The sequence below is a fragment of the Grampus griseus genome (assembly GCF_964374135.1).
Source record: "Grampus griseus genome assembly, chromosome: 8".
In the NCBI taxonomy this organism is placed as follows: Eukaryota; Metazoa; Chordata; class Mammalia; order Artiodactyla; family Delphinidae; genus Grampus; species Grampus griseus.
The window spans coordinates 55,514,203-55,658,381 of record NC_139002.1 but is presented as its reverse complement, the minus strand read 5'-3'; the positions used below and the strand labels follow the sequence as shown (position 1 = coordinate 55,658,381).

Genomic DNA, 144,179 nt, shown 5'->3' with positions numbered 1-144,179 from the left:
GTTTCAAAGGTTATTACAATATTCCTCTGTTTCCCATTTAGTTGTGGATGTTCTTTGATAGGACACTGGAAGTCCACAAGTGGTGGTTCCTTAAAGATGAGCTGCAATGTGGAATCTGAAACCAGACCAATGAGACTTTTCACACTGTTTCATTAAAATCCATTAGTCTAACTTGCACTTTGAATAGAACTTTTATCCATGCATGTCTTTGTAAAATCATGAATTTATCAGTTTGAGTTAGGCAGACCATCGGAATGGTAACACATTTCACTATACAATATATTAAAAGTCACATTTATCAATATCACCACTGATCGCATCAGAAAAGTCTAAATATTAGAGAGCTGTCAAGCTCAAAGTGATGAATATAAATTTTCCAAAATTCTAATTTTTCCTTGAATGCTTGGCTGTCAGTTGCTTTCCTTGAAGTGGCAGGCTTATTTTTGTTCATTTCCAAGAAAATATATACCAAACACCTGCATCTGAATAATCACAGTTAGAAAATTTTATAGAACACAAAATGTAATTTATCTGAGCAGTGATTTCACAATGTTACATAGCCCCTAAAAACTCCACTGTGCACTCCTGAGAGAATGAGCATGAAAAAAGCAAATAATATCAGTGTTATTATGAAGTACTTTTTACCTTGTAGACTCCTTGAAAGGGTCTTGGAGACCCTCACAAGTGCCTGGGAAACCACCGTTTCACATTTTACATCTTAGAGCACATCAACTCTCAATTAACTTTGATTAAATTACCAAAGAAACTTGGAAGACCTCACTAGCTCAGGGATGAGTCAGTACTAACTGCCTGAGGAGGAAGGAGAGCCCTTTAACTGCCCAACTCTCTCTAATAATAAGAGCAATTCATTAGCTCTACCTTTACCTGGTCTGGGGATGAGTTCCACTGTAACCTGCCCCCAGGTTCCTGCCAAGCTTGGGCATTAGTCAAGCCATCCTGGGGCAATCATGATTCAGGCGTTTTTCTTTTTAAACTTTAACTTTAGGTAATCTATCTCCCTGCCACTGCCCTAAGGTGAGTTGATTCTATTATTTTATATTTTTTAAAAAGTACATTAATGCCACTTTTTCTAAACCAATGAGATATTAGAGTATGAAATTCCACATAGTGCCGTTTATTGATTACACTCTTGAATTTTTTTTTTTTTTTTGCGGTACGCGGGCCTCTCACTGTTGTGACCTCTCCCGTTGTGGAGCACAGGCTCCGGATGCGCAGGCTCGGCGGCCATGGCTCACGGGCCCAGCCGCTCCGCGGCATGTGGGATCCTCTCGGACCGGGCACGAACCCGTGTCCCCTGCATCGGCAGGCGGACTCCCAACCACTGCGCCACCAGGGAAGCCCTACACTCTTGAATTTTAAGTTACCTCTAAATAGATGTTTCTAAAAGTGTGCAAGGCATTTATAAATATGAATGGGAAATGTACTATTTAATAGCGTTAAATATACTTATCTTTATTGTTAGTTAACAATGTGAGTTAACTTTTGAATAATAGGTAGGGTGGCAATGTCACCTTTTATCAATCCTCCCTACAACCCATTTACAGAAAAAAAAAACTAGTTATAATCACTAACCCTAAGAATACTGTTATTAATTCAATAAACAACTCTGGAAACTATGTACTCCTTTATTATAATTAACTCTGGGCACAGTGGGAAAAAACTGTCAAATTCAGTAGAATTTGAAATCCTATAGTATTGACCTTTGGTTCAGAAAAAAGTTAAGACCTTTAATACACTGTTAAGTAAAATAAGCCAGACACAAAAGGACTATTATTGTATGATTCCACTCACAGTATGAGTAGAAAGTACCTAAAACAGACAAATTCATGGAGACTGAAAAGTTGACTGGGATATGAGGAGTTATTGCTTAATGGTTAGAGTTTTTGCTCAGGGTAATGAAAAAGCTGTGGAAATAGAGAGTGGTGATGATTGCAGAACACAGTGAATGTAACTAATGCCACTGAATTATACACTCAAAAATAGTTTTAAAAAAATGGTTAAAATGGCAAATTTTATGTTATACTACTGCCATTTTTTTTTTTTTTTTTTTTTTGTGGTACGCCGGCCTCTCACTGTTGTGGCCTCTCCCGCCGCAGGGCACTGGCTCCGGACGTGCAGGCTCAGCGGCCATGGCTCACGGGCCCAGCCACTACGCGGCACGTGGGATCTTCCCGGACCGGGGCACGAACCCGTGTCCCCTGCATCGGCAGTCGGACTCTCAACCACTGCGCCACCAGGGAAGCCCACTACTGCCATTTTATATAAGGGACTTGAGCATCCATGGATTTTGGTATCCGCGGTGGTGGGGGGGGTCCTGGAATTAGTCCCCTGCAGATACCAAGGGACAACAGTATATTTTTATCAAAAAATTTAAAAATTAATAATGTAACATACCAAAAGCCACTGAATTGCACACTTTAAGTGGGTGAATTGTACGGTATGTGAATATCTCAATAAAGATTTTTTTAAAATAAATTTACTTATTTTATTTATTTATTTTAGGCTGCATTGGGTCTTCATTGCTGGGCACGGGCTTTCTCTAGCTGCAGAGTGGGGGCTACTCTTCGTTGCGGTGCACGGGCTTCTCATTGTGGTGGCTTCTCTTGTTGCGGAGCACAGGCTCTAGGCGTGGGCTTCAGTAGTTGTGGCTCACGGGATCTATAGCACAGGCTCAGTAGTTGTGGCGCACGGGATCAGTTGCTCCGCGGCATGTGGGATCTTCCCTGACCAGGGCTCGAACCCGTGTCCCCTGCATTGGCAGGCGTATTCTTAACCACTGTGCCACCAGGGAAGCCCAATAAAGATGTTTTCTTAAAAAAATTAAGAAAAGTTCATAATTTGGTCTTGAAATACTCAAGGGGCTCTTACATAAAAAGGGCACCAGGGACCTCCTTGGCGGTCCAGTGGTTAAAACTCCACACTTCCACTCTAGGGGGCACGGGTTTGATCCCTAGTTGGGGAACTAAGATCCCACATGCCGCACGGCAAGGCCAAAAATAAATTAAATAAAATAATAAAATTTAAAAATAAAATAAAACAGGGAACAGCTTTGTTCATTGTCACCCTAAGAACAAAACTAGGACCTCCCAAACATAAATTATAGGGAGGCACATTTCCACTCAATAAAAGGAAGAAACAATAGCCAATGCTGTCCAGAATCCTCAAGTATCCCCTCACAAAGCAGAGAAACTGGTACTGGGGGTGTTTTAGCAAAGGCTCACCTGTCAGAAATGCGCAGGATCCCTAAAGGGTCCATAAAAAATTTGACATGAAATTGTGTCGATGTCTTCTCTCAACGGTCCTTACATTAGATTCCCAAAGGGGACAGAGACCCAAAAAAGGTTTAAAAGCCACTATTCTTGAGGGAATTCTGACACTTCAAAGGATACTGCACTAGATCTAAAAACTCCTTCCAAATCTGAGACTGTAAGCCCCTAAAGGACATACTCCCTGACTAAGAAGTATAATGAAAAGAGTATCCACTACCTATGAACATGAACAACCTGTGGTCCAGAATTGACTAGTGGCGTCCTCATTACGCAAGTGAAATATACTCCCAATTTGTCTCAAAGGAAGATAATGCTGAATGGAGTGAGGCTCAGGCAGATTAAGATGCTCCTCTTCTCTGCTCCCACAGAACCCAACACCTTTTCCTCACTCTCTTGAGCTAGTTCCTCCTCATCTCCCGGAATTTTAAACACTAGGAACACCCCAGGGCTCAATCCTCATTCCTACTCTGCTTTATTTACCTGGTTCCACGGTTTTAAATACCCTCTATAAATTGAGAACACCCATATTTACAATCTCCAGTCTGGAAGTCTCTAAATTCCTGACTTGTATATCTTTTTATGGTTTTAGCTCTTAAATATTTAGATCATTGATCTAAATATGGACCATTTTGAGTTCACTGATGTATATAGTATGAAGACATCTATTCTTGAATGTCTATCAGGCCTCTCAAACTTCACATGTCCTAAACCAAACTTTTAATATTCCTCCACCAAACCTGCTCCTCCCTGTCTTCCATAGCTCAATAAAGGCTCAGATTAAAAATCTTAGAGTCATTCTTGACTTCAGTTTTTCTCTTACAACCTACATCTACACCATTAACAAATCCTGTTGGTTTCACCTTCCAAAATATATCTCAAATGCAACTACTTACCACCTCCTCCTCTATTAACCTGGATTATCGCAATTGCCTTTAACTGGCCTTTCTGCTCCCACCTCTGCCTCCCTACAATGTATTTAACAAGTACCCAGTGATCCTGTTTAAAGTATACGTCTCTCCCCTCTAAACCCTTCCACGACTTCCTATTTCACTCAGTATAAATGCCATAGTGCTTTCCACCGCCTACAATGGCCTACACAATTTGCCCCTACCACATACACACACACATTTTTCTGGTCTCATCTTTTCCTCTCCCTCCTTCCTTAAACCAGCTTTAGCAGTCCAACCAGACTTCTGGTTGACCTCTAACAAGCATGCCCTGCCTATGCATTTACTGTTTCCAGAGACTGAAATGCTCTTCCCCTAGATACCTCCATGGCTGACCCCCTAACCTACTTCTGGTCTTTGCTCAAATACACCCTCTTAGTGAAGCCTTCTCTGATAATCCGATTTAAAATAGCAATCGTGCCTCCCCTGCTACTCCTATTCCCCTACCCTATCTCCCATCAAACACTTGCTTTTTCTCCATAGTATTTATCACCGTCTGACACAAGGTATATTTACTTATTTCACCCCACTAGAACGTGAACTCCATGACAGCAGGGACTTCGATTTATTTATCTGTACCCTCCCAGTGCTCAGAATAATGCCTAGTACCTAGTAGGCCTTCGATAGATATTTGTAGAACTAATAAACAGCATGCTATATTATAATCGCTTGCTTACATATCTGCCTCCTTAATGGACTGTAAGCTTTCTGCAGGCAGCACCGCTACCTCGTTCACTGTGAATTTCCAGTACCTCTAATGTTAGTGCCCTAGCACACAGTAGGTGTTGATCTGAAATGAATGAATCAACAAGGGATGCCAAGGAAAAAATCCTCAGCCTTTCAAACACAGTCCCTACTCTACCACTCTCTAAATACAAGTCAGAGCGTGTGGGTTACCTCAGAGAAGAGGTTTCAATACCAACTCCCATGCCCTCTTGCGTACCCCGCCCCCGCCCCACCCCCCGTTATCCCCACATTAACCAAGTGAGATAATGAGTAACGGTCAGAGCCAGAATATGAACCATGAACAAGTCCGAAGGAGGGAGTAGTTGTGACCTGACTTGAGATCAAAGGTGGCCGGACTCCAAAAAGAAACACTGTCCCGGGGGTAGAAGGGCCCCGGTGACCACAACCATAGAATCCAAGTCCCTCTTTTGACAGCTGGGGAAACTAAAGCCCAGGGAGGACAGAGACTTGTCCGAGGTCACACGAGCTCATCAGGGCGAGAACCCACCTTATCCCGCCCTCGCCGCCCCAGTTGCCTCTAATTTCGGGTGGAGCCCTACGCGCCGAGCCCCCGCGGGCGCACGTGCTCCAAGGCCCTAGAGCGCCACCCCGTCCACGGCTAGAGGCCCGCTCCCCACCTCGGAGCTGGACTGGGGTCGACAACTGTGCCCCCCCAGCCCCTCTTAGCCCCGGAGCCTGCCCGGGGTCGGCGGTTGGCAGCGCGCATCGCGGAGGAGGGCCCGGGCTGCCAGCTCCGCGCCCACCGCTCACCTGGCTGGATCCCGCGGGAACCTGAAAAAGGCCAGGTCCGACTGCGTGCTCTTCCGCGTGCAGTTGGGGGCCGCGCAGAAGTTCGGCATCGTTGTCTGCCCGCCGGCCGGCCCAGCCCTCCCCTCCCCGCCTCCTCAGGGCAGCCCGCCCGCCCGTCGGGGCCGGGGAGGGGAGCCAGGCCGGCCGGCCGGCTCGTTAGGGCCGGCGCGCCGGGGGGAGGGGCGGGCGGGAGAGAAGCCGCGAGGGGCAGGAGGGGCGCCGCGGTCCGAGGCCGGGCTGGGGATGCGGCTCGACAGTGCTGTGAGCGGCCGGGAGGATTTACCGCCGCCGCCGCCGCTGGTGCACCTCCCGCCCGCCCGGGACGCTGCCGCCTCCTTCCCACAATGCACCCTGGCGCCCGTGGGTGCCCTCTCTTCCCTCAGCCTTCCTCCCCGCCCCTCCTTTCCGCCGACTTCTCCGTAGGCGGGCACGCGCAAGGAAGCGCGCCTGCTCGGGCGTGGCGAGGCGGAGGCGGAGGCGGGGCCTGGCCCAGGCTGCCGCAGTGCGCCTGCGCACGGCCTACCCCGAGAGTGGAGGGAATGGCGCGTGCGGGCGTGTCTCCCGGCCTCTAGAGCCTCGGATTCCGGGGCAGCTCCGGTAGGTTTCGCGTGCGCGGGTTTCTGCAGGTCTGGGGCGAGCTTGCACGTTGCATCACCGGTGCATCGCTTCTTGCTTGCTTAAATTAACACCACATAGGCTTTTATTGCGGAAATCGCCATAGACTCTTAAGGGCCGCGGAACGGGACGGCCTCAGTAACTGGTTTTCACACCCCCAGCAGATCTCCGTGCCGCGGAGTTGGACGTAGACGTGGGTTCTAGGAGCTTTCATTTTCCCCAGCTTTGCAGCTACTCTTTGGCCCCGTTAGCTTCTAGATTGGAAGCCGAGGGTCTGAAACTCAGAAAAGCAATTACTCTTCCCTGATGAGTCTTCAGAGGAGCAAGAATAGCGACATGATTCCACCTGCAGCCCTATAGAGATTGGTCCCTCTGTCTTCCCCTCACACTCGTGGCATTTTAACGTTCCTGTGTTATTTGAGTGCCAAAATGAGTGACCGATATCTAGAACAAAGGATTAGTATCAAATTCTGCGTGAAATTGAACAAGTCTGCAAGTGAAACTCACCATCTTTTAAAAGAAGCTTATGGGGATGAAGTCATGTCAAGGGCCAGAGTTTTCGACTGGCATAAAAGGTTTAAAGAAGGGCGGGAAGACATTCGAGATGATGCCCGAAGTGGTCGTCCAGTCACCCACCGGACAGATGAAAATATCCAGAAGGTCAAGGACTTGGTTTGTTCGAATAGGCAGTTAACTGTGAGGATGATGGCTGAAGAGTTAAATTTAGATAAAGAAACCGTTAGGCTCATTCTGAAAGAAAACTTGAATATGAGGAAGGTATCTGCAAAAGTTATATCGGGTATTTTGAAGAATGAGCCTAAACCTCGAAAACTTGACTTTCGGTCTGATCATTCAAAGGAAACTAGGAAAAATAGCTCATGTGTGAGGGAAAAAGTAACAAATTCTGAACCATGGAGTCATCTCCAGTGCGAAGCCGGTGGGGAAATGCCTCTGCCTGTATCCCATCCCAAAATCCCTCCTGCCAGCCAGCTGCTGCAGACTTCATCTTCAACAAGCCTTCCCAGCAGGGCGGCTCAGGATTGGTTCACACCGTGGTGAAAGGAATCTGGGGTAGCTGAACCCAAACTAGAAAGCTGCCTCAAGGTTAGGCACCTTCATTTGCCGCTCATCTATTTTCAACTTCTTTACGACTCCTCTCTACATGTCATGGCCCTGCAACTTACTCTTTGCTGGACTCTTGGGCCATCTTCCTTGCTGTTCTCCACAACTTTGAAGAACTTCTGGCTGTTGGCTTCTGGTACTTGCTTGTGCTTGATTTTTCTTTTTTCTTTTTTTTTTCCTTACCAAGTTTTTTCTTCACTGTCCAGACCTTAGCTTGTTGTGACTGTCCTCTTCCTTTGTTCTCAGTATTCTGCCTCAGGGGATCATACGAATGAAAAGTGGGAGCAGGACCTCTTGGAGTCTCTCTCTCTGTGCCCAGGGAGGCATACTCTGCTGGGAGGACCCCAAAAGAAGGCCTACAGTTCCAGCCTGCTTCACAGTCAGGGCCTGAGGTATGGTACAGGAGGCAGTGGCATACTGACATAGTGAGCAATGCTAAGGGCCGATCCCTCCCAAATGACTCAGTGGGAGCCCCTCAGAACTCAGGGGTTGGCCACCCATCCTGACCTTCTCACAGACCTACCCCTCACAGAAGTGCTGGGTTTGTTTCATGCTAGTCTTGTGCTTTGGAACCCCGCCCCCCCCCCTCATTTGGGTGTATCCCCTCTGATGGAGGAGGAGGATCTGGTCCTGGAAAATAGAAACCAGGGCACTAAGGTCCAGGCTGTGATATGTGAGGAGGAAGACAAGGTGACACTCTAGACCTTGAATTAAGGGAGTCTGCTGCCTACGTGCTGATTCCCACACCGCAGCCTGTTTCTAGTAACTAATATCAACCTTGTCGGGTTTTTTTTTTTTTTTTGAGCACCTTCAGTGTTTAGAACACTGCTGAGCATTCACAGTGTGATATTATGAAATAAGGTCACCAAGGGCTGGGTGGACTCCATGGATGAGGTAGTTCCTGGACTGGATCCGTAAGGAAGGATGGGACAAGGAGGCTAGGAAATGAGGGCATGCTTCCCAGGCGGGTAGAACAGCATGAGGCTCCGAACCTCCGTCAGTAGGACAATGAGGGCACTATTAGCTGAAATAGCAAAGTCCAAAGAGGAAGATAATGGTGTTATACAGAAGATAAATAATTTGGGATGACTTGCTTCCTCTCTCCGCCCCCAACTCTATGCTAGTAGTTTATAAATTGCTTCCCCTGAGTCTGTGGATAGGTTTATATAATAACCTACTTATTTGATTGGGTTTTTTAAGTTTCTCATCAAACCTTCAAAAAAGCAGTCTTTCCTAGTTGAGACTCCTTTATCTCTTTCTGGCTCTCTGCCAGGATTTATGGAATGGAACGTTTCCCAATTGGGTTCCAAGTAATACCACATAGACTGGAAACATCTCAGAATGGCTGGTGGAGGAGTGTGTGTGTGTGTGTGTGTGTGTGTGTGTGTGTGTGTGTGTGTTGGGTGGGGGGAATGGTTAGTAACAGCATTTCACAGGATTGGCCAATGTCTATGTTTTAACCCAAGGATTCTTACATTCCTATTATTTAACTGGTAAGTTAGTAAAAAGTATTGGTTGATAGTAGAGGCCCAACATTTATTCAACACAGCTGTTTTTAGTTCTTTTCACTATCACCTTCAAAAAATTACAAGTTTCCCACTAATACCTGTCAGCTTTGAGGCACTCTGAAACTTAGACCTTATCTCACAAATAAAAGATATTGTTCAGGAAAGCTCTCAAACCAGGCAACAGCTCACAGACGTCTGCATACTTAGCAATTTCTAGACATTCCATCTCAGGACCATTACATCTTCCTACATCGGATAAGGCCCTGGGCTCCCCATAAGGCCTTTGTGACAGGGACACTGCACTTCTGGAAGAAAGCCGCCACAGCTGGCCACTTGGTGACTGAACCAATATTAATCCTTGCTCAGCCCAGGGGGTAATTGTTGCAGAATTGTATGCCCCTATGCCTAGGCCAGGTTCGCACAACCGTACCTACAGGCATTATTTCCAATCTGTGATAACACAGAGGTCCTGAGAGAACTTATTTCTGGATTTATCCCTGTCCTGTAAACAGGGCTGGAGTGACCCTGCCAAAGGTGCTGGACCAAGACCATGTTGGAGAGTAGAATACTGGAAGCCATGTTGTCCCAGACAGGGTTTGGACGCAAAGCAACCAGAAGCAGGTAATCAGGAGGGTGAATTCAAATTGTTACAAGTAGCTGTAATGAAAAGGACTTACCTTATTACCTTAGATCATGTCCTGGGCGGTAGTCAGGTTGAACTGCACTACCTGAACCCATTGCCCATTTGCACGGCTTCTCAGAAAATATTCAGTAAGATGATAATAAACCCTAGGAAGCCTCAAGTTTGGAGGGAAGTAAAAATATTCACGCAGAGCAAACCTTTCACACATGGCTGCTCAGTATCTCTACACACCAGTTTAGAGCATAATCTCAAAAGACTGTCCTCAGACAAGAGAGTTCTCATGTAACAGTACCCCTTATCTGTCCACCTGCCGAATCTGTTTTATTTCTGACATGAATTTTGCCCGGCCTGCACCTTGCTGCCTAGGCCTCTTGAGCTTTTTGATCCTATAATCTCAGGGTTCCACCCATCATGCCCTAGGCCCTTGTCCTTGACTTTTCTCAGATATCACTCAGTTTATTCTCCAGTTTGCTCTTGCTCTTCTGTTTCCCTGGGCTTTGTTTTCTGGTTCTGGACCGCACCCTCCAATAGCTGCTTTTGGCCACTTTGGTATGCTTGCCTTGAATTCCCCTTTTGGTCATGGTTTTCCACTCAACTGCAACTTTTCTCTCTTCTGATTTTTAGATCCCTCTTCCAGCTCCCCACTTCAGCCCTATAGTCTTTTGTTTTGTTTGTTTTGTGGGGGGGTTTTTTGGCAGTGCCGCGCAGCTTGTGGGATCTTAGTTCCCCAACTAGGGACTGAACCCAGGCCTTCAGCAGTGAGAGCACAGAGCCCTAACCACTGGACCGCCAGGGAATTCCCAGCCCTATAGTCTTGAGTAAAGAAATTGCTCCATCCCTGGCCCCAGATTGCCTTCATATATAAGGGGCACACTGGGAAGGAACAAAAAAGCTCCCTCTCACCCTTAGCCACCAGGGGTTCCACTCCCCAGAGGCAACCAGTATTACCAGTTTCTTGAGGCAATTTGGTTACCTCTAGTACTCAGGAGTTATGAAAGTTTTTCAGAGATATAATATGCAAATCGCACTCTCCCAGCAACTGTATTTTCCCTGGCAGGAGAAGCTCCATCTAACCATAAGAGATGAAGCCTGGCTCTCTGTAGGATGTCAGGAAGAGAGCTGGCCATCTGCAAACCTTGACCATAATTCTCAAGCTAAACACACAGTCAAGGAATCTCTCTGGGTTTCAGGCTGACCTTCCCCTTCCCCATTCTGGTTCAAAATCCACATGGAATGTTATACACTACAGCTGGAAGTCTGGGAGGAATAAACACTTTCCAGGGCAGATCATTTCATCATTGAGTTTATCCAGTCCGTTCTCCACCCATCATCCCACCTTCCACCTGTCCCACTGGTAATGATCAAAAACAGAAAGAATAAAGTATTCACCAATCTTTGATTTCGAAAAACGTGGGTAGTTCTGCAGTCTTCTGAATTCTGCCCCTGGCTCTGAGTTCTCACTGAAATGTTATTGTTTGGGAAGAATGTGTACATGGGGCCTGCTTTCCAGAGTCTTCCTTTCAGATCCATTTCTTAGAGTTCAGACATTGGAGGTGCCCGGATAAATCTGGATGCTAAATGACTTGAGGATATCTAGTACAGGAGTGGGGTACTATTGGGAACTGTCGCTGTATCACATCTGCTGATCAGCCAGCCTGCCGTTTACAGACCTCATTGCCAGCAAGTCTCACTAGGCTCCTTGGGATTGGTCACCAGGGTCCTATGTGGCTCAATAAGAGTCTTCTTTGCTGCTGGGATTGTATATGTAACCCTGTGTTCTCTAACTCCTTAGTTGGATCAGACCCCTCAGATTCTGCCAGGCTTTGACATCCTATTTGAGGCAACACTCATATTTATCTTCTCGAGTCTCTGTCTTATCAGATCCTTGCAAATACTGTCCCAGTTGCATCACCCTTCTCCCAGTATTAATATCCAGAAACAAAAAATCTGTAGTGGGAAACTTCAGTACTTCTTAGGTCCCACTTGCATTTAGTGAAGAGGTCAGCAAACTTCTTCTGTAAAGGAAATGTCTTAGGCTGTGTGGGCCATACAGTGGCTATTGTAATTTCTCAACATTTTAATGCAAAACCAGACATAGCTAATATGGAAACAGATGAGCATGGCTGTGTCCTAATGAGACTTCATTTATGGATACGGGGATTTAAATTTCATATAGTTTTCACATGTCACAAAATATTTTTTTCAAACCACTGAGAATATTAAAAAAATTCTTAGCTTGCGGTAAGTTCATAGAAAACCAGATGGTGGGCCAGATTTGGTCCATGGGCCATAGTTTGCTGACCCCTGGTCTAATGTATATAAAATGTATGTATAAAAATGACAGATGATTGATCCATCAGTAACATTGTTAATGCCAAACTGATCTGGCAATGTCTGACAATTTACTACTATAGAAATTGTGGAATATTGAAGGTAGTCTTTATGGTGCCAGGAGCGTGAACTAGAGCTGAATGATTGACTGTATTACCTTGACCATATTCTGATTCACAAAATAAGTTTTGTGCTGTTCTCGGCTAAAAATTATAGTACACAAACTACCTATATTTTGCCCTTGTAATATTTCCAAAAAAAATTGGCAATACTGAAAATGGTGCCAAGTTACAACCAGTGATAACAGAATGAACTGAAGGTAATTCCAAAATTGCCTTGACCATGAGCAGCATTTGAATAAGTTTGTTATCATCTATGAAAGGGACTACTATGGAGGTGACAAAACTCATTGAATTATATTTTTTTGCATGCTTGTAAAAAAATTATATATATATATATTGGCAACTGGTACCAAGCTATGTTCTTTTAGATATGTTTACTTGTTTTTCTCCTAAAGAGTGCCATATTGTGTCACCTTCACTTAAACTGATTTTCCAAAGTTGAAATAGAATCTCAGAATTGAACAGACCTTTGCAAGGATGTTTAATCCAGCCAGTTATGTTTCCTTTGAATCCAGGAGTGGCTAAATCCTACAGCTGCTGAAAAACTGCATCTGAAAGGAGATTCTGTGTTAATTCAGCAAATTTTTATCGAGTGGCTCTATGTGCCAGGCACTGTCCTATGTGCTAGGGTACAGCAACAGACAAAGCAGACACAAGCCTTAGATTTGAGTCTGAAATCTAATTCTATTGCTGTTCACTCTTGCAAAACTTCTGTTCCATGTGCTCACACTAACTCATTGTTAATTGCATACCTGGAAAAAGGTATGACGTTTGCCACAGGCCTCTCTGCTGTGGTCATGATGCCTCTCCAGCTGCATTAATAATTTAAGGACTATATGTTCCACTTAAATTTTATTATTCTTTAGACCAATCTGTATTGGTAGAAAAACACGCTGGCAATGTTGGAAGTGTAAATTGGCAACAGCTTTCTGAAAAGCAATTTGGCAGTATCTATCAGGAGCTTTAAAAATGTTTATAACTTCTGATCCTCTAATTTTACTTCTGGGAATCTGTCCTAAAGAAATAGTCTGGGGCTTCCCTGGTGGCGCAGTGGTTGAGAGTCCGCCTGCCGATGCAGGGGACACGGGTTTGTGCCCCGGTCCGGGAAGATCCCACATGCCGCGGAGCGGCTGGGCCCGTGAGCCATGGCCGCTGAGCCTGCGCGTCCGGAGCCTGTGCTCCACAACGGGAGAGGCCACAACAGTGAGAGGCCCGCGTACCGCAAAAAAAAAAAAAAGAAAAAGAAATGGTCTGAAATGTGGGCAGAGTTTATGCTTTAACAATCCAGAAGTCCAACAGTAGAAAATTGGTTAAGTAAATTACACTATGATGATATAGTAGACTATTATGCAGTCATTATAATTAATGTTTGTGAAGTGTTAAAACAGCATGGCAAAATACTTATAAGTGAAAAGAGTGACATACAAAATTATATACATAAATCCAAAAATATTTTTCTAAAATATTAATACTTTTATTATCAGAATAAAACAATAGCACCAAAAGTTGGCAATGGAGAGAATGGGGCCAAACCATTAGTTTGGTCCAGGAACAATTAACTGGCTGGGTCCACATGGAGACTGTATGATACTATTGTATTGGTAGCAGGAGTGGGACAGAAGGGAAAGGGGCCTTCCCCGAAGGAGAAGGGGACCAGAATCCCTACAAAAATCCCGAGTGATATGAGAAGACACCACAAACGGCATGTTCCTGTTATGTGGTCCTAGGGAGGTAAAGGAGCACATATGGATCAAATATATTCTGACAAATGGAAAGGATTTGAAGTATTCTCCTGGGTAAAATTAACCTCATTCTTCCATTCTCTCATACAAAATGAATATTCTTGAGATGGATTTTATTACAACTGATTCTCTGAAGAATCCTTGAGCTTCCCATATAATTTCTTTAGGATAGGAATGGCTTTTGATGTGCCGAGTCTACCTCTTCCCATGCTGGGACACTCAACACGGATGTACATGGGAGTATTTGATATTCCACACTGAGAATACCACATGAATATCAATAGTCATCTTAATGATGTAACTTAGGAAACTCGAAAGTTTGCAAATGTTTTTGTTGGTGTCCAGAATTACTGTGCTTTTATTTATATCTGAAGAGTAATTATTCACAGGATTTTCAGGTATGAAATGATGTAGATAATTCCTGTCTATCCATAGATGAAATTGTTCTGTTGGGAAAATGTGTCTTTCATTGTTATTTTAGCAAAATGTTTACCATTAAAATGCCAAATATATCTCCTCGGTGAAATTTCAGATTTTCAAATGAGTACCCAAAGTAAATACATGTTTTATAGGCATCTAGGCTACAGATTTGTCAAGCTGGAAAAGTTTTTCAAGGTCTAAGTCTCTTTGTCTATAGAAAGAACAAAGGAGTGAGACTGGGGTTTGTCCTGCTCCTTAACAAGCCATGGGACTTTGGGCAGTTCATTTGCACCACTGGAGCACTTCAGGTTACTCATCCATAAAAGGAGAATAATAAAACCTGTCTCATGGAGATGTTCACTTTGTTCATTCAACAAATATTTATTGATTGTTTATATGTATCTGACCCTGTTGTAGACACTGAGGATACAGCAGTGAACAAGACAAAAAAAATGTTTCTTCTTACGAGCTTACATTTAAGTGGGGGAGACAGACAAGAAATAAGATAAATGAGTGAAAATATAGTATGTTAGATAGTTATTGTTAGATGTGAGGCTTACATTAAAATAATGTATATGGGGTGCCCAGCACAATATCTGGCATGTAGTAAGTACTCAACAGAGAGTAATTTCCTTTGCTTCTTCATCTTCCGAACAGTTCCTGAATTAGTCTACAGCATGGTAGTAATCAGCGGAAGGCCTGACCCATTGCCTTCTACCTCTTTCAAGTTAATACGGCCTAAACCTATTTTGCTTAAGAAGACAAAAGAATGCTTACAGATGTGCTTTGTACTTCCTATATGGCAGATTAATCAAGGTGGTGCCTAAACACTGTTGATAAATGGCCTTTTCTGAAGCCAGTTGGCAGGGGTCCTTGCTTGGAGCTAGACGGCATTTGTCCACAAAGACAAATGCATTGTTTCTTTGCTGTTTAAGCAAAATGAACTAGGAAACTGTACTAGCTGTTTCTCTTAAAAGATGTGTGACCTTTGTTTTGTTCCAAACATCGGAGAACTGGACAAAATTTACATTATTTATGGGAAACCAGGGCATTGACTAAAAGCCTGGAAAAAAAGGGTTTAATACTTGTGGTTTCTATATATTTTTGCCCATTGTAGAAAATTTGGGAAGTTCAGAAATGTTTAAAGAAGTAGCCAAAAGTTCACCCCTAGGATTCAGTTATTGCACCAGACCCATCTCTCTGCCTCAGCTTGCTCCTTCAAAAACATCCAGTGAATGGTCATTTACTGAATTCCTTCTTTAGGCCTGGGCCTGTACTAGGCATAGAGGGTATAGCCCTTGCCCTTAGGCAGTACCGGCCTTGTGGGGGTAGGGAAAGGGCCAGAGGTGGAGAGACCACTGGGAATGGGCTCCTACCTTAGACTGTCAGTCTCTCCCAGAGCACAGCTCTAAGGAACAAGCTTTTGTAAAGAATTTGGAACAAAAGTTGTTATCATCACAGTTAGGGTGATTGTAGGAATGAGAAAGTGGAGTATAAAGAGGCAAAACACACAAAGCATTGGTAAAGCATTGGTAACTGGCCTGCTGGCCTTGCCATCCCCGGCTCCTCTTATGTAAAAGGGCCCTCAGTTCTGTCCTGCAGTATCACCTTTCAGAAGAAACTAGACATTAGGCTGTGAGCCAGTACCCCTGTATCTTGCTTTAAGAATCTAATAAGTGAAAATTCAGAGGTACAACCCAGATTAGATGAGGAAATTGGCCCAGGGAGATTGAGTGAATTTTCTCTAATCACACATCTAGTTGGTGGCAGAGCCAGGATAATAATGAAGGACCTTGAATTTCTCTTGGTCCAGTGAGGTTTTTTTCCATTACTCCATTGGTAATAATATCCTTTACTAAAGTGTACATTCTTAAGATAACTTTAAAATAATTGTCACCCTTGCATTTGATAAATATGATTTACCAACAACTGATTTACATGCAGTTTGTGGGGAACATATTTATGACAGAGAAGGTGGTGCAAAGGTTTTTCCAAGTTTTCCTGGGGTGTCCAGGCCCCCTGGTCCTTCTCCCAGACTGTGTATTCACAAGTAAATGTTGGCATTCTGTCATTCATTTTTTCCAGATGTTCTTCCCTAGTGTGTTATGTTTTGTGTTTTTAATATTTCTCATATACATTTTTAAAAATCTGGGCACATAAATTCTAATAAAGTTCTCAACTATCTCTTCTATGCTGTCTCAAATTTCCGGGTGTGTTTATATTTATGACACAGTGTCTGAAGGCATGAACGCTATCACATCGTTAGGGCTTATATTCCTAAACCCTAGACTTGCGTTTCTAGATGTTCTGAAAATTCTTTACATTTCACTTGTAAATGCCACTATACTATGCCATGACATTTCCAGAGTAACATATATTTCAAACAGGAAAACAGAGGAAGCCCAAAGAAAAGGGAAGTAGGTTTCAAATATAAATACAAAAAGAAAAAAAATCATTAAAAAATAGTAGAATACATAAGATGGGGGGGAGTGTAAATTCTAGTTTCACGTCCCCTGAGAACAGAATGTCCTGCAGACCCACTTTAGGGACTGGCAGTTTCCACTACCAACAAAGTAGCCCAATCTTGGCATCATACTTCCTTTGACTCTCACATGCAGTCAAGTCCAGGTCATTCCCCTAACATGTCTTAGCGTCACCTACTGCAACCGGACAGGGTGGTCACCCACCTCTCACATCACTGTCCTGAAGTCCATCCTCTGCACTGCTGCACACGTGCTATTTAGTTTGGAGTTTGCTGAAAACCGGAGGCTTTTTGATGCCAGCGTTTTGAGCCTGCTCAGGTCACACCCGCTGTCTCAAATCCATCCTTGCTGCCATCCACCTAGAAAACTCCTACTCAGCACTCAAGCCTCAGCCTTACCGTTGCTATTCTCTACCCCTCACTTCTTGGCAAAGCAGTGCCCACAGTGTACAATGCCCATTCTTAAGTGAAGGAAACCCTAACACTTAATTGAACTTAATTGTCTGCAGAATGTTTTTCCTCCCCTACCAACCCATGAACTTGAAAGCCAAGATCACATCTGATTTCTCTGTATTGCCTGCATCCGGAATAAAGCTTCCCTGGAGCTGTTCAATAAATGTCTGATAGATGAATGAAAGAATAGACTTATGGAAATTGCTTCTTTAAATTTCTGATTAAACTCACCATTTTAGCCATTTTAAAGTGTACATTTCAGTGGCATTTAGCACATTCACAGTGTTGTGCAATCATCACTGCTATCTAGTTCCAGAACACTCCAAAAGGAAACGTTGTATCCATTGAACAGTCACTCCCCATTCACCCCCTTTCCCCTAGCCCCTGGCAACCACTAATCAACTTCCTGTCTCTGTGGATTGGCCTGTTCTGGACATTTCAAATAAATGGAGTCATGCAATATGTGACCACTGTGTCTGGCTTTTTTCACTTAGCATAATGTTTTCAAGATTCATCCATGTTGTAGCGTGCATCAGAACTTCATTACATTTTAGGGCTGAGTAACAGGCTGTTGTATTGCTATACCACTTCTTGCTTATCTGTTGATGTTTAAATGTCTGATGGATATTTAGGTTGTTTCCATCTTTTGACTCTTATAAATGGTGCTACTATGAACATGTGTGTACAAGTTTTTGTTTAAACACCTGTTTTTCTGTTTTTTTCCTAATAAATTTATTTATTTATTTTTAACTGCCTTGGGTCTTCGTTGCTACATGCGGGCTTTCTCTAGTTGCAACAAGTGGGGGCTACTCTGTTTTTTTTGTTTGTTTGTTTGTTTGTTTGTGTTTTTTTGCGTACGCGGGCCTCTCACTGCTGTGGCCTCTCCCGCTGCGGAGCACAGGCTCCGGACGCGCAGGCTCAGCGGCCATGGCTCACGGGCCCAGCCGCTCCACGGCATGTGGGATCCTCCCAGACCGGGGCACGAACCCGCGTCCCCTGCATCGGCAGGCGGACTCTCAACCACTGCGCCACCAGGGAAGCCCGAATGCATTCTTGTAACCAACATACAGCTGGATTTTTAAAAATCCAATCTGAGAATCTGTCTTTTCTTAAGCGTGTTTACATTTCTTCTACTTATGACCTATTGTGGATATTTTCCCCCTTTGTTTTGTCCTTTGCCATGTGTTTTACTTGCTTTATTCTCTTACCCTGCCCTCTTTTACTTTGGTTGTTTTCTTTGCTCCCTTTTTTGCCTCACTAGTGATTCGGAAGTTATACATTCTAATTATATTCCTTCAGTGGGTGTTCTTATGTTATCAATGTGCATACTCAACCTAACATTGTTAAGTTAATCACTATCTTTAGCACACTGTGAAAATTTCAGGAACTTTAGAGTTCTTTAATTGTGTTCTCCACCCCCTCTATCTTCCACTTAATTTGGCTTTTAGTATTTTAGTTCCAACTGACTTTTAACCACTCACCCCCCCTCCATTAGATGTTTTAACAACCAGAATTTATTTATATTTACAAACATGCATACCAATTTCTCTGCCTACCTTTTAGTCCTTTCTTTTTATTGAAATATAGTTTGTGTACAATAAAATTCATCATTTTAAAGATACAATTCAATAGTTTTTAGCATATTCACAAAATTGTGCAACCATCACCACTATCTAATTTTAGAACATTTTCATTATCCCCAAAAGAAATCTCCCCATTCCTCCTATCCCTAACCCCTGGCAGCCATTAATCTACTTTCTGTCTCCATGGATTTACCTTTTCTGGGTGTTTCATATAAATGGAATCATGTAATATATGGCTTTTTGTGTCTGGCTTCTTTCACTTAGCACAATGTTTTCAATGTTCATCCATGTTGGAACATGTATCAGTCCTTCATTCCTTCTTATGCCTGAATAATATTCCCTTTTATGGATAAACCATATTTTATTTATTCATTAGTTGGTGGACTTTTGAGTTAGCTCCACTTTTTGGTATTATACGTAAGGCTGCTACGTACATTTGTGTACAAGTATTTTTGTGGACATATGTTTTCAGTTCTCTTGGATATATACCTAGCAGTGTAAACCATTATTTCTTATATTCAGTGGTGTTTAGATGTTTAACAACCAGTTCTCATGTAGTAGGAGTAAGGGAGCCCTGACTTGTAGCATTTGTTGAGCTCTGAGGTGCAAATACTCAAGTTACCAATGTGACATCACTGAAATATAGAGAAGGAAAAAGATGCACAGCAGCACACCATTCTATAGTATTTCTACCATATAGATGTGGGAGATAATAACCTCAAGTGCATAGATAATAGAAAAATTGTAGTAAAATAATTAAGAAGTGATGCACTGTGAGGATTTTTTACCTTTATTTTGAAAGTAATTCGTTTAATTGCAAGTTTGTATAATTTAATTTTTAGCAATGACTGTGTTTTACAACCAGTTCTCAAAATTCCTTAAAATTTAACAGTCGCTCTTTGGGCTGATAAGAGCTGACTCTAGCACCTCACTTGCATCCCCCTCCTTACATCTAACTTATTTTTCTAGATTGAATTTTCTTCTTCCTTTTTTAAAAATAATTAATGAAAGAAACAAGTTTTGGCTGAGTTGGGTCTTCACTGCTGTGCACGGACTTTCTCTCATTGCAGTGAGCAGGGGCTACTCTTCGTTGCGGTGTGATTGTGGTGGCTTCCCTTGTTGCGGAGCACAGCCTCTAGGCGCGTGGGCTTCAGTAGTTGTGGCACACAGTAGTTGTGGCTCGCGGGCTCCAGAGCACAGGCTCAGTAGTTGTGGCGCACGGGCTTAGTTGCTCCGTGGCATGTGGGATCTTCCTGGACCAGGGCTCGAACCCGTGTCCCCTGCATTGGCAGGTGGATTCTTAACCACTGCACCACCAGGGAAGTCCCCACAGTCTTTATTTATTTATTTATAGTTGAATAGAAAAGAGGTTTAATTTAATTTTTTTATATCTTTATTGGAGTATAATTGCTTTATGATGTTGTGTTAGTTTCTGCTGTATAACAAAGTGAATCAGCTATATGTATACATATATCCACATATCTCCTCCCTCTTGACACTCCCTCCCACCCATAGTCTCTTTTAAATGGTTCTATTTTAACCCTTCTTCTCTCTAGTTTATTGTGTTGGTTGATTCTCCATTTTGCTCATTTCTTTCCTCATGTGGTTTGATACTTTTCAGGAGCAGCTTCATCAGGGATTGTTTTTTCTAGTGGATTCTGCAAGCCCTGGATTGGTAAACATCCCTGCAGAGCTATTTTGAATTCACTTCAGCCTAAACCTAAGAATTTTAATAGGTCTTACTTCAGCCCTAACCTAAGAATTTTAAGGTCTGGACCAATTTTTCTGTTAATTTATCTCACTAGCTGTCTGCACATACAGGTAGAGTAAATTTAAACCTCCATATGCATTTGGCACCGATTGGGATTTCTGCTTCTCTTGAGTGCCATTTCTTCCCTTCCCAAGGCCTCTTCAGACATCAAGCTTCCTTGAACTTCTCTAACCTTGGGGTAGAGTTTTTCCAGTCTCCTTTTCATGGAAGGGGACAAAGCTTCCAATGTCAGAGCTGTATGCAAGGGGCTCAGTTCCAGCTTTCTCACCTGCCCAGGACTGGAGCCCCATCTCCTACTCCTTAGTGTTCGGTGGAACCCTGGCCTGCAGATCTCAGGAACTATAGCTAAGTGTGTAATCCTTGTGGCAGCTAAGGCACGTCACCTATGACCTGTTCTGGCTTTGAGCTTTTCATTTCTTTCTCATTTTTGATATCTGGGGATTTCTCTTTATTCTTTTCAAATTTGGCAATAAAAATATAACGTCTGTTATAGTTCATCCAGCATCTCTACGTGTCTGTAGCAGGGGGTGGGATGGGAAACCCATCTATATTAGGATAGTTGATCATGTTTCTGGAAGTTCCCAGATCAGAAGGAATCATTCTGTGAGAAAGACATTTATTGTCTTCATTTTTTAGATAAGAAAATGGAAACTCAGAATGGTTGTCCAAATTGCCAAAGCCATAAAACTTTAAATGGGGAAATGGGTTTTGTGTCCAGTCTATTTGCAAAATCCCATGCAAGATATCTAGGCATCTTAAAGTTGACTTGGTACCTCTGGCTTCTCTCCATTATTAGCCTTTATGGATAATTCACCCCTGGCATTTTGCTGACTTAGACATTCCATTTCTAGGAATCTTTCTTAGGGAAATAGTCAAAGATGCAGACAAAGATTTATGTATACAGTTATTTATTTTATTTGTAAAACAGTAAAAAGAAGTAACTGGTCCAAATGTCCCACAATGAGGAAATTGTCAGGTAAACTGTGGTATACTCATTAAATGAAAATAATGCAGCCATTTAAAATGATGTTTTTGAAGAACTGTCAATGACGTGTTTATGTTCACAATGGAATAGATGCTAAAGCCAGACTATAAAACCAGATGCATTGCATAGTCCATTTTTACTTTCTATATGCTAAAAAAAGACTCAAGATATACTCAAAATGGTGCCAGTGGTTTTATCTGGGTGATGAAATTATAAGTGATTTAAAATTTTCTTCATTATACTTTTATATATACAATTTTTTATCATTATATCTATAAATATTACTTTCATAATTAGAAAAATATGTATGATGAAAATTACTTTTTAAGAAAAAAAGAAATGTGTTTTACTAGAGAGAAGAGATCTGTCCCCAAGGTGCTGATGGTTTGATGAAGGAAATGAGACACATACGCAAATAAATTCATTACAAGGTAATAAGGGCTATAATGGAGGGAAGGATTAGCTCTACCTGGAGTTGAAGTTGGGTGAAAAGAGGTAACATTTGTGCAGGGTCTTGAAGGATGAACAGGAGTTCTCTAGGGCTTTGTAAATTGTTAAGCACTATATAAGTGTAAGTTAGTTTTTGGCCTTTATCATGACTGTCAAAGCTTACCTCATATAAAGCTCTCTTTCTTGTCTCTTTCTCATGCTCCCTGAGGCCCTGGATCCCTGGGACAGGAAGCAGCGGCAGTTAAACAGTCACACATCAGTGCTCCAGCAAGTGAACTGAGGTGCATCCAACTAAGGAGCAGATCCAGGACCAGAGGACATTAAATTACCTGGGAGCAGGGCCAGGAAGGTGCTGGTGGGTAAACAAGTTCCCCCTTATTTGCCATTCTGTGGAAAGGCTGCCTTTGCTTGGGGCCTCCACCCTGAGTTATAGGGCCATCTCCACCCGGGGGATGGTAAAAACTGAGAACAAGCATCACATATCAGTCCGTGATTTACACTGGCAGGAAATGGTGTGTCAGATGTCCTTACAGCCTCCAGACAGAGTGGAGTAGAAAGGAGGAGTGTGAGTGAGGAGACCCGGAAGGTTGGCAAGAGCTGATTTGTTTGGGAGAAAGTCTTAGAAGCTCAAGGTTGGAAGAGATTGAAAAGTTATCTTACTTAGTCCTCCTGATCCCCTCCCAACATCCCCATCACATTGTCATCCTTCTTGGCCTTCAGGGAGCAGCTCAGAGGCCACCTCTTCTGTTATCTCCCACCTTAATTCCTCCAGCCTATGCCTTAGGTATTCCTTGTTGTTCAATTTTATGAGAAAAAAATTCAATGCCCGCTGTGCACCAGGCTGTGTGCTTATGGTTCTTTGATTGCAGTAGGCCCTCCTGTGCCTCCTGTTGTTTATTTATTTATTCAGGCAACAAACATGTATTGAACACCTACACTATGCTAGGCAGTGTTCTAGACATTCTGATAGAGTGGAGAGAAAGACAGCCAAGATCTTGTGTTCTCTTGGACCTGTCATTCTAGTCAGGGAGACATAAACAAAGGAATGAATAAGAAAATACCAGGTTGGGCTTCCCTAGTAGCGCAGTGGTTGAGAGTTCGCCTGCCGATGCAGGGGACATGGGTTCGTGCCCCGGTCCAGGAAGATCCCACATGCCGCGGAGCGGCTAGGCCCGTGAAGCCATGGCCGCTGAGCCTGCACGTCCGGAGCCTGTGCGCTGCAACGGGAGAGGCCACAACAGTGAGAGGCCCGCGTACCGCAAAAAAAAAGAAAATACCAGGTTATAAATGTCAAGAAGTCCCCTTTGGGGAAATTTAGGGGAAGAACTTTCCATACAAAGAAAGCAGCTAACTCCAAAATCTCAGGGGATAACCGCTGCTTGTTCTAGAAACAAAAAGAACACTGTGGTATTGCGCATGGAATACCCTTTTGTGCTTTATCTACAAACAAAAATCTTCTCATTTTTTAGGACTTAGCTCAAGCATCGCCTCTTCAGGCAAATCTATCCTATTTATTTTCCCTGGGTAAAAGTGACCACTGTCTCCTTTCCTCCCCACTGGCTCAGAGCAGACTTCTGTCAGCACACATGTAACGACTTGCCATTCTTACCATACTATAGCATTGCTACTCCCTAGTGGATCTCAGTCTTGTCAATGGCAGAACTTCCTGTCTAAATCCCTAATGCCCATCACAGAGCCTGGCACAGAGTCTGTAATTGGTAAACATTTGTTCCTTGAATACATGAACTCTCACATAGCACTTTCTCAGAACCTCCCTGGTACCGCTTATTCAGAATTAGCAACCGTTTACTGGTCGGTGCCAGGTCCTGCACTGTGTTCTTTCAACTCTGCTACCTCTTATAAGCCTCATGGCAGCCAGGTGCAGTGTTATTATCCTATCCTGTAGTTAAAACTCAGAGGATCAGAGTGACTTCCATGGTGACTCAGAAATAAGAATCAGGGCTGAGATTTGAACCCAAGTCCTCTTGATGGCAAATCTCAATGCTTCATTTTCTGTGATGCACCCATCATGCATCAGTTCATTTGTGTACCCATCCTCTCCTTTCTCCTAGATAACCTTTTCCCTTAGGGAAGGATCTGTACTTGACACCATTCCATTCTGTATTGACACCATGACACCAGAACAGTGCTATGTATTTAGGACACACTCAACACAAATCTCTAAGGATGGAAAAGAAAGAATGAATGTGTAAATGAATACTTCACCCAAAGCGGATCAACGACTGATATCAGTTCATAGGACGGTGATGCGCTGGAGGAAGAGATGTTTCTGAGGGGAGGGACCTTCCCAGATACCTCTGCGCCCATCTGGGAAAGCTGAGGATACCATCTCCATGCTACAGCACTCATTCCTTAGAAATCACACCTTTCACTCAGTTGTACATCTCAGCAGGAAGCCAGGGGCACAAAGGGGAACATGCATGGCTTCCAATGAGTTGGGAAAATGAGGTTAGGTTTCGATTCAGATAGTTAATTTTTGTTTTCTGGGTCTGCACGGTCAATAAATTTTCAACGAGCAGTGATTCTGTTCCTCATCTTTCATTGCTTTATGGGACTTCAGGGAATGAAAGCATAACATCCTGCTTTCCCATAAGTTCTCTGGCCGCTAGCCTGGCACCAATTAAAGACATGTCCATGCAATTAATCAAAACCAATTTGGAAGCTCTCTGGCACTGCTCCTCTGACGTGCTGCCTGCTCCACATACAGTAGTTCCTCAGCTGCAGCGATGGAGCCAGGCATATAGGAGCTTTTGATGAACTGGTCATGCCAGCCCCAAGTGTTAACTGTGTCATCTGACATGACTAATGAGGTTCCCAACTTGATCTGTGTGAGCGGAGCAGTCCTGCTGTCTGGAGGAAGCTCGGTTTCCAAAGCCAGCCTGGGAAGAGGCTGCAACGTGCAGGGTACACACTCCATCACGTCAGCTAGAGTCCTGGAGGCCTCTAGTGTTGGAGCTGAGAGTCGTCCATGGGGAGGCTGATGGAAACTGTGGGCCAGGCTCTGTGCTGGGCGCTGGTGGGAATGTGACCCGACTTAAACTTCTAGCTCAGCCTCCTCATTTTATAGACATGGAAGCCAAGAGCCAGCAAAAGTGAGGCGCCTGCCAAAGGCCTGAGCTGTGGGGAGAGAAATAAAGGAGAAGGCATGGATCCTACCTTTGAGGAGCTAAACCCCTAGATGAGCAAACAAACATGTGTGAGGATAACAAGTGGGGTCTGATGCAGGTACACCTCCTCAAGGGTTAAACTGTTGGTTTCCTTCCTTCATTCTGCAAACATTTATCAAGAGGAAGAGTCTGTGTTTTTGTCGCCTCTGCAATCCCAAGAGCGTGTGATTTGAAGTCAACAGGTCTGGGTCTGAGTCCCAGCTCTCCTTTGAGTTGATGTAATCTTGAGCAAATCACTTCATTTTTCTGAGCCTTGGGTTCCTCAGCTATAACACTGGGACAAGCCAAATATTGCCTACCCAGCCTACATCCTACAGTCCTTGTGAGACCCAGCAGAGTTAATGGGTGTAAAAGTATAAGAGTCCCTGCACACGTTAGTTATTATTCATATTACTACCCTCTCCGAGGACCCCTGGCTGAAATCTCTGCAATATGGATACGCAGATAGCTTTAACTCTCTTCCTCTTCCAGCCCCTTTCAAAATGCACAGGAAAGAAAGGGATATAAAACCAATTGATCATCTGCCCACAATCTCAACAGCTTTCCCAGAGAATCCATGACACAGGAAGACAAAGAACTCAGCCCTTGTAATTTAATGTCATTCCACACTTTGATTGAGCACCTACCATATAGCAGGCGTTGGCCACGCTGTGTGGGGAATCAGAGTTGGATAAGACATGCTCCTTGGCCACATTGAGAAGCTCGCCATTCAGTGGGAGAAACAGACATGGACACAAATAACTATAACATACTGCAGAAAAATACAATTGCCATAGGAAAGATACAAATCAAGTTCTGTGTGAGTCAGAGGAGGGAATGATTCATTCCCCAAAAGGAGATCGGGAAAAGTTTCATCAAGGACGTGGTATTAAAGGATAAGCAGGGTTTAGCTCTGTCAGGAAGCACCAGAAAGGGTGCTCTAGACTGAAGGAACAGCGTGGGCAAGTGCATGAAATCATGATAGGAATGGTGATCTAGAGGACAGAGTAAAACTGAGTGAGATAGGGAGTGTGAGCATGAACAAAAGAAGACTCGCTGGGCCCCAGCTCTGAAACCCAAGCATGGATGTTGCTATTTCACTGTTCTCTTTGCTGGCTGAGGTTACCTTGGCCTCTGTCCCTCAATCAGAGAGAATCCTGTACTGGCTCTTCCTCCAGCAAGGCCAAACTCAAGCCCCAGGTGGGAGAGCCAACAACAAAAATGAATGGGGAACAGCAACGACCATCAGATACAAAGTGGCCTGGACTGGGAAGCTCTGGTCACAACCATACATCCCTGGCCCAGGTGAGAAGGTCACATAGATGCAGCCATGACACCAACATCTGAAGCATGGTGGCAAGGACCTGAGGCCTCTTGGCATGGGTCACACACTACATTTCTCTCCTTTCCTCCTTTGTTCAGAAGAAGCCAACTTCTTCTTTATGTGTGTTGCTGTCAGAATGGTTTTGGAAGGCCAGGAGCTCCAGCTGGGCTCCAGGCATGGCCATGGGCCACCCCAGCGACTCATATTTTCTCCATGTTTCCATTTTTCATTGTAAATTGGTGTTTTTTGTTTTTTAATATTTATTTATTTATTTATTTCTGGCTGCATTGGGTCCCCGTCGCTGCACACAGGCTTTCTCTAGTTGTAGTGAGCGGGGGCTACTCTTCATTGCAGTGCACGGGCTTCTCATTGCAGTGGCTTCTCTTCTTGTGGAGCATGGGCTCTAGGCACATGGGCTTCAGCAGTCGTGGCTCTCAGGCTCTAGAGCACAGGCTCAGTAGCCGTGGTGCACGGGCCCAGCCGCTCCGCAGCATGTGGGACCCTCCCGGACCAGGGCTCGAACCCGCGTCCCCCGCATTAGCAGTCAAACTCCTAACCACTGCGCCACCAGGGAAGCCCCGTAAATTGTTTTTTTATTGTGCACATAATACAGTGATAAGAACAGAAACCTCAAAACTAGGAGAAAGAGATAACCCATTCACACATTATCTGTTTCCATTTCTTTTTGCCCCTTCCTGCTGTTGACTGTGAGCACAATTTTGGGGGGCAGCTTTGATCACTGATACAATTACATATTCTTATTGCTCAGCTTTGTAAGCAATAAGAATATGTCATCATACAGCTTTTTCCATTTTGCTACTTACCGCCAATCTCTGGTGTCCACACAGTCTTGGCCCTGTTACCCCAAGACTGAAGAAAGATGCCAGGGCCATGTAAAAAGGGATGCCCCATAGATAACGTGGTGGTTGTTGACACTTGCCGTCATGGTGCAGAGGAAAGCACTGACTGCTCTGCCATCACATAGACTTGGGGTGGAATCTACATCGAAGCTAGATAGCCCTGGGCAGATCGCTCCATTCCTTTGAGCCTCAGGTCCTTGTCTGTAAAATCGGGTTGGTATTAGTACCACCCTCATAAGATTGCTATTGCTGTGAGGATTAAAAGAGATACCAAAAGGCAAATGCCCCATAATGGTGGCTGCCTTGCCTGTGCCCTTGCTGGGACTGGCCTTGGGTCCACTCTGCTTCCACCCTTCTTCTCCTGCCCACATTGGACCTTCTCCTCTCCCCTGAGCCCAGCAGGCCTCCTGGGTGAGTTCACCTAAATTCTGACAAGCACTCCAGTCTGTGTATTTATTATTATTATTATTATTATTATTATTATTATTATTATTATTATTTTGGCTGTGTTGGGTCTTCGTTGCTGTGCGCGGGCTTTCTCTAGTTGCGGTGAGTGGGGGCTACTCTTCGTTGCGGTGTGCGGGCTTCTCACTGCGGTGGCTTCTCTTGTTGCGGAGCACAGGCTCTAGACGTGTGGGCTCAGTAGTTGTGGCTCGCAGGCTCTAGAGCACAGGCTCAATAGTTGTAGTGCACGGGCTTAGTTGCTCCACGGCATGTGGGATCTTCCCGGACCAGGGCTCGAACCCGTATCCGTTGCATTGGCAGGCGGATTCTTAACCACTGTGCCACCAGGGAAGCCCTGTATTTATTATTCATTGGATGAATGTGCCATCTTTTACTTAGGTAGTCTCCTCTGATGGAAATGTTGGTTGTTTTCCAATTTTTTATTGTTTCCAATATTGATGTAATAAGTATCTTAATGTATATTGCTTACTCCATCCTTTAAAAAAAGTATTCCTTAAGAACAATCCCCAGGAAAAGGATCACTAGAACAGAGGTTAGAAACATCTGAACAGCTTCTGATGTATATTTCCAAGTTGATTTTCCAGAAGGTTTGTACCTGTTATTCCGCCACCAGCTCGAGAGAGAGGACCACTTGGACTACATTACAGGCTCTTGGATTCTGGCCACAGACTCTCGTTACTGCTCATTTTTCACCATTTTCTTCCCCAACGTCTTTCTTTCTTTCTCGCCTCCCACACTGCAGCCACACAGGACAACTCAATATCTTCCCTCCAAAATAATGCTTCCATGCTTTTGTGCCTTTGTACTTCCTATTATTTCCCATCACCCTTGCCTGAGAATATCCTTCCCTTAACATACCCTCTCACCACAGAGCTCATCTTTTGTGGAACCGGGAACTTCTATACTATCTTTAAGACCCAGCTCAAATACCCCTTCTTTGTGAACTAGTTCCAATCCTCCTAAGCGGAGTAAGTCACTCTTGCCTTATGTGGTGATTGGAGGGACCCTTGGCATCCAAGTGCTCACCAAGAAACTGTCATCCTCTAATCCCAGCTTACACGCCCAAATCTGTGTGAGTCTCCTCCCTCTCCCCCTCTCTCACTCTTTGTACCAATTACCAAGTTATGCTAATTCATATCCTAATTATAATTTTGCATCCACTTATCTCTCTCATTGCCATCACCATTGACCATCACCTCTCATCAGGATTCCTGGAATAGTCTCCTAAAAGAAAAAAAAAGTAATATGTACATGGTTCAAAAGTCAAATTTTCTTTAAAGCTTATGATAGAAAACAGTAGATTCTTGTCTCATCTCTCCCACACCAAGCCCTTCTCCTCAGAGACAACTAGACACTTTCAACTCTTCCAGCTGTTTCTTTTGGTATTTACTTCTGTTTTCCAAATAATATAGCTCTACTGTTATTTCTTGATTTTTAAGTTCAGACATTATATATTGACTTTGAACAATGGAAGATTTCTCTAACACCACTTCCCTGCCTATCTTCCAATATAATTATATCACAATTTTGGGTTACATCATTCTGTGGTATTTACATATTATGACCAGGAGTACCATTAAAAATATTTGCCATCTGAGATGCCAGCATTCCCTCCAGGACTGCTATCTCTCGGGGGTGAGGTCTGAGCCTGCTGGGGGAAGGCGGAACATTGAGGAATGGGGGTTGATATGTGGGAGGTGGGGCAGGCTGGCCACTGGCTAGTAGCCGGGTGTCTCTGGATGGTTCCTATGCAGGGCTCCCTGGGCCCCGGTAGGTGTAACAAGCAGTGCTGAGTTAAGCCTTCTGGGGAAACCAAAGGCAGTGCCCAGGAGGGGCTGTAGGCTGCTGACTGACACGGACACTTGACGGATCCAAAGAGATGCTGGCCTTTCCAGCAGGGTCTAGAGCCCCAGTCTGTGCCAGGTATTGTCTCTGTAGTTGTGGATCCTGAGAAGGTTCAAGGAGTTTTAAGATGGGGGGCAAGGGCAGCTGGAGCAGTGGCAGTGGGGTACTCAGGGAGCTTGGGGTAACTACTATTGATATTTACTAACCAGTATAGAAAAGTGTCAAAACGTTAACAACTTATAAAGTCTAATATAACTAATACAGTTCTGTTGACCCTGATTACAGCTATGTAAATATTATTCATAGTCAAGCTGTGCAGGGCTGTGTGATAGCATTTCCATTTTTGCCAAGATTTTTCCTGGAGTTTTTCCAAGAGTTAATAATTGCCTTGTTTTCTTTTGCTTAGTTTCAATATACCCATCACTAATAAATCTTCTCCCAAACTCTTTGGTAGAACAATATGATTACCAAATCCATCAAGTAATTTCTCACTTTCAGCTATATCCCAGGCACTGTGCTAGGCACTGGGAACTCAACTGTGAACAAGAAAGACATGGTCCCTGCTTTCATTGAGTTTAAGTCCAGCAAGGGATCAGATATAAGTAATTACAGTAATTTTAAGTGTCACAATGGGAGAAGTATGGGTTCCTCTTAGAACACATAGCAGAAATACCTCACCCAGCTAGAGAGACAGGAAAGATTTCAGACCTTAAGAATGGATGGAAACTATTCATTTAGACAGTATATATTTACTGAGGGCCTCTTACATGCCGGCCACTGTTCTAAATGCTGAGAACACAGTATCAAACAAGACAGACAAAGCCCCTGCCTTCCTATGGCTTACATTCTAGTGAGAGGAGACATAGTAAACACAGAAGATAATTTTCAATTGAAACAAGGACTATAAAATAAACAGGATGGGCTTCCCTGGTGGCGCAGTGGTTGAGAGTCCGCCTGCCGATGCAGGGGACACATGTTCGTGCCCCAGTCCAGGAGGATCCCACATGCCGCAGAGCGGCTGGGCCCCTGAGCCCCACTGAGCCTGCACGTCCGGAGCCTGTTCTCCGCAGCGGGAGAGGCCACGGCAGTGAGAGGCCCACGTACCGCAAAAAAAATAAAAAATAAAAAATAAAAAATAAACAGGATGACTTGATGGCTGGGGCAGGAGGTAGGAGAGCTGAGGCTAGTTTAGACAGATTGGCAAGGTCATGGAAAGTCTCTCTGAGGAAGTGATATCGGACCTATATCTGAAGGATGAGAATAGCCAGCTATGTGAAGAGCAAGGGAGAGCGTGTTCCAGGCAGAAGGAACAGTATGTGCAGGATCTGAGGAGGAGCAATATCATAAGGTTTCAGGGCAGAACTGAAAGCAGTGCCATGTAGCTGGAACATAAAGGGCAGGGGGCAGTTGCTAGAGATAAAGGAATGGATGTGAGCTACAGGGTGGGATTCCTGGCGTCTCCTAATAATATTATTATTATTGATAAAACCCCTACTCTGCAGTTATTTGTCTGTTTGCTGTAAGATACATTTCCCCCCATCCTTTGCTCTCTTTAGTACTACAAGAAGTATAGGAACTCACAAATTATTTTTTAAGCCTCTCTTGCCAGATGGAAGGTATTGGCAGGAGACCGAAAGGCAGGAGGAAGGAAGAAGGCATCGTTTTGTCCTGCTTTTTGGTGGTGCCCCCAGCAGCGACACCCCTAATAGATCAGTTACCTACTGTGGGCTGGCTTCTCCCAGGGTGGCGGCACCCTCTTCGCGTCCCTTTTTCTCTTCTAACCCTCCTAAGCCCTTTCTTCCTTGGTTTACTCCCATATGCTTAACAATTTCCTGTTTTAAATCCCTTTCTGCTTGAAATGATCTGGAGCAGTGCTGTCCCATAGAATGTTCTGTGATGATAGGAATGTCCTAATTGCGCTGACCAGTACAGTATCGACTAGGCGTATGTAGCTACTTGAAATGCGGCTAGTGTGACTGAGGAACTAACTTTTTAATTACTTTTGATTTTAATAATTTAAATGTAAATAACCACATGCGGTTAATGGCTACAGTACTGGACAGCACAGACCTAGAAGGATTTGTTTTTCTGACTGGAAAAACACTGGCTGATACAGTAGTTGATATGGAAAGTGGTTGGGAAACTGACCCTCAGAGATGGGACTCTGGGATTGTTATATGACCTGATTGGGCTTGAATTCAGCTATAAGGTCTTTGTCAGTGGAAAATGGGATACTGGTCAGGGAAGAACCCCAACCTCATGGAAGATGGCAAGCAGTAACAAGACTCCAAGTTGGCTTGCTACACTCCAGAGGTCCCCAAAGTAGACAAGTTCAGTGGATCAGAGAAAGACTGTATTTCACAGCACTGCAAAGAGCAGGAACAACAGCATGGTACAGCTGGTTTCCTTGCCCTCAATTCCCATGGGGCAATGCAATGGGCCCAGATGGCAGCTACACATGCAATGGGGTTGCACTGTCACTGAGGAGCCCTGGACAAGGGCTCAGAACCTTTTACAGCAAGCAACCAACAAGCCAGTCTCCTTCCCCAAGGGAGTGAGTGAATAGTTGTACAACAGTCATGCTGTGGTCACCTTGGTCTACTTAATTGCCTTTGAGACTAGTTACAGAAATGACCCAGGGTCCAAGCATGGTTAGGCCTTGCAGTTTGGCACGCTCAACAAGGGTGTACAGTGGGCTTCCCTGGTGGTGCAGTGGTTAAGAATCTGCCTGGCAATGCAGGGGTCATGGGTTCAAGCCCTGGTCCGGGAAGATCCCACATGCCGCGGAGCAACTAAGCCCCGGCACCACAACTACCGAGCCTGCGCTCTATAGCCCGCGAGCCACAGCTACTGAGCCCGCAGGCCTAGAGCCCGTGCTCCACAACAAGAGAAGCCAGTGCAGTGAGAAGCCCGAGCACCGCAACGAAGAGTAGCCCTTGCTCGCCATAACTAGAGAAAGCCCGCACACAGCAATGAAGACCCAACGAAGACCCAACACAGCAAAAAATAAATAAATAAAAAACAAGGATGTACGGGGACCCTTGGGGCCCGTGGTGGACTGCCTCGTCCAGTAATTAGTAATCCATGACATGTAACAGCAAGAGTTACTTAAACTATCACCTGTGAAATTAAACAAAAAAATGAAAAAAAATGATTACCTGTGAATACCTGGGATGAAATGCCTATTCAAGGCCAGTCTTTGGGAGACCAAATTTCTGCTGAAATGACTATTGTGGTGGGAATTGTGACTACAAGGATTTTGAGACAGGTTGGCTGCTTCTGACGGCACCAGAAGGCTTATTGGAAGAAAATCACAAGCTCAGAGTTCTACACTCTCAGTTCTAGGCACATTAAGAGAAATGGAGAGCTTCTACTATGGCTTGAAAATAATTTTTTTACCTATTACAACTTCAGGACTAATATAATTGAAAATCAGACTCAAACTTTGATCCTGTGGCTGCCCAATTATAATGTTAGTGGAAGTCACAGGTTCCCCGGGTTTCTTTGATGAAAGTTAGGGCATGAATGAGAAGGAATGGAATCCTGAGACATGGAATGGAGACATTTGGTTTCATTCAGACAAATAGGAGAATCTAAAATGCCTAAATCCTCCTGAGATCCAGAAAAATAAAAAAGCTTATGGGTCTCTTTTCTATCTATCTAATTTCTTGGGTAAGTATGAGAAAGTGATCAAGTTTTTTTAAAAAATCAATCCTTACATATAGATGTGTGTGTGTGTGTGTGTGTGTGTGTGTGTGTGTCATGAGACAGAAAGAGAGGGAGAGCAGAGAGAGAGCACACGTGTGCATAAAGGCATCTGTACCCCCCTAAGACCATTTAGGATCCCTGTGTTTGAAGATGGAATGTAGAAACTCAAAGCTGTTTCCAAGTCAGAAGAATCTAGGTCTCCTCTCCTCAAATCACTTTCACTCCAGCCCTGCCTGTTAGCATAATAGAGGCAGGCAAGGTCCACGTGGAAACACAAAATTCCCAATCATAAATCTATCAGACTTAGAAGCATTCACAGCCTCTTGCCAAGTCTGATTTCAATCCTCCTCTTGAGGGCCTACATTTTCCCTCTCCCATTTGTTCTACGCTTTTATTGTTTGTTTATTGAAATGCTCCACTTGCTGGAAGGCTCCCAAGGAAGTAAGTCATCATGCTATATTTTGTGGTTGGGATTCTGGGGGTGAAGAGGGAGGGAAGGTGAATGTGGTGCTATGTCGGGCTCCACACAACACCCATGGCAACTTCAGTGGAAACTGCAGAGCTCCCCTTCACTGATAAGACTTCAGTGCAGTGATAACACTTCAACACGCTACTCATCAGAGGGTAGAGCAATGAATAAGTTAGGGAACCCTGCCCTCAACTAATGGTCTTACAATCTCGTGGTAAAGATTGAGAAGAAAAAGACAGTTACAAGTTATCAATCCAGGGAGATCAGTGCAATGATAGAAGTAAGTGCAAGGTGCTTCCGGATCACTTGAGTTGTGAGTAGGAGGTAGAGAAAGAGGGGGTGCTTTCCTGAACCTCATCCTGAAGGATGAGGAGGGGTTTTCCAGGCAAGCCTGAGAGTGGGGTTGGCATTGATTCCGGCAGAGGAAGTAGCATGTGCAAAGGCTTGGAGAGGAGAGACAGTGTGTCTGTTTAGGGACGGCAGGTCATCACAAGAGACCAGCGACCAGAATTTGAAGGGAAAGTGATGAAAGATGAGGCTGCGCAGGTAAGCAGGGACACCTGTTCTGAAGGAGTTTTAGGTGTATGAGTGACACGGTCAGCTTTCTCTGTCAGAAATGTCATTCTGGAGAATGGCATGGGGGCCAGAGAGACCAGTCGAGAGGCTGCTGCATTACTCCAGGCCGCATTACTCAGAGAGATGTTGGAGGCTTGAAACAGGGTGGTGGTAGTGGGAAGAGAGAAGCATGTAACGACTTCAGCGTTATTTAAAAGGTAGAATTGACAGACATTAGTAACCTATTAGACATGAAGAGTGAAAGAGAGGGAAGGGTGGAGGGTGAGCCCAGGTTTATGGCCTGGCTAACTGGACGTACTCATAAGTGTAAACCAATGGAAGGTTCAAGCAAGTGCTCTCAGAACTCAGAGGCTAAAGAGACCGCTGTGGGGAAGGATGTGGAATGTGTGGTTAGTGAGGGTCACTGCCTTCAAATGAGCAGGGTAAGAGGGAAAGATGGGTCAGTGGAAGAGTATGGGGCTTTGGCATCAGAGATACATGGGTTCAAATCCCTGCTCTGCCATTAACTTGCTTTGAGATCCAGACTAAGTTCTTATTCTCTGAGCCTCAGTATCATCATGTGTAAAAATTAGGCCAAGGCTAATTTCTACCTCTACTGGGAAAATTTAGTTTGTAAAAGTATAAGCATTGGACTTGGGTTAATTATCACTGTCTTCAAGTGCATATGTGCACGAATTCACCTTCTGTAGTCAATCAGCAAACAGTTATTGAGTACTTACAAGAACACAGGCACCATTTATTAAGCTTCACCCAATTGGACAAGCATTATGTACAGCTACCATCTAATTTAATCTTTACCATAACTCTAATGGATATTACATGATCATCCCCATTCTACAGATGAGGAAAATGATACTCAAAGAGAAATAAAGAGTTCTGCCTAAGGTCACACTGCTAGTAAGTGATAGAGCTGGGATGGGAATCTGGATCTGACAAAGCTATAGTCCTAAGTGCCGTGGAGAAGATGATTCTTGCCCATCAAGCTCCCCTCCTAAGCTGAGGACTCAAGGCCAAAAAGTGAGATCTACTCTTGGTGGTAAATGGGTTGTTAATTTTAGGCCATCAAACCCTTGAGTAGGGGAGGCCTCTAGTGCCCTCTAGGGGCAAGGGCACCAGCACAGTGGGTCACTTAGCAGAATCATTGTCTTACCGGGTCTCCTGACACAAAGGCATACGTAACTGTTCCTGAAGGATTAGGGCTGGCAAATTAACATGCACAATCACAACTATAGAACATTAAATTTGAACTGGTTCTAGTGCTCTAGTGAGGTCATCCCAGGAACCTTTGTTGAAGATGGTCAGCCTGCTGCCCAAGTCCTCTGGCAATAATTATGTACCACTACAATAAACAGCTACATTTACTAAGCACCTAAGGCTTTACATATGCCATCTCATTTAATTTTATAACCATCCAACAAACTAGAAACTTGGCACTCTAGGAGATATGTGACTTGAATAAGTTTGCACAGCTAATAATAATAAATAACAACAATAGCTAACATATATTTAATGCTTACCATGTGCCAGATTCCATGTGGTAACAGACACTGTTGGCTGTCTACATAACAACCATCCCACTCCTTCTCTGCTCACAGAATCCTAGTTTTGTCCAGATATCCATCCCTAAGGAAAGGGGACTCTATCTCCAGTATGACTGGCCAAGCCAATCATGGTGATTCTATCCCTTTTGTCAGTGATTGGATTAAAGGTAGGCTTGTGACCCAGCTCCAGCCAAAGATGTGAGAGGAAGTAGCATATATAGACTTCGAGGAGAGAGACAGTGTGTTCTGTGATAACACCAGGGAAAGGTTTTCTTACTCTTAAAAAGAAAACACAAAAGAGATGATCCTCTTCTACTTTTGCATATTGTAGTGGATGTGATGTCTGGAACTGTGGCAGTCATCTTATGTTCATGAGGAAGGCCAGCCTAGGAAAGCCTACAAGCTGAGGTTGGAAGAGCATAAAGACGGAACAAATCTGAGTCCTTGAAGAATAAACCAATCCTGGAACTTTCCTACTTCTAGACTTCTTGTTTTGTGAGATAATACATTTTCCTAATTGTTTCAGCAATTTTGAGTTTTTATTTGTTACTTGCAGCTGAAGACATTCTAGCTGATACACATGTACTTTATCATTTGTCACCAAAAATCAATGAGGCTGGTGTTATTGTCCCTATTTTACGTATTAGAAAATGAAGGCTCAGAGAAGTTGAGTAATTTGTCCTTAGTCACAGAGATGGGAAATGGTAGAATAGTATCTGAACCTAGCTCTGCCTAACTCCAGAGCCAGAGTTCTTAACCACATCATACTATGCAAGACAATGAAAACCCAACGTGGTCTGGCTGGCTCCAAAGACCAGGATTGTTCCTCCACATTTCATTGCTTCCCAGTCTCTGGGATGAAATTCTCAGAAACTTGAATCCATGATGTGTGGTGCTTAAGATATGCTGGCACCCATTAGGAAGAGGAGGGGCAGCCACAGGATGCAAGGCAGTATGGTTGCAATTGAAAGGGACCCAGACACATGTATTGGTTTGGTCTGAGTCCCCTGTTACCAGCAGACTGGGCCTTTTCTGCCACTGTGGCTTGAGAACATCTGTTGTAAGGGATAGCCTGGCCTCCAATAAGACACAACTGGGCTAACTCTAATGCTTTTGTATATAAAATCTCTCTCTTGCCCCAGGTTTAGTTCTACCTGGATGGACCTAACCACTTTCCAACTCCCCCAACAGGAAATTACCTTGCATCGTCCCCTGGCAGTGAAGCCGGGATGTCACAAAGAGATTCTTATCATCAAATTCAGGATTAGACAAAATAACAGCTAAGGTCCATTCCTTTGCTGAAGCGTCTAGGATTACCTGAGAGGTACCAAGAAGCCTAGAAAATCATTTGGGGTCATCCTGAGAAAGTTCCAGCATGCCAGGGCAGATGACTTGGTTGGAATTTGGAAGGAAATGAGCCAATGAAGGCTTTTGATCAGAAACATAACATCCTCATGGGAATACCCTAGTGGTCCAGTGGTTAGGACTCCATGCCCTCAGTGCCGAGGGCGAGGGTTCGATCCCTGGTCGGCGAACTAAGATCCCACAAGCCACGTTGCATGGCCAAACAAACAAACAAACAATACCACACAGGAGCATGCTCAGCATTAGGCTTTAGTGTAAGTTAATTCAGCAGGTACAAGCAGAATTGATGTGGGAAAAGATGGGGAATCGGGGAGATCAATTTGAAGATTTAAGGGATCCCTTCTCCCTTACCACCTAATGAAGGCACTCCTTTCCTACTAGCAGAGACCAAGTGTCTTGCATACCACGGAAAGGCAGCTTCAATGGCCTGGGAAGAAACTCACACTTCGCTCTGAGCGTTCCCTCCCAGCTCAAGGCTCACACACGTCACGGTGCACTCAGCAGAGGTGCTGACAGAGCCAGAGGACCAGGATCAGTTACACAGGGAGAGGAGGTAAGACTGCCAGAGCCAAGCTGCAGAGAATTATCACTGAAGACAGGAGGTCTCAAAGGAGCTCAAGGCAGCCTCTCAGCCAGCTGTGAGGAGCCCAGAGGAGGAGTTCCAGGCTCTGGGAAAGCTGGAGGCCTTAGATAGTACTTGGAAGTGCAGCGCCGTCAGTCCCAGGATGTGAGGACTAGGGGGGTTTCTGAAGGATCCAGTAACCCTGTTACTGAGAAGCTGGGCCAGTTCTGCATGATTACTGGGAGCAGCTTGGTTTTCTGGCCCTGGATCTGGAAGCAGGGGTTGCACAGCATTTCCTCCACGCTGTCACCAGCTGCAGAGAACCCCTGCCATTAGCTGCCTCTGGGCCATGGACAAGCCCTTTTCTGGGCCCTCTCAATCTCTTCCTACTTGATTCATCACCTATTTGAGGCTCTGAAAGTCAGTGCTGGCTTCTCTTCGACAGGCTCTGGCCAGACATGCACATGTCTCCTACACCTTCTTTAAGACTAGCACTCCTGGCACATTCCTTCTTGATGGCCTGTGAACATTGCAAAGTTTTATGAAAAGTAAGGCAGCCCCATGAAGTCATCGCTCCTTATATAGCAAACCCTGCAGGTAACATAAATGAGTGAGGGACCCGGGTTTAAGAGAAAGTTGCAGTTCTCCAACAGATACACATTTCTTCACGTCCACAAAGAAACATGCTAGTCCTCGTTGCTTTTTTTTTTTTTATTGCCTGCCCCTTGTGATCTAACCTCCATTTCCCCACTTTTCACAGAGACATGGGTACTAAGAAATATTTCTTCCCTTAAAGAAAAACAAGAGTGCAAGTGTGATGATAAAAGGGTGTGGTAGAGACTTGCAAGTTATAAAACACCCCTGGCATCTAAGAAGGACAAACAATACTCAGCTAACATGAGAATGAGAGCCTGGTGTGGCCAGATCTTCTGATTTTTCAACAGAAGCTGGAAATCCAGGATTTTATGTGAAATCTCTGAATTTTAAAACATTGGCTCATTTCCCTCCACTTCCCAACTGTGCTTCCAAGCCCTTCCCACCACACCAACCCGCCTGCAGCCCCCCCAGAACTTGATCTCTCCTGTCTTCACACCTCTGCATTGTTGGTCTCAGTCTGCAATGCATGTCCTCCTTTTCTCTGCCTGGGAATTTCTTAAGCAATTTCTTAAGACCCAGATCAAACTATACTTCCTTCTAACAGCTACCCTTCTCTTTGTAAGATTAGGTGCTCGTCATTCTCTCTCTGCTCCCACAGTACCCTGCACATACTTCAACCAGACCTCTTACTACACTGTCCCGGAGTTGCTGGTTTCCTTGTCTTTTGTTCGCCAGCCTGAGAACTCCTTGAGGGCAGGAACTTTTGTAGTCTTTGACCTGAGAATCTAGGGTTCAGAGGGTGAGAAATATGTCAAGAAAGTAGAAATAGTTTAATCAGAGGGGAAAACAAGATAGAGAGCCAAAGCCCTGAACATTTCAAGTAAAAGTCCAAGAGGTGATTGCAGGTAGTAAAGAGAAGACAAGCCCAGGAGCTAGGAATCGGGATGATTAAAACAGGCTGGGAAGTGGAATGGTTTAAGATAGAAGCTATGGATGAAGTAAGGGTATCTGGAGCCTGTTTTTACAGTGTGCTGAGAGCATGATAGGGACAGAGAAGGGTACACTTCCTTAATGTCTTTGTGCCGGACTCCACTATTAGCTTGACAGTCTGATGAGTTTCTCTTCTCCATTTCAAGGATTCCTTCTCAGCAAGCATCTGTGGAGCATCTATTCTGTGCCAGGTTCTGTTAGGTACCATAACTATAGAGCAGAATCAGATATGATCCCCGTGCTTGGGCTTGTGGTCTGGTGGAGGAAATGGAGGCATAAATAGATAATGACAAGAAAGTGAAGTAAATGCTACAACAGAAGAGAAGCAGAGAGCTATGGTAGCACAGAGCAAGGGCTCCTGATCCATTCAGGTCCAGAAATGTAATTTACCTGAGAACATACAGCTAGGGAGGATTAGAACTCAGGTCCTGTTAGACTTAAAAGGACACTCTTTTTCCATTGTAGAAAATTGGGAAAAGACAGAAATGACTTTGTGATGATGGAGGCAATTTATGTGTGTCCGCTTGCTTAAGCTGCAACTGTATGATTCTAGGTTAAACTTGGTTTAAAAAGAACAGTTGCTTGAGATTTGGGAAGCAGAAGTGAATCAGCAGCCATTGCTCTCTGAAGTCATGGGTCTGACAGCAGACATGGAGGTGCCGGCAGGTGCCAGCTTGTCTTCACTCTCCTCCACTCCACATCCAGCTCCTCCCACTGCTGACTCTGCTGGCCCATCATAGCTCCAAGCCCACCACCAGACACTTGGCTGAGCACCCACAGACTTCCCCCTTAGACTTCTCCAGGAGCTCCCCCATCACAGCCCCATTCTGCAGCTGGGTGTGCTTGCTTTCTTCTGGTTGGTGACTTCACTGATCCCCGCCCCCCTCCACTTTCAGAGCTACACTGCCCCAGCTTCTCCCACAATTGTGCAAGTTCCAATTCCTATAATAAACCCCTTATCCCATAATTCATAAGAGTTCTGCTTCCTTAGGTGAACACTGACTGAAATACTGTGTTTTTCCCAAGGATGAAAATAATTGAGTGAATAGAAGAACAGACTAAGGTTAAAAGTCTATCTTCACCATTATCTCCATAAATCCAATGCCCTTGCACTTAGCAGTTCAGTAAATATTTGTTGAATTGGACTCAATTTTTAGGTTGCTTCCAGTTCACTGGTATAGATATCACTGCAAAGAATAGCTTCTGGGGAAGAGATTTTTAAATTTTTTTGCTTTTGCTTCTGTTTAATTCTTTTCCTAGGATCAGTGCAAAGGTATGGAGTCCTTTATGGCTCAGGCTCTGAAGTTTTGACCCAGGACAGTATCTGATGTGTTGACTGTATGTGTTCATCTCCTGGGTTACAACAGATTTTCCTCTGGCTTCAATTTTCCTCTTTCTCCCTCACCTTCTATCCCTTGTGAAAAAGAAGAAAACCTCACTCTTGTGCATTTTCTCCAAAGAAAATATTTCACACTCTAATCAGATCAGCAAAAAAAAAAAAAAAAACACAACAAACAACCACCATATATTGAGTTACCCTTATGGGAATGCTCCTCTGGCCGGGCTGAGTTGGAAGTGAGAGAAACAAAGACATCTGGAAGTGGAGGCTCTGCTCACTTGGGCTGGATGGACAGCAATCAACTCTGAACCACTTAATTGCAGGGGAATTTCCTCCTTGCTACTTAGACCATTCAACGCTGGTTGAGAGGAGACATGTTACATGCTCACTTTGCCTCCTGGAAAGCTGGGTTAAATGTTGTTTCAATTAGATAACCATTTATGAAATGTCTGTCCTAAGCTAGTCCCTAATGTAGTTGCTGGAGATACTGCCCTTGAGGCATTTTCAGCGAAAGTGGGAGGGAAACACAATGAGTTACAGCACACGTCAGTTTATACTAAGTGCTAGAAAACAGGCATAAACAAAGCACTACAGAACAGAGGAGGGAGCAGTTATTCTTGATGAGGGAGTTGGGGTTGGGGAGGGGGAAGAAGTCTAATGGAAACCTAAAGAATGTATGGGCAGCGGGACCTAACATTTTTAAAGAACTGAGCTGGGTTTCAGAGAGCTAACACTTACTGATAATCTATCCTGTGCTGGTCACTGACCCAGGCACCGTACATACGTTTTCACATTAAATCTTCCCCAAAGCCCATCTGGAGGAAACAGAGGCACAAGGACATGAGGTAACTTGTTCAAGAATTTGAATGAGGTAGAACTGGATTCAAACCCAAATCTTTCTGACTTTCAAGAACATGCCCTGCTCCTATCTGTGCTTGGAGAATTATTTTCAAAAGACATTTTGAGATGGACTATAAAGAATAAGAAGGATTTTGATAGGCTTCAAAAGGCAAGGGGGTGGATGAAGGGACAGGGTAAAAGCATTCCAGGCAGAGGAAGAATGGAAGGAGAACAGCCCTAGGGCAGAGCATGAAGGTGTAACGCCTGCCTGGGGAAACTTAGGCAGTCTGGGTGACTGTGGGAAGACATTGCCACATGCCCACACCACTGTACTTTTGGGTTCAACACACCATTCAGTAATTCAGTCAACAGTGCTGGGGACTCAGAAGCCAAAAACCTCAGTCCTTGCTCTCAAGGAGTCTCCAATCTAATGAGAGTCTGGTGAGATAACTGTTATCAGCACTGATTGCCTTGTACACTTCAGCTCAGGGTGCGCGCGCGCGCGCGTGTGTGTGTGTGTGCGCGCGCGCGCACATGAGCACACTCACACAAGCGTTGTTTGGACCATTTCCTTCCCACAATCATTTCTCAACACATATATTCCTCAGGCTCTTCATAAGCATGTGTTCCTTTATTATCTCTCTGCCTTTAGCAAGGCTTGGATTTGAACTGCTGGCCTTGATGTGGTTAAGTTTGTGGGGTTTTTTTCATGTGATAAGTTTAAAGTCCATAGCATCTCAATAAGTGCCCTTTCACCCATGAGAGACCTGACTTGGTCTTCCACTAGCTCACCTAGAAAATAGTGATCAATCCTAGGGTTACAGGAAAAAAACCTTCACTGGAACTGACAAGAAAGCAGACACTTTCTACCATTTCTCTGAAGACTTCACAAGTGCTCAACACTTTTTGAAAGAGACTATGGCTCCAAGGCTTTCATTCTGCTGGCTGGAGCAGAGTTTTAAAAAATGCATTTCATCTCTGGCAAATCACAGCAAATGTCATAAACAGCTGGAAACTCTCTGAGGTGAAGACAAGTTGAATATTATGTTTGGATTTATAGCCCCCTCCCCCATGATAGCTGATTTCCATTTCCGACAGGGTTATTATTTCCATCTTCATGAAATATTTTGGATCTCACCTTGGATAATCACTGATTATAATCAGCTCCTCACCTGAGGCACCTTAGCACTTGGGTGAACCTGAATTTTTTTTTTCAAAAATGAACTAGGGAAAACTTAATGTGTGAGATTATGTCTTTATTTCTATTTTCATTTGCAATTCCCTTTGGCTTTCTAATGATCAAGTCATTAATCAGTGTCAAATCACCGCCCAGAGCAGACAGTATTTTTGCCACTTGGGTTCCAACGAGGATTAAATGGCAATAACTTGTGTTATTAGGTCTGGTGCTCTCTTGTGAGGTACTGTGGTAATTATTTAGGGTACGGACAAGATCTCAGTGGCCACCTAAGGCTTTTAGCCAAGAGTGTACATCACAATCTTCTGAAATTTGATAGAGCTCCCCAAGTTGTTCTGACAGGTACTCCCAGTTGAGGACCACTAAGAATCCAATATCTCTCATTTCATTTCTATGTGTCCTTTTATGCTTCCATGCCTTTGCTTCTCCTATTTTCTCTGCCATGACACCCTTGATACCCTCTCCTTACTTCTCTGCCTGGTAAAATCCTGTTACTTTGTGAGGCCCAGCTCAAATGCTACCTCTCCTTAGAAGCCTTCTGTGATGGAAACAATCTTTTTCTCCCTGATCCCATAGCACTCCTTAAATGCTTCTGTGAACGTTCTGTGTTACCACAGTCTCCTATGGTATATAGAGCTATCTGCATGTGTCTAACTTCCCCACTCAACTGTGAGCTCCAGGAGGATAACTGTTGTATCTTATTCATCTTCATAATTTCATGGCCTGACATTCATTGAATGAATAAGTTGATACCCAAAAGAAGTAAACATTGGCCCATTAAATTTAGCCAGATCTGGGCTTCCTTTGCATTTATTCACTAAGTTGTTTACAAAGAAAGAGTGCAAGGATGTGAAAGGGAAGGACCTAAAGGGCCATGATGTTAGTTTTTAATATTCTTTTAAGAACACCACTTTCCCAACAAACACGGTAACTGCTTTAATTTGAATTAGGAAGGCTAGATATCAACTTGAACTTGAGGATGGGTTTTCAGAAAAGCAGACAATCTCACCAAAATCCAAATCTTAATTGATTGGTTCAATCTACCTCTCTGGGTTTCAGACACCTCTCCTGTAAAATGGGGGGGGGGGTTTAAACTGAATACCTCTGAGGTTTCTTCTAACTCTGAGGATCTATGACCTTAACCACAATCACTAGCCAACTGATGTAGCAGTTTGTTTATTCTGGCTCTACTCCATACTTAAGAGAAAGAAATATTCTTGGTAAGACACTAAGGAGTTTTACAAAATACATTAAATCATAACAATAATATAAATACTAAAAGAAGACTTGGAAATACAGTGAAGGGAAAAGGATCGTCCATGGTTCTACCACTCTAGTATGCTATTGTTTTGGTGTGTTTTTCTTCCATTATTTTTTTGATGTTTATATGTACGTGGTTTTACCACTTATCATAAGCATATTCCTTGATGTTAATTATTTGTAATTTTCATCTTAAATGACTACATACTGAAACAGATGTATGGGGTGTGTAAATACTCTCCTATTGTAAGACAATTAAGTTGTCAATCTTTTTAGATAGCATTGAAATTAAAATCTTTGTATATGTAAGTGTTCCCATATTTTGGATTATTCCCACAGATGGGAATCCTATATCTAAGGGTAGGAACATTTTTATGACTCTTATCACATTGCCATCTTTTACTTTAGTAAGCATCTGTGATTTTGCTGTGCGGCATTCTTTTATTTTCCTCTGATTATAGTACTCTAACTTTCCTAAGGGAAACCAAGCCCACGCTCACACCCACTCCCTGTGCTTTGGGAATAACTGACTTTACCCACACCCTTCCTCCTTTCCCAGAGAGTAACGTGGTTCAGGCCTGGCAAATCAGAGCATTACATTCCCCTGGCCACAGTTCAGGGATTGGCATGTGACTCAGATGGAGTCAACAGCAACAGAGCAAGAAGACTTTTGTTAAGACTGCTGGAAGAAATGACATGTGCTCTTTTCTTCTGAGCCTATAAGCAGGCGGAACATATTAGGTTGGAACTGCTGGGAGCCAACACATGTAGCCTGAGAATGAAGCCAACACAGTAGAAGACAGAGCTGAGGGATGGAGAGATACTAAGACTGGCCCTGTTAGAATCCTAGATTCAGTAATGCCTGAAGCCAGAACTACGCCAGCACTCACTTTTAAGTGAACCAAAAATTTCCATTGTTCCTTAAATCATTTTACTCACTCACTCATTCACCCATCCATATATTCATTCATCTATCATTTGTCTCTCTCTCTCTCTCTCTCTCTCTCTCTCACACACACACACACACACACACACACACACACACACACACACGGCCCCTAACTGGCACAGATAGGTTTTTTTCAATCCTTTTAACTTACGGCTTTTTAAAAAATTTATTATTAATTAATTATTTTTTAGAGCAGTTTTATGTTCACAGCAAAATTGAGTGGAAAATTCTCATTTGCCTCCTAACCTCCCTCACTATCAACATCCCACACCAGAGTGGTACATTTGTTACAATCGATGAAACTACACATCGATTATGATATGATAATGATACATCATTATCACCCAAAGTCCACAGTTTACATTAGGGTTCACTCTTTGTGTTGTACATTCCACAGGTTTTGACAAATGTGTAATGGCTTGTACCTACCACTGTAGTGCCCTTTTACTTTTTATTGAGGTATAATCTACAGAAAGGACACAATTTACATGTGCACTTGGTAAACATGTACAGCTTGGTAAACTTTTACATGTGCATATCTATTTATATAATTCCTACCCAGATCAAGATATAGAACATTTATAGCACCCTGGTACATTCCTACAAGCTCCATTCAAGTAGTTGCTCCGCTAAAGGTATTTATTCTTCAACTTCTATAACTACAGATTTTATTGCTTTTGAACTTTATATAAATGGAATTTCACAGTATGACTGCAACATCCTAGTCTCTGAACAGCCCAGGTCTGCTGTCATAATGGGAAGAGACTTTGGGTTTTGCAGGGAAGGAATGAGTGTGTTTTGCATGTGAGAGGGATTATTGTGGACAGAGGACATTTTCCAAAAATGGCCACAGCAACATTTCTGTTCCCACATATTCTTTCAGAACTCTACCACTCTTCTATCTAGCAATGGAATCTATTTCCCTTCCCCTTGAACCCGGGTGGGCTTGACTGTTCCAATCAGGAGTATGGCAGAAATAATGCTATGACTTCCATAGCTTGATTATAAAGATGATATAGTTTCCTTCTCTCAAGTCACTCACCCTTGGAATCTGGCCACATGTTGTAAGGAAGCCTAGGCCACATGGATATGCCACATACAGATGTTCCCGTTGATAATCCCAGCAAAGATTCCAGGCAACAGCCGACATCAATTGCTAATCATGTGAACGAATGAGCACTCAGATGATTCCAGCTCTTAGTCTTCAAGTTGCCCAGAGGAGTAGAGATGAGCTGTCCCCACTAAACCCTACCCAAACTGGAGATTTGAGAGCAAAATAAATCGTTTAAGCCACAGCAATGGTTTGTTATGCAACAATAGATAACTAGGACTCTGTAGTATCTGTGTGTTCTTGGGAAGTCTTCTGGTGATATCAGACTTTGGATAATTTCTTCTCTCTAGGCCTTGGTTTCCTCAGTTGTAAAATGGAACAATAATTACTACATCATGGGAATGTTGTGAGGTTTAAATGAGATAATACACACAAGGTGCTCTTTTTATAATGGGACTTAAACAAATGCTACCTAATATTATTTCAACTTACTTCTGTCAAGTTGTTCTAGATTTACTGCTTTGTACAAATTCCCTTTCATGGTATGTGTCATATACACACAAATATAAAACCTGATTTTGTATATACACACACAGGCACATCACAATACCGCAGTTTCTACATTGCTCTCTTGGAACACTTGTTCTAGGGGACGCCAGCTACCATTTCATAAGGATGCTCAAGCCGCCTTATAAGGAGATCCATATAGTGAGAAACAGACCTCTTGACTCACTAACTTGCCAACCATGTGAGTGACCTACCTGGAAGCTGATCCTCTAGCCCTAGTCAGCCTTCAGATGACTGCAACCTTTTAGAGATCCCAAGCCAGAACCACCCTCCTAAGCCACTCTTGATTCCCATAGAAACTGCAAAACCTGTATGAAATTAAAAAAAAAATTATTGGTTTACGTCACTAAGGTTTGGGATAACGTATTATGCACTAATAGTTAACTAATAGATCAGTCATCATGAGGAGGGATGCAGGGAAGAAACTGATTCAAGGTTGAGGGCTGTTTCAGGGTCAATGTGGAAGGGCAGAGATGGCTGAATGGACTTGAAAGTGTTGATGAGACTGAGTTTGAAATAAATCATCATGGAGTCCAGGGTAGAAAGGGAAGAAAGCAAAACCAGATGAGGGAACAGATTTGGAACTGGGAGACTGTAAACTGCAGATTTCACTGAAGCTGAAGAGCAGGTTTGGTGAGGGTAAAGGAGTAAGAATATGCAAAAAAAGGAAGTTTTGTTTTGAATGTGGAATACCTTGCTTACTGATTCAAAGGTGGAACGGGACTTCCCTGGTGGCGCAGTGGTTAAGAATCCACCTGCCAATGCAGGGGACATGGGTTCGAGCCCTGGTCCTGGAAGATCCCACATGCCGTGGAGCAACTAAGCCCTTGCACCACAACTACTAAGCCTGCCCTCTAGGGCCTGCGAGCCACAACTACTGAAGCCCACGCGCCTAGCCACAACTACTGAAGCCCACGCGCCTAGAGCCCGTGCTCTGCAACAAGAGAAGCTACTGCAATAAGCCCGCGCACCGCAACCAAGAGTAGCCCCTGCTCACCACAACTAGAGAAAGCCCGCACACAGCACTGAAGACCCAACACAGCCAAAATAAATAAATTTATTAAAAAAAAAAACTTCTCCTTAAGATCCTTTCATCCCTAGAGTGATGGAATGAGGGTGAAAGGGAGTTTGAATGGCTTAATGGTGAAAGCCATAAAACAGGGGTAGACGACCTTAATACAGATGTAGTGACAAGTTAGGAGAATGCCAGCCTTTATTTCTGGTTCAGGATATTGAAGATGGGGGGGAGAAGGAAGAACTCCATTTGAAAGGGCTTCAAGGGAAGCAGTGAACTTAAGGAAAACATTAGATTTTATACTAGATTAAAAGGTGACAGCAGTGCTCTAGGAACAGGTTAGATGTGTAAGGATGTTTCTTTGAATTAGCATGGGTTTGCTTATAAAAAAGCTAAACCTTACTCTGTTAGCATCTGGGAGCCTCCCAAGTTTTATGCAGGGGACTGACAAGTGCTTTGAAGTTCAGAAAACTCACCCTGACAGTAGTGGCAGTATGGTAGATGTACTGGCAAGGAGTATAGAGAGGTTCCTTTGGAGAAAAACTGTTGGTATAAAGGTCCATCTCACACAGGTGATGAGGCCTCATCATCAGCCTAGTAAAACAATGGGGTCAGCTACCTAGGAAGTAGAGACTAGAGAACTGAATGGACAGTGGGGGAGAGTAAGGGACACATTGGACAAGGCAGTGGCCAGATCTTTTACCTTTCTGAACCTGTTCTAGATTGTTCCAAGCACTTTTAATCCTCTATTGAGCCTGGATATGTAATTGCCAGTTATTTCCAGTTTACTTTCCTTCTTTCTTTTCTGTCCCCCAAATCCACTATTTGATATTCTACTTGTATATTTTTAAAAAATTTTGGTCTTGCTATTCCCTTTTAGTACACCTTCTGGCTATACCAGTGTGGTAATAAAACTTTCTGATGGTAAGAATCTAAGGGCAGTGTGATACAGTGGAAAGAGCAGCAGCCTATAAGTCAAAAGGGCTGCTTCCCAGTCCCAATCCTGCCATGAAATTCTTGTATGACTTTGGTTAACTCATTTCTTCTTTGGACCTCACTTTTTTTTAATTTAGAAAATGAATCTCTAAGGTCTTATCCATTTCAATTTGCCTACCTGTACAATACCATAGGAGCTATATTCAGATATTTTCATGATAATGGTGAAATCCACCTTCTCCAACAGAGTACTACAAAATTAGAATGGTGGATGGTAGGCATCTTGAAGTTTGTTCCAAGAAACCTGCTTAATCTGCTTTGTGAATAGAGGAATAAAGTTTGAGATAGGTACTATATTCCAATGCATTTTCTCAGACCAGAGGTAGAGGAGAGTGGTTCTTACTTTATTTACCATACATTTCCTGGAGTCAAAGTGCCTTCACTTGAATTCATGGCTCTGCTACTTACTAGCTTGTTACACTGGGCAAACTACTTGAAATCTCTGTGCCTTAGTTTCTTCATCCATAAAATGGGGGTCATGATATATCTCATAAGGCTATTGTGGAGATTAAACAAGTTTATTAGGTGTGTAAAAGCATCTGGAACAGAGAAAGCCATCGCTAAGTATTAGCTATTATTCTTACGTGCTAGGCACAAGAGTGTACAGACTCTTGTGCCTCCTTAAAGAGCTCACTGCCTGGTCAGAAATATTTTCAAACAAATGACCATAACTCAGTGGTCTGAGTTCTGTAACAAGATGTATAATAAGTGGTGTAGGAGCAGAGGCAAGAATGCCTGTCTCATCCTAGAGAGAAAGGCAGGGGCAGGACAATATTCTTGAGGGTAAAGTTTGAGTCTGATTCTTAAAGAAGAGAATTCAATGTTGGGAACATTTGGGAATATGGAGCAGTAACCAACAGCATGGGGAAGGCAGTTTCTTGCTGCAAAAGACAAATATGGTTCCAAGGAAAGGGAGGATGTGTGGTAGATCAGAGGTAGTAGTTGATGCCAGAGCATCAGCAGTTGAGAGCTTGTTAGAAATATAGGCTCTTAGGCGCTACCCAGACCTACTCAATTAAAATTTGTATTTTAACAAGATACTCAGGTGATTCTTTGAACATTGAAATTTAAGAATCACTAGTCCAGAGCACACACTGGAGCCAAGCTGCTTAGGTTTCAATCCTGGCTTTACCATTTACTTATTATCATTATTTGGTCGTGCCACTGCAGCATGGGGGATCTTAGTTTCTCGACCAGGGATGGAACCCATGCCCCCTGCAGCGGAAGCGAGGAGTCTTAACCACTGGATCACCAGGGAAGTCCCACCACTTACTTATTTACTTATTTAAACATCTTTATTGGAGTATAACCACCATTTACTTATAATGTGTAACTTTAGGCAAGCTATTTCATCTCCTTCCTATGCCTCAGTTTCCTCATTTGTAATTAGATAATAGTTTCTACCTCATAAAGTTGTTTTAAGGATGGAATAAATATTTTAAATGCTTAGAACAGTACTTGGCACCTACCAAGGCCAAGCATAAGCGGAAGGACTATAAGATATTCGGGGGACTACAAGAAGAGAATTCAGCCAAATCTATAGGATTTGGGTGAATTCCAGTCGAAGATCTGGAGTTATAAAGCCCAACTCCCTTCAATTGAGTGAGTTCTTGAACATCTGTTTTTCTCACTCCTAGTGGGGGGTAATCTTAATTATACCTGCCTCACTAAGATACTCAAATCAAAAAATATATGTTCAACTACAAAATCTTCTATTAAAGTTTAATTTATCATCTTTCCAAGAGTTAAGTATCTGGCCAGAAAGCGGTGGTACCTCAATTCAGTAGGAAATAGATGGAAAAGAATGCATTGGAAGATCAGGGAGGGAGTGGTGGGAAAGCCGGGAGACTATTTGTCCCACTTCCTCACTTTCTGAAGGGGCAGACTTGGGTTTCAACAATAATTTTCCTGGGCCTCAGAGAGGATTTTTAGCTAATGGGCAAATAGTACACAAATGCCGTTATTTATTTTTTCTTCCTAACCTAACCTACAATGGAGATTCAAGAACATGAACAATCTCACACGTTTGTATAGTGGTCCAAAATTTACAAATAACTTTTCTCTACTTTGTGTATCACAACATCCCTATAGGGTAATATTAACCTAACATTTTATAAGAAAACTTTGTTAATATCATAAAGCACATTAAAAACTCCTTTCCATTTGAGTATTTTTACCATATCCAATGTCTCCCAAAGTACAAAATTTAAAAGGGAGAGCAATCACAAAACTTGATTGGATCTTCAACAGTAGCAGTTACTGGCTTCGATCTTATGGCCGCGATTATTTGTATATTGGGCCCCTTTTCTCATCCGTAAAACAGGGGCAACAATACCCTCTTCACACAACTGTTTTGTGATTAAACACGAACAAAGGCTGAAGGGTGAACCTACCACGTCGCAGGGCCTCAAACACACCCCTTCTCCTTCTTGCCTTTGACAGATATAGCACTATCATTCCTACTTCACACGCGGAGAAACCCAAAGTCGAGAACGCTCGGGTTCCTCTTCTCTACTTGCAACTCCGCAACCCCCAGATCGGGTACGCGCAACTGCGACGTCCACTGTCTCAGGTGTCGTAGCGTGTATTCTCTCTCCTCGAGCTGCGTCTGACGGGGCTGGAGGCCGCTGACAATTGCTCCCAAGACTCTTGAGGAATCCGATCCTAATCCTCAACGGCGCTTCAGCGACTAACGTGCTTTCCCACCGTCCCTCACCCCGCCCCGCAGAATAAAGGTCGCGGGGAACCTTCAGCTCCAGCTACCAACGCCATCTTGACCACTACGTGTGACGCCGCACGTAGCGGAGAGCGCAGCCCATTGGCTGGGAGGCTGCAGGCGGAGGCGAGGCGCGCGAAGCCGGAGAGGAAGGTGTGGAGGACAAGCCAAGGAAACTACAATCCCAGCCTTCCTTGCGCGTGCACACCAAGAGCGAAAGAGGAGGGAGTTTGGGTTCGGACCACAACTCCCAGCACCCCTCGCGATGTCTCTCCTTTCCTTTCAAAACGTGCAGGAAAAGAGGGACAGAAGAATGGAGGCCTTCTGGTGTCCGTTCTCCGAAAGGCGGGAAAGGCGAACTACACCTCCCGACTGGCAGCGCGCGGCTGCGCCTGCGCCTTGATACCTGTCGCCATCTTGCCCCTTCTGAGGCACAGCAAACAAACCCAATTCCTGGTGTCCCCTAGTCTTGGCGGAGGAGCCTTTTAGATGAGCCCAGAAAGGCCGGGCAGGTGGGTGATTCTTAGACAGGGTGCTGGGAAGAACTGGCAGGATAGCCAGTCTGGAAGAGCGCCGGGCCAAGCATTCGGAGCCCGGCTTGGGGCGCCCAACCCCATCCTCCGTTGTCTCCTAACGGGATCGTGGGGCTCCCGAGGTGGGCTGAGGGGGACTCTGGCAGGCCTGGTACTGAGATTGCTGGGGTCCAGCTCTGGGGGCCTCCCAGTGAGTCTCGGTCGTCTGCCTGGCTGACCGAGCGTCTACTCTTTCTCTCCGTTGTCCTCTCCGCTGAGGAGGGAGAGAATCGCTGATGCCTGCCGGAGCCCCTGACTCCGGCTACTGTTCTTGAGAGGGCTTGGGTCGTGAGCTTGACATTGGGGTGAGCGCTGAGCGGCACCGGTGAGGAGGGTGGGCGGGCTGCTCTTGTTGTGGTGCTGCGAGAGAGTGCGTGTTTGGGGAGGGGGCGGGGCGGGCTTGCCTCCTTGACACTTGAGTGGGGGAAGGATTAGACAGGATTCCGGTTCTCGGAGCGGGCTCCGGCAACCTCTGCCCAGGTTTCCAGTGCGATGCGGCCCCGCAATGGGGTCCGCCGGCGGGGACGCGTCGGGATGCTGTGACGTGGTGCTTGATTCCGGCTGCCGCCGGCCGCCTCCAAGATCCTGTCGGGAGGCGGGGACTGGCTTGTGGAGGGAGCGGATTCCTTTGGCTCTGCCCCTTCTTCCTCCCCACCCCTTTTCTTTATGTCATTCTGCCGGCTGGGGCGCGCACTCCAGTTCTCCTTGCTCTGGGTTGGTTCTTAGATGAGAGGACTATGGGAAGTAGGGGGAGGGGGCTCAACTTCAGGCGTGGAGTTGGACTTAGCAGTCCCAGCTCTTGGAACGGGAGATAGCAGTTATTACGGGTCGATGCCTGACTCCTAGACGAGACACTGAGCTCGCTTATTCATACGTTCACTCGCTCGTTCATTCATTCATTCATATTACTTGCTCTTCTCAGTCATTCATCTGTTTATTTAACAGATATTTACAGCGGATCTGCTGTGTGCTAAGCAGGTATAGTGCAAGGGCCCAGCGCTGTTGTCTTTTTCTCTAGACCAGGGAATTCCCAGTACCAAGTTCCTGACATCTAAACTTTTGGTAAATGTTTTTTTGAGGACTGCTGGGTGTAAATTCATGTTTCATTGTTAAGACTCGAGGAGAAAGTACTATATTAAGTTCCATTAACCCACTTAACGTCCTAGGAACTTTACGTATTTTATTTCATGTAGCTCATAATGAGAAAGCCGGCAGAAGTCAAGTGACTTGCCCAAGGTTACACAGGTAGTGGCATCTATTTATGAAATAATGTGTCAGCCACTAGGATAAGAACTTCACATACACTGTTATTTAATCCTCATAACAAACTGATTCATAAAATCTCTGTTTCACAGATGTGTAAAGTTTATGTTCAGATAGGCCAATCTACCCAGGATCACACAGCCAGTAAGTTGAAAGATTGAATTAGAACCTATATGTGTCCAACGCCTATGCTCTTTCCACTATGATAGGCTGGAATAGTAAGCTCGCATATGGTTAAATTCTTCATTTGTCAGAAGTTGGAAAGCATGGAGATGAAATAGGATTGTGAGATATTCTTACTGGTTTTGCTTCTTAGCGTGTGGATCTCCACGTGAGTGGGCTTTTGAATGTACTTTTGTAATTTGAGTTTTTGGTTTTTGTTTTGGTAGGGAAGACAAGCTCTTTGGGGCTACCAAAAAGAAGCAACAATGCCTGTTGTGTGGCCAACGCTTTTGGATCTCAGCAGGGATGAATGCAAAAGGATTCTTCGAAAATTGGGTATGATTTTCATTTTTGATGTTTCATGCCTCCCTGTGATCCTTTTCCCTTTCTGTTTGGGTCATGGCTGTTTGCATGGATATCCTATTTCATGATGGTTAGAAATTCTTTAGAGGTATAGTTCTTGTCTTACTCTGTTATTTCTCTACTGCTTTGTATAGTGCTTTGTACACAGTAGATGCATGAATCATATTAATAATAATAGCAGCTAAAAGTTCTTCAGGGCTACTGGGCTATTCTGAGTCCTTTACATTCAGCACCTCATTTAATCCTCATTCAAACCAAAAAGATAGGTATGTTTCTTCTTTTGTCCCCGTTTTACAGATGACAGACCTGAAGCTTAGAACCCGAAGTAATGCTGATAGTAAGTCATGGGGTCAGAATTTCAACCCAGGGAATAGGATTCCAGTCTCATGTTAACATACTTTTAACCTTCATGAATGTATGTGTGAATTACATACTGTTTCTGAATTCTAAGTCAATGTAAGCTATGCTGACTTTAACAAATTATATTTTACTTTCAGTAATAAAACACCATTTACGCCTGTAATGAATTATTTAGTGCTTCTTTTCCTTTAGAGCAGCCTTTCTCAACTAGCATTTAGGGAGAGAATTAAGCCCTAATACTAAGTTATCCATTGTATGTAATGAACTAACTTTTTTCATGCATCTAGAATGGTATGTATTATCCTTGGGAAAATTGAGAAGAAAAGAGTTATTCAAATCATTTTCTTTATTCTGTGGTTTACATGAGTATCCTTGGTTGAGAAATGCAGCCTTAGACTGTAAGGTCCAAGAAGGAACCTTTTTGTCTTATTTACCACTGTAGTCTCAGGCCAGCACATAGTAGGGACTCAGTAAATGAAAAAGTAATTTGAAAAAGAATATTAGATGTTTTGGCAGTGGATAGAAATTATTTAGATATCTCTGACTTTGAAAGGGAAAGTGTGGACCTTGAATTCAGATAGACCTGGGGTCTTGGTCCTGTTACTAATGACCGACATGATCCAAGGACAAGTTGTTTAATCTCCCTAAATTTATTGACACTTTTGTAAATGAAGGACAATAATATCTGCCTCATAAGTTTAAGTGGATTAAGTGTATATAAAAAGGGCCTATCACAGTGCCTGACATATGAGTATATAGCGTTTTAAAGCAGTTGCTTTCAGACATTTATTTATTTGCAGGTGAATCTTTTCTTCAAAGGAAATCTTTGTTGGGAATTCCTATGCATAAATCTGAATCATAGCAAATATGGCCCTGCCTGCTAATAACCTTTGCCCTTTTATTTCCCCTTAGGCCACTATGAGGATTTCTATATTTTAAACTACTTCTTAGCATTGTATTTTGGCACCTCTAGAGAGGTTTTTTGTTTTGTTTTGGGGTGGGTTGTTTTTTTTGGGGGTCAATTATTCTTTTTTTTTTTTAACCTTATATCCAAACTTTTAGTAATTCGAGGGTGATTTTCTACACACTTATATGCAATTGCTCTAACTTGCTAGCTACCAGTTATAAAGTTGGATTTTTATTTATTTCATAGCTGAAATAATTGCAGATCACAACTGAAGTTGATTGCATTAGAGTTTCTGGGCTTTTGGGACCTTGAATCAGGAGATTATGTTTGAATATAAAAATTGTAACCTTTAAGTCTAAATTTATCCTTAATTTTAGTCAGAGTTGTGTGGGTAATATTGCTGAAGAGCTGCTTCTATACAAAAGAAAACAGCCTTCCTAGAGGGTAACATCATCATCTTTTGGGAGGTGAGCCTTGAGAGTGATTTGCGGAAAGACTTCCTCCCCACCCGTTGGCTCATTATCATAACAGTGAAACCTTTGAATAGCTTTCAAACATTAGCTCTAGGTCCGAAGTTTAGAGAAGGTACTGCATTTAAAAATTAGCTTAAAATATTTTAAGAATTAGCTTTAAGGGGCTTCCCTGGCGGTGCAGTGGTTGAGAGTCCTCCTGCCGATGCAGGGGACATGGGTTTGTGCCCCGGTCCGGGAAGATCCCACATGCCGTGGAGCGGCTGGGCCCGTGAGCCATGGCCGCTGAGCCTGTGCGTCCGGAGCCTGTGCTCCGCAACGGGAGAGGCCACAACGGTGAGAGGCCCGCGTACCGCAAAAAAAAAAAAAAAAAAAGAATTCATTTTAAAACAATTCTTTTTAAAAATGTTATAAATTATTTTAACATCAGATGCTAAACATTACATTTTACTTAAGTGTAGAGAAATTGGGATAGAGAATTTCTTTATGACACACTGAACATACCAGTAATAGATAAATGCTTCCTTCCTTCTATCCTGCCTCTCCCCTGCCCTATTTTTTTATGACCACTCCTGAACTGTAACTCTTACATGAGGCTTTATGAACTGTAGTATAATTGAATGGCTGGTTTTTTTAAATGGAACGGGTTGAGGGCTTTATAAAAATAGTTTGGCAAATCTTTTGTTTTCTGTGTTTTTTCGTGTGTTATTTTGTTATACTTATGCGTCATTAGAGTTAACACTGTAATAGAATGGTACCAAAAATAATACCAGAAATTCAACTGAGTTTGATATTTGTCAGAATCTTAGGATTCTCATCAAATGAAATCCACAAATGTGAATGAGGTTGGGAAGCTAGTAAAAGTTCTTTACAATGAGTGAGTTTCTCATTGAATGAAGGGAGGAGGTATGCATTGGATTGTGTAGCTATGAGAACTGTGTTCTGAGTTACAGTTTTGTGTGAGGTTGCCACCTCTTTTGTGCATGACTTTTTAGTTGGACTTGGAATGAGACTTGAGATGTCAAGAATCTTTGTCTTTCTTTAGTTAATTTCACTTTTTTTGAAATATTGTGAAATAGTGAAATTTTGATCATCATAAATTCCACAGGCCAAAAGTGAAGATTTTCCTCAAACCACTTCCTCTCTCTGACCTCTCCATTTCTTTTTATGGTATTGCCATTCTACTAAATATCTTGGAAACTGAAAAACCTGATTCTTTTCCTTCTGCCATTCCTTCCACATTTAATCAGTCACTGAGTTCTATCAAAAACTTTTTAGACTGGAAATGGTGGCTTTTCTTAGTCTGGCCCCAAACAGTTTTTCCATTTTTATCCTTGTTGGATTTTAATCACCTTGAGGATAAGGACTTTGTTTTGTTCATATAAAGATTCTCCATGGTACCTCGTAGTAGTAGTGTTCAATTAGTAGTTTGGTTTGAATTAGCAACTAACCAAGTATGGACATATTTTTACTTTCCCTAGTGTAAAACTCTCAAAATAGTCACTATTACTGGAAGTTTAATGTCTCTGTGAAACATTATATGCTCTTTTACTCCCTCTGTTCCTTTTGCACATTTGCATTTCCCCCACTGCCTGCCTAGAGCACAGTTCTCTTTCTGATTAAAGCTTATGCTTCCAGACTAGACGATGTGTTTTTCTTCTGTGCCTTTACCACTGTATTAGAATTGTCTGATGACTTGTTTCACTGTAGCTTTATTCTAGAGTTAACTTCTTAAGGGCAGGATTTAGCATACTATCTGGTATATATAATAGGACTCAATACTGATTTGTTGAATAAAATATTCCATAAATGGGGCATAAACATTTAGATATAGTGGTTTCTTAGTTATCCCCAGTGTCTTTCTGAACTCTACTTTAGGTCCTAATAAAAGCTGAAATATGTGTTTCCTGGAACAAAGTATTTCCTTCACTACTCCAGAGAAGCAGAGTTTGGCCTTCCAGAGAGACCACATGAACCATCTACGTAATATCCAGCCTAGATTGAACATGCAGGATGTTTACACATGGGATAATTCAGTTGGACCAGACATTTCTATTTAAGCTCACTCTTCTATATAAAGTCTTTTCTTTTGATAGAACTGTGAATAATATGAACTGAATGAGGCTGCTGTTTTATTGTTGGTGTAGTACCTTGGATGCAGGTATGCATGCCTTAATTATTTGGCTAATATTCAGTATCTGTTGTATGTAAGGCGTTGGCAAATACGGTAGCAACTTGAATTGAGTAAGAAGATAACTGTAGTCTGGACACTTATTTCCCATCATTTTGTTTTGCTCAGGTATACTTGTCTCATAGTGTTAATGGTTTGAAACAACTATTTTATTATTTCTCATGATTCTATGGGTTACTTGTCTTGCCTGAGCTCTCTCATGTGGCTCTATTCAGCTGGTAGCTTAGCTGGTTAATTGGGCTCAGCTGAGGTGGCTGGGCCTCTCTCTCCATGTGACCTTTCATCCTGGGCTTCTTCATAGCTTGGTGATCTCAAGCTTACAAGAGAGCAAGGTCCTGTGTCCACGGTTGCTATTTGCCTCATGTATGCTGATGTTCCATTGGCCAAATCAAGTCACATGCCAAGCCCAGAGTCAGTGTGGGAGGGACTATTGGAAGGTGGTACACGAGGAAGTACACTGAGAGGCAGGCATGGTTCATTGGGAGCCATTGAGGGCTTTTTGGTTTTATATTTTAACCACTACTAGGGACTGACAGTTTCATTAAATAACAGTTGTTGCTGTGGAAAGTTAGTGAAATGAAACTGTCTGGCATTAGGGTTCAGTGTATTATGTCCTGATTGCTGTAAGAGCAATTCATGTGTGCTAATCTGCCTTAGTCATTTTGCTGGTGGTTTTTATAGATGCAGAGGATCATAGAAATGGAAGGTACCTTCAAAGTGTCTTCTAGATAAAGAAACTGAGGATCAGAGATGAGAAAGGACTTGTCCAAAGTCACACAACTAGTGTCAGTGCTGGAGCCAGAATCTGGTCATTTGACTCTTGATCCAGTAGTTTTTCACTTGCACACTATTCACAGATAGAATATAGGTCAAATTCTTAGGCAAGCCTAAGGAATTATTTCAAAGTTTGGCCAGTAAAGGTACCTATCAATAATGCTAAAAACTTCTCTCATCAGCCTTATTATATCACTTGGAACCTGTTCCCAGGTGTTGGTAGCATCTGAGTTGAATGTTCTTCAGGATGATGCATAAGACGAAATATTTACCATTAGATTTTTCTACCTAAACTTTTTATATACATGACTTCTGTGAGGCAGTAAAAAAGAAAATAAGATTATAAAAGCCACATTTTAACCTATGGTTTTAGATAAAATTTTTGAGAGGACATTAATGAAATATTTGCATATTGATTTTTAGGTTTCCTGCCCTGAAGTTTCACTCTATGTAGCCATAGTACTTAAATATTGATGGCCTATCTTGATAAAATAATTTTCTTCTTCTAGAATTGGAGGCATATGCTGGAGTTATCAGTGCACTTCGGGCACAGGGAGATCTCACCAAGGAAAAGAAAGATCTTCTTGGAGAACTCTCAAAAGTTCTTAGGTAAATTATCATAAAAGTTTGTGAGAGATGAGTCTAGAAATTTCATTTTGAGGTGTTTCAATACTTTTCACTCTTAAGGTGAAGACAGAGGTGTCAAGTTGTTGGTCTTTAGAGATCCCATCCCAGTTGTGTGCTTTGTTACAGAAAATTTTGTAATTTACCATTTATTATGTAATCTAATCAGAAAAGGTTTAAGGCAGGTTATCTTAGGTTTGGGCCGCTTGGAAAAGGGAGGTATTTTTGACCTGGGTGAAGGAAAGAAGAGCTGGCAGCGACTGGATAGGAAGATCTAGAGTGGCCCAGTGGCATTTGTTAGGGGGTAGAAGGAGACACTAGGAAGTTGTTGTCTTAATTTATAGAAATGGGTGGTGATTAATAGTCATAGCCTTAGGGATAGTTTATCCCTTCAGCTTCCCACTAGAGTTAAAAAAATTCATTAAAAAAATTCTGGTGAAAGGGATTCTTTGATACTTTGCCTTGATCCATTCTTAACATCTTACATCAGTAAATTCAGTTCTGTTTTAACTGAAGTTTCCTTTCTACATTTAAGACCATTTTGTCCTATTCTTTTTTTAAGTGAAAATAGGGAAGAGATTTTTTTCCTGCATTTAATTAACATTAAAATAGGGATGTTATTAAGCCAAATCATCAGTCTTATTGCCTCCATACTTAACAATTTATATTTTTTGTTTGTTGTTTACATTGCCTCGTAAATTTCTGCTTTCCAGCCCCTTAAATATTTTAGTCCGTGATATAGATTTAACTTAGCAATAAAGATTACACTTTTAAGGGTGCTATTCATTTTATTGAGTATTTATGAATGGAATGGGTATAGCCTTTTTTCAGTTGTTTAGATTTAACTTTACATGTATTTAATCAGGATCAACATAAGTACATTTTTACTATAGTGGTAACATGATACAATGTAGAAGACACACAGCTCAAGTGTTGAGTAATAAAGGAGTAATATCCTAGTGTCAAGTTTCATAGCATATATCTACAGGAAACATTATCTTGCCACTTTCATTTCTTTATTATATTCACTAAACATAAAATTATAGACTCTTAAGCTTTAGAAAGGACTTTAGAAGACTTTCTTCCAAGTGCCAAAATCCTCTTCTCAGTAACCATGTTAGGGGTCATTCAGTGGCTTTTTACATTTAGATAACAGGAACCTCTGCTAATCTTGAACATGGTCTGATATTTCTGAGTTTTGGATGTAATGACTTGATATCAAGCTGAATTTGTCTTCCTGTGATTTCTAATTTGTAACTAATTCTCTCTGCAATTACACAGAATCATTCTGAATCCTTTTCTATGACTTTAATTAAAGCATTTGAAGATATATATTAGGCCCCTATCTATATCTTTTTACAAATCAATTTTGCCCCCCCCACAAGCAAAATGTTGACTTAAACATTAATAAAAGTATAGAAAAGAGCTGCCTGCTTGGCAGAGTTCTATAATGGCTATTTTTTTTCATAGCATCTCAACAGAGCGCCACCGTGCTGAAGTTCGGAGAGCAGTAAACGATGAACGGTTAACAACAATTGCACATAAGTAAGCCATTAGTCATACCACCCCTGATTTTTCATGACGTAGTATACCGTAGTTTTGAAAGTCTTCCTATTGTGTAGCAGATTCCTGAGTCTTTTATCTTGATAGTAATATCTCTGTACTCAGGGATCCTGACCATAGCTGTGTTAACTATTTATTCAATTGGTTATGTTTTTGCATTTGGTTAGGCAAGCTTTAAGTACTCAGGTCAAATCCTGTTGCAGTGTAATCTCTGTATAACTAAAGGCCTCCACAGTTTAGCAGATGATTCCTTTACTCGAAGCAAAGTTCAAGAAGAAAGTAGTGTGCTCCCCAAATTTGACAGCCCCTTAGAGTTACTTTGTAATAGTATTTGATATGTATATTGCTTTATAAATAGGCATTATAAATTTTTTAACTGACTAATATTTCATGTATTTTGAGATTCAGCAAAAAGATTGTAAAATATATGTTCTGCTTTTAAGAAATATGACTACAGTATACCTTAATTTACTTTGAAAAGCCAAAAAAATAAAATTGTAAAGGATTCTTATCAAACTGTTTTCAGATCATTATAACTATTTGATAGATGGGGTGGAGGGTGGTGGAAGACACAGACTGAGCATTAACAGTATGTATGGAGACAGTGCCTCCTGAAAAACAGAAAAGAACAGAAATTATCCTTTAAATGTTAATGCAAGATGGTAGGAACATTTTATAAAATAAGGTATGTTATAGAATATTCATCTGTTTTTTATTTTTATGTTTTAATGTGAAATAAAACTAAAGGAAAAAATTCAGTACATTTCCATAATGTAATAAATAATGCTTTTAACCCAATTGGCAGTATCGTATTGACCCTGAAGATCCATTAGCTTCATGTGGTGCTTTAATGTTACTGATTTTACTTGACTGATAAAATGGGGTGCTACCTTTTTAACTGTGTAGTTTGAAGGTTAAGCTGTTTGAATTTGGAGATTTTTCAGTGGTTGGTATGTATGCACTGTAGAAATTTGAAAATTTTCCTCTAGCATCATTAAGTATTTACTTGTTAGGCCAACATGGCTAAAACATTCACATATTGTGTTCCTTCTTTAAATGCTCTAAACTTTTAAATTGGGATACTCTAAAAATAGTAACTGAGCCTAGATTCTAATTTGAGAACTTGTAATAGGAAACTTATGTGCTAGGTAATAAAGAAGTAGATAATAGTTTGCATTCAGAGGCACTTAGAGACAAAATTAGTACCTTAAAAGCATTGGAACAGTATTGTGGGGCAGTTAGTTGTAAGTTGATGCATCAGTTTCATACTTAAAGATAACACTTATTTAGTCTCCTTTTCCTTTTTTCCCCTTTAAAGAATGAATTTATCCTTATATTTGGGTGAAAGACCAAGTTACAGGTATGCAAATAGGTTATTATTATTTCAGGCTTTTTCTTGTATTTATTTCAAAATTGAAGCTCTCAATTATTCAGGGGCACATATTCCATTTATGAATTAACTGTGCCCCTTGCTTTTACTTCTCTTCCCCTCCTCCCCTTCCTTCCTAATACTGCCCACCCTTTAGCTATTTTGCTGCTTGAAAGTACCTCTAGTCAGAGGGTGGGAAGGGAGAGGAGGTGAAAATTTTAATTACTCATTTTACTACTTGTTAGTTGTCCTGGGAGAAGTTTGATGGAAGAACTTACAAGTATTTGCCAAAGTATTTTTGGATAATATGTTAGTTTCTTTGATCTGTTTGACCTCTCCCTTTCCCTCCTCTCTCTGTTAGCATGGATAATTGAGAGTTGGCTTCTATCTACCTGTTTCCTCTTTTTTTCTCTCCTTTCTGATTTCTTTAACACATAAATTTAATTTTTTGAAAACCGTTTACTTCAGTGTATAATTTTAAGCTACTTAGGTCTTTCTATACTCCTGTTTTAATATTTTATATTGTGGTTTTAGTTCGACCAGACGTCGTATTTACTTGTTGAGCCCAAGGGTCAATGAGTGGGGAATGGTGAGGAAGACATAGATCCCTCATTCTGTCCATCTCCTCTGCCCTCTTTCCCTCAGAAGTAGTAACAGAACCTAGTTCTAAAGATTATCTATAGGAGGGCTTCAAACTCTGAGCCTGAAAAAAGTAACTTGAGCCAAGGAGGAATGCATCTGAACTGACTGCATTCCCTTTCTCCTCTCCCTTCCCTCCCCCACTCAAAACAGCAGCTTAGGCCAGAAGGAATGTGGTTGAAAGGTAAAGAGAAAGCCAAGAAGGTTGAGCACAAAGGAGATGGAAACAAAAGGAGTGGAGTGTCTGGGATCAAAGAAAAGCCTTGCTTGAACCATAACACGTGTTTATTATTTGGCATGAGACCATTTATTAAGTTTGATACTCTAATTCAGTTTTGAAACATGTCAGAATATTATAGTATTAAAGCCTGGAATGTCAAGGGGCTTCACAGTTTTTAATTGGGCCACTCTTGCCAGCATTGTATCTAAATAAAGTGGCTATCCAGAATTACTATTCTCTTAACTCCTTTTCCATCAGCCAGACATTCATGGGATGCTGTTTAAGTTTCTATGTGAGGATGAGGATTTCATGCTGGTGCGCTGCATACCAAAGGATGAGAGGGCCAAGGTAGTTCCACTAGTATCTTGTTAGACTTCTCAGAAAAGGGGCTGGAGCCAGGTTTCCACCCTCCCTTGCTATATTTAGTATAAATAGAGAGGAGTTCTTTGAAACTTAGGAATCTCAGGAAAGCCCTGGAATAAGATGTTTACAGAAACCTGTAAAATTCTATCTAGATGATTTGTGCAACTAATGCATATATACACCCTCATTAGTAAGCAAAATAGGAATTTTGATCTAATTCTAACATGATGTTTAATTTTTCATTCACTTAAAAAAAGTTTGAATATGTTTGCCTGAGTAGAAATTTGGAAGATTTATAGATCTTTCTAAAAGTTGCAGTTGTATCTTTTGCACTGCAAATTCTGTCCTTTCAATAGCATATATATTCATGTATTTTAAATTATTAATCTTCCATAATTTCTGCCACCATTTAACAATGTACCAGGTAAGTGTAGACATCACTTTATTTGTATGGTAAACTCTCACCAAGCAAATTTAGTAGTGATATTCTAATAAAATGATAGCAAACTAGGAGTAAGCCAAGAAAATGCTGAATAGCTTTTAGAATTTTTTCCTTTGACAATTAGCAATAGGTCTGTTTCTGTCTCTCTTTCTTGTTTGTACGAATTTTGTTTCAGAACTAGCATCAATTGGAGATTATGTGATAACAAATTTGTGAGGGTTATTGGGGTAAGAATCCCTCTTTCCCATGTCTTAGGTAGGACTATGTTATACCATGAAGGAATTTGCAGATTTCCCACTGTAACTCTATTGAATTCATCAACTCCTAGAAATTCCTTTCTTGACTGAGTGTAAATTCTTCTCAAGTTGTAAAGTAATTTATTTGTTCCATTCAGTGAAAGTTACTAGTGATTAGACAGCAGTGCCCACTTAGTATAATTCAAAGGCAAAAGTTAGACAAAACACATCTGAAAATTTTTATACCTTCCACTTGTGATGTGGCAGTTGTTTTCAGTAGCATGATGTATGCTTGTTGAAGGAGACATTTAGTAGCTGTGTGACCATAAGCAAGTTATTTAACCTCTTGGTAATTCAGTTTTCCCATCTTAAAAATGGAGATAATAATATTACCAATTTCATAAGATTGAAAGAATTGTATGAGTTAATACATGTAAAATGTTTAGAACAATGCCCCACATATACTAAGTGCTAATTGATGTTAATTTTCATCATTACCATCATCATCATTATTCCACTATCCACTAACAAGGGCTTTTGTGTACTCTATCTAAATTTGAAGAATCAGTGGACCTACAGAATCTTAAACTCTAGGTTGGGTTGTAGAATCTTTGGTTTTGAAAAAGATGCAGAAATACTTCTGACTTAGTGAAGAGGTTGATTGATTGATTGATTCTGGGTGAATTTTAAACCTCGACACTAATCATTAGTCAGGAAAAATGATACCACTACCTTTTGTGGAGACAAGCCAAGGGAAGTGAACAACTGTCTTTTCATATTTCAACCTCTGTTTGGATTCCTAGGATAAAATTTGCTCAAGAAATTGAATAAAACTGATAATAATGTCTGCTTAGGGGTAGAGTTCAATTGCCTCAAACATTCCTTAGAGTGAAGAATGGTATAAATAAGTAAAATTAAAGTAGTGGCAGGTTTCTTGCAGTGTCCTCACATCTAGTATACTTTTTTTAACAGGAAGGATAGTAATATAACACACTGTCAGTGACACATGCAGTGATATATACAGCTCCCTTCTATCCCCCAGTACCTAGTCTCCCTCGTTTACTGCCTCAGTTTCCCTTGTTTGAAAGCCTTAGAACCTCTGGCCATGCAGGCAGTTAGGATAATTTTACAAGAGTTCAATGAATTCCATCCTTAATTATTCAGGAAAATCTGATTTTTGAAATAATGAGTACTTTTTACCTTTTTAGCTTAATTATAACATTAAGTTCTAAAAGTTAGTAGAAATACTAGTTTTCATTAGCAATACCAGATTTAAACTAATGAAAATAATGTTGATATTTATTTAAAAGGCATGGGACAGTTTTTCATAGTTTCAATTATGTTCATTATAAGATTCAGATTATGGAATAAAATGTGTAAAAATCTAAGTGTGTGTGAAATTCCTTGAATTCTGATTATTATTCATAATTTTGATCTTGCTTGCTTAAAATAAAGCCTCTCCTGTTCACTCAGGGCACTTTTTCTAATTTAAAAAGTTATATTTGAGTGTATATATTTGCTTCATTTTTAGCAATTGAGAACTCTTGTAGCAGTGTTTTCTTTTTTGTTTAGTATGTCTGGACCTAATAGCTCTTCAGAATGGTCCATTGAAGGTCGTCGATTGGTACCCCTGATGCCTCGGCTGGTTCCCCAAACTGCCTTCACTATAACAGCTAATGCTGTTGCCAATGCAGCTATCCAGCACAATGCATCTCTTCCAGTGCCTGCAGAAACAGGAAGCAAGGAAGGTGAGTAGAGAAATAGTTCTGTGTGTAGAAATGACTTTTCTCAGATTCTTCAAGAAAAGTTGTCTTATTTTTCATCTGTTTTTGTCCAGTGTTTAAAAGTTGTGAAACATAATGAGCAACACTTGTTCTGAAACGAGAAACTGCCAAGTTTTTAGTCTCAGCCAAAATTAAATATCCCTTTTGTTCAAAGTGTGAATTATATTAATCACAAAATTGCAAAAAGCCTTCTTGGAATGAATTTTTTCATATGAGCGTGTCTTGTTAGAAGTGGATAAGAGGCCTTAACAGGTGACATGGAAAATTAATAAGATGATAGAAGTCATTTATCTGCTGAAGAAAGATGCTGAACTGATTCTTTAGAAAATAAAGCTCTGTTTTTGTCTTCTGGAATCAGTGGTATATGCTGCTTCTCTGTTCCAGTCAATGTGCTGAATCTGTTAGGGGTTACGTGGCCGATGGGAATGGCTTTCTTATTGTTATTTAATCTAATAATTGATACATGCTTTAAAAATCCTTGGAGTCTCCTGAGGTCACCAAGAGTAATATTAAATTTGAGAGCGCATGTTTGGGTTGACTTCGGTAGCTTAGTTTGGTGTTACATGAAAATGACCCTGAAAATAATGCAGTTGTCAGATTACTTTGCAGAATTGTCTTTTCTTGACTAGCAATGGGTTGTGGAGCAGAAGAGACATTCCTTTCATACGTGCCAGACTCTGTTTTACACGGAAGGAAGCTATATTTAGGGAGAGACAGTTATCAGTGTGCAAACTTGGCCTCCACTGAGTTCCTGTTTTCTTTGTTGCAGGAGAGCTATCTTTCTTCTCTTCCGACTTTTGTCTTTTCTGTTTACCACCTCTCTGGTTCACTGGAAAGAATATAGAATTTTCAATAGTCTAATCTATGTTTGAATCCTAGTTTGCCATTTCTTTGCTTTGTGACCTCCAGCAAGTCTTTGTAGCTTCTGTGAGCCTTGGGTTCCTCATCTTTAAAATGAGGATGTAGTGTTGTGAGAATTAGTGATAATATATGGAAAGGATTTAGCATAATGTATGGTACTCAGTAAATAGTGCCTATGAGCTACTTCTGCTTGTTGTTATTCAATAAATTGAAATATGATGTTGTCATTACTTTAGTTATTATTGCACTGCTTAGATGGCAAGTGACTAGTGAGTTGTTTATGATAAAAGAAACTTACCTTGTTTCTCTCCAGGAGCCAAGTTGGAAATTGCTATGGTTAGGGAAAAATTATCCATCACTCCATCACTGATGCTGCTATTAGTATTAAAAAAGAATACAAGTATATGCTTTTTGTCCAACTCCTGCCATGAAGGAAAAATGATTTTCATTTTTCTCAGTTTTAAACTTGGTCTCTTTGTAACTGTCCTCTTCTCCATTGTCAGTGTCACCTGTAGACAGCTGCGAAATACTTGGGGGAAACCTAGTTAAGTGATGATTTTCAGGAAAGCTTATTAATACGTTTTAACCTAGTACTGGCCTCTAACTTCTGATTATATAAAAGTGTTAAAATTGGCCTGCAGAAAAAAAATAATTTTACTGTATGCATGGACAGTTTTGGTGAAAGTTAACAGCAGACTTTTTTATCGTTCCTTCAGTAGTGGTTTGCTATTCCTACACAAGTACCACGTCAACCCCAACCTCTACCCCTGTTCCAAGTGGCAGCATAGCAACGGTTAAGTCTCCAAGACCTGCCAGTCCTGCCTCCAATGTAGTTGTCTTGCCAAGTGGAAGTACTGTTTATGTCAAAAGTAAGTGATACTCTCGGTGTTATCAGGGCCATCTTGACTAAAAGCTGCAGCATAGGCTCTGATTAGATCTGCCTTCCTGATTAATTCATTGGTCCACTGGCTATTAGCAGTGGTTAGTTTTTGAAGGTTGTAAAGAATTCCTTTCTTTACATGTAACTAGGTATATATTGCTTTTTAATCAGTTCTGGGGGTTGAGAAATTACTTCTTTTTTGTTTTCTGTGGGGAATCTGCCTTGAACAGTGCTATACTCTAAGATTCACTTGTTTTGGTTTTCATGGAATAGAAATGTGAATAGAAACTAAAGGAATGTGCTTATGTCATTTATGTAGTGTTTACTCCTATAATGTAATCTTTGTAGTGTTTTAAAAAATTATTTATGTACCATATCATTCAACTGTTAAATTCAGTGAAGCATTCTAGAGAGTCCTTTCATATTTCTAGTTGACTGTAATTTTTTGAAATTTATTTGCAATTTTTAACCCCTTTGATTCTACGCTGTGAAGCAGTTTAATGTCCAGTTCATTTTTTTTTTTAATGTCTGTTATGTCAGTATTGATTTGCTTTTGGTATCAACTGGAGATCATTAATATTTGACTTTCATTTTTCTCAGTATAGTTATAAACTTGATTTCTTTGTAGCTTTTAGAGATGGACTTAGCTGTTTTAGACAAATGATTTTAGGTCATTTTCAGTCTTGCTTAGGGTTTAAAAATTGAGAGTATAAGGAGTTATGTTTTATTACCAATTCCATGAGTCATTTTTTAAATGTCTGCTTTATAGAGATTTCCTATGTATATTGCAAGATTTTATGTTTCTCACTTGATTTTTTAAAAAAGTACAAAAACAGTTGAGGCTTTAGTGCATTAAGAAAAAACTAAGAATCTGGGAATATTAAGTTTATATCAGATTTCTGTGGATTTAGCCAAGATGATCTTTTAAAATAACCATAGAGGTCTATTTTTTAATTGTTTTTTTAAATGTTGAAAGTGAATTCCAAACATGAAGAAACCATTTCACACAATATATAGTTTGAAGTAACAGGAAGTTTATTGTTTCATTCTCAGAAGTCACACAGGCAACATTAGTTTGAGATATAATTATACATTCACCTAACTTCATATGTGCAAGACACTATACCAGGGAAACAAACCGATAAGACTTAGTCGTTGTCCTTTGGGAGCCCCTTAATAACAGGAGATGTGCAGACTGACAGCCACATTACCATGGGGTAAGTGATACAGAAGAGAATGTACAAAGTGCTTTATAAGCTCAGAGGAGACATGAATTCGCTTTGCTTAGAGGAGTAAGGGAAAGCTTCACCGAGGAGATGGCTTGCAGGATCATGATTGCTGGATGATGAAGAGGTCATTGAATGTATGTGGTGTTCCCCAAAGAACAGTAGTATATAGAGACTCCAGATGGATAGAATATGTGATAAGGTGGCTTTGGGGAATGGTGAGCAGTTTAGTGTGCCAGGATAAGGTGGGTGGAATAGGGTATTGTGTTCTTAGAAAGATATGGGACCTTGAATGATAAAGAAATGATTTTTGTGCCTCATCTTGTAGGGAGATAAAAACTACTAAAGGATTTGAGGCAGGGCATTGGCTTTATTAGATGTGTGAGATTTTTATAGCTGGTAGTAGGATGAAGGGTAGAATGGAAGTGGAGAGATTAGAAGCACGTACACCTTTTAGGAGGTTGTCGCTAAAATACAGGCAGAAGATAAGAAGGCCTGACATGGCCATAGGGTTAAAGAAAAAAGGGAAGGCATTCAGAGACAGCTTCCCTGAGGGAGGATTGATAGAACTTACTGTCTGATTGGGCATGAGGCAAAGGGAGAGGTCAAGGATGACTGATGATGCAATGATTTAAAAATAAAGTATAAAATACAAGGTTATATTGCTATAAATGTAGCAATATTGTCACTGCCTTACAGGTGTTAGCTGTTCAGATGAAGATGAAAAACCCAGAAAACGAAGGCGAACAAACTCTTCTAGCTCCTCCCCCGTTGTCCTAAAGGAAGTTCCAAAGGCTGTTGTTCCGGTCTCAAAGACGATCACTGTACCTGTGAGTGGCAGTCCTAAGATGAGCAACATCATGCAGAGCATTGCCAACTCCTTACCACCTCACATGTCTCCTGTGAAAATAACCTTCACCAAGCCATCAACACAGACAACAAACACAACAACACAGAAGGTACGTGGTGGAGGGAGTCTGTCTGCCAATTGCTGTTTTTATCTCTTTCAGTCAATATGATTCAGATTTAACAAACATGCACTGAGTGCTTACTATGTGCTTGGCATTATGGTGGGAATGTTCACATCTCTTTCTTTAATTCTGCACATAAAGCTTTGGGTTAGGTATTATTATTTCACTTTTTGTGTATATTTTTGTATATGAGGCTCAGAGATGCCAAATGACTTGCCTAATATGACACAGCTAGCAGATCTTCTAAGACTTTCATTATATTTTACCATTGTGATTCCATTTGGGAAATAATTAAAATATAAAGGATTCTTTCAGCCTGTATTTGGATAACTTTACCTTTAGGAACTTAGTTCTTATATTGCCAGAGTAATGAAGTTGTCAGAGTTAGGTGTTTCATAGACGAAAGGAAGGATATGATTAAATGAATAATTGTTATCTTCTTTTTAATTCTTAAATGCTATCATTAATTCATTTCTAAACTCTTCTGTCAGTATGTTCAAATCATCAATATTCTGTCAATTTTGTTATTAGAGCCCTCTACTTGCCACACTGATCTGGATGCTGATGGTACCCTAGGCTTGTTATATACCTCTGTGTCCGAGATCTCCCTTCACTTTCATTCTGATCTTCCTCTTTCTTGGTTTATTTACTGATTTACTGGAGCATATCTTCCAGTAGCTTCTTGGTATATGGGTGGGATGGAAAGTAAAGTTTTTAAGATCTTGTATGGTAGACTGAAAATTTCTTTATTCTACCCTCCTACTGTTTTGATATAAGTTTAACTAGGTAAGTATTCTAGGTGAGAAGTCATTTTCCTTGAGAATTTTGAAGGTATTGCTTCATGGGCTGTTGGCTTCCAGTATTGCTTTTGAGAAGCCCAGTAATGCCATTCTAATTCCAGATCCTCTTTTTCTCTTGGAAGAAGTCAGAGTTCTGAAAGTTCAAGGTAATTTTCCTTGGTGTGGGTCTTTATTTTATCCATTGGGTTACATACTCAGTGGCCCCTGTTATTCTAGAATAACACTCATAGAATAACACTCATATCCTTCCATTCTGGGAAATTTCTTGAATTATTTCTTTGATTTTTCTCTGTCCTCTCTTTTTGGATCACCTGTTATTCTGGATGTTGAATGCCTAGATTCATCCTTTAATTTTTCAGTCTTTCTCACCCCCAATTTCCATTTGTTTGCTTTTTCTACTGTAGTATAGTAGTTAAAAGCCTGGATTTTAGAACTAGACTTCCTGAATTTGAATCCCATTTTATGCTACTTACTAGCTATGTGACTTTGGGAAAACTAAACTCTAGACCTAAGTTTTTCTCTTGTAAAATAGGGAAAATAATATATCTATTTTATAGGGTTTTGGGGTGTAAATAAATGAGATAATAAATACAAACCAGTAGAACAGAGCCTAGCACATAGTAAATGCTCTGTAAGTATTATTTTCTTTATCTTTTAACTTTATCCTTCATTACTTCTCTGGAATTTTTCATTTTTGCTATCCTATTTTAAATTTCTAGTAACTCTGTCTGGTTTTCTGAAAGTTTCTTTCTTTTTTTTTAAAATAGCATCCTGCTCTTTCATAGTCACTATGTTCTCTTTTCTGATGATATTCATGATAATTTTTTTTGATGTTTTCTTCTTTCATGTTTTCTCTCTTACCTGTAAATTTCTTTTATTTTTTCATTTTATCTCTTCCATTTCAGTTTCCTTAAATGCTGGTTGTGGAAACGGACACTAAAAGCTGACAGAAGGCTCTGTGTGTAGGGTGGGACATGCTAACTTTCATTGTAGGTTGAGCTAGCTGGGCTGTTTTGTTGATGAACACCCGCCACCCCTTTACCTCCACCAGTTGTCATTCTCTTTAGGGCTTTTTCATGGACTGGACAGTTTCCTCAGAGAAGAATCTTCCAGTCTTTTGCCTACAGTAGTAAGCCTGTCTGCTAGTATTTTGGGAGTAAAGGCAAGGAGTGGGCTGGATAGTCTCATCATTCAGTATATAGACTTTACCTAACCTCTCTGTTTTCAGCATAGCACCTACCTGCCTCTGCCTGGTATCATCAGATTCCTTTGGATTCAATCTCTCCCTCAAGAGAATAAGTTTTAAATCTTCCTTGAGGATAAGGGAGGATAGCTGGGGATCTTAATGCTGCTTAAACAGATTTTCAACTAATTTACATCTTTTTAGTCCCACTTTTATCCCCACTTCAGAAGTATCTGGTGTTCTCAAATTACTGAGTCTTTCTGTGGTTCTCTGAAAGCTGTCTTGTTTTTTCTTCTGTTTGCTGTCTTAGATTTCCACTTTCTTGAGTATGCTTGATCAGTTACTACTTGTCTGTTTGTTTTCCACTTTCCAGAAGTTGATAGCTATTGTCTCCTTTCCATTTTGACCTTATGGGTTTATGTGCCTCTTCTAAAAAATCCCTTCATACTGTTTTAGAGGGATTTTGGGGAAGGAGTAGAGATGAATTCTTGTTTTCAATAGACGGTCTTTCCTACTTTTAAATCTTCAGGTTCATGATAATTTTCATTTAAAGAAACTCCTTGAGTTTCTTGGAAATATGTCATTATATAATATATAAAAAATTACAATTTTCTTAACAAACTAGAAATGACAGTGAGTTGATCTGTGTAATATAATTCTAGCTTCAGTCTTAGGATGAGGCATTATAATTTAGTGTTAAAATCAAGTAAGAATTTTTGTAGTCAAAGAGGCCTGGATTAGAACCCCAGTTCTTCCAGTATGACCTGAGATAAATTAGTCTTTCTAAATCTGTTTACCCATCTGTGAGATGAGAGTAACGCCAATTTTATAAGGCTGTCGTGAGGATTAAATGGGATTGGGTATTTTAAAGTACAGCGTAATGTATGTACTCAGAAAATGTTAGGTCCCTTCCCTTGCAGGTATTTTATGGAAAGCAGTGTTACCTAACTTTATGAACTTTCCAGTCTTCTTTGGTAGACCTGTATAAAAATATTTTAATAGAAGGGGTAAACCTATAAGTGAAGTCAGTGAACTTTAAAAATAAAAATTAATTGCAGTGTTGAGAATGTGCTGTTCCAAATAATGAATTTATCAGTTCACTGAAGCTTACCCCTTAATATATAGAATTTGACTATTTTTGGTGGTTTCTTAAATGTTACACTGAACATAATTTTTGTATTTAATGGCTCCAAGGTAATCTTTCTGAATATCAATTTTTATATATTATTATAATATTGCTTTCTGGGCAAGCTGCATATTAGGTGTCTTCAGCCTGCTATACTCTAAGAATTTTTAAATCTACTTTTGTAATTTTTTACTACCTTCTTTGCTGGATCTATTTTATCAGTAATTCTTCTCTCTTCTCCCCCTTCTCATCTTCTCTTTTAATTTGATATTTGAGAAAATAATGCAGCAAAGTTATAGCTAAAAGAGTACCCATCTCAAATCCATGTCCTTTTATTTCCTTATTCTGTTTTGCTTATAACTAGTTGACATTATATTTATTTATTTCCCATTTCTCCCATAGAGTATAAATTACTGAAGGTAGAGACTTTGTCTTATTTATTACTATTCCGTAATGTTTAGAACAGTGCCTGACATGCAATAGGTGTTGACTAATATTTGTTGAATGAATGAATGAATAAATGAATAAGTATATCTGGTTCCAGTACTGGCTCTCCACCTCTCTTGAGCCTCAGCTTCCTTATAAAACAAAGATAATAATAGTGCTTACTAGATAATTAAATGAGATGATTCATGGAAAGTGCTTAACATAGTGCTAATGATGAGTGTTCAGTAAATGTCACCTAACATTATTAACTTTCCAATCTTCTTAGTTGACCTATGTAAAAATACTTGTAGTAGATGGGGGCTTACCTGTAAGTGAAATTGATGAACTTTTTTTTTTGATTCACTGACGTTACCATATTTTAATTTTTTCTTTTCTTCTGAATTGTCAGTTGAGAGTGGATGGTTGAGATTGTCAGACTTGTAATGCTCATAAGAGGACATATTTATCTCCAAAGTCATATATGAGTCATACCATGAGATTCCAGGCTCAGAACCTTAGATTTGTCCTACTGTGTTTAAAAAATAAACATTTAAAACAAATTAAATTAAAAATAAGACTCATTCAGGGCTTCCCTGGTGGCGCAGTGGTTGAGAGTCCACCTGCCGATGCAGGGGACACGGGTTCGTGCCCCGGTCCGGGAAGATCCTACATGCCGCGGAGCGGCTGGGCCCGTGAGCCATGGCCGCTGAGCCTGCGCATCCGGAGCCTGTGCTCCACAACGGGAGAGGCCACAACAGTGAGAGGCCCGCATACCGCAAAAAAAAAAAAAAAAAAAGACTCATTCATTCCACAAATATTTGCTAAGTATCTATTATGTTCTAGATGTAAAACTGTACTCTTACTTCATGTGTACTCAGTGCCATTACTTTTGTTATTTCTTGGACAAACTGAGTGTGGGTAGGACTAATAGATATTCTTTGGGATTTTTTGTGTGTTTTTTGTTTTCCTTTTGCTGGATAATTGGATTTTTTTTGAAATCTCTGTAAGACTGTTGCCATTATACATTCACCTTGGATTTCTCACAAATCATATGGAAGTCAACTTAGGAAATTACTTTAGTTAAAGTTACTTTTACATTAAGTATAATTACTTATGAATTTGTGGACTTGATTCAAATTCAAGTAGGTCATATATTTTCAGGGTAGACAAATTTCCACCTGTGTTAATGTGGTGCCTTCATTTTGAGTATAACATTGGTACAACACTTATATAAACAAAGCAACAGAATATAGCTTTATGCTTTCACATGCTTGATTGATATTTTTCATTTTATCCTTAGGGTGCAAGTCCCAGCACTCTTAAGGAGTTTTTGTGAGTGCTAGAAGGTCAGTAATTTGAATTATGGCCTGAATAAACACTGTTTGGTTCACTTGGTTTCAAAATCCCTTTGTTTCCCTTGTTGTAACATGTAACTAAAGTGCAAGTAAATTTTCTTCAAGGTGGATCTCTAATTTTGGATAACCCCTTTTCAGATCAGAAATTAGTTTGTAGACTGAAATCTCAAAATATGTTTTATCATTTGTACCTGTAACCTAAAACATGCTCTCAAAGACTCTAGATTTATTTTGCTGAAGTTATTGTTTTAATGTTAGAAGTCTACATGCATACTCTAGTTCTAAAATTGCAAATGTTTGACCCAAGTGTGAATGCTTCCCCTTCCCTACCCATGACAGAGATTGTTTATTAACTGTGGCCTACTTTCCTGCCAAGCCTTGGTGAATCCTCAGCTGTGTCACAGAGTCCTTATAAAAACTGTACTCTAGGAAGGCACTACTATTAGTTCAGAATTGGCAAATATGAAACCTACTTGCTATTACTACTCTTAATTGGCTTGGCTGTGCTAGTAACTGTGAGCTCTTTGGATTCTCAAGGGTATCAGAATTTGGGAAAAAGATATATAAAATTTTTTAATGAAACAAAAATAGAGTACATTAAAATAAATTTCCAGTTTGATTTGATCTATAACACCTTTACTGATATCCTTCTAACATTTATTAAGTAGTAATAACAAGATACTAATAAGTACCATTTGTGAACTGCCAAATATTGACCACCTGCTATGTGCCTAGCACTATGTTAGATGCTTCACATCATTATCTCATTTAATCCTTATAATGATTTGCAAGGTAGGTATTATTATCCCTATTTTATAGATGAAAAGTGGAACCCAGAGATTTTAACATGTCCAGGGCCCTGCCATTTGTTAGTGGCAGAGGCAGGATTCGGCTCAGGTTCATTTGACTCTTAACTTCTGGTCTTTTTGCCATATTAGTCTACTTCTCGGTTTATATGATGGCTGATGGTTGTGTTTGTAATAGTGCTATATATGTGTTTACTGGTTGAGTCTATGTAGAAGTATGCTGGTCAACTCTATAGAGGTGTTTGCTGGTCAAGACTTGTATGTCTCTCTTGACTCCTCAGATAATCAACAAACTCCTTAAAGTAATGGACACATACTTAGAATTCTCTAACACTGAAATATATAATTATGATGATATAATCAAAGCTTCTTTGAGATGTCAATACTGAGTACAGACATACTCAGTAAGTTTGACTGACTGATTTAATTTCAGAACTTCTTTAGGACTGGTACAAAAATGCAAAAGAATTTCCCCCTTAAATTGTTTGGATTTTTCAAAACAATTTTCTCTCCTAGGTAGGTGAAAATAATTTTGGTGAAAGAGGAAGAAGACACTCTGTGTTGTTTGGGGATATCATTAAACTACCATTATACTTGCCCAGAATAAAACTGATACTACAGATTTATAAGTAATTTTTGTGTTCTCAGCTGTAAAATGGGGATAATAATAGTATCTCTGTCATAGGATTGTTGGGAGATTTAAATAGGCCAATGTGTATTAGCTCTAGGAGCTAATCTTGTTTCTGTTCTTTTCCTCAACCCTGCCATTTCCATACATCAAGTCCTGTTGACTCTACCTCTTAAGATAATCTGAATCTGATCACTTCTCTTTATTTTGACTACTAACACCCCAGTCCAACCAGCCTCTACCATTTCTTGCCTAGTCTACTGCAGTGGCTTCTTTACTAGTTTCACTGCTTCTGCTCTTACCTCTTACCACATAGCAGCTAGAATGATCTTTTAAAATATAAATCAAGTTTTGTTGTTTCCTTACTTAAAATCCTCTCATGGCTTCCCATTATACTTAGAATAAAACTTAGATTCTTTACTCTGGTTTACAAATTTGATCTGGACTCTGCTTACTTTTGCAACCCCTCTTTACCCTATATGCTTTTGCTATACTGGTTCTCTTTTCTGTTTTTAAATACATCAAGCTAATTCCTACCTTAGGTCCTTTGCCCCATCCTGTTCTCTCCGTCTGAAATGCTTTGTCCCGTATCATCTACACTTTTCTAGTCATACTGGCTAACCTTGAAGTCTCTTTCCTGCCGCTTTTTTCCTCCATTCTGTGTATCTATGAGCAAATCCTGTTGGTTTTACCTTTAAATATATTCAGAATCTGTTCACTTTTCATCAGTTCTACCACAAACATTTTGGTCATTGAAAGAGCCTCCTAATTTGTCTGCCTGTTTCTACTGTCTCTGCCCTGCTGTACTTTTCACCTAGCAGATCAAGTAATGCTTTTTTAAAAGTACTTTATTTTTTAGAACAGTTTTGGATTTATAGGAAAATTGAAAAGATAGTACAGAGAGTTCTCATATACCCTGTATTCAGTGTCCCCTGTTCTAAACAATTTATATTAGTATGGTACATTTGTTACAATTAATGAACCGATATTGATGCATTAATATTAACTAAAGTCCATGGTTTATTCAGATTTGTTTAGTTTTTACCTATTGTCTTTCTCTGTTCCAGGATACCACATTATATTTTCTCGTCATGTCTCCTTAGGCTCCTCTTGGCTGTGAAAGTTTCTCAAACTTCCTTGTGTTTGATGACCTTGACAGTTTTGAGGATTACTAGTCAAGTATTTTGTAGGATGCCCCACTACTGCAATTTATCTCATGTTTTTCTCATGATTAGACTAAGGTTATAGGTTTTTGGAAGGAAGACCACAGAGATAAAGTGCCATTTTCGTCATAACATGTTGATATGCTATCAACAAGATCTTACACCACCTAGTCCCCCATTACTTTGCTAAATGTGTCTCCTACTGCTCTCTACCTTATAAATTTCAATCCCGTTCATTAGGGTCCTAGAGGTTTCTTGAACATACCAAGCTTGCTTCTGCCTCAGGGGCTTTGTATTTGCTACTCCTGCTTCCATTGGATGCTCTTCCTCTAGGTAGCAACATGGATCAACCCCTACTTCTAGTTTCTGCTTAGTTGTCACCTTATCAGAGAGATCTTCATTGAATGTTTTATAAAAAATCATGTACCACTTCCATTTTCTTTTATTTCCTGCCCTGCTTTATTGTCTCTTCCATTTATCTCTACATGACATATATTTACTTTTTTATTTGTTTATTGTTTTTCTCCCCTTACTGGAATGTAGCTCCATGAAAATAAGAACTTTGTCTGTTTTGTTCATTCCACTATCCTCAGCCTCTAGAACCATGCCTGGCACATAGTAGATGCTCAACAAATATTTATAAATGAATGACTATCCAAATTATTTTCTAGAAAAATTGTGCCAATTTATACTCCCTAAGCAGTATATTGAAATGCTTACTTTACTTGATCTTGTACAGCATTGAATATTGTCTATTAAAATGTTTGGTTGGTAAAAATTGTTTCTTTTAAATACATTTTGATGATTACTAGTAAAGGAGAGCTTTTGTATATTTTTAGTTGTAAATTTCTTTTTCTTGAATTGCTTCATCACGTTTCATAAGCTATTTTTAAATTGTATGTAACTGTGAGTCTAGATACATTAGTAGTATGGTAGGTACATGAAAATAACTTATTTTATCTCCCTTAGGTTATTATAGTGACCACATCACCAAGTTCAACCTTCGTGCCCAACATTCTCTCCAAATCCCATAACTATGCAGCAGTCACTAAGCTTGTACCAACATCAGTCATTGCTTCCACAACTCAGAAGCCGCCAGTGGTTATAACTGCTTCACAGTCCTCTCTGGTTAGTAGTAGCAGCAGTGGCAGCAGCAGTTCTACACCATCACCTATTCCTAATACAGTTGCAGTAACAGCTGTGGTTTCTTCCACACCATCTGTGGTCATGTCAACAGTAGCACAAGGTAAGTGGTAATTCATCAGGTAATTCTGTCCCTGTGTTTATGGGAATTTCTTTCTTTTTAAATATTTTAATTTTATTGGAGTATAGTTGATTTACAGTGTTGTGTTAGTTTCAGGTATAGAGCAAAGTGATTCAGTTATACATATGCATATATTCATTCATTTTTAGATTCTTTTCTCATATAGGTTATCACAGAATATCACAGAGTTCCCTGTGCTATACAGTAGGTCCTTGCTGGTTACCTATTTTATATATAGTAGTGTGTGTATGTTCATCCCAAGCTCCTGATGTATCCCTCCCCGCAACGTTTCCCCTTCGGTAACCATAAGTTTGTTTTCGGTATCTGTAAGTCTCTTTCTGTTTTGTAAATAAGTTCATTTGTATTTTTTTTTTTAAAATTAGATTCCACATGAGTGATATCATATGATATTTGTCTTTCTCTGCCTGACTTACTTCACTCAGTATGAAAATCTCTAGATCCATCCATGTTGCTGCAAATGGCATTATTTCATTCTTCTTTATGGCTGAGTAATATTCCATTGTATATATGTACCACATCTTCTTTATCCATTCCTCTGTTGACGAATTTAGGTTGCATTTAGGTTGCTTCCATGTCTTGGCTATTGTAAACAATGCTGCAATGAACATTAGGGTGTGGGAATTTTGAAGAAGACTTTGTGGGTGTGTTTGTATGCTTTGGGTGTGAAGGTACCATCTGTTATATCAGAGATTACCACTTTCCCTCCCCTAGTTTGAGAATGTCAAGATAGTGGGTTACTCAGTTTCCTTACATTAATATCCTTACTTTGAGTTTTTTTTTTCAAATGCACAGTACCTAGTCACCTAGGCAATTATGTAGGTTAAATCTTGTCACCACAAATTTCAAAGGCATATACAAATATCTGTAATATAATGAAAATTTTAAGTGAGGAACTTGAAATTATTTTACTATAGGTTTTTTCAGAAGAAACATTAAATATACAACCTACAACCTCTTCAAAGTAAGTTACCCAATGATAAGAAGTAGGGGGAAGAGGATGATTTCAAGGACATGCCATTCACCTTTTCTTCAGCTTCTAAATTTTTCTGTATGGGAGGATGATGGAAAGTATTGAGAGGAACTGAGGCTGAACTGAAGGACAATTGCTGCTTAATAGCAGAGGAAAGGAAATGTGGAAACCTCAGTTCCATGTTAGCTTAAATCACTTGAGCTCTCTTCCAAATCTTTGTTTTCCTCTCATATAAAGAGCAGATAGCACACTGTCAGAATTTTCTTTTTATAGTGTTGGTAAGTCTTAAGATGGGAATCAGAGGGAGCCATTTATAATACAGAATTCATAGCCATGGTTGTAGTCTTTCAAAGGGAGCACAGAAGCAATATAGAACAGTATTTAGTGTTCGTTTTCATTGAATTTTACTTGCACAATATATAGCTTAAGATAGGCTGAGACTTGGAAATATCCTAGTTTATGAACTAGTGGTGATGCAGGCACTCAAATAGGCAAACAGTGTTTTTCATAATTGCTTTAGTAATTTTAGTGTGTTCCATATAACTGTTAGCAAGGAAGAGGTTACATAGATGCAGATGCAGTCAGTATTCATTCATTCTGCAGGTCTAACTGGTAGAATGTGAGAGCATCTGTCCTTTTCTGTCTCCAATACCCATTTAATGTCTCAGTCAATGATAGGAAATAGTAGGCTTGAAATTTTCTTTTATTTGTTACCTTAAGTAATTTAAATAAACCATTCCAGCCTTTCTGTTTGTACAGCAGTAAACTACAACATAGTATTATTAAAAATAGAAATAATTTTTATATAGAAAATCTGTATAAATGTTGGTTGCAAACATGATCCAAATTCACCATTTCAAAATTTCAAGGTGATGAGAGAAGGAAAGACCACCTGTTTCCTCACCTGACTGACCCCTGTATCAAAGTTGTCATCCATTGATAGTTGTTCCCTTCTAGTGCTCATCACACAGTTTGCCAAAGTGTTGCTGTAGTAGAAGGATTACTGTTCTTCCAAGGAAATTGTTATTATTTGAGATAAGAGGGGTATCTCTCTTAGTTACTATCGAAATATTTTTAAGCAAAATGAATATTCCATGCTTCTGTTTTGCATTCTTATATTTCTCCAACTATCTTCTGAATCTCTTGGGAACTTATGACTTCCCTATTTTCTCCTTTGTTTCTTAGCATCCTATATCTCTTTGAGTCCTACGTCATTTTAGGGGAGCTAGACATCTCAAAGATTTCTCATAAATTCAATACAGCATGAAAGATGTAAAAGTAAACTATCTGAATGTAGATACTCAAGGAAACTATATGATTATTTTGGGGTTTTGTTTGAGATATTTAATTTAGATATAAGTGCTAAGGAAATTAAGCCATTTTCTTTTAAAAAGGTAAATGTTAGTGGAAGTGGTAATATATAAACTGCAGTTGTGATTCTGACTGCAGGGCTTCTTTAGCAGCTCTTGTGTGGGTACCTAGGGGACAAGGGCATTCAGTGTCTGCTTCTGTTGGGGACTAGAGACAGACTGTTTCAGAGCTGATGTATCTGTCTCTGGTTAGTCTTATAGGGGCAGCTGGTCATAGAGGGGGAAGAGTCTTAGTAGCAATAACTTCGTGGCTAACTCCATGTTTATAAGTGTAGAGATGGTTCCAGAGGTAGGGAGTAGGGGGATTGTGTATGGTTGGCTCATACAGGAAGTCTTAAATTCTACCAATTAGAATGCTTATTCTGAATTGGTCATCCACGAAACAGGATAACTGAAATTTTCTTTTTTATTATGGAAAATTCCAAATACATAAGTGGATAGAATAGTAAAATGAACCCTCATTGTACCCATTACCCAGCTTCAAGGATGAGCAACACATCATCAGTCTTGTTTCATCTGTACCTGCTATTTTCCTCTACACATCAGTGACCCGGAATATTTTGAAGCAAATCCCAAATATCATATAATTTCAGTTATAAATACTTCAGTATGTATCAAAACTCACAATACCACTATCACATCTAGAATTTTTAAGTTTCTTCATATAATAAAATATTTAGTTAGTATCCAAATTTCCTTGATTATGTCATAAAAGAATTTTTTAAAAGTAAGATCTAAATAAGGTCCACACATTGATATGGTTATATCTTTTTTAACTCATGGGTCCCTCTTCTGTTTTTTTCTTTTCTTTTCAAATTATTTGTTGAAGAAATCAGTCATTTTTCCTGAGAGTTTCCCGTAGTCTGGGTTTTGCTGATTTTAATTCCCATGGTTTAACAAGTTCTCCTATTTATTATTTTTTTATTAAATTTATTTATTTTATTTTATTTATTTTATTTTTGGCTGCATTGGGTCTTTGTTGCTGCACACGGGCTTTTCTCTGGTTGTGGCGGGCAGGGGCTACTCTTCCTTGAGGTGCGCAGGCTTCTCTTGTTGTGGAGCACGGGCTCTAGGCATGTGGGCTTCAGTAGTTGTGGCTCACGGGCTCTAGAGCGCAGGCTCAGTAGTTGTGGCGCACGGGCTTAGTTGCTCCACGGCATGTGGGATCTTCCCGGACCAGGGCTCAAACCCATGTCCCCTGTATTGGCAGACGGATTCTTAACCGCTGTGCTACCAGGGAAGCCCCTCTCCTGTTTATATTTCCATAAAACTGGTAGTTAAATCAAGAAACTTGATCAGATTCAAGTCTGATTGTTTTTGGAGATATGGGGAATGAACGTTCGATAAGTGGTATTCCTGATGTGTACCTATAAGTGTATTTAAGTGTACTTCCTGTGCATCATTTTAGGAGGCACATGTCTGGTCTCTAATGATATTAACATTAATCGGTAGATATAAGTATTACCAAATGTTTTTATAGCTATTGGTAATCTTTCCCTAGATCATTATTTTATTGGTAGTTGCAAAATGAATTTTATCTTCATTTTCTTCATTTATTAGCTGGAATTCTTAAAGAACTTTAACTTACTACCATGGGTTATCCTGAGGTACAGTTCATACAGGAATTATTTCTGTTTATTTATATGTTTTCAGATAATGAGATGGTTCAGTGACCAATAAGATTTTTGTTCCCCGTATCATTAAGATTTCTGATGTCTGTCAATCCATCACAAATATTCTTTTGGTGCTCAAATTGTCCAATCTGTTGCAGTGGGAGCCTCTTCAAGTTGGCTTCTAAATTCTTTTGACACAACCACAAAAGACAAATTGATCAAATTTTCCTTTTTTGGGCGGCGTCTATTTGTAGTATCAGTTATTGAGAGGAGTGTAAAAACCTCCAGCTGTAATTGTGGGTTTGTACATTTTTCCCTTTGTCGGTTGTTGTCACATGTATTTTGAGCTCTGTTATTAGGTGTATGCACGTTTAGGATTGTTGTATATTCTTGATGAGTTGACTTCCTTTTTATTATGAAACGTTGTATATTCTTGATGAATTGACTTCCTTTTTATTATGAAACATTGCTCTTTTTCTCTCAGTACTCCTTATTTTGGTGTTTACCTTTTCTGATATTAATGTAGCTACTCCAACTTTCTCGTAATTAGGGTTTGCATCATATTTTTCATCTGTTTACTTTTAACCCATCTGTGCCTTTGTATTTAAAATACATCTCTTATGAACATTGTATAGTCAGGGCTTACTTTTTTATCCATTCTGACCATCTTTGCCTTTTAATTGAAGTGTTTAGTCCATTTATATTCGATATAATTATCAATATGATTGAGTTTAGGTCTACTATCTTAATAATTGTTTTTTATTTGTTTTCTGTATTCTTTGCTTTCTTTTCTCCCATTTTACTGTCTTCTTTTGGATTTATTGAGTTTTTTAAGAAAAAGGATTCTATTTTATCTCTTACACATTGGCTTATTAGCTCTACTTTTTTGTTCTTTTTTAATAATTGCTTAGGGTAGGGTTCTCAACCTCCACATATGGACATTTTGGACCAGATAATTTTTTGTTATGAGGGGCTGACTTGTGCATTATAGGATGTTTAGCAGCATTCCTGGCTTTTACCTACTAGATACCAGTAGCACACCCTCCTGTCATAACAATAAAAAATGTCTCTAGTGATTACCAAATATCCAGGGGCAAAAGGGAGAGCACAATTGCCCTGGTTAAGAACTCAGCTCTAGAGCTTACATTATACATTGTAAATTGTAACAGTCTGTCTTCAACTTCTCATATTGTATTTGAATCTTCGAATAATACACTTCTATTTCTATTTCTGCTCTCTCATCCTTGCACTCTGGTTATCATACATTTTAATTATATATATCATAAACCCCACATTGCATTGTTACTACTTTTGCTTTAAACAGTCAATTTTCTTTTAAAGAAATTACGGAAAGGTGGGGGGGGAGTCTTTTATATTCACCAACCTCATGTACTTTTCCTACTCTAGTCCTTGGTTTAGCCATTTCTCTAAGGAGCCCTGATTCATTTTAGTGGAAAGTGATAATTAGAAGAAAATTTGGGTGCTAGATATGCTCATTGCTAAGGGGTGTGTGTGTGTGTGTGTGTGTGTGTGTGTGTGTGTGTGTGTGTGTGTGTGTGTGTGTGTGTGTCTGCATGTAGATTTATACACACACGTATATACATCTGTATTTATTTCTATATGTTGAAAACTTCGGGTCCATACTGATATGTCCAATTTCAAACTCTGCTTGTTAATTCTAGTTTTCTCCCTTCTTCAAAAACCTCGCTTCCATTATCTTTCATATACTTACTTATTTTATCAGTTCCCCACTCTATAACCAATCTGTCATTGTTGCTGCTGTTGCCTCTACCTTCATGCAGATACCTTCCTCATTCCACTCAGGTTCTAACATCTTGCAGACTTCTACTTCACTCCACCTGAGTTCTGACACTTTCCCCATGTCACCCTTTTGCGTGATGTCTTTCTCACCCTGCTCAATTTTGACACCTGTGCCAGGCCACCCTCCTACCCAGAAGTCTTCTTCACCCAGTTTGGACTCTGATCCCACCCCTTCCTGTGGACATCCTGCTCAAGCTTTGAGAACCTGTGCTAGGTGGCTCACATTCATGGAACCCCTGTTTATCCTACTTGAGTTCTAACTCTATATGTGGCACTGTACCCTGAGCTCCCACAGCATGTACTCCCTCCTCAACCTACTTGGACTCTGACTCCCATGCTCAGTCAGTCTCTGCAGTGGGTTCTAACACCCCATGCTTAGCCATTATTCTGCTTAGCCATCTAGTTGTTCATCGTGCTTTGCAGCATCTGATGGCTTTAGCACTAAATTTTTGTGAATCGAAGAGCAAAAGGAAGAGGAAGGGGGCTTTTTATTTGTTAAAACAAAAATAACATTTATTACAATTTGTAATGATAGATTTGTGTGATCATTTGATTGTCTTCTCTAACCTTCCTGAAGGTAGGGACTGTTTCATGGATACAAAAGAGTTTCCCAAGGATATAGCATAAAGTATATGCTCAGTAAGTTTTTATTGAATGAATAAATATCTAAAGGAATTAAATACTTTAATAAGATCACACAGCTATTATGAGTTTATGTGTTGAAGACATATTTTTTTTTTTTTTTTTGCGGTACGCGGGCCTCTCACTGTTGCGGCCTCTCCCGTTGCGGAGCACAGGCTCCGGACGTGCAGGCTCAGCGGCCATGGCTCACGGGCCTAGCCGCTCCGCGGCATGTGGGATCTTCCCGGACCAGGGCACGAACCCATGTCCCTTGCATCGGCAGGTGGACTCTCAACCACTGCGCCACCAGGGAAGCCCTGAAGACATAATTTGAACACAGTTCTCTGATTCTGAAGTCACCCTGACTGCCTTTACATTAGATACTTTTCCTATATAATAGGATATAGAGAACGTAGATTAGTTAGGGAGTTACTCATGTGCACAGTTTACCTCAATAAATACAAGAGTTCATTATGAATGCAATATAAAGGTTAAAGTTTTCACATCGTTTAAAAATAGTGTGTTTTACTTGAATAGCACTTTATATTCATTAAGTTATAAAATGTTGGTACTGAAAAGGGCTCCAGAGATAATCTAGTTCAGTACAACTAAGCAGTATAACATACACATGTCACCAAGATCCTAGCATTCAGGGAGGGATGGGAGTGGGCAAGGCAGGAGAATGTGTAAGTAATGTGAGTCAGCCCTCCAGGTGATTCTGACTACATCTTTCTTTTGTTTTCTCTCAAACTATTCCTCAATCTATGATTTTTACCTGATCCATATAGCAACCCTTAGAGAATTATAGGGCAAGGAAAATTCAACATATGGGGAACCTGAGAGGGTCAGAGTGACTTCTCAAGGCTTCTTCTTCATTTTTATTATTCTCCAGAAACATTTTACATAAAAATGTGATATTATTTAAATTTTTTTCTGTAATACAATGTAAATGTCATAGTGGGGCTGTGGTGGAGGAAGGAGTGAAATAGCCTGTTTGATAATTGGAACTTGGTAATTAGGCCATCAAATTATCAGTTTCTTTTCATTGTTTTATCAGTGCTCAAAAAGTTGATACGGAGAGTTATATTCTATCTAGGTTCTTTCTGTGAGGAGTATTAATTTACTTACAGATAATAGTCCTATTGTGTTGTTGATGAATTATAAGATTACTGATGAAAAATCTTGGAGAGGGAAGAATTTCTGTCAGACTCACACATCTTTACTGAAAATTGTTGGTATTTGCTACCTACGCATGGTTGCTAATATTAGTATTGCATTGAAAAGAAGTGTCTTAAAACCTTGTATCACGAGAATTTTTTTGCTGTGGATATATTGAGTAGTATGCCCACTTGTAACTTTTCACATGATTATGTAATGACCCAGTTCTCAAGAAATGATTTTATTTATAGATAATTGGAAATGAGACATAGAAAAGCTGTTGTACTTTGCCATGCTGAATAATTCGAAAGGTGAATGTTTCAGTGTGAATTATTTTGTCTAATGCTATGTTTAAATTGACTCATTAGAACCTGAAAAATAATATTCGAAAAACTGTACTACAAATAAGATTCAAAACCTAGTTTGCTTTGTCCTTTTTTTTTTAAAAAACATCTTTATTGGAGTATAATTGCTTTACATTGTTGTTAGTTGCTGCTGTGTAACAAGGTGAATCAGCTATACGTATACATATATCCCCATATCCCCTCCCTCTTGCGTCTCCCTCCCACCCTCCCTGTCCGACCCGTGTTCTTTTATTCACATTGAGAACCTGTGTTTTTTAAGAGAAAAACCTATTGAGAAACATGTGTGAGAACATCCTGCCTGATACTTTGTTTCTTTTGTTTTGACTCTTCACCAAGGGAAAATCAGTTAGTTTCTTGAGTGTTAGAGCAATGATGCTTCCCTTGCAAAGTTTGAGGACTAGGTATAAAAATATGTAAAATACCATAGACATTATATCTGACACTAGGTGCTTAATAATCATTATTTTTGTTGATTTACCTAGTTTTAAGCTATTACTTCCTACAATAACCAGAAGTAGCTTTAATTATGTTTTACTATTAAATGTTCTAATCCTTACTCTTCTATAGGTGTATCTACATCAGCAATCAAAATGGCATCAACCAGACTTCCTTCTCCCAAAAGCTTAGTGGGTGCCCCAACTCAGATTCTTGCACAGTTTCCTAAACAGCATCAACAGTCTCCTAAGCAGCAGTTACATCAAGTACAGCAACAGACACAGCAACAGGTGGCCCAGCCTTCTCCGGTATCTCATCAGCAACAGCCTCAGCAGTCTCCTTTGCCACCTGGTATCAAGCCTACCATTCAAATCAAACAGGAGTCAGGTAAATGGAAAATGTTTCAGGAGATGGTAATTCTTCCCCAGTCACCAGTTCTCTGAAGATTGCAATATATATGGATTCACTTCCACATACAGTTTCCTCAAGCATTAGAGTTTTAATTCCAAAATATATTTTGAGACCCTCCTGTTGGAAATACTTACATAGAGAGAACTGGTGCTTGGGAATAGAGAAGGGAGAAAAAAGCCGTTTGCACAGCAGGAAGAGGTTTTTTTCAGTGAACTCTCAGAAGAGATAAAGGAAGCCGAGGAAACAAACCCAGACTTTAGAACTATACTTTGGAGCCCACTGGGGTTATGGGAAGTGAGCAGTGGAAAAATTAGTCTGGGGAGTCTTGTGTTAGAGGCCATATTGTGAATCTGGCGTAAATTTGTCATGGGCAGAGGTGCTAAGATTAAAAGACATTGTGTACAGTGAAGAAGTTTGTGGTATAACAATTTAGCAGTTTATTGAAAGCATCTCTAGCACAGTGGGAACGCAGGGGTAGGAGGCAATTACTGTTAAGTTATCGAATCATAAAAGTATTGAATAGAAAGGCAGGTAGGATGGAGGCTTAGATACAGGGAGACGAAGAAGCATCTTAACGTACTTAATATCTTTAAGAAAAGAAAATGGATTTTTTTCCTCCACTGAAGCTGGATTTTATTTGGTGGTAGAAAAGGACTTTGGGAGATGCTGACATTTTCAGTTTTTTGTTTGTTTTATCTTATTTTATTTTATTTATTTATTTATGGCTGCGTTGGATCTTTGTTGCTGTGCGCAGGCTTTCTCTAGTTGCGTCGAGTGGGGTCTGCTCTTTGTTGTGGTGTGTGGGCTTCTCATTGCGGTGGCTGCTTTTTGTTGTGGAGCATGGGCTCTAGGTGCACGGGCTTCAGTAGTTGTGGCATGTGGGCTCAGTAGTTGTGGCACACAGGCTTAGTTGCTCCACGGAATGTGGGAGCTTCCTGGACCAGGGATCGAACCCATGTCCCCTGCGTTGGTAGGTGGATTCTTAACCACTGCACCACTAAGGAAGTCCCTTGTTTTATTTTTTGATAGGAACATTTTATTATTATTTTTTGAGATGTAATTGACACATAACTTTGTATTAGTTTTAGGTGTAACATAATGATTTGATATATGTATCTATTGCAAAATGACTATCACAATAGGTTAGCATCTATTACCACACATAGTTACAATTTTTTTTCTTGTGATGAGAACTTTTAAGATTTACTCTCTTAGCAACTTTCAAATATACAATGCAGTATTGTTAACTATAGTCATCATGCTGTACATTATTATGTCCCCAGCACTTATTTATCTCATAACTGGAAGTTTGTACCATTTCACCTCTGCCTCATACCTAGTATGAGGTATGGATAGTAATGCATTGATAGACATAGGGAAATTGGTCTGTAGTTTTCTCTTTGCCTGCAGTCTCTGTCAGGCTTTAGTTTCAATGATATGTGTGCTTCCAAGAAAGAATTGTAAAGTTTTCCTTTTTAAAACGCTCTGGAACTTTTTCTATTAAAGGACAGCTTTATTGAGATATAATTCACATACCATTCAATTAACTGATTTAAAGTGTACAGTTCAGTGGTAGGTAGTATATTCACAGATATGTGCAACCATCACTACCATTGATTTTAGAACATTTTCATCAGTTCCAAAAGAAACCCTGTACCATTTAGCTATCACTCCCTACTCACCGTGACAACCTCTCCAGCCCTAAGCAACCACTAATCTACTTTCTGTCTATAGATTTCTATATTCTGGATTTTTATGTGAATGGAATCATATAATATGTGATCTTTTGTGACTGGCTTCTTTTACTTAACAATGTTTAAGTTTCATCCATGAAGTAGCATGTATTAGTACTTCATTCCTCCTTATGGCCAAATAATAATTCACATTTTGTTTATCCACTTGTCCATTGATAACACTTGCTAGTCTGTGACTTTTTGGTTCTAGCCATCCCAGTTTGTGTGAAGTGGTATTTCATTGTGGTTTTGATTTGCATTTCTCTGATGACTAATGGTGTTGACCATCTTTTCATAATGCTTATTGGCCCTTTATATACCTTCCTTGGAGAAATACCTATTTATATCCTTTGCCACTTTTTAATTGAGTTATTTGTCTTTTTATCATTGAATTGTATGAGTTTTTTTTTTTTTTTTACTATACATATTTTAGATATTAAACCTTTATCAGGTACATGAATTACAAATATTTCCTCCCATTCTGTGGGTTGTCTTTTCACTTTCTTGATGATGTCCTTTGAAACACAAACATGTTTAATTTTGGTAATGTACAGTTTATTTTTTCTTTTGTTGCTTGTGCTTTTGGTATTGTATTTAAGAATCTTTTGCCAAATCCCAGGTTATAAAGATTTATCCTTATTTTTTCCCCTAAGAGATTGATAATTTTGCCTCTTAAATTTAGGTCTTTGATCTATTTTGATTAATTTTGTTAAGGTGTGAAATAAGGATCCCACTTCATTCTTTCATGCATGGCTCTTCGATTGTCCCAATACCATTTGTTAAAAAGACTGTCTTCCCCCCCATTGAATGGTCTCAACACCCTTGTTGAAAATCCACTGAGCACATGTATGACTTTATTTCTGGATTCTCAATTCTGTTCCATTATATGTCTATTTGTATGCTGATTTGATTACATTGATTTACATTGTTTTGATGAGGAAGTGTGAGTATTCCTGTTTTGTTCTTTTTTAAAAGATAGTTTTGGCTATTCTGGGTCCCTTGCAATTCTGTATGAATTTTGGAATCAGCTTGTCAATTTCTACAAAGAAATCAGCCGAGAATCTCATGGGGTTTGCATTGAATCTGTAGATCAATTGAAGAGTATTACCATCTTTATAATGTTAAATCTTCTGATCCATGAACATGGGATGTTTTTGTGTTTATTTAGATCTTTAATTTCTTTCAACGTGTTGAAATGTGTGGTTCTTAGTGTATAAATTTTACACTTCTTTTGTTAATTTATTTCTAAGTATTTTATTTTTGTAGCTGTTGTAAGTGGAACTGTTAACTTCATCTTTTGGATTACTCATTGCTAATGTATAGAGATGCAAGTGATTTTTTGTTGATTTTGTACCTGCAACTTAGCTGAACTCACTTTTTAGTTCTAGTAGTTTATAGTGAATTCCTTAGGATTTTCTATATAAAAGATCAAATCATCTGCAAAGAGATAATTTCTGTTACAGTCTGGATGCCTTGTATTTCTTTTTCTTGCCTAATTTCCCTAACTAGAACCTCTGGTAAAATGTTGAATATAGCTGGCAAGAGTGGATATCATTGTTTTGTTTCTTGTTCCTTCTATTCATAGAACTTCCTTGAGTGTCTGTTGTAAGGTGGTCTGCTAGCAACAAACTCTCTCCGTTTTTGTTTATCTGGTAAAGACTATTTCATCTGCATTTTTTGAAAGATAGCTTTGCTGAATATCGAATTCTTGGTTGACAGATTTTCTTTGAGCACTTTGAATACGTTATTCTGCTGCCTACTGGTCTCCATTGTTTCCACTGAAAAGTCAGTTGCTAACCTTAATGAAATCCCATTGTAAATGGAAATTGTTGTTCTCTTGATGGTCTCAGGATTTTCTCCTTGTCTTTGACTTTCAGCATTTTTAGTGTGATGTGCCTGTTTGTGGTTCTCTTTATATTTATCTTCTTCAGTGTTTGTCTAGCTTCCTGGATGTGTAAGTTATTGCTTTTCAATAAATATGGAACATTTTCAGCCATTACTTCTTTGAATACTTCTTTTTCTCTTTTCTCTCTATTCCTTCCTTTTTGTAGTTACATTGCATATGTTGTGCACTTAATGGTGTTCCACATTTCTGTTCATTTTCTTCATTCTTTTTTCTTTCCATTCTTCAGCTTGCATAATCTCTAATTGATCTGTCTTTAAATTTGCTAATTCTTTCTTCTGCCAGTTCAAATCTATTCTTGAGCCCTTCTAGTGAATTTTTTATTTCAGTTATTGTACTTTTCAACTCTGCATTTTCCATTTGGTTCTTTCTTCTAATTTCTGTTGCTTAATTAATATTCTCTATTTGATGCAACTTTGTCATCATACCCTCTTTTACTTTTTTAATCATGCTTCCCTCTACTTCTGTGAACGTATGTGTAATGGCTATTTTGAAGTGTTTTTGTTGTTGTTAAGTCTGACATCTGGTTGCTCTCACAGTTTCTGTTGCCTGCTTTTTTTCCACTGTGTGGGTCATACTTTCATGTTTCTTTGCAAGTTTTTGTTGGAAACTGGACATTTTAGATATTTACATTGATATTTTAGATATTAGATATATAGATATTAGACATTATATATTGTAGCTGGGTACTGATCTTCCCCTATCCCCACCCCTGATTTATTATTGTTATTGGCATGGTTCTTTGTTGTTTAGTGACTAGATCAATTATGTTGCTGAAGTTAAGTCTCTGCTGTTGTTCCTCAGGGAGGTACAGCTCTGGGTATGCCCAGTCATTCTGAGGTGACAGTGATATTGGTATGGCTTTTTCCTCTTTTCCTGACCACACCCAGCTGTTAAACTCCACTAACTGATTGCTCTATTTTTTTCAACAATTCCTGGAGCATAAGTTGCTCTGTGAACTCATCCAAATTGTGGCTTCTTTGAAGGAATAATCTCAAAGGTCCATTTTTGATATTTGTTCTGACCATAGGAGCGTTCCTCTCAGCTTCCTTACTATTCAGTTCTGTCCTGCAAACTGGCCTATAGTCTAAAAGGTATCTTAATTAAATCCATGATTCTCCTTCTAGTTGCCTTTCATTCACATCCTCCACTGTTTTTGAGAGCACCCTTAGGCTTGAACTTCTTCATGCTCTGTTACATATGAAGTCAGTTCCTCTGGGAAGAGGCTAGGAGCTATATGTTTTAGGACATGTTTCTATCCTCAGGCAGCTCTGGAGCTCTGGGGGTAGGGTCAATGGTAGACTTCTCTCTGAATGATACCTCTGCTGAGCACTCAGTGAAGGCAAGTGTGGGAGGTTGGGCAAGCAGCCTGAGATCCTCTCAGCTTGCTTCCCCTGGTTGGTGGAGCCACTCCCTCACAAGCCAGGGCAGTGGTGGTCAGGACCCCAGTATTCTCAGTGGCTCTGTGCCCAAGATAGAGCCTTTGTTCCATGAACTGGGGGCTGGGCAGAAGCAGGGAGTACCCATCTATTGACTGCAGTTGCCTGGGACTTAAAACAGGTGCCTGGGAGCAGAAAGAGATAAGCTGAAGTCCTTCTGCTCCTCAGAAGAAAGCCCGCCAACTGGGAGCTGGGGTAGGAGGAAACCCTGTGTTCTTGACTGCAGCAGTCTGGAGAGCAGTCCTTGCTTCACCTATAGGGAGGGAGGAGGAACAGGTGTTAGTTTAAATGTCATAGATTTCACTGTTCTTAGCAAATATTTCTGTGTTTTCTTTTTAAAAAATTTTTATTTATTTATTTATTTATGTTTGGCTGTGTTGGGTCTTCATATCTGTGCGTGGGCTTTCTCTAGTTGCAGCGAGCGGGGGCCACTCTTCATTGTGGTATGCAGGCCTCTCACTGTCACGGCCTATCTTGTTGCGGAGCACAAGCTCCAGACGCGCAGGCTCAGTAGTTGTGGCTCACGGGCCTAGTTGCTCCACGGCATGTGGGATCCTCCCAGACCAGGGCTCAAACCCACGTCCCCCGCATCGGCAGGCAGACCCTCAACCACTGCGCCACCAGGGAAGCCCTTTGTGTATTCTTGAATAGATGTTTCTTCATTTGGTCTTAGGACCGTTTCCAGAGCTTTTCATTGGTTGTTTTTTTAAATCATTTTTGCCAGTTTCATTGGGTTAGCAGGTTAGCAGAGCTCCTTATGCTCTCTTGTCAGAAATCACTCTCTGGAATGGTTTTTGTTGTTGGTTTATTTTAAGTGGAGATATAATTCACATATAACATTGTATTAGTTTGAGGTGTACAGCATAATGATTTGATATATGCGTATATTATGAAATGATTACCCCAATAAGTTTAATTAATATCCATCACCACATAGTTACATATTTTTTTTCTTGTGATGAGAGGAATGGTTTTAAATACATTGGAGTTATTTTCTTTTTAAAGGACCATAGAATTGTCCTGTGAAACTATCTGGGCCTGCTATGTTGGGGGGAAAGGGGGAGGAGCTCTTAAAATTTTGTTTCAAGGAAACTTGTCTATTTATATATCTTTTTTGAGGTCAATTTTTGATAAATACTGTTTTTCTAGAAAATTATCCATTTGATCCAAATTTTCAACTTGTTTGTGTAGGACTAAGCAAAGTAGTGTCTTATGATTTCCTTAATTTTTATCTCTGTGGTTATTTCTTTGGGGGTTTCTTTTTATGTACCTTAAGCATTATTGTAATTCATTAATAAGATAATATTAGAAATCATTTTTTCCCTACAACTTCACAGTTTATGATGTATTGTAATCAGAATTTATTTATACAATAATAATACTTTATTTATTGAACTCTTGCTATGTATTAGGCACTTCACAACTGTGATGTAATTAATCTTCACATAGCCCTAGAAGGTATATACTAATAGTATCTTTATTTTATAAATGAGAAAACTGAGTCATAGAGATTATTAAGTAATTTGCCTAATTATGCCTGGATGTCATAATTTTAACTTCTTTGTTGGCTACAAGTATTTTGAAATTATTTAAGGCTATTAAATAAATAAATTTGTTTGCTTCCTAATGTCTTAACCTGAATCACCATCCAAAAAAGTAATAAAAATTTTAGTTGTCTGTTGAAATGTATTCTATCCCATGAATTATTTCAGTGAAGTTTAGTGGGGAAAAAGTGTTACCAAAAATTTCCTTCCTTGATTAACAATTATTAGTACTTAAATTTGTAGTTAACATGAGAGATTTCTTTTAAATGGACATCTTACATTTGAAAAGGCAGTGTAACACTTATAACATTTAAATTAAAAAGTTGAAAAATGTAAAAACTACCATAACATCACCACCCTAACATTTTAATTTTATTTTTATATACTGCCTTCAAGTTCTTGTCCACATGCATATTTTATGTAGGTGCAATAATAGTGCGTTCTTTACTTTTGACAAAGTGAGCTATTTAAATACTTTTAAAAGAAGTCAATTTAAAAATAAATGTTCAAAAAACAAAATGTTCTTGCTCTTTACAGTCTTAAGAGGTTAGAGAAATCTTTGGTAGAGTTGAGAATATATAAAAGCTACATTAAATTTTTTTATTGGAGTATAATTACTTCATAATATTGTGTTAGTTTCTGCTATACAACGAAGTGAATCAGCTATATGTATACATATATCCCCTCCGTTTTGGACCTCCTTCCCACCCCTCACCCCCACCCCCCAATCCTGCCCACCTAGGTCATCACAGAGCACCCAGCTGAGCTCCCTGTGCTATACAGCAGGTTCCCACCGGCTATCTATTTTACACATGGTAGTGTATATATGTCAATCCTAATCTCCCAATTCATCCCACCCTCCCCTTCCCACCCTGTGTCCACACGTCCGTTCTCTATGTCTGCATCAGTATTCCTGCCCTGCTTTTATTTTTGACTTCTTATCCTAGTCCTTTCATCCCAAGTATTTGCATGGAACACAGATTGTTTGTAAAAGTTCAGATCAATGGCTAATTTGGTTTGAAAGCTCTTATATGATGTGATCATAGACAAAAGAAAAATTGTTTTTCATTAAAACTTGTTAATAGCTTTTGTGGTATTTTAATTATATTTCTGAATGAGAGAAATTTGGGAAGATAGGAATTTGAGGAATAAAAGTTAAAAGAATATCTTTCATCAGTATGAACAAAAGCCTCTTTTTAGGCAAGACTCAGTAAATGTGTGTAACTGCTGCCCTCTTGGGTTGATACAAAGCACATGTTATTAAAAATAATTTGTACTGAGATTTATCTTTCTTCTTTCAAAGGTGTTAAAATCATCACACAACAAGTTCAACCAAGTAAAATCTTACCCAAACCAGTGACAGCAACTCTGCCCACCAGTAGCAATTCCCCTATTATGGTGGTTAGCAGTAATGGTGCAATTATGACAACTAAACTTGTAACCACTCCTACTGGTAAGTTTTCTTGAGCGTCAGTCCATTCATTCATCATACTTATTGAGTAATTTCTCTGTACTAGCAATACACTTGACATTGGGAATATAGAAATTAATGAGACAGTTCTTCAAAGAGGTCTTTCTTGACTCTTTCCTCCTCCCAACTGAAATTAGCTCTCTGCTATTGTCATGGTCCTCTTCTTTTCCTTTATAACACATACTATAATTTCTAATTACTTAGCTACTTTTTGTCGATTTGTTTAATGTTATTCACCTTATTAGACCATGAGCTCCATGAGGATAAGGGACTTTATCTGTTTTATTCACCATATATATGTAGAGCTAGTCGGTAAGTAGGTGTTTAGTCAGGATTTGTTGAGTGAATGAAAACACAGTCCCCGCCTGCAAGGATCTCACACTGATGAGGTTGAGAATCTATATAACATTACAGTGTAGTAAGCATTACTCAGACTGAGAAAAGCATAGGATGCCATTTTATCCAGTTATGAGAGCATCCAGGCTATGCCCAAGGAAGTGACAGTATAGAACATTTTAAATAGTACCACCTTTTGTGACCCTGAGCAGTTTACTTTAATTCCTCTCAGTCTTTTCCATTGTCTATTTCAATGTGATCATAAAGTTATTGTAAGTGTTAAATCAGGTATGGAAAGTCCCCAGCAGAGTGCTCAATAGCCATTACGATTAATTAATGTTAGAATTAGCCAGTACCATTATTTTAAATTTGTATAACTCTTACCAGACTTTTTGAAGAGGGCCAGATTTAGATAATAGAATCTAGAGTGTAAAATGATTCCTTTCTCAAGTTTATAAGCTATCATCTATTGGCCATTATATAAAAGTATGTATAAGCATTACCCTTAATCTCCCTTAGGCTTTAATATCTTCATTCTCAGAGACAAAACAGAGGCTTATGTTAAGCAATATGCACAAGGCCACACAGCCAATAAAAGACAAGACTGGGATTTGAATCCAGATCTGTTTGACTCCCAAAACTGCTTTAAAAAAAAAAAACTGGTAAAATGTAGATAACATGAAATTTACCATTTTCACCATTTTTAAGTGTACAGTTCATTGGCATTAAGTACATTCACATTGTTTTACAACCATTACAACCGTCTAGCTCCAGAACTTTTTTTTTTTTTTTTTTTTTTTGCGGCACGTGGGCCTCTCATTGTTGTGGCCTCTCCCGTTGTGGAGCACAGGCTCTGGACGCGCAGGCTCAGCGGCCATGGCTCACGGGCCTAGCCGCTCCGCGGCATGTGGGATCTTCCTGGACCAGGGCACTAACCCGTGTCCCCTGCATCGGCAGGCGGACTCTGAACCACTGCGCCACCAGGAAAGCCCGCTCCAGAACTTTTTACATCTTCCCAAACTGAAACTCTGTGCCCATTAAACAATAACTCTGCATTCCCACCTTTCCCCAGTCCCTGGTAACTGCCATTCTAACTTTCTGTCTCTTTGCAAAGCCTATGCTTTAAAAACACTGTTATTCTTGCATTAAATCTATCATTCTTCACCCAAAACTTTTCTCCATTTAGTACAAAGATAGTAGTGTTATGTAGATATGATTCCTCATGTTAGGGAAAGGTAGTGAAAAATAATATTGTGTCTTTGCTTATGTATATATATTAGAATAAGTGTTTCTAATTTTAAAACAAAAGCTTAAGTTGAAATATTTTCCAGCTATAATTAACTAATTCTAACTATGTATCTTCATAGCATAATTATTTTGCACTAGATTTTTTTTCTGATTTAGATGTATGTTTGTAATCAATTTAAAGTAATTCTACTTAATGTTCTTCCACTTCTCCCTTTTTTGGGTAGTGATTATATTTTAAAACGGTAAATACTAACTGAGTAAAACCATTTTTGGGAGGGGGTTGTTGAAATAGTTATCACAGTGACCCCTGAATCTAATTATCATGAAAAAATTTTTTTCAGTTGAAGAATGTGTTTATCTGAGTTATCTTCATTCTCCCCAAAACTAACGGCTCTTAGGAACAGTGTTAGGAATTTAGGAACAGTGCTTAGGAATAGTGTTTCTGAGTTACCAGATTTGTGACAAACTACAACAGGCTTATCTGGTTAATTTTTAATTCCTGTTTGGGGAAAGGAAAAAGTTCTAGAAATAGTGGGGAAGAATGTAAAGTCCTTTGAGAGATATGAAGAAAAATATTCTAATGGGTCAGTTAAGAGGAAATATGTAAATAGTGAACTTTTTAGGCTAAGAAGAAATATTCCAGGTAACTCTTGGCAGCTTCAATTTTAATCTCTAGTAAAATGATGGAATATCTCTTTAAAAGATTGAAATATATTTAGAGGGTAGCAGAGTACAAAACAGTAAAAATTTATAAAATTTTTTTTTTTTTTTTGCGGTACGCGGGCCTCTCACTGCCGGGGCCCCTCCCGCCGCGGAGCACAGGCCCCGGACGCGTAGGCCCAGCGGCCACGGCTCACGGGCCCAGCCGCTCCGCGGCATGCGGGATCCTCCCGGACCGGGGCACGAACCCGCGTCCCCTGCATCGGCAGGCGGACCCCCAACCACTGTGCCACCAGGGAAGCCCTAAAAATTTATAAAATTTTAGTCAAACAATATACTGCCTTATTTGCTGAGTGCTGCCGTTGGGTTTGGCACTGAGACGGCATAAAACAGATGCAGAGACCTTGAAATCTATAACAGAAATATCTAAAATGCTCTGGCAGGAAAGATGATTAAATTTAAGTTTCTTTTGGCATCAAACTAGTGGAAGAAGGGTAATGGAAGAAGGGAACAGACTTGGTTATACTTTTTCTTGGGGTTAGTAATTTGATGCAACACATTACAAAATTTTACATGTAAAATTAATTCAAATTGAGTTGGCTATAGTTCTTGCTATGTGCATTGAAAACTGGCTATAAATTGTTACTTAATGGCTTGACACCTTGAAATTCCATTTTCAAGTTAAAGCAATGTAGATTATGTTGAATTATAGTTAAACTGTATAAATCGTCATTCTTCTAAAAGTTATGACAAGTTTTTCTCTTGGCTTTTCCCTTTTATAGGCACACAGGCAACCTATACTCGGCCAACAGTGAGCCCATCTATAGGTCGGATGGCTGCAACCCCTGGAGCTGCAACCTACGTGAAAACTACCAGTGGTAGCATTATTACAGTAGTACCCAAATCATTAGCTACCTTGGGGGGCAAGATAATTAGCAGTAATATAGTTTCTGGTAGGTATATCTGAAGTACATTAAAGGTATAGGTGACCAATAAGAGGAAAAAACATTTCACTGTTGGAAGGATTCTGTTTGATCGCAGTTTTCTGCTTAGAAATCTAGAGCTTTGTTTTTAGTCCTGATGTTTTAGTGATTAAGTATAGTTTTTTAGTTCTAGTATTAAATCTTCATATGTTAAACTTTTGAGAGTTTTAGAACATTTAGTTGCATTTAATCAGAATGGAAGGATTATGGTTTACATTTGCTTAGAGATTTTTCATTTACAAAGTATTGCCCCATTTATCAATTCATACCTCATAACTCTGAAATAGTTGGTATCAGCCCCAGTCTACAGGTACAGACATATTTAAGTTTAGAGGATGAACTTGACCTGTCCAAAACCATACAAGCTAGATAGAGGAAGAACTAGTATTTATTAGTCTAAATATGTTTGAGGGATCATATCTCATAATTTCAATTACTAATGTCACTTTAGCATATTAAAAATAAAAATACTTGAATATTTTTATTTGCTTTTCACCATTTATATTGGCTATTTACTTTTTAAAAATGTTTTACTCAGATAGTGAAGGCTAATATTTATTGGTATTTTGGAACCTTACCTGGTTTTTATTGGCTCATTTATTCCTGCAATATTTGCGTTGTGTATCCTGAACTGGAATGTTAACATGGTATCCATTTTCATTGATTATTATTTTTTAATTAAAATGATGTGAATAATCTCTGACCAAGCAAGCCCTGTGGACTTTAACTGTCTACCATTTTTGTAGACTAGCCATATTTTGTATGCCCCAGGTGAATTGTTCTAACATTTTAAAGTGAAGGGATTGAAGTTCCTGGCAGTAATATGATGTTGCTGATAACTCAAGGAGTGAAAAAAAAAGCAGGGCATGGTATTGGCATAAAGCACTACATTTAAAGCTGGTAAATTTGGCTCTACTTTTTAAGTGTAAGTTTCAATGTTTGCCAAACTGAGGAGGGTGAAATCAGTAGGGAAAGAATCATCATACTCCAGCTTTTAAGAGTATATTTTAAATAACACAGTTAAAACTCAAATTATAATTTATTACCTGACAATATCTTTAAATAGTATAGAGCGCATACTTAAACATTTTTCAAAAAGTAATCATGTTTCTTATTAGTGTATAGCTTTTTATGACCATAAGGGTTTTTCTTTACTTACATATGAATTCTTAATACCATATAGCTTGGAGGAATGTCTACATGTCATAAAGCCTCTGTTTTCAAACCTTATTTATGATTTAGCTGCTTTGTATGAGGTTAGAGCAATACAGGCAAGCACATTGCCCTAGAAGCAAAGAGGCGGTGAGATATATACCCTACACATGTATACATTTCATCCACCTTTGTTTTTAAATATGAAGTAACTCATGGTTAGTCACTATTTCAAGTGTATGGGTGTACAGAGGAAGAGTTCTTAAACTTTTTCAGCACTATAGGATGTACTGGGCTCACAGCTGAAATAGCTTTATTCATTGCATGGAGCTCATTTTGCCTCAACCTTTGCTTCACTATTTGACACTTTAATTCTAAAGAACTTCTCTCATTTCTGACTGCTTTAAACTGATCCTTACGTTACATATCAGTATTCTTTATAAAGATAGTTTTCTTATTTTATAATACTCTTGTTGCTCTATGATACTGGGATTATCGGTTAGTTTATTAGTAGTTTTCAATCCCTGTCTTTTCACAGTAAACCGATAAGCCTGGTTGGATGAATTTAGATAGTTTTCTGCCTTCATCCATGATCAGATGCTGGATACTAGAGTCCATGCCCCCACCAACCCACAACCATAAAGAAATGCTTTTCTTAAAATATACTCAAACACCTGGTTGTAAGCATAGAAGGCTTTAAAAAAATGATATTTTCCCCTTTATTGTGGGGAATTTGGAAAATACAGAAAGGTATACAAAGAAAATTAAAAACCTGTAATTTTCGCCATCTAGAGAAATATGTTAAAATTTAAGTGTATATATTTCTGTTTATTCCTTTTTCTATTTAGATTTTTGTATAAATGTTTTTGTGTATATATGTATATTTTTAAAATTAAATTTAGATCTAATACTATCAGTTTTAATCTTTTTTCATATAATAATATCATTTTCCCATTCCATTAAATGTATTTTGACACCCCACCCCCTCCCCAGATTAATTACTATACAGTGTTCTCTCATACGATGCACCATGATTTAACTGTTTATTCATTGTTGAATGTTTTAGGTTACTTAACAATTTTTTTTGTCATAAGTAATCCTGTGACAAACATCATTATACATAAATTATTATGTGAAGTTCTTATTTTCTTTGTATAATATCTTGGAAGGCAAGTTCATGCTTTCAAAGTGCTTTCTAGAAAGGTCAAGTTTTTATTAGAATAAGCAATTAAGTGGAAGGCATGACTATTTTTGCAGTTATTTAATTCATGTCTTATGGAATCAAATATTTACTTATATGTGTATATATAGAGAGAACTATTAGATATGTAAGTCTTTTGGAGAGCTTTGTTGAAAAATCATGCCTATTTTATGCAGAAGATGGGTTCCTTCAGAACCCAGAGGTAAACTCATTATCTTGACTCTAAGGACATTATGAGAACCTTTGACAATGGCAGGACTTGATTTTGATTCCCTTGATCTTTAGTACAACGTCCAGGCAAGGCTTGCGTCTATATACTTGTCCATTTGTTCATTCATTTGCTCATTCTTTGAGCAAAGGAACACATAAAACATTATCCAAAAAACCAAGATTGTCAGAGTGATTTAAGAATCTGTGAATAGTAAAATCTGGGCCAATAAATTTGTGTTCTTTAAGCCTACCTACCATAATGCTCAAACTTTTACAGGCATCTTATTTTTGAATAGGAATCTCTGGAATGCGTCAGTATCATGGCCCATGATCCAAATGTGATTCACATTTACTTGCACCCATTGTATCTTGACTCCTTATAAGTAAAGACTATGTATAGGTGAGTTCTCTAATACGCTATGAACTAGATATGTGGTCGGATGCTGTGATACACCGTGATGTACATGAGGTGCATTCTCTGCCTTAAGAATGCTAAACAGGTGAACTTGTATAGTCTCTTGTAACATGAGAACTATACACTGAATACTGTGAAAACATAGAGGAAGACTTTATTTATTTATTTATTTGTTTATTTTTGGCTGTGTTGGGTCTTTGTTGCTGCGTGTGGGCTTTCTCTAGTTGGGGTGAGCAGGGACTACTCTTCGTTGCAGTGCACGGGCTTCTCATTGCAGTGGCTCCTCTTGTTGTGGAGCGCGGGCTCTAGGCATGTGGGCTTCAGTAGTTGTGGCACATGGGCTCAGTAGTTGTGGCTTGCGGGGTCTAGAGCACAGGCTCAGTAGTTGTGGTACATGAGCTCAGGTGCTCCGCGGCATGTAGGATCCTCCTGGACCAGGAATTGAACCCATGTCCCCTGCATTGGTAGGCTAATTCTTAACTGCTGTGCCACCAGGGAAGTCCGAGGAAGACTTTTTTTTAAATGAGTAATACTTCTTTCTTCAGTATAATGTAGATGTCACCTGAGATATAGAAACATGCTATTGAAATTTTAAACTTTTATAATTTGATAATTCTAGTCATAAATTGTATTCTTAATTTATTCATAATTGTAATATAATGCTGTACTTGCTTTTCCTTATGCTATGCCTTTTTCTTCTGTTTTCTAACATTGCCCCCACCTCCCATTTTGTTAAGCTGGTGAACTTGGTTTGCAACTGTCTCATAAATTGACACACCCGTAATGGAAAGGATTTGACATTTTCATAGTTATAAATATAATTCATTTGTTAAGCAAGTTTTGTCAAAAAAGTGATCCTTGTACTTTGGTATGGAGTTAAATCTTGGTTTACATTTCCTTGAGATAGTTCTTAATGCTTACTTTCTAAGAACACTTTTTTATTAACCAATTATTTGGTGAGGGAGCATTGTCAGAGGAGGCATCATAATCACATATGAGGGACTGGAGTTAATTAAGAGTTAAAGTTGATATAAGTGGATAAGAGGCAGCTTGGTTTTTGTGGCTCTTAACAGTTCACTATTCAGAGACTGCAGGTAAAGGGAAAAACATTTGTGAAACTGGCCCACGGATAAAAGTGCTTTTTTATGTTACCTGAGCATGTTACCTTGGACTGATGAGGCATTAGATGATGGCAAGTGTATTATAAAGATATTGTAACAAGATGGCCAAAAACTGACATATAACTAGAATATTCTTATTCTTGTGCAATCTTATTTCTAAAACTAGTAAGGAATGCTAAGTTTTCTCAGTAGAAAAGATTAAATTTTAACTTTTATTCTTGAGAGTATATTAATCAGTTGTGTTTTTAATGTGTACCCATTCTGTGCTTAGTCATTTGATAAATGATATGCAGGCCTATAGCAGAAAAATATGACTTGCCTGTTTTCATAGGCAGAGAAAATTATAGGTGCAGAAGTAGCACTGGGATTGGTGTGCTCAAGGACCAGTGTGGAAACCAGCACATTGAAGGAGAGGTATATATTGGATAATCCTGAAAATTAAGGTCTGATGGAACCTGGAGGGCTAAGCAGAGCAGTTTGGTCTTTGTGTGGTAGGTAATAGGAAGCCATAGTAAAAGGAGTTACTTGTTAAACTAGAGTTTATGGTGTGTATTTTGGAGTAGGAACAAATAAGATCTAATTGGTGGATTTAAGGCCAGATTATAAAGGATTCTGAAACTCAAGACAGGAAGTTGGAACTAAATACAATGGGGATTTGGAAGGTTTTTGACCAATTTCACATGTTGTTGGTTCTTGATATGGTGAAATGAGTTTTTTTTGTTTTTTTAGGATGTTTGCTATGGCAGGATGCATCAGAGCTATTTGAATGATAGAGAAACTTGAAATAGGGAGAAAATATGGGAAGCCAAAAGAGATGTGGGCCTGTCTATTGAGCTGGCATTGATAACATTTTGAAAGAAGACATATGTTGGTGACAAATTTAGTTCATTCACATACTCGTTGAATGATTACTTGAGTAATTGCCGTACAGTGTGTGCTAAGCACTGAGGACTCAGTGGCGTGAAAAGATACAGTGTGGAGCCAAGGGGCTTTCATTTTGTTAGAGGGTACAGGGAATGAAGACAAGGCAAGAAGCAAAGATTGACACCAGGATTTCCAACTTGAACAATCAGAAGAATATAGGGTATAAATTTGATAGGTAGATAGATTTGATAGGTGGAAGAGAAGCAGTTTGTGGAAGAATGTGGGGGAGAGGGTAAGATAATAATATGTTTGGATCAGTAGATATAGATCTACTACATAGATGTTAATGATGGAAAATATAAGTTTATATATATAAGTATATAAATTAGGGTTTCGTCCTCTGACTTTTCAGAGTGTTGCAGGTGATGAGTATACGTTTCATCTGACTTGGTCTGTGACTGTGTTTATTTTGTGTTTTTCTTGTCACATAAAAATAAATGACATTTCATCAATTTTCTCTATAGTCTAGTGTTACATGAGAATTTTGATACATATTTACCTCTTTTCTATGTTATTTTTTGAAGAGTTTTCCTATCACACTAGTCACATAGGTAATACCATTGAGTTTGGGAGAAATGTTTGTCATGGAATAGAGCTTCTAATTTGTTTCAGTTAACTAGTCAGGAGAGGAATATTGATGGGGAAGCAGATAGTGATATTTTTAGATTCTGAGTTTGGTGTGTAGGCCCTCAGATTCCAAAAAGATGAATGCTGTAAGAGTCAATTCTTAATATTCTCTCATTCTAGGACAACTTGTAATTTATTATTCCAGGCCTTCATTTTCATCCTCATGACAGCTTTCACGTCATCTAGGGATGACATCAACTACATGTATTAATTGTATACAACATAAACAGAAGTAACCAAATATCACTAGTCCTTAACTCGGGCCTCCTTTTCTCCCCCCTTCTCTAAGGAACGACTACCAAAATCACTACAATCCCAATGACTTCCAAGCCCAATGTGATTGTTGTGCAAAAGACTACAGGAAAAGGAACCACCATTCAAGGCCTCCCGGGCAAAAACGTTGTCACAACATTGCTAAATGCTGGAGTAAGTAAGAGCTTGAACTGCAGAGTCAGCAATCCACTAAGGATTTTAAAGACCAGCTATACAAATATTTGTCTAAGGACTTCAGAACCCACAATGGCCAGAATGGCTTGATTTACCCCTGCTGTGATGTAATAACTGTTAAAAAACACCACCTACTGATGCCATTTTTTATAGTAATTTCTAAAACATGTTGTTCATAGCTAAGTTGCTTATGACCATGATTTAGATGCTTAGCTTGGTCCAGATGGAAGTTTCCACTGGGTTAACTACAGAGGGACTTCTGTCAGAGGACAGTTTATTCCTGCTTTTGGCCAATAGATACCAGTCTAGTATTTCGCCTAGGCTAGGCAAAGAGAAATATTTGGGACTAAGACTAAATTAATGACAATGATTTGTTACTTTCATTTTTACGTCTTTGAGCTAGTGAAAAAAAATCAAATAAATAACAGATTCATTTATAGTTCTGAAGGCAGTTGTTAAGAGGTTAAGAGATTTGGAGTTAGCCAAACCTAGGCTTTGTCTCTGAGTATCATAATTGTTTGACTTTGGCTAACTTATTCGACTTCTCTCATCCTTAATTTCCTCATTTGTACGTTGGGGATGATGATCTCTACCAGTGAATTTGTTGAGTAACTAACTGGTAGCTGTTGAAAGTGCTTAGAACAGTGCCTGGCACATAGGAAGTCCTCAATAATTTTTTTTTCTTACTGTTATTACTCTTTGTACTTAACTATCTAGGTTTGGTAGTGTCCCTACTTTGCTAGAAAAAAAATGCTATACTTCATTGTAGTTGATCTCTAGTAGCTTCCTAGGCATCACAGTCTTTACAATGTTGGTAGGGGTCTAGTATTAGATTTTTTCATCATGTGGGAAAACATAGATTGTTCCTTGCCTTAGTTCACATAGTAAGCCAAAAGTAAAGCCAGGATTAGAATTCAGATTTTCAGAATGCTTTATCTTTTGGTTTGTAATTTCATGGAACTTGATATTAAAAGAGGGGAGTGCCATGTACTCTAGGTCCTATGGTCACATAGATCTAAGAATAGTGTGTGTGAGTACTAGCTGCTATATACATCTAATAGCAACAGTTTGACACAGGAAATGATAGTCAAACAAGCAGATCAGAGTATAAGACCATCAGCTTAACCACATATGTACATGTACCTGTACTCATAACTTGCTTACCTGTGTATGCGTAAGCACACACACACACACACCAGAAGAGCTTTTTCAAAAAATAGCCTACTAGTTGGTTTTGATTGGTTTTGAATGGTCTTTAATTATACTTGGACAGGCCCCATTGAGCTACTTAATAGAAGGGCATGCCCACTTGCAAACTAGCAGCTCTTGGCAAATGAACTAGAGCTCTTTCCAGAGATGCTGCTGTGAAGGGTGTACATGTATTAAAATAAGTAATCACATGATTGGCAGACACTCCATGTTTCCCTTAGATAACTGCGGCAGATATGTTTATTTATTTTCATTTAGCTCTAAATTCACAGAGTGATTACCTTTTTGCCAGCTCACCTGGGTGCTTTGTTTTTACTGGCTGCTAAGTTTAGATGGCCACACATTTAGGTGATGATGACTAAAAAGAAAAACTGATAAGGTGAAAAAATTTCAGATCCTTTACTTTTTATGGATTTTAATTTTTAAAATTTTAATAGTTTAGTAAAATGACTGTATTTGAATTTAATTTAGTTAAGCTCAAGTATTGACTCCATAACTGACCAGAAAATGGTACTTAAGAATAAAGCAGAATAAAGAAGAAAGAATAAAGAATAAAGCACCATGAAAATGGTGAAAAGTTAATGGGCTTAAACTATCTAGTTAATAGACTAAAGTGATATTAGTAACATGCTGACGTGGGAGAAGTCCTATGTTTTTTCTTTGTATTTTCCCATGTAACCTCAGAAAGAATGTTAATATCTCTGCTGATTTCATCTTTTGCCCATACTGTTTCACAGAGGCCTTCTGCTATATATCCTTATAATTTCATGTTTGGGGAACTGAGGTAGTTTATTTTGTATGTGAACATTTAGCTATTGGTAAAGTGCACAGTAATTTTTTTATTACACATATGTTCATTTCAGATAAACGTCAATAAAGATGAATGTTGGGGGGACAAGACCTATAGTCCCAACACTTAGAGATAACCATTGTTAGCATTTTAGTATATATTCTTCTATAATTTTTGACTCTTATTTTATGTACATATTCTATGAATGAGACAGTATAATAAGTATTCTTACATAAGGTGATTTTTTAAATTCACTCACCAAGAAGTATTTAATGCCTTCATAGGACAGAAGGTTGGTCAGAGGACTTCTGAGATCATTTCAACTAGATCTAAGATTTTTGATCACCTGGAAACATTGTACTTTGTTGCAGAGTTTACAGCCCTTTGCCCATCATCCTGGTAAAACCTTTCTGTGATTTTCAGTGAAAAAATGCATATAAATCTCATATATTTACTGACTTCAATTTAGGGAGAAAAGACTATTCAGACGGTACCAACAGGAGCAAAGCCAGCTATTATCACTGCTACAAGACCCATCACCAAAATGATTGTAACTCAGCCAAAAGGAATAGGTTCCACAGTTCAACCAGCAGCTAAAATCATCCCAACGAAAATTGTTTATGGGCAGCAAGGGAAAACACAGGTATGCTAAGATATGGTGATTTTTCTTGACTCTGGTATATTTCAAATTCCTAGAAAAGATCAGTAATATTTAAAGAATCAGATTATTAAAAGTTATGATTGAATGTGTATAATCATCTGTTTTCAAAATAGTACTTTTCAGTACTTAAAAAAATATACATCTTAAATATTTGTGTCATGTCATGAGCAAAGCTTAGAGAACAGAATCCCCTTGGAGGACTTCCCTGGTGGCGCGGTGGATGAGAATCTGCCTGCCAACGCAGGGGACACGGGTTTGATCCCTGGTCTGGGAAGATCCCACAGGCCGCAGAGCAACTAAGCCCGTGTGCCACAACTACTGAGCCTGCGCTCTAGAGCCCGTGAGCCACAACTACTGAAGCCGGTGCCCCACAATAAGAGAAGCCATTGCAAGTAGAAGCCCACGCACCATAACGAGAGTGGCCTCTGCTCGCCACAACTAGAGAAAGCCTGTGCACAACAACGAAGACGCAACACAGCCAAAAAAATAAATAAAATTAAATCTTTGAAAAAAAAAAAAAAGAATCCCCTTGGAATGAAATTTGCTGAAGGTATATATTGTTTTTTGAGAAGAAGATGGTTGAGGGATGATGGTTATTCATAATCTCTCAAAAGTATTTTTTATAAGCTTATATGGCCTTTGAAAGCACTTTGGATATTATAAAATTTGATTTACTTGAAACCTAAATAATGGAGAAGCTGAAGATCCATTCATTTTTCAACAAGTAAACGATAAGGGAGCTTTTCTGGAGATTTGTCTGGGAAATTGAGGCTCAGGATTTAATCCTGTGTTGCTGGGCTACTGTTTATTTTGCAGGTACTTTACTTTTCTGAGAATATCAAAGGAATCGATGTCAGCTTTGGTTGAGAAATGCTATCCTAGAATTTTTGTAAAAGCTACTAATTTACCTATAAACTAATAATTTGCCTTTAGAATCAGTTCCCTCAGTATTATAGCCAAATAGTTTACATATCTAAACAATAAGTTTTGTGATTTTCTAATAAGTTCAAATTGCCTTTAAATTTCAACTGTAACAGTTTCATTTGCTCTATCATCTAAGTCATAACCCATGTTTTCATTCTTGAATTTTTGGAAATGGTGACTTAAAGAGTCTGAAAAGGTTTAGAAACTTATATATGGGAGAAATAAAAAATAATTGTGGTGAAATAATATTTTTATTCCATGTACCCAATTGAAGTTAACTCCCAGAGTCCAGATTTTGAAGTGGAATGGTTCACTGTGAAACTTTTCTCCCATTTCACTTGTTGTAGTGTCTGTGGTTTTGACCTTTGCCAAGAGTTGATCTATCGCATGTTCCTTATCGATTGTAATAGTTGTCTAAATTAGTGTTCCTCTGGGGATTTCTTCAAAGATGACTTAGGTCCTTAGCAATTTTACTTTGGGCAGTTGTGTTAATTAGGAATTTCATTTGGTTGCTAAAGAAAAGAAACCTGAAGAACAGTGGCTTAAACAAATTAGGGTTTTATTTTTATTATGTTGATAAATATTCAGAGGAAGGAAATCCTGGACTGTTATTGTGACTCAAAAATTCCCCTAGGAATCTAGGCTCCTTGTGTCTTTCTGTTCTGCCATCCTTAGTTTGTGACTATCTTTCTACTGTATAGCCTACAGACTGTAAAATGACTCCTGAAGTCATTACAGGCAAGAAAAAACAGGGTCAAAGGCTCTTGTTAGAATCATAGCTGTTGTAATGTAGCATGTACCGCTTGAAATTTTGTATGTGGCCTGCTATAATTTGTTCATAGATTGAATTAGTCTTTGATGAACAGTGCTGTGCCCAAAGTATAATAAATGTACAGAGCACCGTTTTCTGTGTCAGGAAAATATTTGTTTCATCATGACCTAGAAGTTAAGCATTTTTTAAATGCTCTAAATTTATACTGGTTGTATTTTTGCTTGTGTTCTAGGTTCTTATTAAACCTAAACCAGTGACGTTTCAAGCTACAGTTGTTAGTGAACAAACAAGGCAGCTGGTCACGGAAACATTACAGCAAGCATCCAGGGTGGCAGAGGCTGGTAATTCATCTATTCAGGAGGGAAAAGAAGAACCACAGAGTTATACAGATAGTAGTTCCTCTTCTACGGAGTCCTCCCAAAGTTCCCAAGGTAAGATCCATTTTACTTCTGATTTATGTAATTACTGCTGACATAGTGCCCTAGTCCTAAAATAGTTGAATCTAGGGATCTCAAATAAACATGTATGCTTTGACTTGTTAGTTCTTTTGATTTTATTGTCTTTTGTTTGATATGTAATCAGTGAGCTGAAGTTTTGTTTTTGGTAAGGCTTATTACCATTCTTTCCTGCCTGGCATATGTTCATCAAGTAATTGGTAAATTTTAGATGATGATTTTGGCAGGTAGGTATTATCAAACTGGATAGAGCTGTGATTCCTTCTGTTTGCTTTGAGTAAGTAGGAGAAGTATGCAAGAAAGTGAATATACCTTTTGAAATGGTTGTTGCTGAATCTTGAGAAAGGATCAAGGTGGTCAGAGATGGGGCCATAAGTGGGCTGTAAGTGGGTGATCATACATTGCAGTTTGCATGGGACAAGTCTTAGTTTATTTCTGTTCTAGAATAATTATTAATAGCATTCGCTTTCACTCTCAAAAGTGTTCCAGTTTAGTGATAATTATATGGTTGTCCTAATTATAAGGAAGGTGCTATGAAGCCAGACTCCATAATAGGGAAAATCATTGTCCTTAGTGCTATTTTAATTATGTTGTTCTAGGAAGTCATTTGAAATAGACTCATGATCATAAGCTTTGAGACTTTCTACAAATCTAGTACCCATGTCTGTCAGTTACCTTAACCACCCATATTGTCAGGTAGTATATTTATACCTGTACTTAGAAGCTCTGATATATCCAAACAAAACTGTTTATCTTCTCTTGATCATTCCTCACTCACTCCATTTCCTCTCCTCACCTCTCCATTATTGTCTCTGGAATGCTTTCTTGGCACCTTCACTTTTCTAATACAGCTTCTTCATATTGTGCAGGAATTATTATTTTAACTCTTCAGTGGAATCTTCCTAGATTAGTCTTACTAATGGTTCACATTGCTGATTATTCCATTAATTCAATTTGACATTTATTTATTAGTTTATATTATGTATTAAACTTCATGAGAAAGCTTCATGAAGGAGGTAGCATTTGAAATGGTCTTTGAAAACTCATCAGTTAAAAATTAAAATGTTGATTTTAACAAACAGACAATATGGCACTCATTTTAGAAAATGGATAATTTTCTTCTGCATATTATCAATAATAGTAATATTTTCTGAATCAATTTGCTAAGATTTAATTTATTATTCTGTATTGATTATGAATCAGTTTATGTCTAGTTATAGTAAGATGATGCTTATTCTCTATTTCTTTTAGACTTACTGATTTGATATGTATAGATTCCATTCTTAGTTTAACTCATCAGATGTTTTTTTCCCTCTTTTATTTTTAAGTCTGTAGTTATTTGAATGATACCAGCCTTTTTTTTCCCTTGAGAAATATTTTCATAGTGGGCCAGTAAAATGTTTAGGTTATGAATTGGTGCTGAAATGGGGACCTGAACAGTAGATGTCTGTGTATACATAATCTCAGGTTATCTTTTGAAATTGCTAGTTTTTTCCCAAAAGAGCTATAAGCCAATCATTACTTCCCTAACATGCCATTTCATTAGTGAGCCTTCAATTTTCATTCTAAGAAAGGGACAAAAATTTGGCTATTTTTGGAACTGATTGAGTGTAAAGTTTTCTGCTCTTTGATCTGTTATTATATATGGCCTCATTTATTTTTGTTGTTTATCTTTCATTGCATATTACTTCTTTTTAAAATATTCTGTAATACAGAAAAAATTCACCATTCAAAGTAGGTATATGTAATATAGTTGCCTATAAAGCCAGTTTTTATAGTCTGCATTTACTCCTCTCACCATATCCTTGTATAGTTCCTTAGTACATTCTCACAAAGACAAGAGACTGGGAATACATATGCTATGATTTAAGAGAAAGGGATAAAGGGCTTTTTTGGGTTTTTTGGGGTTTTTTTTGGCCACACCTCAGGGCATGTGGGATCTTAGCTCCTCGACCAGGGATCAAACCCACGCCCCCTGCCGTGGAAATGCAGAATCTTAACCACTGGACCGCCAGGGAAAGGGATAAAGGTTTTGATCAGTCTAAGACTTATGTTTGGTTTTCAAGGTATAAGAGGGTCATACTTAACGGGGAATAGAAGCACTATATAAGAGTCCATTCTTTCTTTATATCGCTTTTGTAGTTTTTAGTGCACCTCTTTTTAGTAAATTTTAATGTAATTTCAAACTTACAAAAAGTTGCAAGAAGATTAAAAAGAACTCCTGTGGGCTTCCCTGGTGGCGCAGTGGTTGAGAGTCCGCCTGCCAATGCAAGGGACACGGGTTCGTGCCCCGGTCTGGGAGGATCCCACATGCCGCGGAGCGGCTGGGCCCGTGAGCCATGGCCGCTGAGCCTGTGCGTCTGGAGCCTGTGCTCCGCAATGGGAGAGGCCACAACAGTGAGAGGCCCATGTACCGAAAAAAAAAAAAAAAAACTCCTGTGTATATTCTTTACCTAGATTCACCACTTATTTATATTTTGCCCTATTTGCTTTGTTGTTGATTCTCTTTCTGTCCTCCCTGTGTCTATAATTTTTAAATTTTTTAACCATTTGAGAGCAAGTTGTAGATATTATGTCCTTTACCTCTAAATACTTACATTTGTAGGTTTATATTTCTTAAGGGTTAGTCTGTTCATAACTAAAATACAGTTATCAAAATCAAGACATATGAAGTTACAGTTCTGTAATCTACAATCCACTCAAATGTCATCAGCTGTCCAATCATGTTCTTTGAAGTTTTACCACCACCTGCCCCCCCCACCAGTCCACAATCCAAATTAGGATCATGCATTACATTTAGTTGCATTTAATTGTCATGGCTCTTTTTTCCCCTTAAATTTGGATAATCCTCCAGCCTTTCTTTGTGTTTCTTGATCTTGACATTTTTGAAGGAAATAATCAGTTACTTTGTAGAATAGTCTTCAATTTGGTATTGTCTGATGTTTCTTTATCGTTTGATTCAGCAGGATTCCACAGATGTGATATATCCTTAGCTTTGTCTTATCAGGAGGCACTGATGTCAGTTTGTCCCAATATTGATGTCGTTAATGTCGATCTCTTGGTTAATTAAGATGATGTCTTCCCGTTTTTTTTGCATTATGAAGTTACCATATTTCCCTCTGAGATTAATGGTAATTTATGGGAGATGCTTTGAGACTATATAAATATCATATTCCTCATAAAACATTTATCTACTAGTTTAAGCATCCATTGATAATTTTCTAAAGCCCATTATTTGTTAGATAGTTGGCATTCTACTGTAATAATGAATCAACTTTGCTTGACTTCATATCCTTTTTCTGGTGACTTCCTTTACACAAGTCTTAGAATAAGGATGTCTTTTATGCCAAGGAATTTCTTGATTCTACTTGTGGTTTCGAAACTTTCCCCACCATTCCCCACCCGCAAGGAGGAGCAATTTAGGCCTTATACCTTATTTCTTTCTTCTTTTTTTTTTTATACCTTATTTCTGAACTATCTCCTCACAGTCTAGAATAGAGACCTTCACCTTCACCTTGTTGTGGCACTTTCCTTGATCACCCTAGGAGGGTTCATCACTCCTTCTATATACTACGCTTCCGAAGTTGCTTTGTACTACCAGCTATTTTATCATTGATCATTTTATTTTGTACTTTTTTTTGTTTGTTTAATATAATTATTTTCCTTTCCACTAGGCTACTAGCTTCTCAAAGGCAAGGATCATATTCATCTCTATATATTCAATAATTAGCGAAGAGGTTAGCTAGCTCTAAGTAGACACCCAGTAAAAGTCCCTGAATGAACAAACAGCAGAACAGCAACCATAATAACTGTGATACGGAGTTAAACTTCAGCCTTATAAACTAATTTCTGTTGCCTGAGTCCAAAACATTTTTTCCTTTTTGGCGTTTCCCCTAACCTAGTGGGTGGGCCTTTTAAGCTGTATACCCCTGAAGTATTTTTACATACTGATAGCTAGATGACCAACCCTAATAGTTCAAGGTCATACTTGCCTAGATCACTTACTGAAGATTGGACCGTATGCCTTCCACAGCGCCTGAGCTTTCCTTCCTATTTGGATCTTCTTATTTTCCCTTTCTCACTTGGGAATAGGGTTATTGGGCTTATTGGGTTATAGATTTTTTTTAAAAAAGAAAGAAAAAATGTTAAAAGTTTTCTTTATTTATATTCTCTTTATTTCCAAAAGGTTTTAAGGTAGATTAGCTAGAATATAAGATTATGTGAAGTAAAATGGAAGAGAAAAAGGAGACAAAACCAAGAGTAAGGCTTTAAGATGGAACATGGCATGAGGCAAATATAAAAATGCATCCTGTAAAGACATTGCTTTAAGTAGGCCACAACTTGGTTTCTAGGATGGTTTTTCCAGAAGCTTCATGATCTTGGTAGGTCATGGTGAGGGTGAGGAATAAATCGAGGTTAAGCAAAACATACTTATTGCAGAACTTTTCAGAGCCATTATATGCTAATATATGTTGTGAAAGATGAAGGATATAATGTAAAATGCCCCCAACTTTTTTGGCCATGGAACCCTTCTTTTGCAGAACATCTTTTTTAAAAAAAATTATTTATTTACTTTTGGCTGTGTTGGGTCTGTTGCTGCTCACGGGCTTTCTCTAGTTGCGATGAGTGGGAGCTACTCTTCATTGTGGTGCGCACGCTTCTCATCGTAGTGGCTTTTCTTGTGGCGGAGTACGGGCTGTAGGCATGCGGATTCAGTAGTTGTGGCTCGTGGGCTCTAGAGCACAGGGTCAGCAGTTGTGGCGCAGGGGCTTAGTTGCTCTGCGGCATGTGGGATCTTCCCGGACCAGGGCTCGAACTCGTGTCCCCTGCATCGGCAGGCAGATTCTTAACCACTGCGCCACCAGGGAAGTCCCTTTTGCAGAACATCTTGAGGAATTAATGTTCTCTGGAACATGTGGGGCAAAGCTGTATAAGCAGTTAAATACTGTGAAGACCTTGGGCTTTATGACAGTACTTCAGAGGGAAGGTACCTATTATATCATGGAAGGGATATAGACATCTTGGGTTTAGTTTAGAAGAGATGGTTTAGATGCATAAGGCATCTGGGAATTATTTTATATGAAGAATGGTAGGTGGAGAAAGGACATTTATCATGGAGAAGAGAAGATGAAAATTGGGTGGGGTTGTGGGGGACACGGAACTGTTGTCAGTTATCTTGAGGACTGTGACATGGAAGAGGGAAAAGAATTGGTCTTTGGTAGGTACATGGACAGAACTAGAACCATTGAGTAGCGATCAGAAGACCTGTTTCCACTCTATATAAGAAAATTTTCTAATTGTCCTAACAGTGCAAAGATGGAAAGAAACTGTCTTAGAAAACAGTGAGTTCTGTGGTGTGGGATTCCTAGATTGTTAGGGATATTTTGAAGATTTTAGCATAGGATTGATGATAGTATTACTTGATGATAGTTGATGATATCATCATCTATCAATGATCATACTATCATTGATGATAGTATACTTTTAGATTGTCTTTTCTAACTGAGAGATCTTATGATTCTTTGCAAATGTGATATAGGCTTTTTATTGTAAAGACATAGGAGACATTCTTCCATAGAGATGCCTGAATCTGCCTTTGAATATAGCAATACAGTGTTTATCTCTAGTACCTAACATGTAGTAGATGCCCAATAAATATTTGTTAAATGACCTGTGGGGAAAGATATCTGAGGGTCAGTAGGCCATCATCCTCAAGAGACATAGGAAAGTCTAGATGGATGCACACTGCATAATCAAATGGAACTGTTAGATCAGGCTCCTGGTGTCTCAGTCATTGCACTCTGACCCCAGCATCAGATTTGGTAGGCAGTAGATTTATCTAGTCTAAGCATAAGCCAAAAGTAGAGAGGAAAATCACTCAAGGAATGTTTTTCACATTTAGGTTCACACCCTCATTCTGTGTCACAGCATTTGGGTTTGCTGCATTGGTGCTTTGTATGGTCAGCTACACTTTCTGAGTATGGGCAGAAAGAGAAAGACCAATCTCCCCAGTCCCTATGGGATGATGTTATGTGGGGTGATGTCTCTGACAGGTGGTCCCATGTGGAAATTTGTTCTCCTTTTCCAGTCTTACTCTACCTTATCTCTCTACCGGTGCAGTTTTTGCTTTCTTCTGGGTATTCAGTGTGTGTATTTTACAGAGTTGGGTTGCAAAGTCATTCTTTGCCTATAGGTCCTCTCACCTAGCCAGGGGTACTTATAGCATCATGAGAAATTCTTAAAATTGAGAACTTAGTTTATATAAAACTAATGATTCCCTAATATAATCAGTTCTCTTAAGTTTAAATTCTATATATCAACTTAGAATGAGTAAAGAAAAACTGTTACATGCCTCATGTGGCATTTGATATTACTACGGGATATTGTCCTTCAGTCATCTAGATTTTTTTTAAGTTTAATGGAAATTATACATCCCTGGTGTGGTATATATTCTACCTAGTGTTTAGAGGCTAGGGTGGGGAGCGGAAATACAATTTGTTAATGGTAAATAAAAATTCCAGATATTTTGTATATTGATTTTGTTTTCTTTAGGAAGACAGTTTTTTTGTTTTTGTTTTTTTAAGAGTCATTCCCCCCCCGCCCCCCGCTTTACCTTTTTGGACAACTTTGTGGTTTTTGAAAATACAAAGTTCATAGAAGGTTGAACTTAAGTTGTTTATTCTTGGTTTTAGGGCTGCATGAATTCTTTTCTGTGATGCTTTCACTGACCATTCCAATTCACAATAGTCTTTTTCTTTCTATATAGTTGCCCTATTTGCCCTAATCATTTGACTTTATCCCAAAATACAAAGCTATATGTATATCTTTATTTTATGTCTCCTCCATTATAATCTAAACTTGCGAGTAAGAGTCATGCTTTTATAGCCTGTATAATTTCCTGTGTGGTATGTTGGACCAAGGAGTGTAGGAACTTAACAATAGTCTAATACAACCTACTTATTCTGTAGACGGAAAACTCAATAAATAATTTGTTGTTTGATTTGATGTGTATTTAGTATTTACATGCATACTTATATAGCATGAATATAATACGCCTTGAGTTACGGCTATAATTTATTTGGAAACTAACAAAAAGGCTTAGAACTTTTCAACCCACAACAACAAAATAAAACACTTCTATTGTCCTTCATAGTTTATAAAGCTCTTTTATGTATGTCATTTCATTATATCCTTAGAAATCCTGTGAGGTAGAGAGGTAATTTTAGTGTTGCCATTTTAGAAATAATGATACTGAGACCCAGAGAATTAACTTGCTGATAATTGATAGAGCTAGGACTGTAACATAAGCCTTTGAACTCCAAATGTTATACGTGTCATATCATGCTACTTCTAGATCATTTATCCATTCTTGTTGTCATGGACAGGATTTCCTTTCAGTAACTCAGCCATCCAATAAGTGTTCACTGAATGCTCAGGTTATAATACAGAACACATTTTTAGGTGCACTGGGGAAAACAAGACTCATACAGCGTTTTGTTCTTACTGTACACAAACATGCACCCACCCACACAAACGCACACCTATTTATTATAGCAATTATAACATTGAATTGTAATTTGTCTCTTTACATGTCTGTCTCTCCAACCAGATTGTGTGCTTCTTGAGCATCCTTTGATTATTCTGTGAGCTCCTTTATATCCTCAGTGCCAAATGTTGACTCAGGCACATGGGTGCCTAGTCTGTTGAATCAGTGAGTGAATGAATAAGTGAATACAGACATGAAAGACATTATGCCCTCTGGGGGCTTACAGTCTTCTTGGGGAGATAAAGCATGAAGTTTATAGTAAAACAAAGATTAAAAAAAAAACAAATTGTTTTTTTTTAAGAGAAACTTTGTTTATAGGGTTTTTTTTTTTTAACTAATATAAAACAGATTCCCAGCCTGTAGTTCATGTAATTGCTTCCCGGCGTCAGGATTGGTCAGAACATGAGATTGCAATGGAGACTAGCCCCACCATAATTTATCAGGATGTATCCAGTGAATCACAATCAGCTACTTCAACAATCAAAGCTCTGTTAGAACTCCAACAGACAACAGGTATGAATTCACATGCTCAATTGAATGAAGCATGTTTTCTCTAGAGATGGGTTGTGCTAAAATACTACTACTGTTATATTTTCTTTGTTATTATTTGAGCACATTTCCCCCCTCTGGACTTGTCTATAATCATTGGTGCAGTCTGTTTACTTGTCAGTTCAGTAGGATGTTCACAGGAGTACTGAAGGATAGACAGACTATAATCAGTAGAAAGAAGAAAAAAATGGCAGAGCTCTTTCTTCTCTGTCTGCTGCTTAAAACGGACAATCCTGTTGCCTTTTGTCACCAGAAAGGAGTAGGTCTATGAGTTCTAAGCACGGAGATAAATGCAGTACAGTTGCCAGTTCTATTCAAGAATAGTAGGAGGCAGATTGGAGGGCCCCTGCCATCCTCCTTGATATTGATGGGGCAGTTTTGTGGTCCTAAAACACCATTAATGGCCTTGCTAGCATTCTAATTTGTTTTTTTATCTTCATACTTCTTTGTGTAATTTAACAACTTGAGCTTCCATGCAAAGCTATTCTTATTTAACAAGATCCAATCAGTATTTCTAGTTACTAAATATCTTTGATAAGCTCTAGGCAAAACTGTGTTAGTTATACTGACTTTTATTATAATAGGTCAAATATTGTCAGAGTATTTAAGGGACCTTAGCGATGATCTCATCCAACCCTTTCATTATGGATAAATAAACCGAGACCTAGAGAGGTTACCCAGTTGGTTAGTGGCAGAGTGAGAGTCCATGTCTTTTGATTCCTAGTTCAATGTCCTCTCTATTTGTGGGGTGACTTTTGTATTCCTTTGGTTTTGTTTTGCTTTCTTTGTTTAAATGATTATCTTGATTTTGTTACATTATATGCTTGGTGAGAATAATCTGAATGATCATTCAGTGTACTTAATTACTGGTTACTATTTGTTTGTAACATCCACTCAACACTACCCAAAGAATACTAGCTTTTATTGTAAGTCTTTGGTTAATCTTTCTATTGGTGTTATTTTTGGCTTTAGGCATTTCCTCAGCTCCTTATCTTTTACATACTCAGCTATTTCCATTAAAGCCTTATAGAGGGTAGAAACCAAATGATTTTGTAGAAAAAGTGATAATATAGAAAGTTATTCTATCCATGGAAACCATTCTTGACTCCAGACCATTCCATTGACATTTTTGCAGTAACAGAGAGGCCATATTTTCCTGACACTGAAAATTTTTATTCTTTAAGAGTCACTAAAAATATTGTAACATTTCTTTGGAGATTATCTTGAATTTTTAATAGATCAAATTAAACTGGTCACTATTCACTGTGTTGTGCTCTTCTGGGCAGGTGTGCCCTAGAGCAAATCATGCCGTGTACTGCTTACTCACCCTTTGTTTTCAGGTTGGTGAACTCCACAATACCAGGTACTGCCTTGAAGAAGGGTAAAGGAAATGTTCTAAGGGGAGTATGTACAGGGGAAACAGATGCAATTGTTTGGCCTAGTGATAATAGGGGCGGATTTTAGTCTGATTGCATATGAGTTCTTGCTAGGCTACTGGGTATGGTTGCACAAGTTGTGCACTCTACAGCCATACATAGCAGTCTGCTTTTTTGTTTTCAATTCACTGACTCCTTAGTTACTGCCCATGTGGCACCCCAGAGGTCTTGTTCATTATTCCCGAGAACAACTCTGATTTTAGTACTTGTTTGTAATAAAAGTTAATTTTTCCCCTGACTTTTTTATACAGTAAAGGAAAAATTGGAATCTAAACCAAGACAACCCACTATTGACTTGAGTCAAATGGCAGTGCCTATTCAGATGACCCAGGAAAAGAGACATTCTCCTGAGAGTCCATCAATTGCCGTGGTAGAGTCCGAACTAGTTGCTGAATACATCACTACTGGTAGGTGTCCTCTTAAAAAGCAGTATTAAGGTAGGAGAGCTACATTTCTGGATTTCATGAGATGGTTGTTTTGGGGAGAATATATTTTTTATATTTCTAGATCTCTTCCAGTTTTCTCTGAGAGCAAATTCACATTGTCCTTGGGATTTACCCTGTCTTTAATGACCAGGGGGAAAAAATCAATAGGTTGTTAGAAAGTTTGCTAGTAATATAAAACTGCAAGTTGGCCATAAATAACATCTGTGAACATAGGGCAATAGTTGCAGTGAGAGGATAGAATATCTTTTATATAAGAATAAATATTCATATGCATCTGGATTTTTTAGTTTTGGGGAAGGGGAGGTGGGTCAAGGGAGAAATAAGGTATAAAAGCCTCTTTCTTTTTTTAAATGTAAAGAAAAAAATGTGGAAAATTAAAATAATTTTTTTAAAATATAAAGAAAAAAATGTGGAAATTTTTAAATCCCTGTAAATACTTAGGAGTTCTGGTGGAAAGCACATTAGGTATTTGTTTAAAATGTGGTCTGGCAGCAAAACACTATTGAGGTTTTTGGATGGCATATGTAGAGAAGTGGAGCAAGAAGGATAATAGATTCTTTCATATTCTGGTGAGACCACACCTGGAATACTGCTTTCTGTTTTGGACACTTCATTACCTTGAGATTTGAAATAGTTCAGAGAGTAGCAATGTGAATAATTAGGGGTTAGGAGAGATAATTTATGAGGCAGTATGTAAAGAACACCTGTCTTACGTTTTCTTTAGCAGTGATTGAAAAAGAACATAAAGTTACAAATATTTGAAGGATGTAAATAACAACGTGGAAAAGGAATTCTTTGGTATCATTTTAGGAGATATTGTTAAGATTAATGGGTTAAAATTGCCTAAAGGGAAAATCCAATTAAAGATTATGGAAAGCCATCTAGTATCTTTCTTTAGAGCTATTTAGCAAAAAGCAGAGCATAGTATGTTGGGGAAATCAATAATAACCTCTGGGGATAGACTAGATTATCAAACAGTAAATAGATGAAAAGACCTATGATTTCTTCCCTTACTTATCCTTTTCAGAACGCACTGATGAGGGGACAGAGGTTGCTTTTCCCCTTCTAGGTAAGTGGTGTGCATCCATTTGTAGTATAACCTAAGGTAAAATATGATTGTTTGAGGGGGAACCACTTAAATGGATGCGCTCTACTCTGATCTGGTAGAGGAAAGGTAAGCTCTACTCAGTGAAAGGGAGAGAGACTTTCCTTTTGCAGAATACTAGGATTCTTTCTCAGAAATGAGCAGTTTGACATTGGAAAAATGAGTTGTTTAAAGAAATAAGTGACTGTTTTATGGTGTTTACATGGCCCAGTTAAGGTCACTTCAGCTGTTTTCCAAGTATGCACTCTGTGACCTCCCTTCCATAATCTCCTCCCATCATATATATCCTCAGCCTCACTGAGTTTTTTCTTTGACTTCAAAGCCAGCTTCCTGGCCCTGGCCTCTTGTATCATCCTGCAGTGGATATTATTTTTCTCTAACTTTTCTGCACTCTGGGGAATTACTATGAAGAGATTTATAGTGTCTTGAATGAGGATTATTTTTAAATGGTTTTAGCTGATCATCTATTAAATCCATTTCATTTCTTAATAAATTTAATGTAATAATTATGAAGATTAGTGTGGGCAACAGAAATCTGCCATATAATCTGATAATTTCATCAGAAATTATATTTATGTACTATTTATTTTTCAAATGTCATTCATTTCTGATGATGCTTACATCAGTAAAAAACTTCATTAATTTGCTTGCTTAATTTTAATATTATTAGTATGATTTGTTTTTTCTCTTTTTCAGTTATATTATAAATGATTCAATACTTATTTTAATATAAACCTTTTTTCAGTTTGAACACATATGAAAGATTTTATTAACACATATAATTTAAAATGTACATATAAAGCATTTGTGAAATACAGTAAGATACTGTAGTACATTTATAAAAGAATACTGCTGGTGCTACCTATAACCTCATATCACATGTAGGCATATGTATAGCAACAATAGAAAAACTGCATTTGTGAATTTAGATAGAATATGTTATAAAAATAAAGCTTGTTTATATTTCACTGGCTAGTTTTAAAGTTCTGTACTGTAACACATAAATGGCACTTTTACACTGATTTTTGTAGTGTTCACCTTACCCTGGGTCACTCCACTATGACTTTTTGAAGTATGGAACCACTACTACTTGAAATTGTAGATCAAGATATATGAGAATTAGAACCACGGATTATTGAGAGAGTTTTGATACTCTCAAAATCCTTAGCTAATTTTACAGATTTGTTTTAATCTGTTCCTGATTCAAAAAGTTGGTTTCCTAGTGACCATAAGCATTTTTAAAGGTCTGTAGAATAAGAAGTGATAATTGTTTATACTGTTTAAAAAGTTGAAATTGAGAAGACTTCCCTGGTGGCACAGTGGTTGAGAATCCGCCTGCCAATGCAGGGGACACGGGTTCGAGCCCTGGACCAGGAAGATCCCACGTCGTGGAGCAACTAAGGCCGTGCGCCAGAACTACTGAGCCCGCACGCCACAACTACTGAAGCCTGCGTGCCTAGAGCCCGTGCTCCGTGACAAGAGAAGCCATAGCAATGAGAAGCCCACGCACTTCAACAGAGTAGCCCCCGCTCGTCACAACTAGAGAAAGCCTGCATACAGCAACCAAGACCCAAATATAAAAAAATAAATAAATACAAAAATAAATACATTTAAAAAAGAAAAAAAAAGTTGAAATTGAGGCTGATTAAAAATGGTAGTTTGGCATCAACATAGATGTATCGTTTTACATCTATATATAAATGTAAATATAAATGTATAGTTTACTCCATGGGACCTTGTAGCAAGAGACTAAGAGGTGGGGTTGTTTCCTAAACTATACTCTCACTCATTTGTGTCAGATGAGCTAAATTTGAATAGATGAAAGAAAGAACACTGACTTTTCTGTTATTTTGTTAACTTTATATTTTAGTACTTAACAATTTAAGGACAATTTTCAATTCATTACTTCATTTGGTCCTCTTCTAAAAAATAAGTTTTTATCCCAATAAAAAAACAAAAATAAAACAAACACAAATAAAACCTCTAAATTTTAGAGGTTAATAACATAGAGTTTAAGTGACCTCTTCAAATTCACATAGCTGGTTGGTGGCAGAGCGGGACAGAATCCAGTTGTGACTCTTGGTCCAGTTCGCTTTCTGCAGTATCACCTTGACCTCTTACATCTTTAAGATATGAGACAGTGTCACTTTATATATAAAGGAGTGAATGCTTCTGGTTTTTGTATTGCATCTGGAACGGGGACCAAGAGATTAAAGAACTTGTACTGTCTCACTGTCCTTAAAGATATTAGTCTGGGATTTGATTGCAGAAACTGATTGTTGTTTTGTTACCTTAATGGGGTAAAGGTCACTGGAGAAAGAGTACAACTCACAAGAGGATATAACTTTAAGGGATTTGTTCCTCCTTTGTGATAATAGTTTTCACAGTGCTTCCACATACATTTCTCATCTCATCCTTCTAATAGCTCTGTTATTCCCGTTTTACAGATGAGGACACAGAGTCTCAGAGAAGCTAAGTGACTTTTTCAGAGTCACACAGCTCATAAGTGGGCAGACTCTGGTCTTCTGCCTCCTAGTACCACACTTTCTCTCTGTGATGCAATCTCACAGACGTTTGTTTCAAATGACTGCTGGTTACAGATGCTGTGGTGATTTCTAGAGAAATATCATCACCTTCTCTATTTTCAGTCAGCCATCGCTCCCAGCCCCAGCAGCCCTCCCAGCCTCAGCGGACCCTCCTCCAACACGTGGCTCAGTCACAGACTGCAACACAGACTTCGGTGGTGGTGAAGTCCATCCCAGCATCTTCCCCTGGAGCAATCACCCACATCATGCAGCAGGTTGTATCTCTTCTTTTTCCTCCTACCTTCTGTAACTGCCTCCTTCCTGAAATAAGGTTTAGTTTCATCTCCTTTTATAAGAGGGGAAATAACTGAGTTGAGGAGTGTTTGTATATAGTTCTTTCATCTGTGAGGAGTGAGTAAGGGAAATGAACTGAGAGTCTTAACACCAGAAAGTAATTAAGAAATAGTATTCTTGGATCTTCTGTGAACTCTTAACATTTCAAAAGGGTGAGGCTATCTAGATGAATCTATGACATCAGAATTGGTCACTGTTTCTATGTATTTTATTGTTATGGAAGGATTTATCACTGAGGTAAGATTTTCAGATGAAACAGAATTTGGCTCGTTTAGCTGTTTGTTGCTGTTGCTGGGTTTTTCATTTGTTTTACTCTTTGCTTTTATAATGAATCCTTATGGAAACATTAAGTAGGTAAATAAATATTTGACTTCTTTCATTTTTTAACATATTTATTGAATATTTTACTTCTTTTACTGTGTGTGATCAGTTGAGGAAGAGACTCACAGGAAGGAGAATGAATTAGTATGAAACAGAAAATCTGGTACCAAGGGTAATGGGGAAAAGGAAAAAATATATTGATGACATTGATTTTGTGCCAGATACTGTGCTTTGAGCTTTAAATACTTTAACTTGTTTAATTCTTGGTATGATCCTGCAAGGTGGGTGAATTATCTCTCTTACAAATGAGGAAACTCATGCTCATAGAAATTAAATAACCTATTCTGGGTGGCAGAGCCAGGATTTAAACCCAAAGCATCCTGCCTCTATTATAAAGTTATATCATAAATATCAGATTTAAGCATGACTTATTATTAGTAGCCACATAAATTATCATTACTCAGCTGGTAGAGGTTGACCCTAATTACAGGCAAACTACCGGAAAGGCAGTGAAGAAATTGTTGAATTAAAAACCTATATGCGTAAGGTCATTATGAGATAGGGCAGGGTTTCAGTTGAATCTCAAAGTTTTAAAGTTTAGAGTAGATGTGTAGCCTTTGACAAGGCAGTGGGAAGGATGGGGTTGGGGTGGATCTTCTGTCAGTGAGGGAAGCCAGATGGCCAGAGGTTTTGCTGGGTGTCCGCTCTCAGCCTGGAGTCTGGCCCTCGTCTGGCTGTCCTGACATTGACCTTCCTCAAGACACCCAGAGAGGTCGGACAGCTGACCCTAACCATGTCACTCAAGATCGCTGCCTCCTCCCAACACTGTTATAACTGACACCAGGCCATCTCCCTTTCTACTGATAGGAACACTCTTGTCCCCTCCCCGGTCTCCTTCCCTCCTGGGAGCCAGGTCTCTGGGGAGCCATTGCCTGGTGGGCCTAGAACCCAAGCAAAGAGCGAGGAGGGCTGGGGCAGCGAGCAGTTCATGCAGACCTTGGCGTGAAGCCTGACGAACCGTCTCCACTCGGAGCCGAGAGGCCCTCTGTGGGGACTGGGATGGGCACGGCCTTCAGATAACGCCTACCTCTGGACCGTGCTGGATGGATGGGCACACGGCCAAAGTGGGCTTCTCTGAACCTTGGCTTTTCTCTGGCTGCCTCACTCCTGGGTTGCTGCGTTCTTCCTTTGGACAGGTGAAGAGCTCTGATGACCAGGCTGGAGAGCTGTGTCCTGAGCCAGGGAGCCTTTTCTTTTTCTGTGTCGTGCTGTGCTTGCAGGGCATCCTTATTTCTCTTACCTATAAGTTCTGGGCCCTCTAGGACTTTGCTTATTGCAGTGAGTTTGGCCAGTTTTTGCAGTACTTAATGTTGAAGTACTAAGAGTTGAAATTATAAGAGTCTCAATCTAAGGCCCCCTTTAGGTTTAGAAACCTTGGGGTTTTTTGGTCTTTTTAGGTTCTCCCTTCTGAAATTTTTTTGAATGATTCTTGTAATCAAGTCTTTTCCAATTTGAGGAAAATGTAGCAATATAGGTGTTTTTCTTATTTCATTCTTACTTTGTGCCTTTTTTACTTAGGCATTAAGCAGTCACACTGCTTTTACCAAACACAGCGAGGAACTTGGAACTGAGGAGGGCGAGGTTGAAGAGATGGACACTTTAGACCCTCAGACAGGTCTGTTTTATCGATCTGCCCTGACTCAGTCACAGTCAGCTAAACAGCAGAAACTTAGCCAGCCACAGCTGGAACAGACTCAGCTGCAAGTGAAAACTCTGCAGTGCTTCCAGACTAAACAGAAGCAGACCATCCACCTGCAGGCAGACCAGCTCCAGCACAAACTCCCGCAAATGCCCCAGCTTTCCATCAGGCATCAAAAACTCACCCCTCTCCAGCAAGAACAAGCACAGCCCAAGCCAGATGTACAGCACACACAGCATCCCATGGTGGCCAAAGACAGGCAGCTTCCTACCTTAATGGCACAGCCCCCACAAACTGTAGTACAGGTGCTTGCAGTGAAAACCACGCAGCAGCTCCCCAAACTGCAGCAGGCTCCGAACCAACCAAAAATCTACGTGCAGCCCCAAACCCCCCAGAGCCAAATGCCGCTCCCAGCCTCGTCAGAGAAACAGCCGGCAAGCCAGGTAACGGAATATTGATAGCATGCAAAGTTAAACTTCTCTGTTCACGGAAAAAATGAGAACATCATGGCCCTATCGTGATTAGCAGTGCATTCTCCTGGCAAGAGGAAACTCAAAAGCCTCATTACACTGGTATTACTTTACCCCATCAGAAGGTTGACATTAGGGAAGAAATGCACGCGTTAATATAGGAAGAAAAAAAAGCATAGCTCTCAGAACTTGATTTTCCAGGCAGTTTTTAATGAAATAACTTCAGCATTGATCAACAGTGCCTAGAAGCGATATCCCTAAATTATTTTTAATTTTTAGGTATAAAATATTTATTTCCATGCCTGTAAACTCTATTTCTGTGGCAATAATGCTAAGTAAAATACAGTCTTTTAAGGAGCTTCATTGACCATCTTCCTTTGTAGTTTTACATCATCACGATTTGGTTAATAAATTTATCTTCTAGATTTATCTTCTAGATTTTGGAGGAATTATCTGTGAATATTGAAAAAAAATTATATTATGGAAAATCAGTGGCTTTGAAGTGATGTATGTGTGTATTATAAATACATATATATAGAATATGTTTGTATAAATGTATTTTGAAGCAGAAGATTGAAAAAAAACCCTACTTTTTATTTTAAAAAGCTGAAGATTATATGAAATAACTTGAGATCGGTTGAAGGTATACTGTGTGGGGATGTAAATCCCAAAGGAAAACAAGGCTGCTGTGACTTTTTTTTCCTTTACTGTTATGAACCTTGGCTGGCTGAACAAAGGTTCTTTTGACCCCTCCTCTTTTACTAGGTTTCTGACAAGTAATCAGATACTTTCCCATCAGCCCTCTTCTTAAAACACCGAGCTTCAAAATATCTTCCTAGTATACTGCACGAATGTTTCTTTTGCCATATTGTCTGGGGTGTTTGATAGGTTTTCTCAAAGATATGTAGCTGTAACACACACAACCCCAATTTGTTTTCAGGTGGAGCAGCCAGTTATAACCCAAGGATCCTCTGTTACAAAGATAACTTTTGAGGGGCGCCAGCCTCCCACAGTTACAAAGATAACTGGTGGCAGTTCTGTGCCTAAGTTGACATCACCAGTTACAAGCATATCTCCCATTCAGGCCTCTGAGAAGACAGCAGTGTCAGACATTTTGAAAATGTCTTTGATGGAAGCTCAGATTGATACAAATGTAGAGCATATGGTAGTGGATCCCCCAAAGAAGGCTCTTGCCACTAGTATGCTCACTGGTGAAGCAGGATCATTACCCTCCACCCATGTGGTGGTGGCAGGGATGGCGAATTCCACTCCCCAGCAACAGAAATGTAGAGAGTCCTGTTCAAGTCCATCTGCTGTTGGCCCTCCCCTAACGACAAGGAAAATCGATGCACCAGGAGTGCCTACGACAGGCCAGTTCATGCGTATTCAGAATGTAGTCCAAAAGAAAGCTGAAGAGAGCCCAGCAGAAATTATCATCCAGGTAAGAATCGGAAGGAACACCAGAAATCTTGAGCATATTGGGGGTTGTGGGTTTGGTGTGTTTTGGGATGTCACAGGAAAAGTCAAGCCAAAATGGGAAAGAGATTTATCTTTGAGATGGCATATGACAAACTTGGTTTACTACCTGTTACAAATTTATACTTATTTTCTGAAACAAAGTCCTAGAAAATTGATGGATATTGTCACAACAGCACACCTTAGAGGCAGTCAAGGGCCCTGGGCCCATGTGTCTGCTTGATTCATAGATGCAAGCCACACTTGCCAGTGTTGACTCAGCAAGTCAACCTACAAGATCAGCAACTTCCCAGGTCAAACTTTGGGCTCCCCAGTCTTTGCCCAAAGAATATAAGTAGTTTGTACTTCTGGGATATAACTGGATTGTACTCCTATTTCAAGTTAGTTTCAGGGACCCTTTCCTTGCAGAAACACAGTTCTTGATCCAAATTTATGGTTTTCAGGACAATAAAACCTTAATTAACTGAAATGTCTGGAGAAACATGTTGTAAGAAAATGTTTCTTAGTAATTTAATTTTATGTCTAACCTGGGATTAACCGTAAAGCTTTGCTTTTTATTTCAATCATTGTGTTATTGAAAAATCTTATTATGGTTACTGTCCTGCCCTGGTAAGTACAGGCTAGTGAACATGATGGATTATTCATTGACAGTAGATCTAACTATGCCTCACATTCCCTTCATTTTAAAACTCATCTGTCATCTTGTATAACAGGTCCAGACTGAAAAGTTACACTGGGTCCAGAGTAGCTTTTAGAAGTTGTGTTTTATTTCCCTCTCTCCTTGCAAGGTATCAGGTTGTTCTCTTGACATTTATCGTTTTTGCTTGGAAGGTGTCAGAGCAGCACATTTTAGTTAATTGAGAATTTGGATATATTGAAACGTGGATAGTCTAGTATTTACCGTAGACTCACTATTGTGTGACTTAGGTGTTCCTATAGTAAATTTTGCCTTTCCTGCGATGCCAAGCCATGAGAGAATGCAAATTGACCAATATTAATCCAAATATGATTTAACTTAATATGGGGGAAATGCTTAAATGCAAATAGATCTGGCCATTAAATTATTCAAATAATTTGTTCCTTCCTGTCAGAACAAATGTTAGTGAACTAAATAATCCTTGACCAAAGGATTGGTTACGTTTTCTTTCCACCTGCAGAGGTAGGGTTTGGTGAAAAACGAAGTTTCCTGGCTTTGCCATTCACTGTGTGACTTTGGGCAAGACTACTTAACCTCACTGTGCCTTCGTTTCCTCATCAGTAAAATGGGAGTAAGGAATGCCTACTTTACACGATTGACATAAGGATTACACAAAATTGAGATGAAGCACCTAGCACAGTACCTGGCTTGTAGTGATTGCCCAATAAATGGTAGCTATTACTATTTTTACTAAAATTTACTGTGGCTCCTGGGAGTTTAAATTGGTATACTCACTAAAGTGAAAATAATTTTGAATAACTTATTTAGAAATTATTTTCTGTACTTTGTGAAAAGGGGTGAAAATGTAATTTGCTTCATGTATCAAGGGTGACAGCTAATGAGTGGGTTCTCTACAAGAATATCAACTAACTTTTAGCATGTACCATATGCTGGGTTGCTGTGCCAGAGGGAAGAGCAGCATAGTGATTAAGAACCAAGCTTTTGGAGTCAGAAATGCCTAGATTTGAATCTCACCTGTACTCCTTAACCACATTGTGGCTTGGAGCAACAGAGTTAACCTCTGTCCCTGTGATGAAATGGAAACAATAACACTTAACTCACAGGGTTGTTTTGAGGATTGAGAAAATGTATATAAAGCAGCTGGTTAAGTGTCTGATACAGAGTAATACTCAATAAGGATAGCTTCTGTTATTATAATCATCACTAATATACGGTTAGAACATTTTCAGGTCTCACTAGTTATGCTTAGCTTTGACCCAAAGTATTGATTTTTACTGATTTAGTAAAGAACCTGTTGACATGAGTGAAGGAAGTCTGCAGAAGTTCTTTGATTCCTTAAAAACTATTCTGTAAAAATTCAGCATGTTTAATATTAAACGCTTTGTAGACAGATAATCTGTATTTCATTTATTCATTCATTCATTCATTCCACATGTATTATTTAACCTCTGTCTTCCAGGCACTGTGCTAGTTGTGAGGATAGAGGAGTAAACAAAAGGAATGTATCTTCTGTTCTGAAGGAGTCTATATATGTGGAATTGATAGAATTTTAGAACTGCAATGATCTTTAGAGCATATCTTCTCTAATTATCTTATTTTACACAAGATTAAACTAAAGCTCAAGGAAGTGAAGTGACTTTTTCAGAGGTCCACAGCAAGTCAAAGCCAGAGCTGAACTAAAATTCTGACCCTACCTGAGACTTTTTCACAATGATTAGCTATATGGAACAGGGGCAGGAGGGTGAGGGAGGAAAAACAAAAAAACTTCAGCACCCTAGAATCAATGCCTAGGCATCTTACACTATTTTCTTGATAGTATTAAACTTAAATTTGCATCTTCCCTCAGTAGATGGTTGTTTTGGTTAGGTATATTTTCAAAGTGCTGATATTCAGCTTTGCTCTGGGGTTTTTATGTTAAAGATACATTATTCATTTGGAAAGTATTTATTGAGCATCTAATGTGTGCTGGGCCCTGTTTAAAGTTATGGGCATCTAACACTGAAAAAGATAGTCGAGTTCTGTGCTCTGGTCCGTACTGTCTTGGATCTTACATTCTAAGGGTGAGAAGAAAACAAAGAGATGATAAATGCAATGAAGAAAATGTAACAGAACATAATAGGAGTGGGGGGTGGGATCGAGCCAGTACTCTGGTTTCCTTTCATAGAAGAAAGGCTTTTCAAAGCCTTTTACTCTAACCATTTGAGCTAAGATGCAGATGACAAGCTGGAACCAACCATGTAAGGATTTGGAGGAGGAGTATTCCAGGAAGAAGGGAAGAACTAGTGCAAACACCCTATGGTACCAGTGAGTTTGGCATAAGGCTGGAGCCATCCATGGTAAGGCTTTTGATTTCATAGCAAGTACAATAGGAAACAATTGTAGAGTTTTAAGTAGGGGTATGATATGAACTGATACACCTTTTAAGAAGGTATATAATAAAGTTGAGAAAAAAGAATCTGACAAGGCAATATGGCCTAATATGTGTTTATCTATTGGTATTTTTATTGTTCAAAAGACAGTTTTGTCCTCCCTAGTCTTATTTTCAATAAAGATTGTTATTATGTGACCCAAACAAATAACTTCCCCTTTGAACTACCAAAGGGCTTAAAATATATTATGGTATCAGCAGATTAATCATTCATCTTACAGATAATAATAAGCAAAATCTGATTACATTTACATTTAAAATATGCTTAATGACCAAATAAAAATGTCCTTCAAAGTCTGTCTCTTGAATTAGGCCCAGACTTCAGCCTCCTTTGTTAGAAGAGGCACCATTAAGGAGTAGAAAGATCACTTTGAGTTGTAGAGGACTTGGGTTTGAATCATGGCATCCTGGCATTAACACTGACCAACTGTGTGACCTTGATTAAGTCGCTTACTATCTTAGTTTCCTCATTTGTAAAATGGGAATAATATTAAGCATCTAGCACAGTGCCTGGCATCTAGTAGTTGTCCAATTAATGTCAGTTTCCTTTTTTCCTTCCTTATTGTTGAGGAAATCCTTCTGTCACCTTTTTTTTTTTTTTTAAACTGTAAAGCTCTCCTGTGTCTTCTCTTTCAGGCCATTCCCCAGTATGCTATTCCTTGCCACTCCAGCTCCAATGTGGTAGTAGAGCCCAGCGGGCTCCTTGAGCTAAACAACTTCACCAGTCAGCAGTTGGATGACGATGAGACGGCAATGGAGCAGGACATAGACAGTAGCACAGAAGAGGGAACCGAACCCAGCCCCTCTCAGAGTTCTGCTGAACGGTCCTAGTGTTTTGGACACAGGAGTGCACTTTAAAACCTACTTGGTTACCAAGTGTCCAGGGAAGCCCTTGTATTTTGATGTCTAAAGAGAGCACTTTGCCCATGCTTAGACTGTGGACCCTGAAACAGCAGTGTTTGAACAAGGATTGCTGCAGGAGTAGCATTTTAAAACAAGATAAAATTCACAGGGGAATGTACTTCTTTTTGAAAAAAGAAAAAGATGCACATCTACAGTGACGTGAGACATGATATTCTTTCTCTGTCGGACCATGGCTAATGGAAAAGTTTGTCTTGCAGTGGAAAGCGACTTTTCCTGTGAATGTTCCTCAGCTGGTTTCTACTGAGCAAAACACCATCAAAAAAGGAGAATGTGAATAGTTTGTATTTTGAAACAGTGTGTCAGGAACAGTTTTTTTTTAAATCTTGTATGTTTTTGCAAATCCCTGCAAGTGCTGAATTGGTTAACATTTTACATCTGCTCAGTTCATATTTTATAAAATAACTAGTTCTTTAATACTGGCATTAAAGAAACCTTGTTAGATGGTAGAAATCAGGTCCCTAACCCGTGGGAAATACTTTTTGGGTGGCTTGTACATTCTCACCAATTGTATGCTAATTTATTGTGTTGTTGTTCCTTTGTGCTCTAGGCAGCACACTTGCCTTCTATTTATTTAAATGTAAACATTTCAAAGCAGGCCATATTCCTTCTGACAAATTTCCTGTACGCTGGGATTGCCTACCTTTTCCATCTCCAAACCTCCCTCTTCTCCTTTAAGAAAACTTAATGAGAAAATGTTTCATTGTGAAACAGAGGAAAAGAAACATTTTCTGATCCAAAGGAAATGTTCAGTTATGTTCAGGAAAACAAATTATTCATATGATGCTATCTTAACATTGAAATTGCACATTCATGTTGGACTGAGACTTTGAAAATAACTTTTACATAATTTTGTTTACCCCCCTTTGAAATGTATAAAAAGTTCATTTACAGTTCTAAGTATAATGGTTTTAAACATTCTACCTTTTTAGGACACAATTTGTTAAAGCAATATGTTTGGTCTTGTGATCACTGTCTGTCACAAGTAGAGTGAGGGGTAAGAGGGTGGGAGGGTAAGAGTCAGTTTTGACAAGTTGTGGCAAAGGAAACTATACTTTTCATTTTTTTTAAATGTAAATAGAAAAATTTTTAACGGTTTTATATAGATTTCACTATAAATAAGCGTTTTAAGACTGACAAATGTTGAACTGTACATACATATATCAGCATAACTGCCCAATTTTTTGGTGCTGAAGTACTGTAAGTAGAATTCATCAATGGTCTCCGAATTTTTACATCTATATCTGGGGAAAAAAACTGTGATCCTGTAGTTAATAAATTCCCACTGAAGTGACACTGAAGATTTAAACACAAGCATTCACAAGATGCACTGATCTCTGGTAGTTGTCATTATTTCTGCTACGTGATAAGGACTTATACCCATAGATGGAGCTCTTGGTTATTATTTTGTTGTACAAATTCACGTTGAAAAGACTTTGTGACTGTTTCTAGTTAAGTAATTTTTTTTAACCTCTTGGGTCATAGACTTCTTTGAAAATCTAATTATACTATGAACTCTCTCACCAAAAAGATACACATGCCAATATACACGTTAGGTTTTGCATACATTTTTAGGGGTTCATGGGCCCCTAAGTCTATCCATGTATTCCAGGTTAAGCCCTCTGTTATGGTCAGTCCATTACTTACAGATGTAAGTTTTTATAAAATATCTTTTAAATATTCATGCATCAGGTAACAAGAGCAAACTTGAATAAAGTCATTATGTTCTACTTCTACATATTCTGGCACCATAGCATACCTGTGTCCCTTTGAGAATTTAGCCTTAATATGTTTCAGCAACTGAAATGGCAAATGAAATTTCCATAGTCTTCATTTTTAAAAATTAGTATATATTTTAACAAACTATCAAGTGTGGGATATAATCTTTTTTCTTTTAAAGTTGTTAATTTCAAGGAGAGCATGAATTTCAGTTTATTCGACAAATATTAATTAAGCATCTTCTGTGTGCCAGGTGCCATTCTAAGCACCAGGAATATACCGTAGTGAATAAACAGAAAATCCTACCCTAATGGAGTTGATAAACAAGGTTACCTGCTGATGAAATGGATACGAAGGCTAAAGGAAAGAGGTAACAAGAGTGGCTCTTAGATTTCTTGATTAGGTAGGTGGGTGGTGATGCCATCTCCAGGCATACTTTTATTGAAAGTCTTAACATTAGATCTATTAGTATTTCATATGTTTAAGTCCATAAGTTAAATGTAAATTTAAGTCATCCACGTGAAAGATATTCAGAGATTACAATGCAAATGCTACAAAATTAATAAACCCTAACTGTTAAAGACAGTGATAAGAAAAATCCATTTGGTTTAAAGTAAACGTTGATAAATACTTTGTACTGCAGATGCAGTTTATGGTGAACTTAGAGAACTTAAAAAAAAAGTAGTTTTATTGAGATTAATTCACATGTCATACAATTCACCCATTTAAAGTATACAGTTCAGTGGTTTTTTAGTATATTCACAGAGTTCGGCAGTCATCACAACAGTCAATTTTAGAGCATTTGCGTAACCCCAAAAGAAACCCTGTACCCCTGAAACCACCACCACCCTAGCCCTAGACATCCGCTAAACTAATTGCTGTCTCTATGGATTTGCCTATTCTGGACATTTCATATAAATGGAATCATACAATATGTGGTCTTTTGTGACTAGCTTCTTTCACTTAGTATAGTGTTTTCAAGGTTCATGTTGTAGCATGTATCAGTGCTCCCTTACTTTTTGTGGCTCAGTAATAGTCCATTGTGTGGATATACCACATTTTATCCATTCATCAGTTGATGGGCATTTGGGTTGTTTCCACTTTTGCGCTCTTATGAATAATGCTGTTACGAACATTTGTGTACAAGTTTTACATAAATTTTCAATTCTCTTGGGTAAATATCTAGGAGTGCAATTGCTGGGTCATATGGTAAGTATTTTTAACAATGTGAGGAACTGCCAAACTCTTTTCCACAGTGACTACACATTTTACATCCTTGCCAGCAGTGTAGGAGAGTTCCAGTTTCTCTGCATCTTAACCAACACTTGCTATAATTTGCCTTTTTAATTATAGCCATGCTAGTGTATGAAGTGGTACCTCATTGTGGTTCTGATTTACATTTCCGTGATGGCTAATGATGAGCATTTTTTTCATGTGCTTATTGGCTGTTCATACATCTATGGAGAAATGTCCTTTGCCAATTTCTCAATTGAATTATTTTCTATTTTATTATTTAAATTGAGAGCTTTTGAAGTACAGAAATATTACTACTCTTAAAGAGAAAAGTAAGCTGTTTTCTGGAAATTAATTCATCACCCTTAAAATCTTAATCAGGTTCTCGTTCTTCCTCTAATGTAACAAATTGCTTAACATCCTTAAAACTGTACAGAGCTTTATAGTTGAAAATGCCTTTAAATACATTTCTTTGTGAGGTTCTGTCAATAGCCTGCTGGGCTAGGAGACCTCAGTAGCACCTGGGATAGTGCAAAGGAAATAGTGGTCAGGTGGTCTGTATTTGAGTCCCAGGCTCCTCTGTTTATTGGTCATATGAACTTGAGGAAGTCACATTCCCCATAATACAAAGTGAATGTTTCTGACCCCATAGGATTATTGTGAAGACTAAATGAACTAGTTTATGTAAAATTTCAGGCATTTTTTAAAAAGCAGATTCATCTCAAAAAAATGCCAGGCACAGAGTTACGAGCTGTATTTTTTTAAGTCTAGTATTTATACCACTCCTCTATAAATAGAAAACTGAGGGCTCGGAGAAAAATGATGTACGAAAACTCACAAATTATGAGCTAATAGGTATCGTGCCAAGTCACACAAGTTGCTGCTTTCTCTAGAGGAGTGTGTGCCACCAGAACAGGACTGGCCTTTGGAAGGACAGAGGAACTTGGTGTTGGTCTATAACACGATCTTTTGCCAGCCTTACTTGCCTTCACACAGAAGGACAGAGGAAGGACAGAAGCCTTTGGAAGGACAGAGGAACTTGGCGTTTGTCTATAACACTATCTTTTCACCAGCCTTACGTGCCTCAAACAGAGGTGCTCAATTCAGTTTGAGTTTAATTATGTGTCACAAGCTCCTGATAAGAGGAAGTGGAATAAAAAAGCACCATATAAGCAAGGCCGATAGTGAAAAAAGTCTTCTGCCTCTGCTTGCAGGTTTGTAAGCCTTTAAGTAAGTGAGATTTGACGACCTATATATATATTGAAAAAAGAAACACTGTAGATTTTGTACTTGTGGGAAGGCTCACTCTGCCTTTTTCTCTCTTCCTTGCTTATGTATACACTGTAACTGAAAACATGTGCTTGCTTTGAAAACAAAACAAAAAACCCAACAAGCCTTGGTTTGAATCCTGACAAGCCATGTGAGTTTGGACAAGCTCTAAGAGGCTTAAAACAGCAGAAGATGGAATGAATTATAATTCCTACTTTTAAAAAAGACATCAATAATATTCCTCCCAAGTGGTTCTTTCTGACTTTTCTTTCTCTTCCTTCAAATAAATAGTTACTGGGTACTTTCTTTGGGCTGACATCGGGGATACAATTGTCAGCCAGGGGGAGAAGCCCCTGTCCTCATGGAGCTTCAGCCTAGCAAAGGAGATATGTTCATCAAAGATCACACCTAAATGTATTCAGTGCTAAATGCCATGACAGGGAAATAGTGCCATGATAGCATATAAATGGGAAGTTGGGGAGTTTCCCTCAGGAAGGATTGTTTAAAGTGTAATCTTAAGGAAGAGGATTGAACTAGGCATAGAGGAGGGGGACAGCTGTCCAGTAGATGGACAGCAGATAAAAACCCTTGTGGTGGAAGGGGAACTTGGGCCAGTGTGACAGCAGCATGGAGAGCAAGGGCAGTGAGCGTGGTGGGAGCGGAAGGTGGAGACCAAACTATATGGATCTTGCAGCTTATTATAAAGGTTTGGGTCTTTTTTCTAAGAACAATGAGAAGTCATTAAGTTTTAAGCCATTAGAGCTGGTAAAATGAATTAATACATTTACAAAATATTTGGAGTTATGTTGGTCCATTGGAGCAGAAAAATATATTTAACATTTATTTTCTGATGCTAGTCTCATCTCCTTATGTCCTTTTTCTCTAACATCTTCAGTGGTTCCCCAGTACTGTAGTATGAAGCTGGCATTCAAGGGTCTTAGCCAAAGCTTCAACCTACATTTCTAGATTCTTAACTCATTTCACTACCCTGGCCTACTGCCTGTCTCCCTCACCGCACACACATTATGCTCTGCATTAGAAAGTCTCACTCATTTCTCAAAGCCCAGCTTGAATTTCACCTCCTTCACTAGGACTGTCCAGATCTCTTCAAGGAGGATTCATTCCCCCCCCACCCCCTCCCCCACTGCTAGGTTCCTCTAGCATTTTGGGAGAAACGTGTTTACTAAGCACTTATTATTAGTTACCTACTGTAAACTATATTGCATAAGGATCTTTATAGGTTTTTTTTTTTTGTCAGTACTTAACGCGTTGCCAGTTTTCTCTTCCAATAACTGACTTTTGGCTTCATTGATTCTATTGTTTTTCTATTCTCTGTTTAATTTATCTCCATTCTATTCTTTATTATTTCCTTTCTTTTGCTAGCTTTGGTCTTAGCTTTTCTTCTTTTTCTAGTCCCTCAAGATGTAAAGTTAGGTTATTGATTTGAGAGCTTTCTTTTTAATGTAGGTATTTACAGCTATAAATTTCCCTGTGCATTGCTTTTGCTATATTCCCTACACTTTGGTATGTTGGGTTTTTTTTTTTTCATTAATTCAGATATTTTCTAGTTTTTCTTGTGATTTCTTCAACTGTTGGTTATATGAGTGTGTTGTTTAATTTCTACATATTTGTGAATTTTTCAGTTTTACTTCTTTTATTGATTTCTAGCTTCATTCCCATAGATGTTCTATCCATGATTGAAAGTGGTGTACTGAAGTCTCCACAAGTCTCTATTGTGGAACTATTTCTCCCTTCAGTTTTATTAATACTTGCCTCATGTATTCTGGAATTCTGTTTGGTGTATATATCCTTATAATTGTTTTGTGTTTTTGATGAATCAACCCTTTTATCAGTGTACATTGTGCTTCTTTGTCTCTTAACAGTTTTTACTTAAAGTCTATTTTGTCTGATATTTAGTTTAGTCACCTCAGCTCTCTTTTGGTCACCATTTGCATGGAGTATATTTTTCTATCCTTTCACTTACAATCTATTTGTGTCTTTGGATCTAAAATGAGTCTCTTGTGTATAGCAGATTTGATCTTTTTTTAATTCAATCTGCCAATATTTTTGAATGGAGAGTTTAATCCATTTACATTTAATGTAATTATTAATAAGGAAGGACTTACTTTTGCCATATGGTGTTTGTTTTCCATATGTCTTATACCTTTTTTATCCTCCATTTCCTCCATTACAGCCTTCTTTTGTGTTTAGTTCATTATTTGTAGTGAAATGTTTTGATTCCCTTCTCAATTCCTTTGAGTATATTTTTTAGATATTTAAATATTTCCTTTGTGGTTACCATGTGGTTACCATGGGGATTACATTGAATATCCTAAAATTATAGCAATCTAGTTTGAATTGATACTGACTTAACTTTGATAGCATACAAAACTCTGCCCCTATAAAACTTCATCCCTTCTTTATGTTGTAATCACAAATTACATCTTTATACATTGTGTGCTCAATAACATTTATAATTTTTTAATGCATTTGTCTTTTATGTAAGAAGTAAAAAGTAGAGTTGCAAACCAAAATTATAATAGCTTTTGTATTTGCCTATGTATATCTTTATCTTTATTTCTTTATTTCTTCATATGGCTTCAAGTTACTGTTGAGAGGCCTTTTGTTAACCCGAAGGACTCCCTTTAGCATTTCTTTTAGGGAAGAACTAGTGGTAATTAAGTCCCTTAGCTTTTGTTTGTCTGGAAATGTCTTAATTTCTCCCTTATTTTTGACAGTTTTGCCAGATATTGAATTCCTGATTGACAGGTTTTTTTTTTTTTCTTTCAGCACTTTAAATATGTCATCCCATTGCCTTCTGGGCTCCATGGTTTCTGGTGAGAAATTGGCTGTTAATCTTATTGAAGAGTCTTTGTACATGACAAGTTGCTGCCCTCTTGCTTCTTTCAAGATTGTCTCTTTGTCTTTTGACAGTTTGATTATGATGTGTCTTAGTGTGGATCTGTAACTTTATCTACTTGGAGTTCATTGAACTTCTTGAATGTGTAGATTCATGTGTTTGTCATTAGACTTGGGGAGTTTTCAGTTATTATTTATTCAAATATTCTTTCTGCCCTTCCCTCTCTTTCTTCTCCTTCTGGGACTCCCATAATGCATATATTGATCTGTTTGCTAGTGTTCCACCAGCCTTTTAGGCTCTGCTCATTTTTCTTCATTCTTTTCTCTTTCTGCTCCTCAGACGGGATAATTTCAGTTGTCTTATCTTCAAGTTCACTGATTCCATCTTCTGCATTCTCAGATTCGCTGTTGAGCCCCTCTAGTGAAGTTTTAAAAAAACTTATTTACCAACATCTCCCCCATTTTCCTAGCCCCTGGCAACCACCATTCTACTCTGCTTTCATGAGTTCTCCTGTTTTAGATTCCACATATAAGTGAGATCATGCAATGTTTTTCTTTCTGTGTCTTACTTATTTCACTTAGCATAATGTCCTCCAGATTCAACCATGTTGTTGAAAATGACAGAATTTCCTTATTTTTAAAAGCTGAATAATATTCCATTGTATATATATATATATGTATATATATATATATATATATATAACACATACACACACATTTTCTTTATCCATTCATTTGTTGATGGACAAATGTCTTAGCTATTGGGAATAATGCTGCAATGAACATGGAGTACAAATATCTCTTAGAGATACTGATTTTATTCCCTTTGGATATATACCCAGAAGTGGGATTGCTGGACCATATGGTAGCTTTATTTTTAATTTTTTAGGAACCTTTATACTTTTTCCATGACGTTTTCATTTTAATAATTGTATATTTCATCTCCAGAATTTCTGTTGGTTCCTTTTTCTAATTTGTCTTTATTGATATTCTCATTTTGTTTAGACATCACTTTCCTTATTTCTTTGTCCATGTTATCCTTAGTTCTTTGTCCATGTTATCCTTTAGCTCTTTGAGCATATTTAAGACAGTTATTTTATTTTTTTTATTTTTTATTTTTTTTTTGTGGTACGCGGGCCTCTCACTGCCGTGGCCCCTCCCACCATGGAGTACAGGCTCCGGATGCACAGGCTCAGCCGGCCATGGCTCACGGGCCCAGCCGCTCCGCAGCATGTGGGATCCTCCTGAACCGGAGCATGAACCCTTGTCCCCTGTATCGGCAGGCAGACTCTCAACCACTGCGCCACCAGGGAAGCCCAAGACAGTTATTTTAAAGGCTTTGTGTAGTAAGTCCAATGTCTGAGTTTTCTGGGTGGCTTTCAGTTAATTTTGTTTCTCTGAATGTGTTGTACTCTATTTTTTATTTGTATACTTTGTGTTTTTTTTGTTGAAAAGTGAAGATCTGAATATTATGATGTGGTAACTCTGGACATCAGATTTTCCCTTTCCCCCTGGGGTTTGCAGGGTTTTTTGTTTGTTTGTTTTGGTGTTTCTTTGTTTTTGATTTTGATTGTTAAAAGCTATCGTTCACTTGTCTAATGACTTCTCCTAACTATTTTTTTTTCAGAAACTGTTTTCCTTTTCATGTGTGGTCACTGAAGTCTCTATTCCTCAGCATGTATTCAACTAGTGTTTGACAGAGATTTCCTTGGACCCCAGGAGCTAAGCAAACACACACACACACACACATACACACACACGCACGCACACACACACACACACACACACCCTTGTATTTGCAGATTGGCTTTGTGCTGTGGCCCTTCAACACTTACCCAGACTTCCACTGAGCTTAGAGACCATCCTGAGGTGAAAGCTTGAGGTCTTCTCAGTTTTTTACCTAAGTATATGCATGGCTTTCTAAATTTCTCCTTATATATACAGGTGCTTTTGAATGCCCTAATTTCAAAAAAACAAGACAACAACAACAAAAAAACACACCCCCAAAAAAACACTTCCCCAGCTTTTCTTCCCAGTCCTTAGGTGGTTTATTGATGTCTCAACCACAATCTTTTGCTTCAGGTGTCTACAGGTTGTTTGTCAGCCTTACCATGTTTTCAACCAATGTATGCTGCTTTTTCAGCCTGAGTGAGTTCTGATTTAAGTGAAACAGCAATGAGTGCCTTGCGTCGGTCCTTCAAATAGCCCTGAGGTAGGTTAGACCAGATGTACACAATAATTTGCAAATAAGATTTGCTGTGCTCCTTCCAGAACCAGGAACCAGGGTCCTACACTGATAACATGGACATCTTTAAGACTACTACCAAGCCCGGGAGAGGATAGGGTGAAGGCTAGTAAAATGCCATAAAGCTTTCCTATGTTTTTTTTCTGTCTCATTTTTTTTATTGTGGTAAAATATACATAACATAAAGTTTACCATTTTAACCATTTTAAGTGCATAGTTCATTGGCATTATGTACACTCAGATTGTTGTGCAACCATTACCACTATCTGTCTCCAGAACTTTTTCCTCATCCCCAACTGAAACTCAGTACCCATTATATAATAACTTCTATTCCTGCCCCCCCCCAACCCCTAGTGACCATCCCGCACTTTTCAAGTTGCCTTTTGCTTGATTCAGCATTTGGTTATTGCTGTAAACCTTTGTCTATATTCCAGAGTCTGACAAAGTTGGTTCTGACAGTTTCTGCTTGTTTTTCAATGTTTCTGTGGGACGATGGGAGCTTGGAGCTGACTACTCCACCATTTTGCTGGCATCATCATCAACACAAGATTTTGTCATGAGCTATTTGGAAGAGTAGAGTAGCCATTAACTGAAGTAGGAAAGACTATGGGAAGATCTAATGTTTAAAAAATTAAGTTTTATTGGAGTATAGTTGCTTTACAATGTTGTGAAGATCTAATTTTGAAGGAGAATATCAAAGGCTCAGTTTAGGATAAACTAAATTCAAGATACCTGCTAGACGTCAAGTGGAAAAGTCAAGTAGATAGGTAGGGAAGAAAAGAGGTCCAAGGGCTGATCCCTGGGCAGTCCAGCACACAGGGGTCAGGAAGATGAGGCAGAACCAGAAAAGAGACTGAGAAGGAGTGGCCAGAAGGATGGGAGGTAAAGCTGGAGATTGAGGTGGTAGTTTCTTGGAAACAGCTGAAGAAAGCTGCTAAGTCAAATAAAATGAGAACTCACAGAGTTAGCCATGTGAAGTCATTGGTGACTTTGGGAAGAGCAGTTATGGCGGAGATAGGGATAAAAGCTAGAGGAGAATGTGAGGAGGAAACTGGTGACTGAGAATATAGATAATTCAATGAGTTGCTGTAAAGGAGAAATTTCTAGAAAGGCAAGTGGGGTCAAGAAGTTTGTTTTTTATTTTAGTTTTGTAACTTAAGGAAATGGGATTCCTGATGGGATTGATCCGATGGAGAGGAGAAAGTTTATAATGCAGGAGAGAGGAGAATTGCTCGTGCACTGTTCTTTATTGTTTTTTTATAATATAAATTTATTTATTTATTTTTGGCTGCGTTGGGTCTAAGTTGCTGCGCGCAGGCTTTCTTATTTGCGGAGAGCGGGGGCTACCTTTCATTGCGGTGCGCGGGCTTCTCATTGCGGTGAGTGGGCTTTGCGTTGCGGTGAGCAGGCTTCGCGCTGCGGTGAGTGGGCTTTGCATTGCAGTGGCTTCTCTTGTTGCGGAGCACAGTCTCTAGATGCATGGGTTTCAGTAGTTGTGACTCGCGGGCTCTAGAGTGCAGGCTCAGTAGTTGTGGTGCACGGGCGTAGTTGCTCTGTGGCATGTGGGATCTTCCCAGACCAGGGCTTGAACCCGTGTCCCCAGCACTGGCAGGCAGATTCTTAACCACTGCACCACCATGGAAGCCCTCGTGCACTGTACTTGAATAGTGGGAAGGGAAGGGATTTGCGGACGTGCTGGGTTCATCCATTACAACAGAAGAGAAAGAAGATATTCAGGAACAGAAGCAGGTAGGTGGGTAGGTAACATTTGCTTCAATTTTTTGTTGCATCTCAAATCCGTATTTACAATATTATCTCTTCCCTGAGCCAAAACCAACTGCCTTGAGACATCCTCAAGTGGATTTCCTATAAGTACTTCAGCCTCAAGTTGTCCCAAACCAAGAAAGATCAACTCCTTTTCTTCTAATTCTTGGTTTCATTAGCAACACCAGAGCTGATGCTGGAAGGAGGGTAGACATCTTCCATGGGCAAGAGGGTAGAAGAACGGAATAGGCAGGTAACCCAAAGATGGGGTGGGAAATTGGGCTTGAGTGTGGAGTGGCTAGGGAGCAGTGAGCTCAGAGCAGTCCCCTGGAGGCTGTTACACACCCAGAGGCCAACAAAGCATTCTGTCAGGGTCTCATGGAGTTATCCATGGTTTGTTACATGATCGAAAGGACTATTTATCTTCAGTTTTTCTCCATAGCATTAGATTGTTATCCTGCTGGAAAAAGAACCCTGACAAGCTCTTTCACCTCCTGGGCCTTGTGTTCCTACTACACTGCACTTATCCCTGATTACTGACCAAATCCCTTCTCACCCTGCATCTCCAAGGTCACTTCCAGAGATACTTTCCCGAACCTTTTCCCCCTGAGCCTCTCATCTATATCTCCATTATAGCTCTTCTATATTTTCATTATGCCTCCCAATTTTTGCTCCATGAAAGTTTTGCTCTGGGAGTTGGATTCCGCTTCACGTCCCTAGCATAGGACCTGGCGTGGATGAGGCATCAACAAATTTGTTGATTGGCTGTATAAAAAAACCTCAGACCATTCTGGTCCTGGGGCTCTGCCCACAGTTGCACAAATGCTTATTAACATTAAAATGCACGAGCAAATCCCAGAAATAACATCCTTATTGCAGGCTGTTTTTGGATGAGGATGTTATTGTTGTGAGATATTTGTGTATCAGCCACTCTGGACTCAGAGCACAGTGCCCATCTCTGCTGTCATTTGTTCTGTCACTTCAAAGTGCAGGAAAACCATGGGTGGTGATTTTAGAATCTTATTCAGAACCCTCAGGGAATGAGTCATTTCATAGTGACGACTTTTCCGGATTGCCACAGTTCAAATAAATTAAGCAACAGGACATTGTTGTTGTTGTTGTTGTTAATTTTAACCTCTTTAGAACGTAAATTTCAGAAATACATTATCCTACCATCCTGAACATGATTCAGCCATCTCTTGTTTCTTCAGAATCATTATTATGAACATAGTTATAATTTTTCAGCTCCGCAATGAGAATACACAGCCTTGCTAAAGGAGTAAGAGGGGGGCATAATTCAGGCTCAGTCTCTCCCTGGAGCAGATCCAGACCAGAGCCCAAAATCTAAGGTGGAGGCAGCTGAGCTGCCCCAGAAGTCAGAGGGGTAAGTGAGGGAACAGAGGCAGGCCCTGACCCGAGCACAGGACCAGTGAGTCTCCTGCTTCTTTGTGCATTTGAACTACGTGGGGATTTGTTAAAAAGCAGATTCTGATTCAGTAATTTGGGTTCAGTTCTGGGCTGGTATCTGAATTCTGCATTTTTAACAAGATCTCAGATGGTGCCAGTGCTGCTGAACCACAGACCACACTTTCAATATCAAGTCTTTTGTTGACCTACCAGAGGTTTGCTTGTGATTTTGTGTGGGTTTTCTTTAGCGAGTCTTTCTGTGGGGCGTCTTACAAGTACCAGGTGGCCTCTGGCAGTGTGTACACAGTGCTCTAAGTTTATGGAGCGCTCTCACGTGCCCTGTTTCCCTTC

General features: G+C 39.4%; 2 protein-coding genes and 2 long non-coding RNA genes across 9 annotated transcripts in view; 3 read left to right on the top strand and 1 right to left on the bottom strand.

Moving 5' to 3' along the window:
* The window catches only part of LOC309825565, a 17,252-nt gene extending 11,331 nt beyond the window's left edge, over positions 1–5,921 (bottom strand). The window contains exon 1 of the long non-coding RNA XR_014297050.1: positions 5,735–5,921. This is a non-coding gene — a long non-coding RNA (uncharacterized lncRNA). The remainder of the gene's footprint in view (positions 1–5,734) is intronic.
* A 370-nt stretch (positions 5,922–6,291) lies between these two features.
* LOC309826757 lies at positions 6,292–9,633 on the top strand. The gene is made up of 3 exons (XR_014297135.1): positions 6,292–6,370; positions 7,757–7,902; positions 9,531–9,633. It is a non-coding gene; the product is annotated as an uncharacterized lncRNA (long non-coding RNA).
* On the top strand, positions 6,818–7,447 carry GVQW3 (GVQW motif containing 3; the record flags this gene model as incomplete). The annotated part of the gene is made up of 1 exon (XM_082661088.1): positions 6,818–7,447. The coding sequence occupies one exon, from the start codon at positions 6,818–6,820 to the stop codon at positions 7,445–7,447; it is 630 nt and encodes a 209-aa protein (XP_082517214.1).
* Positions 9,634–51,803: 42,170 nt separating the features above from the next.
* On the top strand, positions 51,804–133,911 carry EMSY (EMSY transcriptional repressor, BRCA2 interacting). 6 transcript variants are annotated; one of them, XM_082659715.1, is made up of 22 exons: positions 51,804–51,909; positions 53,622–53,730; positions 58,969–59,068; positions 60,554–60,628; positions 61,965–62,006; positions 65,488–65,663; positions 67,277–67,429; positions 69,366–69,625; positions 78,094–78,370; positions 86,895–87,149; positions 95,096–95,245; positions 98,290–98,460; positions 104,430–104,566; positions 107,056–107,229; positions 109,176–109,374; positions 117,293–117,457; positions 119,181–119,336; positions 120,403–120,444; positions 123,129–123,280; positions 125,259–125,822; positions 126,790–127,290; positions 131,048–133,911. In XM_082659715.1, exons 2-22 carry the CDS (start codon positions 53,661–53,663, stop codon positions 131,240–131,242), a joined length of 4,014 nt encoding a protein of 1,337 aa, XP_082515841.1. In that variant the 5' UTR covers positions 51,804–51,909; positions 53,622–53,660; the 3' UTR covers positions 131,243–133,911. The 6 variants fall into 6 exon arrangements, with proteins under 6 accessions (XP_082515841.1, XP_082515842.1, XP_082515845.1 ...); XM_082659716.1 differs by lacking the exon at positions 61,965–62,006; XM_082659719.1 differs by lacking the exon at positions 117,293–117,457.
* Positions 133,912–144,179: the final 10,268 nt, after the last annotated feature.

Bases quoted from the DNA above. Each gene is read 5' to 3' on its own strand.
- EMSY (XM_082659715.1), top strand. From the start codon at position 53,661: ATGCCTGTTGTGTGGCCAACGCTTTTGGATCTCAGCAGGGATGAATGC. The intron at 65,664-67,276 runs GTGAGTAGAGAA...TCGTTCCTTCAG, and splicing joins AGAAACAGGAAGCAAGGAAG to TAGTGGTTTGCTATTCCTAC. The intron at 117,458-119,180 runs GTATGAATTCAC...TTTTTTATACAG, and splicing joins AGAACTCCAACAGACAACAG to TAAAGGAAAAATTGGAATCT.